Source organism: Rhinolophus sinicus, chromosome 15 (genome assembly GCF_057876585.1).
Source record: "Rhinolophus sinicus isolate RSI-liver-muscle chromosome 15, RSI-T2T, whole genome shotgun sequence".
Classification (NCBI taxonomy): Eukaryota; Metazoa; Chordata; class Mammalia; order Chiroptera; family Rhinolophidae; genus Rhinolophus; species Rhinolophus sinicus.
The window spans coordinates 63,019,106-63,127,298 of record NC_142515.1 but is presented as its reverse complement, the minus strand read 5'-3'; the positions used below and the strand labels follow the sequence as shown (position 1 = coordinate 63,127,298).

The 108,193-nt window shown below is 36.9% G+C and overlaps 1 protein-coding gene across 6 annotated transcripts; it reads right to left on the bottom strand.

The window, feature by feature from the left end:
* Positions 1 to 3,256: 3,256 nt before the first annotated feature.
* MAPK8 (mitogen-activated protein kinase 8) lies at positions 3,257 to 107,838 on the bottom strand. 6 transcript variants are annotated; one of them, XM_074337238.2, is made up of 13 exons: positions 107,655 to 107,788; positions 84,583 to 84,702; positions 41,855 to 42,025; positions 37,953 to 38,082; positions 32,788 to 32,846; positions 32,560 to 32,698; positions 17,652 to 17,817; positions 13,998 to 14,069; positions 12,478 to 12,660; positions 12,061 to 12,185; positions 11,439 to 11,502; positions 8,181 to 8,258; positions 3,257 to 4,253 (listed from the first exon to the last, which is right to left on the bottom strand). In XM_074337238.2, exons 3-13 carry the CDS (start codon positions 41,974 to 41,976, stop codon positions 4,237 to 4,239), a joined length of 1,155 nt encoding a protein of 384 aa, XP_074193339.1. In that variant the 5' UTR covers positions 41,977 to 42,025; positions 84,583 to 84,702; positions 107,655 to 107,788; the 3' UTR covers positions 3,257 to 4,236. The 6 variants fall into 6 exon arrangements, with proteins under 6 accessions (XP_074193339.1, XP_019585696.1, XP_074193337.1 ...); XM_019730137.2 differs by lacking the exon at positions 107,655 to 107,788 and adding an exon at positions 86,709 to 86,768 and having other exon boundaries at positions 3,257 to 4,248; XM_074337236.2 differs by lacking the exon at positions 84,583 to 84,702 and having other exon boundaries at positions 107,655 to 107,838.
* Between the last annotated feature and the right edge of the window lie 355 nt (positions 107,839 to 108,193).

Sequence of the window (108,193 nt, the reverse complement as noted above, 5' to 3'; positions counted from 1 at the left end):
TGTCAACTATCACTTAGGTTTCCAGGTTTTAACACCTGCTGAACAGGATAAACTGTAATGAGAAAACAGATGTCACAGTCCAGGCAGACAGCTACTTTAACTTCCATCATTCGGCTAAAAGATTAAGAGCTTCTCAAAAATATACCGAATATCGGACCTACAAAAGTAATTTATTTCTTCGTAAAATTTACTAAGATTTATTCCTTTTGTAAAATGTAAAGAATGGACTGATATCACGAGCAGGTTTCTACTTACAAAACAGACAGTAATAATGTCCAACAAGCACATCTAACACAATTTTCCAAGATACACAGTGAAAGATTTTATACGTGAGTCTCTCTTACTGATGCAAAGTATGTGTTTTACACACTTACTGGTATTGTGTCGACATTGGCTATAAAGTATTTCACACTCATTTATTATTCACACTCAGTAAAGATCTAAGAGCAAGGGCAACAGCTTACTTGGGAAAGCATAGAAAATTAGTGTGAGGTAGTTCAATAAAAACCTAGTTTAATTTGTAAGTTATTGTGAGAATAGAACATTGTGCAAAATTAATCCACAGGTAATATTTCTCAAAAGTTTCAGTAACGAAGAGAATCTAAACCAGAAATGGCCAGAAAGTGTTGCTCTTACTAGACTCTCCTTAAGAGCACTTAACTGAGAGCAGTTTGAAATTAATTAGGACTTCTGTTTTCCTTACGAGTTTTCTAATTGTACCCCAAACTACAACATTTCTGCTTCAATGCCCTTTACCTCTTTACCTTTCTTGCTATTAAGGAAAAATCAGTTTCCTCTAATTCAGGGAGAACCTAAGAGAGATCAGTAGAAACACAGTGTATACTACAATGTAAAGAATATGGAAGCGACATTTAAGAGGGCTGCTAGCGACAGAATGGTGGTGTTTGGTTTTTCTACGGTAAGAGAAGTGTCCTGGGTTCATGGGGCTTCATGCATTCACTCTACAGCTAATGTGTGACTAATGAACGACACTCACAAACAAACTACAACAGTTATTTCTGAAAACGGACTATGTTTCTACCTCAAAATGTGCAGGCTTGTGCCCAGGCAACACTGAGTAGTTAAGTCTTCATATGCGTAGCACGTACTGGCCGAGAACGTAAACCAAGTCTTATCTGTAACCCCGAAACAGCTTCACTTGCCTGCAACTGATTTTACTATCATCCGACACTGATGTCCTCCTCACCTTAATCTTTTCAGACCACACAGCAGGATTACATGGAACAGAAGAACAAAGGCTTAAGGGAAGTTTGCTGCTTCACATACAACCAGCCTCTCTGCATCGTTGAGGGGGTTGGTTGCGTGGTAGCCTCCTCACGAGGAAGTCTCGTGTGAGTGTCCGGCGCCCTTATCAGCGTGGAAGAGTGCACACCAGGACATGCAGCAGCCAAGGGTGTGTGACAAAATGAGAACTGTTCAGCAAACAGGGTGAAAAAGCTGAGATGCTCTCTATGTGTATGTTATAATTAAGCAATCCCAACAACAGTCATTTTACACATGGCCAGCATACATCAGAAGGTAACAGAAGTTACCAGGAAGAAAGATAACAAAAAAATTAGAATTAGTGTCTCTTTCCTAACCAATAAAGTTGAATAATAGATCTTGATCAAAATAATTTTCTGACAGTAAGACAATGCATATATTAAGTATATGAAGTTGAAAAACCAAAGTTATAAAATAAGCAAGGTGGCTTTACATGAGTACTGCCTGACAGATACCTTATTTGCAATTTCGTTTTTTAAGAAAACACGAATGTTTAAGATATTCTAAAGGTTTAAAAAGGTTATGAAATAAAATGCACAAGTATATCTTTAGCTTAACAGATTTAAGAGGGAAAGTTGTATTTAGATATTGCATTTTAGAAACCTAGGGCACACAACATTTAACAGACTTTGTTTTCAGGATATAATTTAAGTATTTTAGTCTACATTAACTAATAAGAGTTAATTTTCTCTAAATCAACTGAAACATGCTGGTTAGCAAGTGGGAGCTGGCATTTACAACACATCATACAGTAAGGACACCTGGTTTTCCTTGCTTAACCAAAATCTGTATCAAAAGAGATGGCTTATTAGTAATCAAACATAAAAGATGGGACTCTTCTGAGACCATGTCAGTTGTTAAAGTGCAATAGTGAAACGATCTATCCTAGAAAACAGAGCTGATTACCTGTCAAACTAATATAAACCAACAACACACTCTTGCTCATATTTCTCCATAAATCCAACGCTGTTCTACAATTCAAGGTGTTATCGTCTCAAAACTCTAATTTGCCTAATAAAATTAATGCACCATGTTGTATGAGTAGAAAAGGGATTAAAAGGCTGACAACTACAAGAGGGACGGGAAATCACTTTAAACCATCCAAAACAAACTTGCTATTTGAAAGCATATAAAAAGGCGACTGTATTTTCATCCTAAATATTGCACATTAACAATGACCTACAACACCTTCCTCAAAAGGAATTTTGTACTACATACGCAAATAACATGCCAAGCGAGCTTTCAGACACTGCATGCTGAGCTGCAACCAGACCTTGATCCTGCTGGTCACTAATTCCAGTGGGTCTTCTGCTGGAAACCTGTCCCTTATTTAAGTATGCATTTCCCAGTTCATTCCATGAACCCCCCCTTGTTCTGAATATAACAGAAGGTGCTTGGGGCATTACAGACAATGTATTTCAGAGATGAGACTTCAATGATGTTTTACTTAAGAAAAATTCGGTTATAGAGAAATAATTCTGCAGATATAAAATGTAAACAGTTAACATACACTTGTCAGGAGCAGCACCATTCTTACACTACTCAACATCCCACATTGCGTGTTTTATTGAAAATCAGGTATAAAAAAATGAAAGACTCAGACTAAATAATCACCACTTAAGCCTGCTCTGCTCAGTGTGAAGAAAACAGTCCTTAGAAAATGATACCCTATATATGGCTGTGTGCTACTATTTTCAGATGAACGGTATATTGCTCATTTGATACATCACCTACAGAAATCTAAGTAGGCTATGGAACCTCCTGACGGCTACTATAAATATGATTATGCTACAGGTAGAATCAAATGGCCAGAAACACCAGAACTGGTGCGCAACTGACTGACACTCTCACAGGAAAGCAGAAAGGTCCAAGGGCCCGAGGCTGCAGGAAAGGGAAGACCAGACTCTAGCCCATCACTGGGACCTGCAGCCTGAATAGATAGACTCAGTGTGTACAAAAACAGGCTCATAGCTAGGAGAAGTGAACCATCTGTTTATTTGCATTGAAATGTATTATTCATGACGTATCCTCTTGACTTGCTGTGATCATAAGCCTTAAGCATGCCACAGATTTGCAGAAAACACCATATTCTCTTTACCTACTTCTGTTGGGTGAGGTGGGGGTAGGAGGGTGGTGGTAGATGCCCAGCATCTTCAAAGACATGCTCGGAGTTATTCTGCCATTTAAATGATGGGGCTTTTGCCAAAATTCATGTAGGATCACCTACCAGTTGTGGTACCTAAGTTAGGATTGGCAAGTAGCAAATATTGGAGGTTTTTCTTTTAATGCGTTCATCACTTACAGTAGTTATTCCTGAATATAACTGGCTACAGGTCATTTTCCCTCACTCCTCTGGGTTATTTCATTGATAAGCACATAACCCTGAAGGACAGCATCATGAACAAAACATTTGAAATAAATTCTAATAAAAAAACTATAAAAATCTTAAATAATCCATGATATAGGCAAGTCACCACATAATAATTGCTTTGATAAACAAAATCTTACAAATTCAGTAAAAAAAAAAATCAGCAGCATAAGATAAAGCAAATATGCAAAAATTTTAAACCATGATAAAATAATTAGGTTTACATTATACAGTTAATTACAGCAAAAATACAATAATTTTGTTGCTGTTTTAAAACACAACTTAAGTTTTAAATTACATCACTTGAAATTTAAAAAAAAATAAACTACTTTACTGCAAAATGAATTCTACATTTTTGAAAAATCACTCAAAAATAAGACCACTGAATTGCTTCCAAAGTAGTTCTATCATCGACTAAACGACCCCCCTCCCCCCTCAAGGCCCAAGTAGTCATCTACAGCAGCCCAGAGGCCCGGCCGACGCTTCCAGACTGCTGTCTGTGTCCGAGGCCAAAGTCGGATCTGTTGACATTGAAGAGACATCATTGACAGACGACGATGACGATGGATGCTGAGAGCCGTTGATCACTGCTGCACCTGTGCTATGAGAAACAAACCAGCAAATCAGTTGCAGACAGAGCTGCAGACAGACCCAGCTACTCGTACTACACTGGCTAACTCCAGTGGTCAGCAATTTTTCTACTGGCTCACTAAAAATAATCATAAGCAATATTCAACACAATACTCATTTATAAACTCTTTTCATTGCGAGTTATGAGGCGAGAACTCTGCAAACCCGGAGTCCTGTCCTGCCCACAAACTTGCTTTTCAGTTCAAGATAAGAACTGTTAAATCCAAGCCACACTTAGAAATGGTCCTGCAGTGAGACTGGTTTCAGGCTGTGTGTGCACAATGCTGATAATACATGCAAAACTGTCTGCGCTGTCATTTATTGGAGCGAGGACCTATGACGTACGAGTTAAAAAGGTAACAACTACTGCCCTAATAAAAAATAATTTCTGACATCTTCTTATTGTCAAGTCCAAACAATACTTCTAGTATATCTTGTTTTAAAGCAAAAGCCAAGACAAAGGCTGAAATCATTTTAGTTGGAAAGGTCTTTAGTTCAACTGCCCCGGCTTACATGAGGTGACATGACTTGCCAGGGTCACTTGAGTGCCCTAGATAAACGCAGGTCTTGTAATTTCTATTATAACAAATGCTTGGTAAATGCAAATATGGATTTATTAAACAGTTGGGAAAGACCGCTTCCTTTACCAAAAGTATAGCCTAACAAGCATTTCCTGGATTTTAAAAAGCAATAGGAATACAGATGTTTCGTTTTATTTTGCTTCACCTCACTGCGCTTCGAGAGTGTTGCTTTTTTTTCTTTTTTACAAATTGAAGGCAAGACCCTCCACCAGCACAGAAATCATGACTTGTTTTACTGCGATACTTGCTTTGTCACGGTGGTCTGGAACCGAACCTGCAGTCTCTCTGAGGTATACCGTGCCTGTACTTATTAACCTATGGAGAAATCCTCTCAAGGTCAGGAAGTGGGAGGGAATGACCCTGGGGGGGGGGGGGGGAATGTTAAAGTACTTACACTAGGTAAGTACTTTTGAACTTTATGACCACTAAATAAGGGTCATTCTAAATTTGAGTCTATTAAATAATGCAAGTTATACAAGAGTTCTTAAGAATACATTTATGGAATAAAAGCAATGGTTTTCAAAATGAGCGATAAGAAGAATTTCTAGAGGTGAGTTTCAGGCAGCCAACAATGCTAAAACTAAGCAGGTTGAAAACCACTGCTCCAGAACCCAGCATTCTCAGTGTTTGAAATTAACCCTCCGTTCTGAGTCATAAGACACTTAAATGTGAGAGCTTGTCATCAAATGTAACAAGGTAATAGCCAGGAGAGTAGGAACAGGCACATCTCTAGGGCACTGGGGAGGGGACCAGGACAGAAAGGAATGGAGCCACAAGGGCCGAGCAGGTGGTCGGAGGTACAATGGGAAAGGAAAGCAGACTGAGTGCTTGAGGCCTTGACAGCAGAGGAAAGGAGAGATGATAACCGTTCAGACCTCATACATAAAGGTCCAGTAGGTTCCAGCCACAGTGAAATGAATGTACTATACTGGTTTAAAAGTTCAACCCCTGCAACACTATAGGACATGCCTGACTGAAGAGACTACAATCCCACAGCTAGCTTTGAAGATTTATACTGAAACATTCAATTCATGAAAGGGTATACTTTTATATATACTTTTCATGCTTCCATTTTTTTAATCCAAATTTCCTAATCTGATAAAGATTAACTTTTAAATGCATCATAATTGGTTATTTTTTAAATCTGAAAATTAAATACCTCAGAAAAGAAAAATACTTGTCTTTTTCTGAACTTTAAAGCAATATAGCAGTTCTCAAATATCTGAATGACAATAATATGGCAAGTCTTTAACTTCAGCTATCTGGGTCATTCCCCTCTCAGAGGAGTCTCTCCATTCAAAGGCATGCAAACTCACTTTAATTATTAGCCAAAGCAAAATAAAGATAAGAAGGTAAGAGAGTGGGAAAACTGCCTCTTTTTTAGAAATCAAGTAGAAATGGCATTGTGATTATCTGATATTTTAACGTCAAAGACTGTTCCTTCCATTTTTGTATATAATCAGGCAACCAAATATTTTTGTAACAGCTTTACTTTCTTCTTTGCAAGCCATGAGAATCCAGAAAATGTCTAGAAACCTGCAGTCCTGTCTTTTCTATTGCTTCTTTTGTAACCACAGTCAAGTGTGGTCTATGATCCAAAACTTATAAATTAAGAACAACAACAACAAAGAAGAACAAATACAGCTGCTCTATTTCATGAGATTCCGTTTACTCAAACATCCAACACTTTCTTAGGACGTGCCGCTTACTAGGGTAGTATGTGACAGCAGAACATTCTCCCAAATAATAGACTTTTCAAATCCCACTTGGGCCTTCATCATGAGCACTCAATTATAATACTACTGCTGTTTTTCAATATAAAGCTAATTAATGAACTCTGCTATTAAAGCACAGCTTTTGTTACAACTAAATTCTACATAAAAGCTGTTGAAACCAATTTATATTTTCAACAGGATCTGTATTATAATTTGGAAGATTGCATTCCTGATCAAGGATTTAAAAAAACAACAAAATTAAAAACTCTAAAATATAACCAAAAATATCACAGAAAGCTACAAAAATTATTTAAGCAAATACGTTTACAGTACAACAAAACGGGCATCTGAAAAACTCTAAAGTTCTTATCTATAAAGATACAATATCCAACTTTTTTCTTAGAATGTGGAAAAGTTTACAAGGGATAACTAAAAAGGCCTAGTTTTACTCAAATTCAAGGAATACCTGTTAAAACACTACTCAGCCTTCAAGGTTCAGCTCAAATTTCATCTCTTTTATAAAACTGTCGTAACCTATATAGCCAGCAGTCTCTGCTGCCAGCCAGAGGCCATACGGGATGCTGGGAAAACCAGGCTCTTTGAAATGACTGATAAACATGGCTTCAAGTATTACCTTTTCTACATAATAGATTTGTAATCTTTCTTTTTTAACTTTTATTTATTTAAGTGCATTTTTCCAGTACCCATCAGCTCCAAGTCAAGTAGCTGTTTCAATCTAGTTGTGGAGGGCACAGCTCACGCTGGCCTATATGGGGATCGAACTGGCAACCTTGTTGTTAAGAGCACCGCACTCTAACCAACTGAGCTAATTGGACGCCCAGATTTGTAATATTATGTCATTTAATTTTTCTGAATTTCAGTTCTCTTATCTGTAAAGGGTGCATAAGAATCCATCCTTCGGGGTCCTGAGGGCTGAATTAAAATAAAGTCACAAACCACCAGTGTCTGTCATGTAGTATTTACTTAATATGTACATGCTGCCTGTTATTTAACTTTTTCCCTCAATTCCTTATGATTTTACAAATACTAAAACTAAATATGATGAGCTTATGATAAAAGAAAATGTTTAATTCCTGCAAACCAGTTTTCTTCTTAGAGACAGAACACTTTCTTAGTGGTATTTTTAATGTTACTGACTTAGTTCAACAAATCAAAAGTATCAAAAACAGAAAGATGGTAACTTGTTATCATATGCACCAAATTTTACAATGAAGCTTTAGCTGATTTATGCAAAGTAAAGACTGTTAAAATCGTAGAAATCGTAGAATTTAAGTATAGTGAATTGTGAGAAACTTCTTTAAAAACAAGAAAACAATGTCAACAAAATAATCTGTTCTTTAATGGAATGTCAGTATCACAGAAAAAGTGCATTTGATGAAGTCAGTTACTAATACATTAGCATGATGTATTGGGCCAACAGCATACCAATGCTTTCCAATATAACCACCCAAATTGTACTCTTTATGCTTATTAAATTTTGAATAATAGTAGTATATGGAAAGAACTACAGGTTTCAGGCCACTGAAGATTATAGCACAATATGTAAACGATAATCTTAACCAAGCTTATATTGTAACCAACCTAAAGGAGAGGGCTGCCCCCGTATAACTCCATTCTTGGTTCTCTCCTCCAAGTCCATAACTTCCTTGTATATCAATTCTGAAAAACAGGTGAACATAAACAAACTTATTTCTCAAAGTCTGAGAGCCGTTCTCACAAGATATGAATGTTTCAAGTAAACATTTTTTTACACACATTAAGTATTTAGAATAGCGTCTTCCAATGGCAGAGGTCCGTAAGTGTCAGCCTAAGATTCAAAGGTGTTAAAAACAATTCTTTGATCCTCAACCACAAATTATGTTGAAAGGAACAAAATCTCTGCCTTAACTAATGTTCCTAAAGTTGGATTAAGGATAGAGCTGGGATTAGAAGCTTTATCTTGTTTACTCCACCAGCACTTTGTACTATAGTGTACGTTACCATACCGCTATCATTCTGTACTACATATGCTTGTTGAATTGTCTCAGTGAGGACTCCAATCACATCTGTCTTATTAACTTCTATTTCCTGAGTGCTGGTGTAGTACCTGGTACACTGTAGGTGCTTACCCAGAGACCTGTTAAAAGATTTAAATGAAAGAGTGTATGGAAGCCTTTTTAACACAATGGAATATAAATACATTGTTATTAAAGAAGCAGGTAGCTACACTTCAACTGCTTCTGAGCTGAAGCATGACAAGCTACCACTGCCAAGATCTCCCCCTGGAATCCTGTTCTCTTCCTAGGCTCTGGGCAGTGAGTGAACTGCTGTGAGGACCGCTCGCTCCCACCAGAGACTGATCCGCGGTGCTGTCCTGCGGGTGCACGTGTCTCTTGCCTGTATTCCCCTCCTGAGTGATTCTGACATCAAGTGTGAAGAGCCTGTGACTTTGAATGTCTACTTAAGAAGAACCTTAAGAGTCCTTTTGAGCACTGAGCCTTGAGCCTCTCTCTTGAGCCTTGCCTTTGCTCGGGGCCCGCTCCAAACCCTTTGGAGTATACTTTTTCTCTTAATAATAATGCCACCTTGAGCCCTGAGCCTTGAGCCACTTTTCTCAGTGCTAAGCCTGCTCCTAACTCTTTAGAAGATACTATCCTTTCTAACAAACTTCTCTCTAACTACTTAAAAAAAAAAAACAAATAAAAAGAACCTTAAGAAGAACCTGGTGGATGGCACAAAGCCATTATTCATCATCTTTTTTGGGTCACGGAACCCTCTGAGAATTGCATAAAAGCAATGAACTCTCTTCTGAAAAATGTACAAGCCAGAAATGTTGCACAGAATTTTAAGGAGTCTGTAACTCTTCAAACTTCTGATAAAGAATCTCTGGTTATGGAGTATGACAATGTTTATGTTGGTCATAAGGTAAAACAAGTCGGTATGTTGGAATGAACAAGAGCTAGAAACACCTGAGTTTGCTTGTACTTGGACTTGGAAAGAGAAAAACAGGAAGTCTCCATAGAGGAAAAGAATGGGAGATGCTTTTCTTTAAAGAAACAAAAAGGAATGACAGACATTTCAGATAGGAGGACTTAAAAAACAAACAAACCAACCAAAAACAAAACAGTACCACTTTGTGAAAAGGGATTAAGGTAGAAGAACCAAAGCTAATTAGGAGTACTAATTAGGCAAAGTAATCTGTAGTTAATGGCTTTGGCAATGGATTTTTCTTTGTGTTATGATGCTAAAACTCTTAAGCATATCTTGAGAAAGGCAGTTTGTAGGTAATTACTGAACTGCACTTGGGGCTAGGAGAAAAAGATACAGAATAAAGGTTAACATGTTTAATCAAAAATCCCACATATATATCTCTATACAAACAAAAATACTATATTTCACTGATTTTAAGATGCAGTTTTCCACAGTTTAGTATCTCTGAAAGTGGGTTGTATCTTATAACCAATGGCACAGTGCAACCATTGGTAGAGTTTTCTTTCTTAGTGGTACATTCTAGTGTGTTTTACAATTGGTAGCCTATTAAGATTCCATGAGATACCGTAAATGTCTACAGTAATGTAATGATACATAAAAATATCAGGTTAGATATTTTACTACATACTCTGGTCCACAGTTATATGCTTGTACATTACCTATTACACATACAGATGCACCAGGTCCTACCCAATTCTATCATTCTGCTGGGCTCTACAGAGTCTAACTATCTGTCTCCCAAAGTCAACTCAGAGAAAAGTAATCTCTGGTTATTCCTAAGAAGAATCAAATTCACTCCTCCCAAATAAATTTATAGATGGATTACCTGTTCTGGTTTACACCCCTCCAGTCCCTTTTGCTTTCCCAGTATTTAGGTACTTAGTGCTTAACAGTATGTCTTCTGTATCCATTTTAAGATCAGGTAAAACAGGGGTCAAGTGACTTGCCCAAAGTCATGTAGCTACAAAAGTGGTCCAAACACGAAATCACAACAGCACAAACGGACGTAAACAGGATCAAAAAGTTACCTGGCCTAACTGTCCCAGGGAATCTTTTAAAGAAAGAAATATTTTAACATTTCCATGACTATCAAAACATTATTAATGTTCAATCACATTTGTAAAATAAAACTACTATATTAGATTTGCAAAGATTAAAAATTAACTCACTCTTCTGGTGGTGGTGGTAGGGGCAAGGGGGTAAAATAGAAATTCCTAACAGTGCTGCTGGAAGTGTAAACTGCTATACTTTCTTTGAAGAGTAATCTGGAAAGAACTGAAAAAGCTTCTTTGGCCCAGGAAATCCTGCAAGGTTTTTCTTAGAGGCATGTGCTCACGTGTGTACAAGAACACCGCAGTTGTCTGTAACAAACTGGACACGACTTAAATACTCTTCAAGTAGGAGCTGGATATAGAAACTGTGACGCAGCTGTACAACAGAATACCACCTATTGAACCAAAGGAGCCAGGTATGTGGAGCAAGAGACAATAATCTCCAAAATATATGATTATATCAACAAAGCAAGTGAGTACAGTGTGTAACCATTTGGGATTAAAATAGGGTGGGAGAAGAAAAAGGGGAGGGAGACACCAAACACATATGCTTATAATATCTGTAGACTACGGAAGAACAAAAAATTCCAGGAAGCATTAATGATGTGTCTGTGTCTGGGGTGGGGGACATGAGAAAGTAGGATTAAATCAGGACGGAAAGGAGACCTACTTTCTACTTTTGCACAAAATAATTATATCACCAAATATGACTATGAATAATGGAAAATATCTTTAATTTCCCCAAGATGATGAATAAATCAACATAAAAAGCCAGAAGCTCTCTCAGCTTCATCTCTAAGAATCTGGTGAATATTACCTTTCCATTCTTCTATTGTGTGTTCCCTTTCATCTAACTGCTTGTCAGGTATCTTTGGTGGTGGCTGAAAAACACAAGGTGACAATAACCAAGTAAGTTTATTGGGAATATATAATTTCTTTATAATTATTTGAAATATTAGCCAGACAGAAAGGTTTGTAAAAATACATTAGACCAAGATTGATCAAATCATTAACCTTCGGATATAGAGAGACTAGTTTTGGAACACTCCTTCATGACAGGAAAAAGGATGTTTAACCACCTTTTTCTTTCCTTCCAGCTTTTAAAATGGTCACATTTTATCTATATCATAGAACTGCGCTATCCTTTGAACACAGTAATTTGTTTTATAACTAAGTTAGGATTTTCTCCCAAAGCACTCGATATTCTAGCTCATCAGATCAGGTATCAAGGCAAGAAGGCAACAATAGTGAGATATAACTTTATTTCGTGTAGGAGGTACTTGGATATGTTCATTAACAAGTTACTTTTAATGCAAAAACAGAAAAACATCATCATTTATCTATAATCTTATTTAAAATTAAAATGCCTCCTCCAAACCTAACTTTAATTCTAACTGTAAGAGGCAATATATTCTTCAAACACTAAAAAAAGAACTTACAGCTTCTGCTTCAGAAGGGTCATACCAGACATTGATGTACGGGTGCTGGAGAGCTTCATCGACAGAGATCCTTTTAGATGCATCAATTACCAGCATTTTGGATAACAAATCCCTTGCCTGACTGGCTGCAAAAATAATGATGTTAATGTACATGTATCTCACAAAAAGGTTTTTAAATTATCAGTACATTTCAGAAACTTGAAATTATCACTTATTAAAAAGTATGTGTTTTAAAAAGAATAGATTTTATTATAAAATCAGGTCATACATACGATAAAAAAATAGTTACAGAAAAAAAATAACTAAAACCTCACTTTGTTCCACTACCCAGAGATAGCCTTGGGCTATGTCCCATAATAACATGAATATACACATACAAAATGGGATTAAATATATATATATATTTATAAAAAGTACCTTTCAGTTTGTTGTGTTCTGAGTCAGCTGGGAAGAGTACATCAGGGAAGAGCTTCTCAAAGCTATATCCAGCATATTTAGGTCTGTTTTCAACATAAGTCCTTACTGTTGGTTGTAGTTTCTTCATGAATTCAGGACATGGTGTTCCCAGCTGTTCAATAACTTTATTCCATTGATCAATATCTAATATCAAGTAGCTAAGAAAAATACTCTGTATCTAATGTTCAACACATTAGTCATATCCATATTAAAATAGTAAGAAAACAACAATTTAAAAAATCCTAAGAATGTGGCAGTTATAAAGCTTATATCTTACAGCCACCTTGCAAAAGACAGTAATTGTAGGTGGACAAAAAAGATCAATAACAAGCTTTGTGTGTAATCCTTATGTAGAGAGCAAGTGTGTGTGTGTTTATGTGTCTCATACTGATTTTATCATAAAAATGGAAGCTTAAACTAACAAATTCCACATACAAATGACAAGTGATTCAAAGAATGATAATTACTACCCCTAGGGACTCTAAATATAAACTGTACACAATTCTAGAATACAAAATTTGCCTTTCTTTTCAGCTTATCAGAAAATGTCAGTACATATCCTAGAGCCTAAGAAATATTTCTTATAATCTGTCCTGTTTTTTTCCTTTTTGTGTGTGTTTTTCTTTAGTTTTCTACAATAACAGAAAATGACCAGTAGCAATAAAAACGATGGCTTTGACAAAAGTGGCATTTTCTTTTGCCATTCTTTGTTTAATGTATGTTAATAAAAATTTTTTAAAGCTCTGAAACTTATGAAAACGAATCAGTATTTTGGTAAGTTGTAAGACTACTTTTGCTTGAGTTTTTACATTCCCAGTCCCTCCTGCAGACTAAGACCTAAAACTTTCTTACTGCAACCCAGTGCATAAGGCTTTTCCCATTCCTCTTTCTAAAATAATTGTGTTACTAGCTGATAAATACGTAACAGATCACTCACTGGTAATATAAATGCATGAATCCTAATCTACTCATCACCATAAAACTATTATTATTGCTGAAATTCTCAGATGAAAAGATCAGTATTGTTATGTTGAGAAATGAGACAACAACCAAAAGACATGAAACGCATAGAACATTAACAAAAAAGTGGTGAGGGGAGGGGGACAAATCAAAAGGATGACCAGAGGCAACAGACAATTCCAAAATTCATATTAAAGTCCTAAGTACTTCTAGACTTACTCAAGTGTATAATTATTAGACATTTTTAATGCAAGCCATGATTTTTGATTTAGGTTAAATAAATCAACTCAAACACAGCAAGGTAACTGTGGATAATTAACTTGAGCCAGTGCTCAGAATTAACATATGAAACAATCAATAAATGAGGGAAAGGAAAGTCTATGTCAAATAGCAGGTGGTATTTTGAAAGAGCAGAGCAATTTAACAATATTATTAGGGACAGACAAAATACATTATACCCGACCAAGCTGTCATACATTTTGACCTTTAGAAACTACACTTTAGGCCAAAGATAAGGATACGATCTGTACCTGGGAACAAAACACCACCTTTGATCATTTCTCCCATGATGCACCCAACTGACCAAATGTCAACTGAAAACAAAATGCAATGACATTAACATAAAGATTTTGGTTAAAATAAAAAAAAAATAAACATTAAAAGAAAATCACACACACCATGTATACTTTAAAATTATAGAAAGCAGTATAAAATAAAAATGAGTGACAGTGAATGTGCTCTAACTACCAGCAGAGACTGTATGTCCTACTGCCAGATGCAGTCTACAAATATTTCAGCTTATCTCAACCATTTTTGAACTATAACAGCCACAAACTTTATGTCTGTTTAAAAAACCCCACATGTATGAAAGTACCATATTCATTTTCATTAGAGAACATAAGGAAGTTCATCACCTAACTGATTAAACTGCTGAAGCAGCACAAGGATACAGTCCCTTCCTGGAAAGAGGATTTTGTGGCAAACCATTTCTCCCATAATGCACCCCACAGACCATAAATCCACTATATGTTTGCAGCACAAAAGAAGGAAAAGCAAAGCAAAAGGTTGTTAAAATCAAAGAAGCATAATATGACTGCATTATATAAAAAACTACAAAATATCACAAAAAGAAAAAAGTGATTTTAATTTTAGCTAATGGAATAATTTAAAACAAAATGTTTTTCAAATGGCTTTGATTCACAAAAGCAATCGTGAAGTGTGGCCTTTTAACTACATATCTAATTTTAAAGTGAGAGTTACGCACAGAAATCACATGATTAAAAATTCTACACATTTTGTCACTGAAACTTTGTTTATAAAATATAAAATAGAACCAAACACAAACTTTGTTGTAAGATTGAAAAATATATGAGGTAGCAAAATTCAAAAAAATAAAACCTTGATACTATTTTGAGGTTCAACTGTGCATTATACTCTCTCTTTAAGTCAAATAAAAGAAAAAAGCATGAGCAGAAAAATCTAGTATATTCAAATATTTGACAGAAAAAATGCATTTCTATGAATAATTACAGTTTAAAAATTAATCTAAAGTTCTTTAGAAATCTTCAAACTGGATTTCATAAATTCATTTGAGTAGTGCTATGCTTATTCTGAATCAAAAGTCATGTTTTCTTGACAACATTATGGTGTATTTACTGTACTATCCCCAAAAGGAACAAGTGCATAGAGAATGAACAAATGATCAATTAAGAAAACTTAGCAAAAGAAGTTATTCCATGTTTTTCATCTAAAGTTTTTAAACCCAAAGAAGTGAACAGCTTTTGATTTCAGAAGTGAGTTTTGGCTGAAGAGAGTATGAAAGTTCCTACTTTAAATGGGAACTCCAATCAACACCAACCAGAATCTGCTAGACACAGAAATAAGCGATTTGTGGGTCTCCACCTGTTTCATTAAAACTAACAATACACCCTGACTTTTTGTATCTCTGGGTTTGAAAATCAGATAAAAAGAGAGTAGGTGCTTGCAGTTTAATAGGAGAACAGGGAAAGAATGAGTATTTAAACGGAAAGCCTTCGAAGCTTGCATTTGTTTTTGAAGTTTGAGGGTCCAAATTCTTTACAAGCAAAAGAGGAAAAGGGCAGAATTGGATGCAATGGACGTTAGAGAGATACACCCTTTACCATGTGGGAGGACTTAGGAAATTAAAGTGTACTTTCTAATGCATTCTTATAAGGAGACTGCTAGTTCATTACAGAATTGGAAATACATTTTGGAAATCCTGTGGGACTAAAGTTTCTCTAAAATTTCGTATTAAAATACATACAAATGTTTTTTTTTATATTTATGGTACATGGTTCAACTTCCAAGGATAAAATTTTAGAGGAAAGTTAATATACATAAATCAGTTCAGAGAAAAAATTTTTCCAGGGTTTTCATTTTTTGGCAAAAATCTATTACAATACATTTTCTCTATAGATTTTATAGAAAATGGCAAACTTTAGTTAAAAAACCAGGATACAACGTATGTAGGTAACTTAAGAAAAACATATTTTTAAACAGATTTTGAAAGCTATAAGTATGGAGAAGTTGTTGTCTGGGTCAGTGAAGACTTTCTCAGAACACGATAAGCCTGGTTCAGACACACAACTAGCTTTAAAGGGTCTAACTGCTTATCCTATTAGGCAGTTTAAATATATTCCATTATATCATACTTTCCCAAAAGCTTTGAGGTAGTTTGCAATACAAGACAAAATAAGAGTTGTTAAAACAAGTGGGGATGGGTGGGTGGGACGGGAACGTGCCACTAAAAGAATGAAGTTCTTATATTTAACCTTGTGTGCTAATGTAGTTATCATGATTAAGCATTCCATTTGACTCAGTTTCCTGAGCCCCCCCCCCAAAAAAAAAAAGGCAATAATGTGATCTACATAATTCTTATCTAAGAGAAAAAGCATGTCAATTCTTTACATGTTATTTTTTCTTGGTGCTAATTTCTGGTAGAGAGCTTTCTCCCAAGATCACATTTTTAGGACACTGAGTAACACACTACACAGTATTTGTGACAGGCGATGGTTTTACAGCAAAAGCAGAAGCAGCCATCATGCTGGTTACTTGAAGTATCAATACTCAAAAAAAAAAAAAAAAAAGAAAAGAAAAGAAAAGAAAAAAGTAAGTCTAATACTAAACGCAGTTCACTGAATTCTACAGGGTATAAGACAATTTTAGGTAGAGAGTAAGAAAACAAAACAGCATGTTTAAGAACAAAAGAATAGTAAATGTTTAAAGTATTTGTTTTTAATTAGCTCAGAAAAGGAAATTAAGCTAAAATCCTCAGTTCAATGTTACCTTATATAAAAAAGAATCCTGAAGACTGACTTAATACAGTTTCCTGACTCAAAGTGAACTGCTGTTCCAGAGTCCTTGCTAGAAAAAACATCTAGGTCCTATTCTAGGGAGTATTTCGGATGAAGTTACCACATTTAAAAACTTATAGCTTAAGTCAATAAAATCCTGTGCAGACTTATCTCCTAAATGTTTGGGAGTCAATAACATTTCTTCTTAAATTAAACAGAAATATATGTATACCTTTTTTAAACTCATGAATTTTCTTCAACCTTGATTCTAATGCTGGTGTGTGTGTGTGTATTACACACACAACTAGATATGCCATTGTTTTAAGGCTGGACACAGGGCTTTGATGAAACACTGTTCCTACAAAAGGTCACCTTAATTATCCATCAGCTTTGAAGAATGGCTTTACTGTAGCTCTTGAAGTTTACACTAAGTACTATTGCTATTAACTTTAGTCTCCAGGTTGGAAATACGAGCAAATGTCATTAACAGAAAACTAGGATTACTACTAATGATAAACTGTCAGCTCACTGCATATTCCTTTGAAACCATGTTAGAAATACTCATTTTCAAGTTATAGGAAAGCAAATGACATATATTCTGGTTTAGGGGCCATGGCAACAAATTCTTTATCCAACAGTAGTGTTGATGGTTATGCATTTGTATTTAAATAAACAGGGCCCCCCAAGTTTTTCCAAACATTTATGACAGAATTTATAGTTAGTTTCAAACTACTGATAAACATTTCAAACAGTGACATACATTTAACTCTACGCACTTCAGCTTAAATATTTACATAAGAAACCTGATAAACAAAAGCAGACAAATCAGAACAGTATTTCCAATAAAGAGTGTTTGCTGACCGTTTTCTTTGTAGCCCATCCCTAGGATGACTTCAGGCGCTCTGTAGTAGCGGGTCACTACATAAGGTGTCATCATAAAACTAGTTCCTGCAGTCCTGGCCAGTCCAAAGTCAAGAATCTTCAAAGTGCAGTCTGATTTTACTACTATATTACTGGGCTTTAAGTCCTTCAAAGAATAAAAATAAAAAATGACTGCTATGATATATACAAATATTTCGCTCTTCACAAGTTATCAGATCTCTTGTAAAACAATCATGCTAATTATTTCTCTCACCATACCTGGTATCACGGCACAGATTCATCACAATAGGCTAACTGGAGAAATTAGCCTGATAGCATTTTAACTTATGAGTTAAACTTTAAGTTATTTTAACTTTAAGTTATTAGAGAAGTTAGGAATGTTTTATTTGCTGGAAATTATGATTAGCTAGCAATTTTCGATCAAGGGGAGTAAAAGTGACTTGGAAAGGCATCTGAAAGCTCACGTAAGAACTATTATTATAAAAGAAAAAGAGAGTCTTTTTATTTTTTATTTTATTTTATTTTGGGGAAGGGAAACAGGACTTTATAGGGGAACAGTGTGTACTTCCAGGACTTTTTCCAAGTCAAGTTGTTGTCCTTTTAATCTTAGTTGTGGAGGGCACAGCTCAGCTCCAGGTCCAGTTGCCATTGTTAGTTGCAGGGGGTGCAGCCTACCATCCCTTGTGGGAGTTGAACCCGCAACCTTGTGCTTGAGAGCCCACGCTCCAACCAACTGAGCCATCTGTCACTGGCCCAAGTGGGAATCGAACCGGCAGCCTTCAGCGTTAGGAGCACGGAGCTCCAACCGCCTGAGCCACCGGGCTGGCCCCAGAGAATCTTTCTTTTAAAAAATTCAAAGTCACAGTAAGTTTTATTATAGATATTACAAATCAACAATGGGCCATTCTATGTCAATCCCAGCAAGCGTCACTTGACCTTACAAGTTGGCAGATGTTCAATTCTAAAGGACTGAACTAGTCGTCAGCAGATTCCCATCACTGATTTCCCACCCCAAACCACACAAATTTGTTTATAAAAGTTTTGTCTGCTCATAGAGGTAGGACAGTATTGTCTCGGTGTCAGTAATCTATAAAATTACTTGCTGCTCATGCTACTAAATAACATCTTTGTGAACAATTTCCCATCTGACCCCAACCTTAAAGAATTCTGTGCTATGATCATTAAAAGAAAGGAAGCAGCATGAACACTCATGGCTTCCAGTTCAACACATTTGCCTGAAAGCTCCGATGAGTCTTCTTTATAAACCAAGAGACCAAGCACATACTCACAACACAGACACATTTTGTCACTGGTACTGACACGCAGTACAGACACTGAACACCAGTGGTTCATGCAATCAGGGGAGAAGACAGCCTGGAAGACGCTCACTTTTGTAAAGTCTATATCCAGAAATAGATGGACGTTGTCTTTAGTGCATTTTGATAGGCAATCATGGATGTAACCTAAAAACAAACTGTCAAAAATGCCTTAGAGTATTACCTGAAATTCATCTTTGTATATCAATATGTACCTTTCTACGGATGTTAGAACCACTGCTAACTGTATGAGAAGAATAACTGAATGTGTATGACTGAGGCAGAGGCAGTGAAACTAACCGAATAATGTTCAGTCTTCTCTCCCACCCATTTCCAGCCTCCTCACAGTTAGGCGGGCAAGTCTAACTGTGACTAGTTCAGGTCAATGCGATGTGAGTGGGAGCAAAGAATAGAAGGGCATCCTGTTGTCACCCTACTTTGGTCATTAGTGACATTCCAGACAGCGGACCCTCTGTCAACCTGGGTTGCTGAGCACCACCCATTATGACCAGCACTGGACAAGCAATGTGGGATGTAAACTTGAGTTGCATTAAGCCACTGAGAATTCTGCATAGCCTAATTGTGATATTGTGGTTTATAATAAGAAATATATATTTGTTCTCTGTCCCGATTAAGAGCTCCTAAAACCCTTAGAATTTCCTAAGTGATAAGAGCAACAAGGTGAAAGGACTGCTTTTTGCTATTCATGAAAAGCCCCCTTCAAGCTACCTCTGAGTTTATGTTAATGAGTGACTTTCCAAAAGCCCAAAAGGATGGGGGCTGGTTGCCAGGGGAACCAATGTTATTAGATATTGGAACTTTCAGCCCCACGCTCAGACGTCCTGGGTGGGCAGAGGGGCTAGAGATTAAGTTCAATCACCAGTGACCAATGATTTAATAATAAACATGCCTATGTAATGAAGCCTCCATAAAATCCCAAAAGGACAGGATTCAGAGCACTTCCTGGTTGGTGAACACATGGACATCAGGGGACAGTGGCACACCCAGAGAGGGCATAGAAGCTCCACACCCTTTGCACATACCTTGCCCTATGCATCTCTCCATTTGGCTATTCCTGAGTTATGTACTTCATGACAAACTGGTAATCTACTAAGTAAAATGTTTTCCTGAGTTCTGTGAGCCACTCTACAAATTAATTGAACCTGAGGAAGGGGACATGGGAAATCTTCAAATTATAGCCAGTAGGTCAGAAGCACAGGAACAGCCGGGGCTTGTGACTGGCATCTGACATGGGGGCAGTCTTATGGGACTGAGCCCCTAATTTGTGGGATCTGGTGCTATCTCCAGGTAAATAGTGTCAGAATTGAGTTAAACTATAGGATACCAGGCTGGTGGCCAGAGAATCTGAGACTTGTTTGCTGTGGGCAAAACCTCCACACATCTGGTGTGAGAAGCAGAGCTGTAGTAAACACATAGGACAGTTTTCCCTTTACACTACTCTATTCTAACACTGAAATTGGTGCCAGGAGTGCAGTCACTATTATATGAACACAGGATCACAGCTTAGCAATGGAGCAGCAGGTAGCAAGGAAACGAACATCAAGGATTGGAAAAGTGATCCAGGTTATACAGTAGCAATACATTTCATGACACTGTCATCTGCAATAACCTGGAAGCACAGCACTTGAATAATGAACTTGGAGCTCCAGAATACGTGCTGGCAAATTAAGGCCTGCCTGTTTTTGTAAAGGAAGTTTTATATATATCGGAACACAGTCATACTCATTCAATTACCTATTGTCTATGGCTGTTGTGTTAGAATGGCAAAGCTGAGTAGCTATTACAGAGATTGTATCCTTTGCAAAACCTAAAATTATTATGTGGTCTTGCCTTTGCAGAAAAAGTTTCCTGACCCTGCTCTAGAAGAAGAGATTAGAAAGCAGAACTTTAGCAGTGTGTGTTTGTGGCTATTGGCTGCATTTGAAAGAACTAGACACTTTAAAAGTAGAAATGAAAGGGATCAGAAAGTGTAGAATTGCAGGGCCTTGCCATTGTGGAAAAGTTAAATGCTACTAGACACTTCAAAAACAAAAAAGGGCAGATGGTTCAAATATCTCCCCCTCCAGCCCAGCATACTCCTTCCCTGTACTGATGAGCCCAATCAGATGACTTGGTTTGACCAACGGAACGTGAGGAAACGCGATGTGCACGAAATCTGAAGAGAAGCTGTAAATGTGCTTGATTAGCTCGGCTCTTGCTCTTCTATCTTTCACCATGAGAAAAGGACGTGCCCTAGGAAGGCACTCCTTCAGCCTGGACACTGAAACCGGAACATGCAACAGACCCTGAACCTGACCCCATGATCTGAAGCAGTGCCACACAGACAACCTGCAAACCCAAGCAAGCAATAAATGCTGTTTTAGGCCACTGATAGCTTGGACTTGTTTCTGAAGCACCATTTTCACATAATTCTAAAGGCCCTTGAGAGAAAAAGACTTGTAAAATCTTTCAACTGATGAAACTGAAGCCTGAACGCTTAAAGTTACATATTAAGGTCCAGTGAGCTAACAAATGTGCTTTGAAAAGAACTGTAGTTAAAAATATAAAAAGTGTCTGAGAGAGCTATACTATCAAAAAACAAACAAACAAAAACAAACAAAAAAACCCTCCATAATTCTGTGGCTATTCTAGCTTTAAAACAGTGGCTCTCAATTCAGGGCAATTTTGCCCGCGAGGGATACTGTCCTTGGAGACACCTTTGGTTGTCACATTTAGGGAGTACTACTGATATCTAGTGGGCAGAGGCCAGGAATGCTGCTAAATATGCTACAATTCTCAAAACAAAGAATTATTCATCCAAAATGTCCACAGTACCCAGGTAGAGAAGGACTGCATTAAAATGACACTTGATCTCCAATCTTTTGCAGGTAGAGAGCTGAGAAAGCTGAGCAGCCCCCAAAGAGAGCACATTTTCTAATACCCACTTTCAGCCAGATTCAAGGATGGTGAAAAGGAAAGACTCAACAGGGTGGAGCCAGGTAGGTGCCACAGAGAACAGCAGACACGACACGATGGTCCTTGCGGAGATCAGATTCAGGGCCTAATTAAGGAATATTCCCCACCCTCAGGGCAAGGGATACTCAGAATGTCTGCCCAAGCAAATTCCAGATTACAAATACCCAATACTGCATTTTTCAATTTCCCGAATGTTTTGTTTATTGTGGTCACCCTGGCCCTGTCTGACCACATCTAGAGGACAGGGGCAGTGGGAGGGGATGGCCAGACAATTTGGTCATTCTTGGGCCAATGCTTTCGGACGAAAAGGAGCAATGTCTGGATTAGATGTAGAGATTACCATGTATCACTTGGAGCTAAATGCCTGCACAGAATAGGACTTGGTGATGTTGCCTAAGGAGAGGATAAATGTGGACTGAAGGGAGCAAGGGAGTTCTGATAAGCAGAAGGGCAGACTGTGGCAGAGACGGTGCTCACCACCATTGTGAAGTCAGCCTCCCCACAACTCCAGTTCCCTCACAACCAGGCAGGTCCTTATGACTAGTTCTGCCAATGGGCTTAGAGCAGAAGCGATGTGTCACATCCAGGCCAAAGCATAAAAGAGCCAGTACACACCACCTGGCTTTCTCTTTCCCCAAAACAGTGACCAGCAACTATGTAGACGGTGGAGCCTCATTCAGTTTCGGTCTCTGAGAGACTTTGTGGAAACCCACCCCCACACTGACTTACATTGAACGTCCAAGGGATGGAAGTTCAGGTTAGATTACCACGTAAGCAATCTCAGGCCAGCAGAGATATTAGCTTAGGGCGAGGGGAATCTGAATGAGAAGTAGAGCAGAGAGATGATAACCAATTGTGGCCTCAATCCAGCTGCAGAGGTGGGTGCAGTAGTTTACCCCATTAAACTTCTTCTAAGTTACTCAAGGAACAGACATCAATGAAAACCATGGAGGAACAGTTTCCAGGACTTACTGTAGGGACAAGGTGGGGACAAGTGGCACCAGGGGTGGCCTGTAGTGTGTTGTGACGCCTGTTCTGATCTAGGGTTCAGACTGAGGCACTCATTCTTCCAGCCGTTGGCAGTTTTGTTGGTTGCTGACAGTTTTCGGCAAATCTCTCCCCAGGATCTGCCCTCAGTCACAGAGTGCCACCTTTTCCAAGGTTACGCTGCTCCCCAGGGCAAAGGCCCAGTTGAATTACCAGCTGAGAGGGCTCTGCAGTGACTGTAATCAATTCGATTTCTCCCTCTGTGCACTCTTACTTCCTTTGCCCCCACCCGCCCACAGATGCTGATCCTGAGGGAACACACCAATAAACTTCTCACACGTGCATCTCTTTCCCAGAGTTTGTTTCCCAGATGGCCTGACCGAAGATACAGGCATAGTCTTCATCACAGGTAACAGACCCCAGTATGTCTTTCATTAGTTCAAATGTAGTAGGTAAATTTTCTATGGAAGTGCTGTATTTTTAACACTTTATCTGTCTACACTAAGGAAGTATGTGAGAATATGCCAATACTATTGTGTTTGTGCAGTTCTTCTATTTTCTACAATTTAAGCTTTGTGCATTGCAACTCCACGTATCAGGTCTCCTGATAGTTGCTTATGCAAGTAAGTGTATTATACCCTTCATCTTATAAAATGACTGTTTCCCCACCATATTCAACGTCACCTGATTGCACAGAGTTATCCTTGTTTGCATCTGCTTGTACATCTTTGCCAACCTCTTTGCTTTCAGCCACTGGAAGTTAGTGCAACTGTTTTCACTATAGAAACATGTATTGTTGTTCGTTGTGTGTGTGTGTATGTCAAAATTTGACCTTGTTTCATTATGGGTTAATCCCATTTATACATGATGTTATATATTGGTCTTCTGTAATTTAATGTTTCCTTTTCACACTTCTAGCTATTTCTTTTGTTTACTATCTTCTATCATTTGGTCTGTGAATTCTGTTCTACTCAACTGCTACCTCCATTAATCTGGAAATTTTCTATTTGGAAGATTTTATTTTACAAAAATCAAATTAACTTCCATGGTGGCAGATTACTGTCCTGATCCATAGGACAAAGGAAACAAAAACAAACCCAGAAGTTTAACGTTTTTGCTCTACCTCGCACGTTATATAAATATGGGACAAAGAATATACTCTCCCATTTAAAAAGATTTATCTTATGTTACTTAAAGATGGCAACAGACATAATAACAGTTGCATATGTAATATACAAAGCAATCAGAATGATAACTAAGGATAAGTCTGAATATCTCAGGTACATAACTGTCTTAAATAGCTAATTTGAGCACAAATATATATATTTATTTTATTATGAGTTATTTGATACAATGTAGCTCACAAGGAAGATATAATTCCACTGAATTAAATAAACTTTCAAGAAATTCCTCTCAAATTAGATGCAAAACTTTTCAAAGAATAAGCTAGAATTAAAACTAAAATACAAAAACATATGTCCACACGAAAATTTATACATAAATGTTCAGGTCAGCATTGTTCATAACAGCCCCAAACCTAGAACAGCCCAAATGTCCCTCAAGTGAAGAATGGATAAACAAAATGTGGTATATCCATATAGTGAAATATTATTATTTGGCAATAAAAAGAAATGAAGTACTCATACATGATACATCCATGGAAGAACCTTGAAAACATTACCACAGGTAAAAGAAGCCAGTCATGAAAGACCACATGCTATGTAATTCCATTTACAGTTGAACCATGAATAACATGGTTTGGAACTGCACCAGTCCACTTATACACAGATTTTTTTCAATAAATACTGTATATGTATTTTCTCTTCCTTATGATTTTCTTAATCTTTTCTTTTCTCTAGATTACTTTATTGTAAGAATACAGCATATAATACATATAACATACAAAATATATGTTAATCAACTGTTTATGTAATTGGTCAACAGTAGGCTATTAAGTAGTTAAGAATGGGAGAGTCAAAAGTTATACGCAAATTTTTGAGTGCACGGGGTGGGGTGGGGGTGTGGGGTGGGAAGGGGGAGTGGTCTGTGCACCTAAACTCCCATGTTGTTCAAAGGTCAACTGTATATAAAATGTCCAGAATAGGCAAATACATGGAAACAGAAAGTAGATTAGAGGTTGCTTAGGCCTGGGGGTAAAGGTAACAGGGAAGAATAAGAATTGAAGGTTAATGGATGCAGGGTTTCTTTAAGGAGGGCAAAAATGTTCTATTACTGGATTATGGTCATGTCTGCACAACCTTTGAATAAAAAATGCTGAATTGTACACTTAAGTGGGTATATTGTATGGTATTTGAATTATATGTCAATAAAGCAGTTAAAAACAGGATATAAAAATATAAAATATTTCTGAACACATATAAAAAATACAACTCTGGTGAATACTCAACTTTATATAATTGGTAAGGATAATAGAATATTTTACATACTGCTTCATTTTAGAGCAAAAATAACCCTATATTACTCCATAAAAATCAGCAAAATACAATGTTCCAAGAATATAAAGAAAGACTGTAATGTCAGCAAAGATGGCAGAGTAGATAGCTCCCCAGAAACACCAGAAAGCAGAGCAAAAATTATCAAAACAAACTTCTGAAATCTGGAAAATAGTCAAACATTTATAACAACCAAGTGAACGCAGAATCGAAAGAGGCAACTTAAACCAATAGAAAAGACTTATGGTGTTTTTATTAGCCTTTGACCTACTTATTTCCCTGGCTGAGTTAGCGGTCTTAAAGAAAGCATCCTGCATTCTCAGCGTGGGACCTTGGTCGTGGGCTTAGATAGAGGGTATTTCTTGAAAACACCGTAAGGAAAATGAATAACCCACACTGCTTGGCACAAAACATTAAAGTTGAGGAAAACAAGACATGGAATACCATTATACAACATACGCATAATGGGAGTCCCAAAAGGAAAGGACGAAGAAAAAGGGGCAGAAAAATATTTTAAAGAATAAGGACTGAAAATTTTCAAATTTAATGAAATACATGAACCTACACATCCAATCTGCTCAACAAACTACAAGAAAGATAAAAGCAAAAAATCTGTACTGAAACTCATTAAAATCAAACTGTTGAAAGCCAGACCAAAAAAAACACACAAAAAAACCCCACAATGGATTTTGAAAGCTTCAGGAGAGAAGCAAACTGTCACTTACAAAAGATCCCCAATGATATAAACAGCTATTAAAAAAAAAAAAAAAATCATGGAGACCAACAGGCAATGAAATGACACATTTAAAGTGCTGAAAGAAAACGAAGGTCAAACAAAAATTCTACAGCAAGCAAAACTATCCTTCAAAAGTGAAAGAGAAACTAACACATTCTGAGATAAATGAAAGTTAAGGGAGTTTGTCACTAGTACCCCTGTTCTTTAACAAATGCTAAAGGGAGTCCTTCAGGTAGAAATAAAAGACACTAGACAGTAACCTGAAGTCATATGAAGAAATAGAATACTGGTAAAGGTAATTACATAGGTAAACACAAAGGCCAGTATTATTGTATTCTGGGTTTCTATTTGTCTTCCAATATGATTTAAAAGACAAATGCAATAAACAGTAACCACAAATCTACCTTAATAAACACAGTATATAAATACGTAATTTGTTACAACAATGATATAAAGGAGAAAGGAAAGAGTGTACAGGAGCAGAATTTTTGCATACAACTGAAGTTAAAGTGGTAATAACCCAAAATAGATTTTCATAAATTGAAAAGGTTAACTGTAATCCCCAAAGTAATCTTTATGAAAATGACTGAAAAATATACAGAAAAGGAAATGAGAAAAGAATCAAATGACACAACAAAAAAGTAATTAAATACCCAAAAAAGGCAGTAATGAAGGAAGCTGAAGAACAAATGTATATGACATATTGAAAACAAATAGTACAATGGCCAAAGTATCTTATTCCTTATCAGTAATTATTTCACATGCAGATAAACTCTCCAACTGAAAGCCAGACAATGGCAGAAGGTATCAAAGAAACATGATCGTCCTACTGTAGGCTATCTACTAGAGACTCCCTTTAGATTCATAGACACAAACGGGTTAAAAGTGAAGAAATGGAGAAAGACATTTCAATCAAATAGAAATCAAAAGAGAGATGGGATAGCTATACTAATATCAGACAAAACAGATTATAAGTCCAAAAATGTTACATGGGGCAAAGGACAATACATATTGATAAAAAGGTTGATCCATCAAGAATATATGTATACACACCCAGCAACAAAGCCCTACAGTACATGAAGCAAACCTGACATAACTGAAGGGAGAAATAGACAATTATACAATAACAGTTGAATACTTTTATACCTTGCTTTCATCAATGGATGAAAACAGAGTAGACAGAAGATCAATAAGGAAATAATGTAAACTATACTACAGTTTGTAAAAATACTACAAACCAACCAGATATAACAGATATATATAAAAGACTCTCCAAAAATAGCAGACTGCATATTTTTCTCAAATGCACATGGAACATTATTCAGGACAGACCCTATGTTAGGCCACAGGACAAGTCTTAATACATTTTAAAAAAACTGAACTCATACAAAATATCTTTTCTGACCACAATGGAATGAAAATGGAAATCAAGAAAAAGTAGGAAATTTGTGGAAATTAAACAACATATACTCTTAAACAACGAATAGATCAAAGAACAATTCACAAGGGAAATTAGTAATACTTCGAGATGAATGAAAATGAAAACACAACATACCAAAATTTAGGGAATGCTGAAAAGCAGAGCTCAGGGACAATTTTACAGCTTTTAACAGCCACATTAAAAAAAAATAAAAATAAAAAACAAAGGCAAAACACCTCAAATCAATTACCTAACAGTCTACCTTGAATACTAATCCCAAAGCAAGAAGATGCCAGGAAATAATAAAGAATAAAGCGTTGATTAACAAAACAGAGACCAGAAAAACAACAGAGAAAATAAACAAAGCCAAAAGTTGGTTCTTTAAAAAGAACAACAACATTGACAAACCTTTACCTAGACTAAGCAAAAAAAACAGCAGATGCAAATAACTAAAATCATAAATGAAACTGGGGACATTACTACCGATTTTACAGAAACAAAAAGGATTATAAAAAAATACTATGAACAATTGTACACCAACAGATTATACAACTTAGATGAAATGGACAAGTTCCTAGAAACATACACTATTACCAAAACTGACTCAAGATATAGAAAATCTGATCATACCCATAACAATAGAATGAATCAATCAAAATTTCCCCCAAAAAAACCCAAAAACCAAAAACTAAAGACCAGATAGCTTTAGTGGCAAATTCTACCAATAATTTAATTAAGAATTAATGCCTGTCCTCAAACTCTTCCAAAAAACAGAAGAGGGAGGAATACTTCCTAACTCATTCTGAGGCCAGCACTACCTTGATACCAAATCCAAGCAAACATCACAAGAGAACAAAACACACATACCAATATCACCTACTTATGATCATACGAGGTCCAACAATTAAGTTCACGAACTCATCCCAGAAGAAGTGCTACATACCTCACTGCTGGATTTCACTACCGTAACCTTCGAAGTATTCTCCTTGGGAAGCTATGCACCGATGCCAGCACCTAGTCCACCCTTCAAAGTAAGTTTGGAACTCTTTTCCTGAAATGGCCATCAGAGCTGTCGTCGTATTACCCTTGATGTCTTGAATGTCATCAAAATGTCTTCCTTCCAATATTTCCCTTATCTTCAGGTAAAGAAAGATGTCACTGGGGGCCAGATCAGGTGAGTAGGGAGGGTGTTCCAATACACTTATTTGTTTCCTGGCTAAAAACTCCCTCACAAACAGTGCCGTGTGAGCTGGTGCATTGTTGTGATGAAAGAGCCATGAATTGTTGGCGAAAAGTTCAGGTCGTCTTAACTTTTTCACACAGCCTTTTCAGCACTTCCAAATAGTAAACTTGGTTAACTGTTTGTCCAGTTAGTACAAATTCATAATCAATAATCCCTCTGGTATCAAAAAAAGTTAGCAACATCGTTGCAACAAGTTCGCAAACTTAATTGTCAAACCTCATAGATGTAAAAATTCTCAGCAAAATACTAGCAAAATAATACCAGTAACATATTAAAAGGATTATACATTATAACCAAGTGGGATTTATCCCAGGAATGCAACGGTGGTTTAATATACAAAAAAATAAAAAAATAGATCAACCCAATTAATATACCACATTAACTGAATCAAGGAAAAACAAACATCATCATCTCAACTGATGAAGAAATGCATTTGACAAAACCCAACACCTTTTCATGATAATAACACTTAAATTAGGAATAGAAGGTATGTGATGAAAAAGTAATTTTATGTAGAGGTCTGGCTTTTGCCCTGAGCTCCAGGTGATCTCTAGGCCTCTAGAATGTCCTGACTGACAGCAGTGTTTTTGTTTGCCTGGGGTTTTGGCCACAGGACTAACAAGGTGATTTATGAGTGAGGCTTTGGGACGGGTATCAGTTCCAACCTCTGGAGTAAACCTTAGGAACGATTGGAAACTAAAGGTCAACCAGGCAGGTAGTATGTGATTCAGCAGCAAAAAAAAATCTGGATACCAAATGGGTGAGCTTTCCGGGTTGGCAATACTCTGTATTTTTTTATACTTTGGCTGGAAGGACTGAATGAAATCTCCATGTTTGGACCTCTCTGATTCTGCCCTATGCATCTCCTCCTTTGGTTGGTTCTATAAATAATTTGCTTTTTTGTTTGTTTGTTTTTTTGCTGTAATAAAACTGTAATCATAAATATAGTGCTTTTCAGAGTTCTGTGAGTCAGTCTAGGAAATTATTGAACCTGAGAGTGGTTGTGGGGACCCTAAATTTACAACCTGCTGATCTGAAGTGAAGGTAGTCTTGGGACTCTTGTGGTTGGTATCTGAAATGAGGGCAGTTTCATGGGGTCTGTACCCTGACTGTACAATGTGACTAACTTCAGTGCAAGTGGAACTTCCTCAAACAGATGAAGAACATTTATGAAAACCCCACAGCTAACATCAGACTTAATGGTGAAAGAGTGGAAGCTTTTTTCCTAATAACAAGGATAAGACAAAGATGCCCACTTTTGCCACTTCTATTCAACATTTTACTTGAAGTTTTAGCCAGAGCAACTAGGCAAAAAACAGAAACAAAACGCACCCAATTGGAGAGGAAGAAGTAAAACTATTATGCAAATGATATGATCTTATACAGAGAAAATTATTTTTAAAAATCCCCCAAAACCCTTATTAGAACAAATTGAACAAAGTTGTATAATATAACATCAACACACAAAAATCAGTTGTGTTTCCATGCACTAGTAATGAACAATCTGAAAGGGAAATTAAGAAAACAACTCCATTTAAAATAGCTTCAAAAATAATAAAATACCTAGAAAAAGGTTTTAATGGAGGTGAAAGACTTGTAGACTGAAAACTCTACAACACTGCTGAGAGGAATTAAAGCTCTATGTTATAGACTGCGTTGTGTGTCCCCAAAACCCTAATTCATATGTTGAGGCCCTAAACCCTAATGTGGCTGTATTTGGAGATAGGGCCACTGTGGAGGTAATTAAGGTTAAACAAGGTCATAAGGGTGGGGCCCTAATCCAAAAGAACTGGTCTCTTTGTAACAGGAAGAGATGCCATAGTGTGGGCTCTACCCCTCAACCTGCATATGCACACAGGAAAGGACACGTGAGGACACAGCAAGAAGGCGACTGTCTGCAAGCCAGGAAGAGCGGTCTCACCAAAAACTACATTTGCTGACACCACGGTCATGGACTGACAGCCTCCAAAACTGTGAGAAAATAAATTTCTGTTGTTTCCGCCACCCAGTCTATAGAATTTTGCTATGGCGGCTCAAGCAGACTAATACAACTGAAGTAAATGGAAAGACATCCTGTGTTTATGAACTGGAATATTAAATATAGTTAAGATGGCAAAACTACCCAAGCAATCTACAGATTCAATGAAATCCTTATTAAAATTCCAATGGCCTTTTCTGTAAAAATGGAAAAGCTGACATTCAAATTCATACAAAATCACAAGGGGCCCGAATAGAATGATGTTGAAAAGGAAGAATAAAGTTGAAGGAGTCATACGTACTTCCCCATTTCAAAACTTACTACAAAGTTACAGTGACCGAAATAATGTAGTGCTGCTACAAGTTCAGATACACAGATCAATGGAATGAGAACTTAAGAGTCCAGAAATAAAACAGCATATCTATAGCCAACTGATTTTCAACAAGGGAGCCAAGAACATTCAATTGGGAAACAATAGTCTCTTTAATAAATGGTGCTGGGACAACTGGATTTCCACAAGCAAAAGAATAAAGCTGGACCCTTACTTCACAACATATATAAAAATTAACTCAAAGTGGGTCAAAAACCTAAACATAAGAGCTAAAACTATAAAACTCTGAAAATAAAATGTAAGTGTAAATCTTAATGACCTTGGATTTGACAATGGATTCCTATATATGACACCAAAACCACAAGGAACCAAAGAAAAAAATAGATAAACTGAACTTCATGAAAATTGAAAACTTTTGTGCAAAGGATATCATGAAAGTTAAAAGACAACATACAAAATGGGAGAAAATATTTACAAATCACTTATAAGAGTCCATCCACTATCGGAAATATACGAGTATAAATAACTCCTACAATCTAACAACAAAAAGGCAAACAACCAAATTAAAAATGGGATAAGGGCCTGAATAGAAATTTCTCCCAAGAAAGCTACGCAAATGGCCAACAAGCCTATGAAAAGATGCTCAACGTCATTAGTTGTTAGGGAAATGCAAATCAAAACCATAATGAGATACCATTTCATATTCGCTAGAATGGCTAGAATAAAAAAGTCAATATGTACTGGCAAAGATTTGGAAAAATTGGATTCCCAGTCATAAATTGCTACTGGGAATGTAAAATGGTGTAGACTCAGTGGACAATAGTTTGGTGGTTCCTCAAAAAGTTAAATATAGAGTTATCATATGACTTAGCAATTCCACTCATAGGTAGATACCTCAAAGAACTGAAAACAGGAACTCGAACAAACACTTGTACGTGAATGTTCATAGCAGCACTATCTACAAAAGCTAAAAGGTGGAAATAACCCAGATGTCTATCAATGGCTGAATGGATAAACAAAATCTGGTAAATACATACATTAGAATATTATTCACTCATAAAAAAGAGTGAACTATTGATACATGTTAAAACATGGACAAATTTGAAAACATTATGCTACGTTAAAGAAGCCAGACACAAAAGGTGACATATTGTAAGATTACATTCATGAAACATCCAGAAGAGGTAAATCCACAGACATAGACAGCAGACTGGTACGATGCAAGGGGCTGGGGAGAGCAAGGAATGGGGGATGACTGATTAAGGGTATGAGGTTTCCTTTTGGGGCAATGGAATATTTTGAAATTTGACATTGGTGATGGTTGCACATGTTGTGAATGTACCAGATGTCATCGAATTGTACACTTTAAAATGGTTAATTTTATGTTATGTGAATTTCAACTCAATGATTTAAAGAAAGATTATGATGATAGTTTTTTTCTACTAACCCGGTGAATAATTCCAGCAGAGTGAAGGTGCTTGATTCCACACAGCATCTGATAGAGAAGGTAGGACATTCTTTCATGATCTAGTTCCATCTGAATCACTTGGCAAAGATTTGCATCCATGAGCTCCATGACTATGTAACTTCATGGGTGAAAAAAGATGACAGCTAAAGTGTACAGCAACAATCTAAGAATAATGTACTAACATAAAATTTTAATTATCACACTTACACATCTTGAAATTCTTCTAGGGATTTCTGTGGTGTGAAAACATTCAAAAGGCCAATTATCTGTGGCAAAAGAGGTTGAAAAATTAGAAACTGCTTCATATTACTTTCATTTGGGTACTGCAAATACATGGGTTAAAAAAAAATCTACCACCAGTTTAAAATCTTGTGTTCTAAACTCAAGTAATATCTTTTATTTTACATATTAAAAGTTTATGGCCAGGGGTTGGGGGTAGGGAGGGAACCAGAGAACAGAAGATAATTAGGGCGATGAAAATACTCTACGTGATACCATAATGGTAGGTATATGTCATCATACGTTTCTCCAAACCCACAGAATGTACAACACCAAGAATAAACCCTAAAGTAAACTGTGGACTTTGGGTGATAATTATGTGTCACTACAGGTTCATTCATTCTAACCAACGCATCACTCTGGTGGGGATGTTGGTAATGGGGGAGGCGGTGCGTCTGTGGGGCCAGGGGAATACGGGAAATCTCTGTACCTCCATCTCAATTTTGCTGTGAGACTAAATTTGCTCCAAAAAAAAGTCTTTAAAAAAAATTCTATCAACAAAAGAGTTCCACATAATCCATTCTATTAATGAAGATTCAATTATCAAGAATCTACCTTATACCATCCTCTACATAATTTGAAGGCAAATCTTAAATACCTTCTGCCCACTCTTCTCTAACTCAGTATATAATCTCAGCCCTTCCCCTGTGATTTCTCATAATACTGCACTTTGCCAGTTTCCCTCATTCCCAGTCTACTCCACTGGCCCATCCAACATGTACACCGTTTCCCACTATTCTGTCTTTAATCATCCTCTTTTCTCAATCTGTACCTTTCCGTGGGTGATATTATCCATGTCTTTTTCTCCAAACATCTCTATACAGACAGAGATGTTTGGAAAAATATGAATTAATTCCAAATATGAATTAAAAGTCCTTGCTTAGTTTATGAGTCTCAAATATATACTGTCACTTCACAAGGAAGTCTCAGGAATATAAATTGTACTCATTATCATTTGTACCCAAACTCCTTACTTTTCCAGAGTGCCTTCTCTTTTACAATAAAAGGCTCAAAGTGATTTTTTACTTCTTTTTCACTATTTGCACTGTAATAAATATTTTAGAGAATGTTATCCATTCTATTGTCAATCTGAATTTCAACCTCTTCTTTCCATTCCCTGGGCTACCATACAAGTCGGGATTCTAACATCTCATCTAGACTATTCATGCAACGAGAACTTCTAACACTAGGTTCCCTAACAATGGTTTTCTGCGAGTCTAGCTACCATTTTATTGCCTATAACATAGTAAAAGAAAGATATGATCATATTACTCACCTCCTCTAAAACTTAACACCAACAAATAAATTCCAAAACTCTTTCGCAGAACATTCAAAGCCCTCACTGACAGGACATCTACCCGTTTCACCTCCTGCAAAGCCCTCTATTAAACTTGATACTTTAGCCATACTAAATTTAAATTTTTAAAAACTCTCAAGGCCTTTAAACATATTGTTTCTTATGTTTGTCATAAACATACTGAACTTAGACCTTTTTTGTAGAGTCTGACAACCCCTAGTCCTTGACAGAGCTGAATAGTCTCTCTACTTTGTCCCCACAGTATCTTTCTTATATGTTACTACGGCACTTAACACACTGTAGTATCGTCTCATTTTCACAATACCCTTGTTCCAATCACACCAGGATCCTTGTTAGAAAGAACTGTGTCTTATTCCCTTTTATAGCCCTGGCACAGAGGAAGATAGGTGACACACATTTTAAAAAGATTTGCTGACAATTATACTTAGGGATGGGAATGTTCTTCTAGACATAAACGTCATTGGGGGAGAGTCTATGTTATTCATATAAGCATAAAGCTTTGTTTATAGAAGGTATTCAAATATTTGTTCAGTGAATCAATTCAGAAAAGTAATTTTCAGACCAGAAAGGGTAAAACATATACATGCATCTTTTTAAGATAGGGGAAATGATAATAAGAAAGCATCTAGTTGATCTAAATGAATCCAAGTCTCCTAACCACTGAACTGCACACCTGGAGACTTAGAGAAATAGTGAAACTGTTCTCATTAATATCTGAGAAATCCTAGAGTACAAGAGAGGTGTTAAGAAGAAAGGCATATAGAGACAGAAAGGAGACTAGCATTTGCTTAGAGTTGAGTGGGAAGGAGATGGGGGAATTAGAGCTAAAGGATACAGGGTATCCTACTGAGGTGAGAAAAATGTTCTAGAACTGACCATGCTGATGGTAACAAACATCAGTGACTACATTAAAAACCACTGACTTACACAAATTAAATGGATGAGCAGTATGCTATATAAATTATATCTCAACAACGTTGTTTTTTTTTGTTGTTGTTTTTTTATTAAATTTATTGGGGTGACAATTGTTAGTAAAATTACATAGATTTCAGGTGTACAATTCTGTATTAGTTGTTGTTTTAAAAAAAGGCGGAAACAGCTGTCTTATTTTTCAAAAAGGGAAATAAAGGAAATTATATCAATCACAGACTAGACAGCCAAATAAAAGTCCAGGGCTGATTAAGTGGGTGGCATTTGACTGAAAGAAGTAACAATTATTAGGAGCAGGTAAAAATTCATTAAACAATTTAATTTTATTCTGTGAATAAAAACAACAAAGAACAACAGTAAGTCAGAGAAATGCAACAAGATATAGTATATGAAGATTTCAGGCAGAATTTTTTTTCAAAGTATCTCTGATAATATTCATGTGAAAAATATGAAGAATTGAGGAGGGCTGGAAAAATTGGGGAGTCAGAACAAAGAAGGAAAAAGCAATCCCCAACCTTCCTGGTAGAGGAACCAAATTTCCCATGTGAAATTTAATAGGGAGAAATAGAAAGTACCATACTTATTCTCCAAAACCAAAAGAAAAGGATGGGAGAGATGTATTCTGTTAGCAGGTCTGTGATAAAGAATAACCTGCTTATGAGAGGTTTTGGGAACGTACAGAGGGATAGTGGATGGGGGGAGGGGGGTTCACACAGTGTGAGGGATATAAATGATAAATGTCTAAGTTTTGCTTTGTCTTGTGCACCTGAAACTAATTAATAAAAAAAAAAAAAAAAAAAAAAAAATAACCTGCTTAGACAATGTGAAGTCAAATGGTGACCTGATTTCCAAACAGAATTATAATGTCCACAGTTAAGCAGCGATGAAATGCCTCAGTTCCTCTCAGAGGATTCGATCAGACATGCAATACTGCGTGCTAGGTGACATCAAAGTGTGTTCAAAGATAAGTGACTAACTAAGTTGGAAAAGAACCTTAAAACCATCTATGAAAAGAGTGGGAAATGCATAATAATACGATTGTACTTAATCCCACTGAACTGTACACTTAAAAATAGTTAAGATAGTAGGTTTTATGAATGTTTTACCACAATAAAGAAAAAAAAAAGAAGAGAGTGGGAAAAGCCAGATATGTTTAGACCAATGAAGATCTGTGCAGAACATGAAAATGTTGAAAAGACATTACAAAAACTTTCATCTATCATGGAGTGAAAAAACCCCATTACCATTCCTGGTTTCCCTATATTTACTTTTACATTCATTCACTGAACAAATGTGTTTTGAGCATCTACTCTGTGCCATCACTCTTCTGCGTGGCCAGGGTATTGCCTGGATGGATCTGTGCCACCCCCACTAGAGGGCTAATCATGCGAAACAAGCGTTCCATGCTCTCCATTCAGTGGGGGTAGGAGTCACTGGCCATCTCCTCAGTGAGAAACTCAGGCAATGCCATCACCACCAGTTCCACGAAACAGGCTACAAGGGGTACGAGCAGCTCTGTCCGAGTGCGGGAAGCCACCAGCAAAATCTTGACAAGTAACATTCCTGGCTCCCATCTACAAGATTGGCTGACACTTATTCCCCATCCCTGACTGACGTTAATCTTTATCTCTGTGCCCTTTTTAAATGCGATTTTTCGTCTCTGGAAGGCCACCTTCCTTCCACAATCCAAATTTACCCCATCTTTAAGAATTAGTGTAGGTCCACTCTTCCCCAAAGTTTTCCATTTCATGAAGGCTCACGGCAATTCTCTCCCCCCTGAAATCTCAGCACTTCTTTTTCATCCACCATGATCTGATAATTAACTTTCTATTGCTTTATCATGGTTGGTACTTAACTCTGTATTTGTGTTGCCTTCAAAATAACACAGTAAGCTGCCCAAACACAGAACCTAATCCTTAACTTCCATAAAAATCTTCCCTTAGTGACTAATCCAGTAATTCCAATACTCAGAGGCTTGCACATAGTTAAACTGTGTTAATTGCAATCGGAAAGTAATGAGCTCATTATATTTTATAAACTCCTTTGGACAAACTCCACAAAACGTCTCCAGTCAGATACTTTTGGTTTAGTACTTCATAAAACTGTCGCTTGCACAGTTCATTTCCAATTCACTCCCAGTTTATTTCCTCTCAACTTGGAGACATCATTCCATTAAAATAATCACAAAGGTATCAGTATGCTTAAAGTAAGCTTTAAAAAGTGTAACTATTCTCAAAATGAATGAAAGTTATAGATTTAAGTCTTTATAATCTTTAGGAAATAGAATCAGAATGTTTCTCTAATTCCATTTAAACATTTTTTCCAAAGTTTGTGCTAAACTGGTTTATGCTCACTGGCTGTCCTGTCTTCAACATCAAGTGACCGGCGAGCACTGGCATCACTTAAAGAGAAGAGAGGGGGGTAGGGAGAAATGATTTGAATTTATATCCAATATTATTAAATAAAGTTCCAGTGTCAAAGTAAATGGAAACAATCCCTGTATTAAGGCTCCAGTTTTCTGAAATGTCAGCCTAACAGAAAACAAAAAACAGAAGATGAGATGAAGCCTAAAATACAGTTCTTCCAAAACACTGACCTCTTTAAAAGTCCTTCTGCAAATGTAATGGCAGGAAAATCACAAAATTTAAATTTCAGAAGCCATTTTTCTTTTGCTATAATTTAATGAAGCTGAGAAAAAATTCACTGTAGATATATCAACCTTTTAAACAATGTTTCAATCCAGAAGAACAATTTAAATCACCTAATATTCTAAAAGTTTTCATGTGTTCCTTAGCAAATCTTTACTTCATCTATACTTAAGAAATTTTCTAAAATGTTCACTTACATTTTTGTGATTAACACATTTCATAAGAACTAGCTCTCTGTATGCCCGCTTAGCATGAGTTTGATTCTGAAATGGCCGGCTTAGCTTCTTGATTGCAACATTTCTTTCAAGAATGGCATCATAAGCTGCACTGTAATAAGAAATTCAAAAACAGTCAAAAATCTGCAAAACTGAATTTATGAAACATTCATAGATTCCCCCCTTTCTCCAAAGATGAATGCAATTGGGTCTGTGCTGCTCAACAAGTTTCTTCTATGCCTTTACAGCACATTCCGAACAATGTATAGCACTAACTGTTTCTTGAAATGCTAATGGCTTCAAGCGACAATGGACTGAGACTGTGAAGACAGAGACCCTGCTTGCTCACTGGGTTCCCCAGGACCCACTGAGCATACAATGGGCATTCAATGCACACATTTTTTATTAGTATTCAGGTCCAAAAAGATAGCTTAGAGCCTAAAGGAACCATTCACCCTGCACCTACACCAAGGAAAGACAGGATAAAGAATACATATGGCCATAAATTCTACTCAACATATTTGCTGGAGAATTCTACTAAGTACATCACTTCCATCCTCTTTGGACACAAAATGTATACAGCAAAAAGAAGGGACATACAGAGGTATCTATATGAACAATTATTTTATAATATAAAATGTAAGCCCTTAAAATTTTGTTTTGATGGGATATAAAGAACAGCAGAGGGAATACAGTCAATGGTATTGTAACAGCTATATATGATGTCAGAGGGGTAGTAGACTTGGTGGAGTTATCACTCTGTGACGGGTGTAAATGTCTAATTATTGCATTGCTTTGTACACCTGAAAATAATTTAAAAAATTTTTGTATTGGAGGAAGAATTAAAAATCAAGGTGTTTATAAATACTAATGCTAGACTTCAGGACATGAGAAGGTGCTTCACAACTGTTAATGAAACATCTATAATTCTGGGAAACATAACATCATATATCATTACTTTTCATACCTTTTCTCCGATATGACACCCACCAAACAACACCTTATGCATATGACAAGTCAGAGAAACTAAAGCACAAATACGGTAAAGTGTCTTAAAATTAACAGAATGTTATGATTGAAAGAAACTTTAAAAGTCATTTGGAGTCACTATTGCCTGATATAGGGCTAGAGGTTAAGTAATTTGCCCAAGGTTAGCCAGAAAGTTAAACAGCAAAGATGAGACTGGAAGACTAAGACATGAGGTTATGCTCTTCATACTGGACTGCCTAACATACTATGAAAGACTATTTCTGTTTCTGTAATACTTGAAAAGTCAGCACACTACTGATTAAAATTATTCTCTCACCTAACTGGACATTTGACTTTGTTTTATGGCTATCTCACTATATCAAATATATTGTAGAAATATATGTATTAAGAAATTGGTAGTGCATAAATGTACACATCTGTACCTTCTGTAAATACAACAATTGTCTATATACATAATATATACACACCAAGATATACATTAGTACTATAATCTTTACCTAGAAAATGCCATATTTATAGACATGTCACTCCCAAATTAAAAAAAAAACACCCAAAAACATTTGGGGACATATTTCAGATAAAGTACATTTTATTTTTAACCATTAAATTCATTCTTATTAATTTATCTGCTAAATCAAAGTGATATTTCAAACTCTAAAGTTTAAAAGTTTCTGAATAGGTTGTATTATTTTATATCCAAGGAAATTAGGTTTCTAACTGTTGATTTGTAAATGTGCACAAATCAGAAACACCTGGGGATTCAGAGGACCTAATCCAGACCCAGTGAATCTTACCATCTATGATTGGGGCCCAAAAAAATGTCTTTAAAAAAAATTGAGGTCGTCAGTTGATTTTGATAGTAACACAACAGTGAGTTAAAATTTATTTTGCTTAATATTGGTCTATTTCATAGTAATCGTTTATGAAAGAATAAGCAAAAATTTGAAGATATTTATTCCTTAGGACAGGGACTGTTCCTTAAGGTTCCTTCCAAAGCAATTTTTTTTAAGGACACAAATTTCAAAATGCACTTACCTGAGGGTAAGTGAAAGAAGGGATAGAAACAATATATTTTTAAACAGTATTAAGTAATTTATAAATATATTCTTCTAAACAACCCTGTAAATTAGGTGAGAAGGCTTAGAAGTGTTAATTTGCCATGAGTCACAAAGTTAGTAAATCATGGAGCGAGATTCTGAACCAAGAGCTGCAGAATACTTCCCATGTTCACTTTATCATATTATTTTATCTTTAATCTGTAGTTTGTTAAATGTGGTTGGTTAAAATGAAAACCAGCCAGACAATAATGTTTTCTAAAATGGCCCAACTTCTTTAATTTTTGATATTATAAATTACTTCAAGAATACAGAAAAAAATAAATGCTAGTGTTCCCATTACACAATTGTGCTGGATTTCAGTATTTTACTATAATTGCTCTGATATTTAAAAAATTATTGTAGGTAAAGCCCCCTTCCTTCTTTGTATTCTCATAGGTAAACACTACTCTGAGTTTGGTGTTTATGAATGTTTTTACACTTTTCTACATATGTATGCATCCATAAATATGTTACTGGTTCAACTATTTTAAACTATATAAAAACTATACATAATGTATGTATATTCTGCATCTTGCTTTTAAAATCAATACTGAGGTTAATCTTATTAACACATATAGCTCCAGTTCATTTAAATGTTGTACAGTATTTCACTATATGAATATATCACATTTTTTTATTCTATTGATTGATTTGATGCTGTTACCAATTTTTGCTATTATAAATGGTGCTGCAAAGAAAATCCCTATGTATTTCTGAGTACATGTGCAAGAGTTTTTCTAGAACCTGGGAGAACTGCAGAATCATAAACACTTAAATTTTTTAATAGATTCTGAAACAAATCTGGTTCAAGAAGAAGTAATAAAGATATAATTATGTTTGAATGAAGCTTAACATTTCCCCAAAACACTAGCTTATTATGCTAAGTTACTGATCTAAAATCATTAGCAGAACTATCCCAACGAGTGTTTTCCCTTTCAGTTTATAAGGAATTAGGCTGATCTAGAAAGCCTAGGCGCTTTGTAGAAATTAGCTTGTAAATCAATTTTAAAGATATATATGAGTTTTGAAACAGTTAGATGATACAGCTGACTTCATTCCTCAGCGTAAACTAAGATTTCTGAAATTCCAGTTTCATTATACTGTTAAAGTGATGATTAAGTGAAGCTTCTTATTAACACGTTGCATACGGTGGGGTTTAAATCCCTCATACCCCTCTGTTCCGGCAGGTTTTTAAAAGAAACTACTTTAAAATGCACTCTTCTCTTTAAAGCATAAATGCTTCTATGTCATTTATTACTTTTCTATGGAATTTTTTAGGATTTACTCACCTATGATGTTAGATACGTTAGATATTAACGAAACACAAATAATTCAATAAAATATGCAAAGTGAAAAGAGTCAACAGTAAAAACGAGAATTCTCGTTATCCGTCCTGAACGCATGGCTCAGAAAAAAACGAAGATTCTCGTGATCCGTACGCAACGTGTTAAACAGTTAATTATGGGAACAGATGTATACATAGAATCAATAAGCATGCCACTTATTCTTTCCTGATACAGATATTTGCCTCTATATGGCATATGACCGAGTATTTAATCACAAGCTATATTTCAAGATGACAGTGCTGATTTATAATTCTGTTTTATGAATAATAAAAAAGACCATATTAATCCCTGAACCAAACAACTTACTGTTATAGCTTTAATTTAAATTTTATAGTTTTAGTTAGATTTCTTGAGATAAATTAAATATTTACACCAAGGTATCTATATTACGAGAGGATAAAATAATAGCAGTTAATGATTCTTTGCCTAACTTTTGGAAGTAAAAACTTACCATACTATTCCTTGAGCTCCTGAGCCTATAGGTTTTAAATTCTGGTATCGTTTCAGGACTGTGAATGTAGAGTCTCCAATCTCTACACTGTAAAAATTGCTGTCACGCTTACTTCTGCTCATGATGGCAAGCAATTAATTTAATGGCTTCATCCAAAAATTCACCGAGAAGCTGCAAAACAGAACAAAATGTGACGTTAACAAAATGAATTTCAAGTTCTCACTCTGTTCACTAATAGTAACAATGACTGCTAGATCATGCATGTTCAAAGAGCGGTTTCATTAAAAAACACAATTAGAAAGAAAAAACATCACAGAGCCTGGTTAGCATCTACTATACTTAAGGAAACAACTAATAATTTAAAAAATACAAAAAGAAAAACTTCTACTAGGACAAGCAACCTCTCCGATCTAGAAGTCACTGGTATTAATATGCATATATGTCTTAACTTACTGGAAAACCGTAAAAAAAAAAGAAAAGAAAGCAAATAATTATAATGAAACATATTTTCAAGGTTGCTTCCGCAGCTTAAAATTTAAAACCATATTTATCACAAAGTACTGAAACCTTGATTTTTGTGAGAAATTGATTGTAGTGCGGGGCGGCCTGCGGGGTCTCTGGTCCCGCTCCCCACATAAGAACGCAGGACATGGCGAGGCCAAAAAGGAACACCCACGGAGCCACAGGCAGGGGAGTCACACCACCATGGTCTCACTGGAGGCTGGGTTCACCGGACGTGCGACCTGCTGTCCATTTTTCTGCCAACCGACCGACGACTCTCCTCCACTCCCCTCGACTCTTCTCCTCTACTCTCCTCGGCTCTCCTTCTCCGTAGCCGCAGCAGTTATATTACCGGCTAATTGGCCAACTGGCTACAGCTGACGGCCAATCAGCCACAGCCGACGGCCATCCACTACCCGAGCCAGCACCTTTCCACGTGAGGCCGAGAGCCTGTAAACTACTTTCTGGGGCTCTGTCCCCACATTGATACACATTCATTCAAAAATAATTCACACTCTCATCCCGCGTGACATGGAGGAACACCAAATTCACAGGCTAGCATGCTGCTTACATGCATCCCCCCACCTCACGTGCAGAGCCCTGACCCCCAACAGCAATATCCAGGTGTAACATATATGTTGAAGTTGTAATGGTTGAAAGAATGAGAAGCAGGATAGAAAATATAAGGTAAAATAAGAAAATATAACATTATACTAAGAATGGGAAAATATAAGATAGAGAGACGCATTTAGTATATTAGGATATAAAACAAAAAATATTGTTCTGAACTGTTTGGGGCATCAAACGTTATTACCTGACCACAGTTCTTTATTCAGCACCTGTCTGATTAAAAGCCAAGACAGTCTTTTCCCATCCATTTTAGTACTGGTTATTGATTAACTCATCAGCCATCCTTAGACAGGCAAGTAGCCTATTACAAAGCGCATGCAGCAGGACAGCTCCAACCTACTTCCCACATCCCACATTAAACTAAGAAACTTGTTAGGTCTAAGAATTATTGAGTGAGTGAGTGTGTGTGTGTGCGTATGTGGTTGTAAGGTAATGCTAACAAAACAAAAACAAAATCCTGATAAGACTTACAAGACAAACGATTAATCTGACAAATGTAAAGTATCTACCGTGGCTAGGCTCATAAACTGGATTCTAACAGCTGAATTCTTGGAGTGGGGTGGAAGCCACAGGAAAGTGGGGGGCCCGAGAGTTGTCAAACTAGTGAGCGATAGGAATACTTCAGATGAAAGAGAACATTACACTTAGTGAGGATTCTTAGGTGTGATGGAATTCAAAATAAACAAAAACTAAACAAAAAAGTCCAAACAATATAAGCTTTAAAAAAGAAGAAAAACTGGAAGCAATTGAGGAGTTAGATCATTTGGATAAATTAAAGGAAGGCCCAGAGTAGCATTTCCAAAATCAATAACTAAACTAGTCATGTAATACTCCAGAGAAGACTGTCTGAAATGACAAGTCTCATAAATTCTGCCTAAGTGCCCAGACCACAGGCTAAAGAAGAGTCCGGTAATGATCTGAATACTCAGCTAAGCTCATAGGATGATCAAATACAGGGTCTTGGTCATCCAGACCGATTTCCTACCTTAACTTTAATTCCCTCTTGCTACCAGAGCAGGGAAATAGGGAGGAAGAGAAGTGGGAAGAGCAATGGAGGAGTGTGCTTATGTCAGAACCCTCATCAGCTATTCCACATATTTATCCAGGAAACTGGGTCTGCCCCAGGCCTGGAGACAATACTGGTCTTGGGTGCTCTGCTCATGTGCTCAGAGGCTGGGTGCAGAGCTGATGGTGTTTATACCTCAAGAAGTCTGCAGATAAGGTTTTCTAAGCTTGTTTGGAAGACTTGTACTCCTCTCCTTAAGGAGATAAAAGGATCAGGACAGAAAGAGATATTCTGGTGCTTCACAGGAGTTTACTTACTGTTACCAAAGCAGGTAACAAAAAGGCTGTTTCAATTTCCCAACTTGCAGGAAATCAAAGAAAAAGCTTAGCAGATCCAGAAACAGAGGACAGGTTTCCCTTTCTGCTAAAAGAATATTAATAGTAGAGCAAGGCTTCTATTCTCAGAAAGGGTGTCCTAGCAGCAGGAGCGGGTCCACGGTGCTCACACAGAAGTCGGGACAAAGCTGTGGCCACAGCGGAGCAGTCACACCACCACAGCTCCGCAGGAACAGTGCAGGGGCAGCAGACAAAGGAGCCAACTACCTAAGCAGCCCAGCGGGTGGTACCAGCCCCAGAAGGCACAGCTGCACTCCCATGAACAGGAGACAGAATTCCACTCACTTAGACTGGTTCCTACTTATTGGAGTACTTGAGTCAAGCTCTATGCTAGGTACTAGGAACACAACCTTCAGCAGCATCTGGCCCCTCACAGAGCTGCGGTTAAGACAGAAAAAAGACATTACATTATTGAGAATCTGCCTGATTGTAGTTATGGCTGTGATAAGAGCAATGAAAGAAAAGGGCAGGATGCTATGGAAGCAAGCCTATGCTAGTCTGGGCTCAGGAAAGGATTCCTTTTCCTAATGATGTGATGTTTGGGCAAGATCTGACACTGAATGTGAGTTAACCAGGCAGGGAGAGAAGGGAGCTTTCTAGGCAGAAGAAACAGCACATGTGAAAGCCCTAAAAAATTCACCAACTTTTACCATACAATTGATGAGTTTTCATAAACGTATACAACACTGTAAGCACTATCAAAACCATGATGTAGAATATTTCCATCACTGCAAAATGTTCCCTGTATGATCAATTCTTGCCCTCTATCCCTGGCCTGTCCCTGCAGCCAATGAACTGCTTAGCTGCACCTTTTCTAGATCTTCATATAAATGAAATCATGCAGCACGTAATTTTCCTGTTTGGCTTCTTTCACTTGCCCTAATGCTTTTAAGATTCCTCTACACTGCATTCCTTTTTATCACCGAGTGGTATTTCATTGTGTGGATATACCATTTGGACATATGGACTGTTTCCAGTTTGGGGGTTATAATAGATGACGCTAGTATAAACGTTTACACTTTTTTCTTTCATCTTGGGGAAAAATTTCGGAGTGGGATGCCTGAGTCCTATGTTTACCTTTGTAAGAAATAATCAAACTGTTTTCCAAAAGGGGCCACACCATTTTTCATTCCCACCAGTAACGTTTGAGAGTTCCAGTTGCTTCACATTCTTGTGATATTAATTGCCATTTAATTTTACCTATATTAGTAGGTATATAGTGGTATTTCACTGTGGCTTACATGTGCACTTGCATAATGATATTGAGCATCTTTTCTGTGGGCTTATAAGCTATTCACATATCTTTGACAATATGTGGAGCTAATTAATTCCTAAGGAGCTAATTAATTCCTTTGCCCATTTAAAAATGAGTTTTCTTGTTATTGAATTATCATATTTATTTATATATTCTGGATATACATCCTTTACCAGATGTTTCACAAGTATTATCTTCCAGTCTGTGGCCTGCCTTTCCATTTTCTTAACTGCATCTTTTTGTGTGTGAACTTTTTACTTTGAAATACTTTTTTAAACTCACATAGAGGTTGCAAAAATAGTACAGAGTCCCTGCGAATTCTTGACCTGACAGCAGTTGGTAAGTATAGTACAATTACCAAAATGAGAAAGTTGACTTGCTGTAATTCTAAACCAAACTTTATTCAGATTTTATGGCTTTTTACATGTGCTGATTTTATGTGTGTGTGGTTCTATGTAAATTTATCACATACATGTATTAATGTAACCTTCACCATAATCAGAATACAGAATTGTTTCATTACCCCAAAGAAAGTACTTCATGCTATCCCTATATATAATCACACACTCCAGCCAACCCTACCCCTGGCAAATATGTTTTCATTACTATAATTTTTCTCATTTAAAAGATGTTGTATAAGTGGTATCACATAATAGGTATTCTGATGAGATTGCTTTTTTTTCCACTCAGTATAATGCCCTGAAATCCTCCAGATTGCTGGTATAGCAATAGTTTGTTCTTTTTCTTACTGAATATTATTCTGTTGTATGAATGAATGTACAGCAGTTTGTTAACCATTCACCTGTTTTTTCGGCTATTACAAATAAGACCCCTTACTACAAATCTTTGTCTATAGATTTTTGTGTGAAAGTAAGTTTTTGTTTCTTTAAGGTAAATATCCAAGACAAAGACATAGCACATGCATGCTTAACTTTATAAGAAACTGTCAAATTGTTTCCTAGAGTGGCTGTTATCATTTTGCATTCCCACCAGCAATGTATGAAAGATCCAGCTCCTCCACATCCTATCAACACTTACTCAAGCTGGTATTTTTAATATTTAGCCATTCTAGTAGGTGTGCGGTATCTCATCAGGGCTTTACATTTGTCCTTCTTTAATGACTAATGATACTGAACATCTTTTCATGTGCTCATTTGCCATCTGTATATGTTCTTTGCTGAAGTTTCTGTTCAAGTGTTTTGCCCATTTTCTATCTGGATTGTTTGATTCCTATTGTTAAGTTTAGAGAGTTGTCTGTATGTTCTGCGTATGTGTCCTTGTTAGACACAATTTGCAAATACAATTGATCCTCGAACAACATGGATTTGAACTTTGCAGGTTCATACATATATGTGCCTTCCCTCCCCCCCCCTCCCCCAATAAGTACCTATTGTTTCGATCTGTGGCAGGGAATCTACCAATGATCCGGGATACTGATAATAAGTTTTGGGGGTATCAAAAGCTATATGCAATTTTTTGACTGCATGTGGGGTCAGTGCCCCTAACCCCCGTGTTGTTCAACTGTATTTTCTTCTAGGTTGTGGCTTCTCTTTACACAGAACGAAAGTTTTTAACTTGGATGAAGGCCAAGTTTTCAAATTTTTCCTTTATGGAATTTACTCTTGGCATGAGAAATTTTTACTTAGGGCCTAGATCAAAAACATTTTCTCCTATGTCTTCTTATATAGCTTTTATAGTTTTACGTTTTACATTTAGATCTATAACCCATTTTATGTTAATTTTTGTATAAGGTATGAGTTTTAGGCCAAGGTCTATTTTTTTGGCTATACAGCCGTAGGTGTCTAATTGTTCTAATATAATTTGTTGTCAAGACTATTCTTTCTCATTGAATTGCTTTTGCATCTTTGTCAAAATTCATTTGGCTATACTTGTGTGGGTCTATTTCTGGACTTGTTATTCTGTTTCTTTGTTCCATCACTTGATCAGCACCACACTGTCTTGAGTTTAGGAGTCTTAAAATCAGGTAGTATGATTCTTCCAAATTTACTATTCTTATACATAATTGTTTCCAGATATTTTATCTTTCCATACAAATTTTAGAATAAACCTGTCTATGTATACAAAAAATACTGCTAGGATTTTGATAGGAATTGTGTTAACAGTGACTTTTAAAGAGCAACTTTTGAAGAGCAAACACTTTAAATTCAGATGAAGTACAATTGATCTTTTTTTTTCTTTATAGTTTGGCTTTGCATGTCTCATCTAGGAAATCATGCCTTGCCTACTCTCAAGGTCACAAAGATTTTTCCCCCATGCTTTCTTCTAGGAATTTTATGGTTTTAGCTTTTACATTTAATTTAAATCTATAATCTATTTCAAGTTAATTTTTTAGAATTATGTAAGGTAAAGGTTAAGGTCTGTTGTTATTTTATATGTGTGTCCAACTATCCCAGAACCATTTGTCAAAAACACTATACTTTTCTCCATTGAATTACTTTTGCATTTTTGCCAAACATCGGTGAACATATATGTGTGTAGGTCTGTTTCTGGACTATATTCTACTCCATTAATCTATATGTCTATTCTTACGCCAATGCCACACTGTGTTGATTAATGTAGCTTTATAGTAAATATGGAAATCAGACAATGTAAGTCATTCAACTTTGTTCTTTTTCAAAATCGTTTTAGCTATTCTAGGGCTCTTTTCATTTTCATATAAATTTCAAAAATAGCTTGTCAGTTTCTACAAAAAACCCTGTGGAGATACTGACTGGAATTACATAGAACAGTATATATATCGATTTGGGGAAAAATGACATAACAATTTTGAGTTTTCTGATCCATGAACATGGTATTCGTTTCCATTTATTTGGTTCTCCTTAAGTTCTCTCAGGAATGTTTTATAGTTTCCAATATACAGGCCCGGCAGAATTTTGTTAGACTTCTCTAAGCATTAATATTCTACATGATATTATAATTTTTTTTGGTTATTTTATTTAAAATTTCAGTTGTTCATTGTTAGTACACAGAAATACAATTAATGTTTTGTACAATAATTTTGTACTGAGGTCACTTATTAATCTTGGTAGCCTTGTTTGTGGATTCTTTAAGATTTTTTACATATCAATTTGGGTGCCACTGAATTCCTTTTCTTGCCCCCCAATGCACTAGCTATAATTTCCATACAATCCTGAATAGAAGTGGTAAGAGCAAACATCATTCCCTTGTTCCTGATCTTCAGGGGAAAGCATTCAGGCTTTTACCATTAAGTGTGATGTAAATTACTGGATTTTATTAGATGCCCTTTAACAGGTTGAGAAAGTTCCCGTTAAGTCCTAGTTTACTCATAGTTCTTACCATGAATGAATACTGCATTTTGTCAAGTGATTTTTCTGTATCCATTCAGCTAATCATACATTTTTTCTTACTTAGTTGGTTCATATGAATTACACTGACTGATTTTCAACCTTGCATTCATTCCTGTAATGAATCCCACTTGGTCGAAAGTACTATCCTTTTTATATATTAGATTCAGTTGCTAAAATTTTGTTGAAGGTATTTCCATCTATTTTTACAGGGGATGCTGGTCTGTAGTTTTCTTTCCAGTTAGGATAATGTCGACCTCATAAAATGAGTTGGGAAATGCTGCCTCCTCTTTTATATTCTGAAAGACTTTGTGTAGAACTGAGAATATTTCATCTTACGTGTTTGATACAATGCTTCAGTGAAGGCTTCTAGGATAAGAGCTTTTCTGAGGGGAGGTTGTAATTGAAAAATTTTTTTAAATTTATATATAGGGCTGTTTAGGTCATCTATTTCTTCTTAAATGAGCTTTGGCAGTTTCTCTTTTTCAAGGTATTTGCTCATTTCATTGAAGTTGTCCAATTTAATGTCTACAATATCTGTAGTCATGTGTCCTCTTTCATTCCTGCTATTGTAACCTGTGTCTTTCTTTTTTTCTGGAATCAGTCTGGCTAGAATTTTATTACTATTATCGATTGTTTTTTAGAAAGCCAGATCATAATTTCTGATTTTCTCTATTGTTTTGCACTTTTCTATTTCATTGCTTTCGGCACTTGTCTTCATTTCCTTCTTTTTGCCTGTTTTGGGATTGCTCTTCTCCTCCAGTTTCTTAAAATGGAAGCTTAAGAGTACTGATTCGAGAACTGCTTTTTTTACAAGTACTTAAAACTATAATTTACCCTTTAAGCACCACTTTTGCTTCACCCCACAATTGTTATCATTATATCCATATTTAAAAAGCAAACATTTAAATAGAGCTTACTTTAACCAGGTCCTGTTTCAAGCACTTAATAAACACTCTTCTCCTCACAACAGTCCTGTAAGGCATTTCCAGTTGTTTATGGCCAAGGGTAAATTCAATCCCTGTTACTACATCTTGGCTGAACCGTAAGTCCCATATACTAATCTTCACTGAGGTTTTTTTGTTAGATAGAAACTATTGTTTTTCCATCTTACAGACGATGAAATTGAGTCAAAAAGCTCAACTGCCTATGGTGACAAGTTACTAAGGAGAAGAATGAGGAGTTGAGTCCTTAGCTATATACTAAATTGAGTCCAAACGAAAACAAATCTTGGTGGTGAAGACGACATGGAGGAAGAGGAGAAATTATAAACATGTTGTGTCTTAAGCATGTTGAGTCTGACACATCTCTCGAAACATCCAAATGGAAATATCAAGTTGGTAGCTTGATACAGAATTGGACCTCAGAGAATTCTGGGCAAAAGATATAAATTTAAGAGTAGTTTGGGGCCGGCCCGGTGGCTCAGGCGGTTAGAGCTCCGTGCTCCTAACCCCGAAGGCTGACGGTTCGATTCCCACATGGGCCAGTGGGCTCTCAACCACAAGGTTGCCAGTTCAATTCCTCGACTCCCGCAAGGGATGGTGGGCAGCACCCCCTGCAACTAAAAGAAAACACTTTAAAAAAAAAAAAAAAAAAAAAAAAGAGTAGTTGTTATTATTGAAGCAATGAGAGAGAATGATATAATTCAAAAGTAGTATAGTAATAAGAAAAGAGAGGCCTAAGAGTCAGCTTTGTGAAGACCCACATTTAATGAGCAAATAGAGAAAGAAAAGCCAACAAACAAGTCAGAGAAGATGTAGCCAGAGACACAGAAAATGAGAACACACTGGAAAAGCCAAAAGAGTGTTTTAAAGAGCAGAATGGTCAATAGTATTAAATGCTACAGAAATGTCAAGCCATTTGAGTAAAGTTGTGGGGGTAGAAGCTAGACTGAAACGAGCTGAGGTGTGAGTAGGATGTGATTTTAGGAATAGGTTAAGTGGGTGTAGCTAGTTCCTTAGAGAAGTTCAGCAAAGAAGAAAGGGAATTGGTGGAGAAAGGTACATGGGCAACGGAGGATGCTTAGATGATGTATGACATACTGTATAGCACAGCACATAGAACATATATAACATAGAGAACCTGAACGTGTGTACAACAGAAAGGATCCAATACAGAGGGGACAGGTGAGAATAGGACAGTGAAAAAGGAAACTGCAGTTTCAACTAACTTAGTATTTCTGAAAAGGTAGAAAGGAATGGGATCCAGAGCATGTGTGTGGCCCTATAGATGGAGATAACTGGTGCAGCATCACCATCAGAAAATACCATCAAGAGACTGAGACATAAGGAGCAATTTCCAAGATCAGAGCATTAAGGACACTAGTGAGATTCATGGAGGATGTATTTGGTATACTGTTCTCTCCATGACGAGCTGGAACAGCAAGAGTGTGAGGAGGAAATGTCTGATGACTCATTCCTCTACTCAGAAGTCCTCTTTTTGGATTCAAAACAAAGGAACTATAGTTACAGAATTCAGATGGCACTATTATGGGTCTCACAGGAATAAGAGAAAAGACAGGTTTAATCATCCCAATTAGTAGATGAGTAAACTGAGGCTCAAAGAGGTCAGTCAACATGCATCCGAATGTTACAGAAATATTGAGGTTCAGATGTAGCTTTCCAATTTCACCTCTCACTATTTATTCCTCTGGCAAGAGCACTACTCATGCCAACATGACTAAATGGTCATCCCCCAAAACTCTCATGTACCTAATTTGCTCATTTCCCTCTCCTTTTCGTGAAATATTGTCACCTTTTTTGTATCTATCTAAATCCTATCTACCAAAGAGTAGCTTAAATATGATCTTCATGAAGTCCTTTCCACTCAAACCAGCTTGAACCTAATTTCTCATCTAAACTACCTTGCTGCATATTTAAATATGCAGGTTTTACTACTAGACTATGGTCTTTCTGAGCGCAAGAACTGTCTCTGAAAATGGTTGGTCTGGCAGGTGTGAATGAGGAGACCAACAAGTTAAACTAAATAATTATATAAAAAGTACTAAAGAGAGAAAAGAGTAAGTTTAATGCAGCTATATAGTCAGGCCTCACAGACAATGGAAAAGAATTCAGGCAATGCAAGCAAGCTCACAATTCAAGACAGCTCTAACCATCAGGTCATCCTGGCAGTCCGTCACTAGGGTGATTTAGAGCCCATCTATCTTTATTCATCTCTGTGATTATTAATTTTACGTGCCAACTTGACTGGGCCACAGGGTACCCAGATAATTGATAAAACATTACTCTAGGTGTTCCTGTGAGCGTGTTTTGGGATAACTTTAACATTTAAATCAATAGATTGAGTAACGCAGACTGCCCTCCCTAAAATGGATGGGCGTCATCCAATCAGCTGAAGGCCTGAATAAAACAAATAAGCTGAGTCCCCCGTAAGTCGAAGGGAACTCCTGCCGACTGCCTTCTGGCTGGGACATCGGTTTTTTCTTCCCTTGAGACTCGGTTTGAAATATTGGCTCTCGCTGGCTCGCAAGCCTGCTGGCCTTCAGCCTAGAACTTACACCAGTCTCAGGCCTTCGGACTTGGACTGGAACTACATCGTCGGCGCTCCTGCGTCTCCAGCATGCCAGCTGCAGATCGCGGGACTTGTCAGCCTCCAGAATCATGTGAGTTCATTCCTTATAATAAACCTAGCTATCCACCCATCGTATTGGTTCTGTTTCTCTAGAGAACCCTAATATATCATCTCACCCTTTACTCTGAGTATTTCTTCCGTGTAACTCTCACCTTCCACCATATCAATGGTGGCTGCATGCGGCCTTTTCCCGCTTCATCTTCTCTTAGGACTCTGCTCAAACATCAGTTTCTCAGAAATGCCTTACATGACAAGCCTAACCAAAATGGTACCCTCTAGTCACCCTCTTCATTATCCTTCAAAGCACTGACCACTCTTATATTTTATTACATGCTAACTGTTTGTCCTAATCATAAATTGCATGAAAGCATGAACTTTGGTCTGTTCCTGAGTAAATCTCCAGAGCCTAGAACAGTATCTGGCAAACAGTGGGCATTCAAATAGGTGTTGATTGAAGAACAAATGAACAAACCAATTGTAAGTTGCCATTATGAATTGTCCATCACTCTCCTCCTCTCATGAAGTAATTTACAGGAGAGAAAGAGGTATGTGGTTGACTAGTTTAATCCCTATTATCGCTGTTCATGCAGTTTTCATACCAGGCCACTTCACAGAGTACGAGCCTTAGGTCAAAGTCCTGTCCTGGGCTAATCAATATGGCCACGGTTGCAGGACCATATGCTACAGGATCCACCCACGCTAAGGAACTGCTTAGGGCGATTTCCTCAGCAGGTACATAAGAAGCTTCAAAATGACAGTTCTGTGATTAGTGGTCACTGTGAGGTCTAACTAACGAAGCCTGACAACTTTCAGAATATGGTAAGTTTCTTGGCCTCACACCTACACCAAGTCATTGCTTCAAAATTCACATTAAATAAATTTAATATCACTCTTTATAAACCCTCAACTGGCATCTAGAACAGATCTCAGCTGCCACTATGTAAATGCATCTATTTCAGTTCCACGTATTTTTCAAAGCTTACTCTTCAATTATATTTGAAATAATTAATACAGAAATACCCCCATGTCATACACTAAGAAGGATTTGTACATGATTTAACTGATATAACTAGAAACAATATATGAAGTATAGGGCGCATTCTAGGGTAATATCCTCCTTTCTAAAAAATAAGTTATGCTGACTAGCTATTTATGTCTCTCTCAACACATGCTTTTCATTTCCCCAGGAAGAGAAGTCCCTACTGGGTGGTGTGCAAGCAGCACAACATTTAGGGCTTAGCGGTTCCTCTTCTCCAACAGGCAGTGGAACCCGATGAACAGTGCAGCAGCCCAAGCCTGAGCGCTCACTGGAGGCCCCGGGTGAGACAAGCTGATCGTGCTGCAGTCACTGCTCTCACTAGCAGCAAGCTAAGAAAATCAGAACTGTACTCCATTCCCACTCCGGGCACATTGTTAAAGGGAAATTCTTTGGCAACTTTGTGACTGAGGTCATAAATTGAACAGATAGGTGATGAGTAGGAGTTTTATTAGTTATCTTCTTAAAACTGAGGCGAGAAAGTGGGGAGGGAAGCATGCTAGACAAAAAAAGAGTGCGAAATGAAAATGTCTAATTTGGAAGTTCCCAGCTATGTCCCCATTTTTACACTCTTAATGGGATTTTCATACTGATTCCCATTGCAACCATAAACCAAAGGGGCCATACTACTTCCATTTCTTCCCATTCAAGTTCAGAGAAGGAGCTGTTACCAAATCTCTTCCTTTGTTCCCTTTAACAGAGATGAGAAGCAGAATTTCTCCCAAGAGATGTTATTAAATACCAAAGGAAAAGAAAAAGGAAATAATGAAAACTACAATATAACAAGGTTATATCACAAATCTATTTAATGGCTAAGCTTGGAATTTAACCAACGGACTTCAGAAGCTATCTCACAGAAAGTTAAAACTCAATGAACTTCTACAATCCTCATAACAAATTAACTAAGTATTAAGATTTAAGAAGCTTATTATTAAAACAAAATGAAGTAAAGCCAACAGGCAAGAAGAAACAAATTCTCTACCTATCCACCACCATTAGAGCTGGGTGGGTTGAACTTATGGCCACTTATATACTTTTCTTTTGCCCTATATTCTCGCTTAGTGATTCTCCAATTTAAATGTGCATTAGAATGAACGTTCATGAGTGTGTGTATGTTTGTGTACACAAATGATTTTATATTGTCTTTTATGAGTTAAGGAACTCTCAAGATTGACTCTGACTTTCACTTTACATACTGACTTTAGACTAACTCCAGTTAGAAGGAAGAGTCCATCCTTCCAAACAATTCACAAAAATTGTATAATCAAAATCACCCCTGGAAATCCCTTCAATATTTAGGGCCACACTAAATATGAGATGCTCACCCTATGGAAGACATGTAGGATCTAAAAGATAGAGAAGTAGATTCTTGACTCTAAGGGCCTAAATTCACAGGGATGGGCAGAATTGTCAGTACCATTTAAACTGTCATTTGTCTGCAAGATATTGAAAAACTTGTATATGACACAATAATGAAGCTTCAACGAGGAGGTTAGAATCTTATAAAAATTAGTTCATCTGACTCGGTCTTTATTAAAGTAAGAAACTAAATAAGGGCTGAAATGATGCCCCTCTAAATTTGAGACTCTTCCTTCTCCTCCTTCCTTTTCTGCACTGCTCTCTTATAAAGAAGAGGTTAGGATCTACCACCACAGTTCCTTAGGAAAAAAGTACAGGGTAAATCCATTAAGCATCAGTATAAGTAGCATGTTTCTTTAGTTAACCCCAAGGGCAGAAATAAATTATTCTAGCCAAGAGATAACCTTTTTTGATGCCTGGGCCATCTACAGTTCTCTCTACTCTGTATACGAATCATACCTAACATGCCTTCTCTTCTAGGAGACTCTACCCCCACAACAAAAGGGATGGGGAAAAGGCCTGGTTTGTACTTCTGCAATTGGGGTTTATAAGATCTCTCCATAAACAGATTTAATCCTTAATTGAGCTTATTTGAGTAAAATAAGCATCCTTACCTATTACATTCCAACCACAAAATAATGCTAAGACAGGTGTCCCTTTACAATTTCTGTATTTTGAGGAGGATGGCTTTAACTAAAATAGTGGCAGCCTATGCACTGCACTCAGCAGTTGTTTCTAAGACTTCAGATATTAACTGTACAGTAGTATCCTCAGCAGTACAGTTAACATGCTTCTGGATACTTTTTAAACAATTATGATAACAAACTTTAAGTACTGGAACCCAATATGGGTATGGTATCATCCAAGATTCTAAAATTACATTGCTGGCAAGATAAACTGGTAATTATATGTTGAATTACAAAATGGCAAAAATCTCAAAACATTAGAAATGGGCTCTGGGCTTCTCAACTGTATCTAGATTATTGATGTTAGTGGCTAAAATGCAATGCCAATTTTCTCAATGACACCCAATCCAATAAAAACATGTAACCTAATTTGTAAAAAGATACTATTTCTCAAGGTACTCAAAAGTTATTTTCACTTTAAAGCTAAGAAAAATTTATACTTGTAAATTCCTATAAGTTTTTAATGAGTTCTTATGCAAAAAGGAATACCTAGTTTTAAGGCTACCCTTTGTACAATGTAGTACCTTTGGTTAAATCTTATGCTAGCCAAAAAACTTGATCATATCCAATAACTCATTCCTTGAGAAAGATTCAAATGCCTAACGTTTTCTAATAATAGCTTTTGCGGAGTCTAGATTCTCAGGCGCATAAGAGAAGAAAATGTTGATCATATTCAACCACCACCAGACACATTTCCTAAAACCACAAATTAGGAATAGCAAATGAGGAATGTCCCAGATGCATCTTACAGGGGATTTTATTCATATTAGTTAATTCAACATATAATTACCAGTTTATCTTGCCAGCAATGTAATTATGATCAGAATTTTTTTAAAGTGCTATCTATGTATGTGTTAGGAGAAAATGATTCCATGACAAACAGCTTTCTGTAGTTAAATGTGCCTGCTCCCAGCAGGGGGGAAAAATCACTAAATTTCAGAGTAAATTATACCATGTTTCAGAATTTGAAAGCTCAGCAAGAAGGGGAGAAAAAGAGCATTTCCATTTGATTGAGATAACTAGATATGACAAATCTAAGTTGAAGACATGCAAGAGTAGTAAGAAGGTGTAATTGTTCAGCTACAAAACTATAATTACTCAGAAACAGCTTCAATTTTAAGCTCTATCTCATCTTCAAGTTGCCTTTCACTAGGAAAGACCTATGCTTGGGCCAAAAAAAATCTGTTTTTTTCACTACCGACACAGTAAGTAATAGCAACGAAGGCCAGAGACTAAAAAATACTTTTTCTCCCTGCATAACTCTATAGCAGGTATTAAGTGTTTCTTCTATAATCCTCTCTCCGTAACCGCCAAAGAGTATAACTTTCTGGAGTAGTTTAATAACCTACATGTGGAAAAAGCTCATGAGATCACTTAGAAAACATTTAAATATAACATCGGTATCGAACATGCCACTAGCAGAAGTAAATAAAATGCCCCATCCCCCAGTTTGGATATTTTAATTCATGAATGTCAACAGTGCTAAGTGTATTTCTTTGTTCCTAAAGGGGTTTCTAACAATTTTAAACTTAACACAGTGAAGTGTTTTGAAGGAAGAAGGTCCTTATATAATGTCAAATGACTTAACGCAACAAATGACCCAGAGAAAGAAGACATCGAAAAACAAGGCAAGCTGGAATCAGTACAAGAGCAAATGGTCTTGACTGCAATATTATAGCCCTGAGTAATAATCAGTAATTATGATACTCCTGAGGCACTAAGCAATTAAATGACCAGTATACTCCATTTTAGAAAGCCAGAACCTGGTTAATACATTTTTCTCAAGAACCTAATCAGTTGTTTTTTAAATGTTAGCATATTGGGGAGATAAAAAAAATCACATGCCACACACATCATTCATTGGGAATAAATTCTTACGATCTCCTTTCAGTCACCTATCTTTTGTACCCTCTGGAAAGCCACTCCTGAGTTCCCAAATCCTGTGGCCTGCTCAGTCAATTCCTCTTTATCCTCTCGAGTTTCTCCACACACTGTTCAAATCTTACAAGCACCTTGTTTCTACTTTTACTTCCCACTCCTTAACTGTACATAGTATCTAAGAAGACCTGACCATTATATGTTATTTCCCTTCCTTGGTAAATTCATGGCTTCAGTTATGATCTCCCAATTTGTTTCCAGCCCTGACCTTACTCCTGTATTTTCAAACGCCTCTCGATCATCTCAGTATGGATCTTCCATAGGTATTCAAACTCTAAAATAGTGAAAACCATTTTTTTCTTTCTTCCAAAACTCACTCTTCCTTCCACATCTATGTCCACTACCAGGAACACTATTCTTCCGGTAACACACATTTGAAACTTCCAAAGAAACCACTGGTTCATTTTCCTTTAATGTCATCTTCATCTTACCCAGCACCAGTCTTTCACACCGAGTTACTCTTGTATTCACTGCACATAAGAAACCCCAGACTTTTAATGAATCTACTTTCCCATTAGTCCTCTCATGCTTTTACTTCTTTCCTTCCTCAGCTTATATGCCATGGTCCATTAGTTAGACCACCACTAAGCCAGTTTCCCTGCTGTGCACTCTCCTGATGCACCAACCCGAAATAGCACAGTAATGACCAAACCAGCTGTTTCCTCCTTTTGGGCCTATTCCTAAGGCTGAACAAAAAACACAAAGGTGCATATTGGTACTGCTTTTAAATTCAAGGCCTTCAATTTAAATCAGGCAAAAAAATCCTAGTTTTCCCTCGATAGCTATCTTCTCTAATTTCTACAGTGTCTATTGCAAATAGTCCCCCTGCTCCTTAGATGATCTTTCACCTACCTTTCTTGTAGATAATACCAATCCCTTACTAGAGAAAATCGAAGTGAGGAAATACCTCGTTCCTTTTACTAAACCAGTGTCCACATAGTACTTATTTTTGCCTCATTCTTCACTATTACAATGTAACAGTGTTCTGAATAAGTCTCTTGATCTTGTTCAAATAAGTATCACTGTCTCCCATACTCAAATATGATTAAGATCCTGCTATTTAAAAGAAAAAATACATACACTCTATTTCACTGTCAATAATAACAATCACTAGCCATTGGCCCCTCTCTCCCCTTCCTCTCAGAGCCCAATTTCTCAAGCACTGTTTATATTTGCTATTTCGATCTCTTCATCTCCTAGAGTCCTCAGTCTACTTCAATTTTAACCGTTTCCATTAAACACATTCCCAACGTCATCAACCAGCCCGTTGCTCTGAAACCCAACAGAACCTTTTCTTATGCTGCCCAGCAAAATTTAGTACGTTTCCTCCTGTCTGAAACACTCTTTGAGTTCCCCAAAACACTGCATATCCTGATTTTTCTCACCTGTTCCTTTTCAGTCTTCCCTTGCAAGCTCACTTCCCCCTACCAGCTTTCAAACATAACTCTCTTCAGGGTTGTCTCAGCTCTCTTCTCTTGTTATACTTTCCATCTCCTTAAATCCCCACCAAATCTGTTTCTCCTATATTCTTCCAGCTCAGGGACTGCTCTCATCATCCACTCAGTTACACAAACCAGATACACAGACATCATCCTTGATTCATCCTCCCACATCCAAGTTCACAAGCAACTAGGGGGATTAAATCTTTATCTACCAGAAATTCGTTCTCTTCTTACTCACCACTCTAACTCAGGTCAGTATTACCTATGGCCTGGATTATTCTATTCTCCCAAAGGGGCCTCTAGTCCCTCTACCCACAATTCTTCACGCTGATACCAGAGTGATCTTCTGAAGTCGGTTCATTCTGAAATCTGCCCAGCCCACACCTCACCGCACCCCCTTAATTATGAGAGGGGTGGGCTTTGAAGCAGTTATGCTTATGTTAGTATGCTCTCCTGGTCATAGCTGATTAGACCATGGGGAGACAACATAAGAAGCCAATCAGATTCTCTCCAGGGGATTTGGAATTGGGAGACAAACTAAGAGGCTGTGGGTAGCTTAGTAGTTAAAGAAGAGAAGCCAGTATACACTGAAAGAATAATGAAACACAAGTTAGGGAGAAGACACCTTGTGGTGAGGGAAAGGAAGAGGGAGCCCAAGAAAGAGTGCCTGATACTGATAACCATTTCTGGTTCCAGACCTTTGTGAGATCCAGCAGTACTTCTTACCTTGTGTATGCTGAACTTTCCTGGATCATTTTCTTTGTCTTTTGCTTAAGTTTCTTATTTATAACTAAAACATTCTTAACTAAAACAGTCCTTCTAACATGCAAATTTGATCCTGAATTTCCATTGCGAAAAACCGTACCATGGTTCCCTTCTGCTCAAAGATAAAGCCCAAACCTTTCATTAGGGTTTTCGGGGCTCTGGATGATTTGCCGGGGCCTAGTCTCCAATCTCAGTTCTACAATGTACCACACTCTCTCTCACCTCCAAGCTGACACAGGGCTTCTTTTTCACTGCAGCATAATTCTCCCCAATCATTTTCCCTGAGGCTTTAAGTTTAGTGGTCCGTGTGCTCACTCCCAGGGTACACTGGCTGTCCTTTATGGCAGATTATGCATTACCTTGAATTGTAAATGTCGAAGTTTCCCACTAGACTAAAACTGTAAAAAGGGCAAAGATTATGTGTTTTGTTAACAGTTCTGTTGCCAGAAATGCACAGCGGATACAGAAATATTCATGAATTAATTAATCAGTTGCAAAATCATGTTCATTTTATGCTGATATCTTGATAACATTTCCTATTTTTTTTTAGATATTATCCTACTCAATCTCATTTCTTCTTCTCTAAACTATTTCAATGGATTATTAACTAATCTGTGCCTAATTTCACCCCAAATCCATCCTACTATCTCCTGTAGCAAGTAGGTTTTGCGAGAGATGTTAGGTTTCTCCTCTGCTTAAAAACTGCCTCTGCAACAAAGTGCATCCAAATGGACTACTTTTTATTTCTTGAACATATCAAACTTTTCTGACTTTTTGCCTATGTTCCCTTTTGTGAAATGCCCTTCACCACCACTTCCAAGTGTTCAAATATTAGTCATCATATAAGGCCAGGAAATGGTACTTTTCATCTGAATTTTACCTATACTTCTCATGACACTTAATATTTTTTATATTGTACTAAAAATTACTTTTACTTAACTGTACACTTTTATGTCAACCAAGAAATGTCAACTTCTTAATTGTAAACATAAAACATGTAAAACAACTTAATGTAAATGAAGTGACTGAGTTATTAATGTCCCCAAACATGATAATAATCAAGGTTACTTTTAATTAATAAAATTATATTTGTCAACAACATAGACTTCATATTTAGAATGTTTTCATTACCAAGGGTTGGTGCTTTGCCCTAGATAATGACATCCCCTTAAATGATTAATTTGAAACTTATTTTCTATTAACTGAAATGGTGTTAATGTAAGGGTACACACATAACCAAGGTATCTCAATCAATATTAAAGTTTCCTGTGTGTGCTCGGTACCTCAGATGGTTCTTGGCATAACACCTTCTAATCATTCAAATTTTTACTGGAAAACAAAAGTGAAATAACATTTGGTAATTATGCAGCAGAGAGGATTCAAGAAAGCAAGATTTTTTTTAAAAAACCCGATATATTAAACTGCAATAATAAAACTTTCCAAATATCCAAGCTGCTTCAGAATAGTTAGTCGATAATACTTAAGGTAAACAATTTTCTTTTCAATCCTATATGGCAGTGTTTTCCAAACTATGAATCCCAACCCAACTGATGAGTCATGAAATCAATTTAGTGGATTAGAATTTTTTTTACTGAAATAGAAAAGAATAGAGAATATCAGAGTGCAGCTCATGTGTTATTTGTGAAACTTTTGTTTATTCACACTCACACAAGTGTGCACTGCATCACAATAAAAGTCTTTTCTCTATCCACTGTCGTCAAAGTCAAAATAGCAAGTCAATGATATTTACCAGAAATCGGGAAATAAAACATATATAAAAAATACTCATTTTTAAAAAATGTGCTTCATTTCCAACTAACAAGTTATAGATTAAACATTTAAATATACTTAGGGTTCTCTTATTACATAAAGACATCCACTCACAGATACTTCAAGTTACAGGAAACAGATTAGATCAGTTGTATTCTAAAGGAATTTTCATTTGTTTTCCATTTCTTGTGGACTTTACTTGCCCAGGACATTCTGTAAGCTCTAAAGTAAAACATGCTATTAAATCCCTACACATTGTGACCTCTCATTGAAGCAGGAAGTGACTAACTAGTACAATATGCAATAAAGGTTTAGATGAGGTTATTTCAGCTAGATATAATTGTTATCTAATTGTCATACCACGGCTGTAACTCATTGAATATGCTCATTCCTTGACAACTGAAAGTTCTTTTCTTATACTCATATCTGAAATATTCAGATACATAGCAATCAACAAAATAGATAAGAATTCAACATATTAAAGTACCTTTGCCAAAGAATTTTTATAGACAGATGAATAATTTTACATTTCTCTGAAAAGATGGAATAAGAATCTCCTTAGGTTCTTATTATCTTGGCAAAGCTCTGGAATTTCCATACAAGGCAACATTTTGTAAACATGGCAATCATATTGAATAATGTCGGATAATAAGGAATAAAAATCTCAGTCTATCTAGGCAATATGTAGGATAATTTAAGATGACATGAGATGTATAAATTCACTCACGGTCATGGCAGGATGACATGGCAGGATAACTAAAATCTGATGACACAAAATGACATCACTGCGTTCAAGTCAGCAGTACTGATTATTTGTTTTAATAGTTGAGAAGGTACAATATCAACTTTGAAAGATAGGCACCTAATGACTGTTTATTTGTACAGTGAAAAAAAAAAGGCTACAGAGCCAAAAAAATGATACCACACCCACACAGAAATTAAGTACCCCTTTTAAATAAGTTTTTTATTGTTTGTTTCATTTTATTTCAGTTTTGTTTTCTTAGATAATGAAACTTAGATAATGACCATATTTCCTGTTTTACACAGCTTATCTACAGAACCCTTAAACAAGAAAATACAAGGCAGTTTTCCGAAAAGAAACAAACTGTTGTTATCCAGTTCCCATAATGTTAATTCCTTGTGTGTTTTCTATATCAATAACTTGCCATTTTTCACTAAATCATATACTATATTTTCAAACTGACAGAAGTAATTCATAGTTATCACTATGGGTACTGAACGCCTGAAGAATACTGTTAGGTGCAAACAGTTACTCTGGATAAATCAATTTTTACACAAAGTTTTACTATCATTCTAAGATTATCATTCTAAAGTCAAAGAGTTAGTATGACGGAATGCTCTAGTTTGCCAAGAACACTTCTTTATATCAAAGGTCCTTAAAAAATCAATTGGGAATCAAAGGCAATCATTGTTTAGAGCTTCTGCCTTTAGGATATGGAAGTATCCAAACAGTTAAAATAATAATTTAAAATGCGGTTTTGACACTTCAGGAAATAATGTTTTTTTCTGGGTCAAAAGAATAAAAGCAACCCTTGGTATCCCAAAGGGGCCCTGGTTCCCTTTTTGGAGGCACACACACCATCTTCCCAGGAGACTACATCAATGCCTGGAGAGAACAAGCAGCAGGTGTGATACGGACCCAAATTTTGCCTGTCGACTTCTCAGTTGTTGGCTCCTGCACAACTTACTCAACCCATTTGACTCTTCAGTTTCTTCATTGCTAAAATGGAGATATTTGTTTTTGTCTTCCAGGTTATTGGGAGAATCAAAATAACTAATGTATATTTAGTGAGAAACTGGCACATGATAAGCATTCAACCAATCTCAGTTCCCTTTCTTTTTTACTTTAAGAACAACAAACAACTCAAAATAACTAACAATGAGCATAAAATATTTCTAAAGAATAGTTTTTAAAAATTCTTATTTTCATATAGTATCAACAGGGACAATGTCAAAGAGAGAGAAAATTCTCCTCATGCTGTACACATGATTGATTACAACATAACCTCCATCAGCCATTTCACTGTATCCATTAATTAGTATTTGGCTTCAGAAACTCAAGGGAAAAAAATTCACGCAGTGGGCGCCTACTTATAAACATACCCTGTTTATTCATCTGGTATTCCCCTACTACCTAGTACAGTGCCAAACACATGAACACTCAATAAATATTACTACTAAACTGAAGCAAACATCTCCAATGTGCCTCAAAACTTCCTAAAGTACCACTATATTCTGCAAATGACTCAAAATGACTGAGTCAGGAAGTGCACCTGTTATTAACTGTACGCCCAGTTTGAAGGAATCTATATACAGATTACTGGCAATGGAACTCAAGTGCAAAACAGCTCTTGAAAACAAAAAATAAAATTTTCTAAGCTTTGTAATACACTGTCTTTACTTTTATACGAAGACCATTTCAGCTGATTTTCTGAGGTTTGTAAATAATCGGAAAATGTGGAGAAACTTATCACATATATGTACAGCACTGGAATAACTGGTCCAGGTAAGAGCTAGCTCATCCAGACAACTTAAAAGCAAGCCACATTCAGAAAGCAGAAAGCACAGGCAAAGGCGGCAAATGTCAGCATGGAGGCCAAAGCGTTGTGCTTGGGCCATCTAGTGAATGAGAGAAAAAGTAAGTTTAATTCTGTAAGGAAAGGGTCCTATTGTCTAAAGTCCCTATGAAAACAATAATAATAACTGTTTGGGGTAACAGTAAATTGCAATATATAAAAGATAATAGAGAACTAAGAAGTAGATATGGGGGAAAGATAAAGTGGTGACAAATCTGGATCGAATTCAGATTTTAGGAATAATTAAAGATAAATACTAAAGACAACCCCTTCTCCTTATATTTTTCTTAAAACCATAGATCCATCAGACTGTACCTAAGTTTGTAAATTACAGAAAATAAGATTTCCTACCAGCCACAGAGCTCTGAGGAAGGACTATAAGCAGTAAAAACAAGGAGGCGGCCTCTGATTAGAAAGAAAGAAAGGGAACTGGGAACAGAGTGAATTCTGTTGGACTAAATGAAGAAAATGATGATGCCACCTTTCTGCCTGGGGAGTCTCATCCAATTAGGGTTATGACATCCCCACATCACTTAGGATGTCCCCCCTCCCACAGCCAATCCCCCACTCCTAGCAGAGCCAGAGGCTCTGGGAGAATGCAGAAGAGAGGATTAAACTCTTCAAAATACTCAAATCAACAGCACTGCTTCTGAAAGAATGTAAAATTTAAAAATTTCACAAGCCACAAATTACTGGAGTGGTGTGATATTATGCAAGTCACTTAAATGTTGGAGACATATTTTTCTCATCCATAAAGTTATGGTCTTAGAATAGATCAGTGGCAAGATCACTTTTAACTCTAAAATGTAATTATTTTTCAGGTGCCAGTCCCCAATAAGGGGGTTAATAAAAAGAAAAAAAAAACTTTTTTTTTAAAGATTTTATTGGGGAAGGGGAACAGGACTTTATTGGGGAACAGTGTGTACTTCCAGGACTTTTTCCAAGTCAAGTTGTTGTCCTTTCAATCTCAGTTGTGGAGGTTGCCGTTCAGCTTCAAGTTGTCCTTTCAGTCTTAGTTGTGGAGGGCGCAGCTCAGCTCCAGGTCCAGTTGCCGTTGCTAGTTGCAGGGGGCACAGCCCACCATCCCTTGAGGGAGTCGAGGAATCGAACCGGCAACCTAGTGGTTGAGAGCCCACTAGCCCATGTGGGAATTGAACCAGCAGCCTTTGGTGTTAGGAGCACAGGCCTCCAAACGCCTGAGCCACTGGGCCAGCCCGAAAAAATTTTTTTTGATTTGTATGTTTTCCCATTAATTCACATAAACAATAGAGACTGTATTCCCAGCTCCAAAGAGGAAATAAAAATGACTCCTTGATCCTAAGCAGTAGAGACACTAGTTAACAGAAATAAGACACACTTATTCAAGTTCATTTTTTTTTTTTAATCTATGAGGCATTTTCTTTTTTTTAATTTATTTATTTAAGTCAAGTTGTTGTCCTTTCAATCTTAGTCGTGGAGGGTGCTGTTCAGCTTCAAGTTGTTGTCCTTTCATGCAAGGCAGGAACAAGGGTTATAAAGGATATAAATAAAATGCTACAGAAATCTTTCAGGCTAACAATTTAGCCTGAAAAAAGGACATCTTTTGCTTATATATCATTCTGAAATCTACTGTGTAGAGGGAGAGGACTTACAGGGGTTGGGAATGTGGGGTTTGAATAAAATGACTGATAGGAAGAGGCAAAAACAAAAATAAAAAGAGGCAAAACCAGCAACTGTCAAGAAATGGTAAAAATAAAAAATTGTAATAACTATGTATAGTGCCTGGTGGGTACTTGACTAATCAGGGATGCACTTTGTAAATTATATAAATGTCTAACCACTATGCTGCACACCTGAAACTAATATAAAATAACACTGAATGTCAACTGTAATGGAATTTTTAAAAAAAGTAAAATAAAAAATGGTCCATTTTGCTGATCATATAGGCCTCACAAAAGGATTCTATTGCTGGAAATAAGGCTAGAAAGGATGAATTTGTTTTTGCACTGCAGACCATGGGCAACCATCTTAGGACAAGCAAGGGAAATGAACCTGGCCAGGCCAATGGAAATGAGGGAAAAGGTGAGAAGTACTAGTAAGAGAATCAACCAGATATACTAACCAGTTGGATATACAGGCAATGAGGAAAAAGCTAGAATTGAAGAAATTCTAGTCTGTGTGCCAAGAAGAGCAGTGATTTTACTAACCCACGTAGAAAACAATACACCATGTGTTTTACATATGAATTGATAAAAGGTGCAAGCTAAAGAGAACACCTTAAGGAAGACCTACAAGCCTACATTTAAGTCTTTCTTTCTTTCTTTTTTTTTTTTTTTAAGAAAAAGTGAAGGAGAAAGAGAGGAAGGAAGAAATGACAACAGCAATCAAGGTAAGAAGAAAAACTCCGAAAAGCATAATATTATGAGAGAGAGCAGTGTTAGCAAGGGCAAAAACTGTATTGGCTTGAAAATGAAAGGGAGATTAAAGGGAAAGTGGTGATATCTGTAACATATTTCCTTTATAAGCATTATTTTATAAGCTATATGGAAGCATTTAAGAGTAAAAAACGTAGGCTGAAAGGATTCTAGTTTAGTGGCTTCTGTTTTGGCACTGAAAAACATGAGGTCCTAAGGAGAAAAAAGAGATTGGGTGGAGAGGGAGAGCTTGGGAACATGAGGAAAACAAAAATGTTATAAAATAAGTACAGCGGACATCAAAAGTCAATTAAAGGGAGTCAACCATGAATAAAGAGACTGGCAACTCTGGAAAAAGGAGAAAGATGAAAAGACTGGCTTTACACATGACAATTTTAAGATCTTAGTAATGTGACCTGATTGTAATGTCTAACAGAGTTAAGGGAATACAGAAGTGAACCCCTAAAAAGTGGGTCAGGTTCCCACTTCACATATAAAAGCAGCTAGCCTGATACCATTTCCATACATAATATTAATCAATTCAGGTCTTTCACTTCTTTTGATCACATTCTGGTTAGTTTTATTTCCCTTTAAAAAAATAAAATCAACCAGTTCATCAAGATTATAGATTTACTGGTACATAAATATACAAAGAACTCATCATGTAAAATTTATCGTATATGAAAAAGTGTACATACATATACACTTTAAAAAAGAATGAAGTGAATGTCAGTGTGACCAGCACCCACTGCCAGCATTCCCTTGAAAATCCTCCGCCACACCATCTCCCTCTCTCATCCACAAGGGGGAACCATTTATCCTAAAGTTTGTTAAAATCATTCCCTTACTTTCCTTTATAGTTGTACAATCTAGGTATTTACTCCAGTCATATTTTTCAGTTTTGCCTTACTGAACTTCATATAAAAGAAATCACAGTGCATATAATCTTCTGAGGTTTGCCTGTTTCGTTTGCTATACGTGTGTGTAGAGCTGTAGTTCATTAATTGTCCTGTGGCACGTTATTCCACTGTACGACTATACCAGTTTATTTACCCAATTTACTGTTGATGGATATTTAAGTTGTTTCCAATTTGGGGCTATGATGAGGTGCTGCTATGAACATTCTTGTAGATATCTCCTTTTCTAGGATTTACCTAGGAGTTGGACTGCTGGGTCATATGATAAGCACCTGTGCAACTTTACTAGGTGATACAAAATTATTTTCAAAAGTAGTAACACCAACTTTTGGAATTGACATAATTTTTAAATGTAAACTAACAGTATCTCACTTAGTTTTAGTTTGCACTTCTTTAAATATTAATGAGATTGGGCATCTTTTCATGTTTACTTAACCTTCAATTTTCCCCCTTTTGAAGTCTTTTTCTAATTGATTTGTTAAAGCCTGAGTAAAGGCTTTAAAAAATGACAAAACTAAAAATATCTGCATGTAACCATAAATTATAAACAGAACACTACTAAAAGTGACAGGAGGATTTGAATTAATGGGGGAAAAACCATTAAAACTTGGAGGATAAAGTTATGCAATATATTGACAGAAAGTTATACCCTTAAAATACATACTTTAAAAAAAGTAAAAATAAGTCAAATGCAAATCCAAAAAAGTGGGAAAAAAGAATAAACCCAAGGAATACCATAAAAGGAAGGAACTAACGAAGATGAGCAAAACATAACGAAATAAACAGGGATCAGCAAAACCAAAAGATGGATTTTTAGAAAGACAACCAAAAGTTGGAAGACTCACACCTTCTGATTTCAAAACTTACTACAAAATGATAGTAATCAAACAGTATGATACTGATATAAGAACAGATATATAGATCAGAGTCCAGAAATAAACCCATAGATCAATGGTCAACTGATTTTTGACAAGAGTGCCTACATAAGTCAGTGGGTAAAAACAGTCTCTTCAACAATGGTGCTGGACGCTAGACATCCACATGAAAAAGAATAAACTGAATGCTTACCTACACCATATTTAAAAATTAACTCAAAATGGATCAAGTATCCAAATATAAAAGCCAAAACTCTTAGAAGATAGGGGAGTAAATCTTCTTTGGCAATTTATTATTTTTTTAGCTATAATGCCAAAAACATAAGCAACAAATAAAAAAATGGATGAATTGGACTTCACGATATTAAAACTTTGTATATCAAAAGACATTATCAAGAAAGTAAAAAGACAACTCACTGAATAGGAGAAAACACTTGCAACTTATATAGCTGACAAAAGTCTAGGATTCAGGATATATAAAGAACTCTCACAATCCACAACAAAAAGACAAAAAAAACCTAATTAAAAATGGGCAAAAATATTTCTCCTATGTAGATATACAGTCAGTCAGTATATGAAAAGATACTCAATATCATTAGCCATTAGGCAAGTGCAAATGAAAACCATGACAGATCCACTAGATAGCTATATCAAAAAGACAGACAATAACAAGCACTGGTGAGGATATGGAAAAATCAGAATCCTTGGATACTGCTGGTAGGAATGTAAAATGGTGAAACTACTGTGGAAAATAGTTCGGTGGATACCTCAATAAATTAAACACAGAATTAACATCTGACCCATCAATTCCAGTCCTGGGCATATATCTAAAAGATTTGAAAACAGGTACCCCAAAACTTGTACATAAATGTCATAGCAGCATTATTCACAATAGCCAAAAGGTGGACACAACCCAAATGTCCACCAATTGATGAATGAATAAACAAAATGTGGTACATACTTACAATGGAATACTATCCTGACATTAAAAGGAATGAAGTACTGATACATGCTACAACATGAATGACCTGAATTGAAAACATGTCAGTAAGTGAAAGAAGCCAGACAGAAAAGGCCACATGTATGATTCCATTTATGCGAAATATTCAGAATAGGCAAATCCACAAAAAAAGTAGATTAGTGGTTGCTAGGAGATGGAGTGGGGGGAATAAGGAGTGACTATTTAACGAGTACAGGGTTTCCTTTTGGAGTGGTGAAAATGTTCTGGAACTATATAGTGGTGATAGTTGCACAATGTTGTAAACGTATTAAATGTGGCTAATGGTAAATTTTGTGTAGTGAGCATTTTAAAAATTAATAAATTCAAATAAAAAAGAGAATAGACTGATGAACCTCTAGTAAGACTAAGCAAAAGAAGGCACAAAACCCCCAATGAGTGATGAAAAAGGGATATGACTACAGATACTATAAATATAAAACAGATAAAAGGATACTATAAAACAACGTTTTGTGTACTTAGTTCTATCAGTTAATGAGAGAAAGCTGAAAACCTGAACTATGCTTATGGATTTGTCTTTTTTACTCCTTGTATTTTCTTTTTTGCCTTATATATTTTGGGGTTACAGTAGTAGGTATGTAAAATGTAGGATTGTTTCATTCACCTATTAAATTGCATTTCTTAGTGTGAAACAACACAATTATCTCTAGAAACGCTTTCAACCAAAAAATTTATATTCATATTTGTACAATATTGTCATTTTACATCATTTTGTTTTCAACATTTCAATACTTTTTGAATAAACCGCGTAAGTTTTTAAAATCCAGTCTGACATTCAAATGGCTTAGTCCATTTTATACTTAATGTATTACTGATATATTTGGATATATGTTCACCATTTTATGATTTCTACCATGTTTTCCCCGAAAATAAGACGTAGCTGGACCATCAGCTCTAATGCGTCTTTTGGAGCAAAAATTAATATAAGCTCCAGTCTGTTATATTATATTATATAAGACCCTTATATAATTCCATTCCTTACACTATTTTAGAAGTTAGTTCTTCTATTTCTTTTAGTTGCTATCCTTTATTATAGCATACATGCTGATTAATTTAGACTCTGAAAAGTTATATATCTTTACTCTCCTCACCAACAAGTATACGAGAATACTAAAGCTATCCATCCCCCTTTGACTGGTATGTTATTATTGGCATATATGCAAATTCTATTTTTGAAAGCCCATGAGACATGGTCACTGTTTTACACAAATCACTGTTTAGATGTACTAAGCTATTTGCTACTTTTTCGGCTTTTCAAAAATTTCTTCTTACATTTCAGGCCTTTCATCTGAGAATCACTTTCTTTCTGCTTAGAGTACATTCTTCAAAATGTCCTTTTGTGAAGCCTTCCTAATTGCAAATACCGATTTTTTGCCTGTTTGCTGTATCTGAATTTCCCCTTAAGTTTTTTCCTTGAAGTGTCTGGATTTCCCTTTACATTTTTCCCTGGTGTAGAATTCTACATTGTTTTGTTTATCCTTTTTTTTTTAAATTAAAGTTTATTGTGGGGTGACAATTGTTAGCAAAGTTACATAGGTTTCAGGTGTACAATTCTGTATTACATCATCTATGTGTCACATTGTGTGTTCACCACCCAGAGTCAGTTCTCCTTCCATCACCACATATTTGATCCCTTTTACCTTCACCTACCATCCCCCTCCCCCCTTACCCTCTGGTAACCACTAAACTACTGTGTCTATAACTTGTTTTCTTCATTTGTTTGTCAGTTTTTCTTTTTTCTTAAGTTCCAATGTCTGCTGGGTGTGACACCATAAAAGTCAATTCTCTCTTCCCTATCTAGACACTTTTTTTTGTTTTAACTTTTCTTTTATTTAAGTGTGTTTTTCCAGGACCCATCAACTCTGAGTCAAGTAGTTGTTTCAACTTAGTTGTGGAGGGGGCAGCTCACAGTGGCCCACGCTGGGATCGAACAGGCAACCTTGTTGTTAAGAGCACTGTGCTCTAACCAACTGAGCTAACCGGCTGCCCCAGATACTTTTAAGATCGTTTTTCTTTGTCTTTGGTGTTCTGCTGTTTCACTGTAACAAAGCTAAGTGAGGATTTCTTTTCATTTAACCAAGATGAGTTCCTCTGATTCTTTTTTTTTTTTTTGAAGCTCAATTCCCCATTTTTTTTTTATTAGTTTCAGTGAACAAAAGAGCATAATGATTAGACATCTCTGATTCTTAAATGCATAGGTTAGTGTTGTTCATCAGTTGTAGAAAAATTCTTAATCATCATCTTTCAACTGTTGTCTATCCACCAGCTTTTCTTATGAAAGGCTAGTCAAGTAAATGTTTAAATAGATAAGACTCAACTTCTCTTTCATAATTTTCATCTGTTTCTCTTGAATACATGCTGGATAATTTTTTCAGATATATTTTTCAGTTCATTATTCACCTCTTCAAGTTTACACAATCTTTAGTTAAATCCATTCATTCAGGATTTTTAAAAAAGTTTCAATTAGTGTAATTTTCAATTCTGGAAATTCTACCTGGTTTTTTAAAAAATCGTTTTGGATATTCTTTAAACTGTTTACCCTTGAACAATATATGGGTTAGGGGCACAGACCCCATGCACAGTTGACATCTGTATAACTTTTGACTCTCCCCAGACTTAGCTATCATTAGCCTACTGTTTACCGGAAAGCCTACTGTTACCAATAACAAATAATCGATCAACATATTTTGCATGTTATATGTATTATACACTATATTCTTATAATAAAGTAAGCTAGATAAAAGAAAATGTTATTAAGAAAATCATAAGGAAGAGAAAATACATTTATAGTGCTGTATTTATTAACACCCTAAGTTCACACTGTTTATAAGATAAAAAAAATCCACATTTAAGTGGACTTGTGCAGTTCAAACCCTTGTTGTTCAAGGGTCAACTGCAGTTTAACCTTGGAATATATTTTCAATATGCTTTTGTTTAAACTTATTACGCAGTTATTTTACATTCTATGTCTGATTATTACTATTTTCTAGCAGGACTGCTCCTGATTCCTGTTCACAGCTCTTAATTTTCTTGTGTTTTAATTTTTGACTGTCAGTCACTCTCCTTCCTTGGAATATTACTGGGAAAACTTTCAGCCCTGGGATAGAGATGAGTTTCTCCAATGAGAACTTGTATTTGCTTCTACCAAGAACCTGGAAACACTGCCAGAATATGATCACTACCATTATAAGGATAAATACAAACAAAATTATCCTAGGAAAATATTTTGGACCACCTAGGTGGTATTAAAATCACATTGCAAACCACATGAGCATCAGCTGGCTGCTCAAAATTCTCAGCAATGATCCTGCCCCCACATATCTAGATTAATGGTTCTCAAAAGTCTGGTCCCCAACCAGCAAAATGAGCATTAGTAGGAACTTGTTAGAAATGTAAATTCTCAGGCCTTATACCATAACTACTGAATCATAAACTCTGGGGATGTCACCTGCAATCTGTGTTTGAAAGAGCCCTCCTGGTTATTCTGATGTGTATTAAAAACCGAGAAGTACAGAGAAAATCAATTTCCCTTTCAGTCTTGAAGGATGGTGGGGTTTGTGCAGGTTTCCCATTCAGGCCTCTGAGGCTCATACCTTTCAGGGGAAGAGGATGACTTATTAGACTCATCACCTCAAAAAAAACTTATTATTTCCTCAAGTTCCTCAATGCTTCTTGAGGCTGACGAAAGGAAACTCAAGTTTACAAGGTCTCGCAAATGTCCTCTGAATGAAAGCCAGTTTATGTGTCACACACTTAACTTCTCAGAAATTCTGTGCCTTCACTTAGTTTGTTTCCTCTGAGAATTTTTTTACTTGATACTTTAGCTAGGGTTTCCTTTTAATATTTTATTGTGAAATAATAATAGATTTATGGGTAGTACAAAGGTAGTACAAAGAGGTCCCATGTCCCCTGCACCCAGTTTCCCCAAAGGTTACATCTTACTGTACTACAATATAAAATCAAACCTAGAAAACTGACCCTGGTACAAAGTGTGTGGATAGTTCTGGATGACTTTACCACGTGCAGATCTGTGAGCGTCCTACGTCACAATCAGGATACAGAATAGCCCATCAGCACAAGGACTGCCCTTTACAGTCACATCCACCTCCCTCGCCACGGCCCCACCTTCATCTCTGCCAACAATTAACCTGTTATCTCCATTTTTATAATTTTGCCATTTCCAGAATATTATACAAATGGAATCATACAGTTACTTTTTGAGAGTGCCTTTCTCCACTCAGCATAAATGCCTTTAAAATCTATCCAACTGGTTGCACATATCACACTCCTTTTTTATTGCTGAGTAGTATTTCACAGTATGGATACACCACAGATGAATTTAATCACCCATCCACTGTAGGACATTTTAGTTAGTAGTTTTTGGCTGTTACAAATAAAGCTGTGATGAAAAATCATGTACACGTTTCTGTGTGGACAGTTTTCCTTTCTCTGGGATAAATGCCCAGGAGTGTGATTGCTGGGTCATATGGTAAGAGTGTGTTTAGCTTTTTAAAAACCTGCCTGACTGTTTTCCAGAGTGGCTGTACTATTTTACATTCCTACCAGCAGTGTATGAGACCAGTTTCTCTGCATCTTTCTAGCATTTGGTATTGTCACATGTTTATTTTAATGGTTCTAATTGGTGTGTGGAAATCTCTCACCATAATCTTAACTGGCATTTCCTTTACGGCTAGTGGTGTTGAATATGTTTTCATGTGCATATTTGCCATCCATACATCTTCAGTAAAATGTTTCTTCATGTCTTTTGCCCATTTTCTAACTGCACTGCTTTTTAATGTTGAGTTTTAACAGTTCTTTATATATTTTAATTATGAATCCTTTGTCAGACATGTGGTTTGCTAGTATCTTCTGCCAAAACATAGCTTGTCTTATCACCCTTTTAACAGGGTCTTTCACAGAGCAAATGTTTTTAATTTTTGTGAAGGACAGTTTATTAATATTTTTTTCTTATATGAATTGTGCTTTTGGGGTCATGTCCAAGAACTCTTCACCAACCCGTAGGTCCCAGAGATTTTCCCGTTTTCTTTTAAAAGTTTTGTGGCCTAGGTTTTTACATTTAAATTTATGATCAATTTTGAGTTAATTTTTATATAAGGTGTGAAGTTCAGGTTCAAGTTCATCTGGTTTCCTATAGCTATCCAAATGTGCCAACACCATTTGTGGTAAAGACTATCCTTCCTCCAATCTCTTTTGCATCTGTCAAAAATCAATTGGCCTTTATTTCTGGGTTTCTAGTGTGTTCCGTTGACATAGGTCTATCTGTATGTCAATATAGGTCTATCTGTATGCTAATACCACATTATCTTCATTATTCTAGCTATATAATAAAGTCCCGAAATCAAGTGATTCTTCCCACTTTCTTCTTTTTTCCCCCAAAATTGTTTTAGCTACTCCAATTCCTTTGTCTTTCCATGTAAGTTTTAGGATAATTTTCTCTATACCTACACAAATATTTTGCTGAGATTTTGTTTAACTTGTATATCCAATTAGGGAAAACAGACTTCTATACTATGTTGAGTCTTCCAACCTATGAACAAAGTATGTGTCTTCATTTATTTAGGTCTTAAATTTATTTCATCAGCATTTTACAATTTTTGTATGCAAGTCCTACACATGCTTTCATTTTTTTGAGTCACTGCAAATGGTACTGTATTTTCAGTTTCCATTTCCACATGTTCAGTGCTAGAGTATATAAATTAATTTTTGCATGTTGGTCTTGCTGAACTCACTTATTAGCTCTACAGGCTTTATTTTATTTTTTTTTTTAACATATTATTTGGCATTTTCTACACATAAGATCACGTCATAGGAATCAGGAACGGTCTCATTTTTCCCTTTCCAATCAGTATGCCTTCCCGCTCCCCACCCCTATATCTTATTGTGCTGGCTGGAACTCTCAGTATTATAAGAGCAATGAGAATGAATATCCTTGCCGCCTTGTTCCCAACCTAGAGGCAGGAAAGCATTCATTCAAGTATGACATTAACTGCATGTTTTCTGTACTTCTTTTTTATCAAATTGAGGTAGTGCCCCTCTATTCCTAGTTTTCTGAGATTTTAGTCATGAATGATATTAAATTTGGTCAAACGCTTTTTCTGTAACAATTGATATAATTGTGTGATTTTTCTTCGATATCTTATTAATACGGGTCATTATACTGACTTATTTTCAAATATGAAGCCAACCTTGCATTCTTGGAATGAAGTCCACTTGGTCATAGTGTATTATTTTGTACATATTGCTGAATTATATTTACCTATATTTTGTTAAGAAATTTTCTCTTCTATGCTTATGAAGGATATTGGTCTGTATTCTTTTTTGCTATTGTCTTTGCCTGGTCTTGGTAGCAAGGTTAGTACTAGTTTCATAAAACGAATAAGGAAGGGTTCCTTCATCTTGTATTTCCTGGAAGAGATTGTGTAGAAATAGTGTGAATTCTTAAAGCATTTGGCACAGGTCCAGTGAGACCACTCAATTCTGGTTTTCATTTTAAAATTACAAATTTAATGTTTTTAACAGTTATAAGGCTATTCAAATTATCTGTAACATTTTGTATGAGTTGTGGCAGCTTGTGCTTTCTAAACAACTTTTTTCATTTCATCAAAGTTGCTGAGACTCTGTTGAGAATTTCTATTTTTTCATTGGTTTTAAGTGTGTTTGTTGAAACATTTTTTGACGGCTATTTTAAAATCTTTGTCAGTTTATTCTGACCTCTGTGTTATCTTGGTGGTGGCATGTATTAATTGTCTTTTTCAATTTGAGCTGGCATATTTCTGGTTCTTGACAGAAGATATTTTCAGTTGAAACGTGGAGACTTGAGGTATTATGTTATGAGACTCTGGATCTTATTTAAATATTTTACTCTAGCAAGCTTCCTCTGACATTGCTCTGGTGAGGAAGGACACAGCGCATTACTGTCTGGCGGGGTGAAAATGCAGGCTCCTCACTAGGTTTCTGCTGACCACAGGTGAGGGGGAGGGAAGAACGGACTCTTTCTTGGGACTTGGTGAAGGTTAGAGTTCAGGATCCTCACTAACACGCCCTTGCTAGGAGGAGTGCGTGGTTCCTCTCCCCATGCCTCCTCCACTGACACCCTGGGGGGAGGCGTTCCCTTGCTATACCTAAGGAGGATGAAGTCTAGAATCCCACTTGACTTTTGCTAATCAGGGTGATTTTCTTCTGTGTATTTGGCTGGGGTTGCGTGGTTACTGTTTAAAAGCTTTCTGTCACATGAAGTTATCCCTTCCCCAGTCCTCGGCTAGAGAAGACAGACTTTTCCTGGGGCTTTTATTTGTCTGCGCCCAACATTTCTGGGTTGCCAGCCTCTACACACCCATTCTAAAATATAGGAGGCAATAAGAAAATTCAGGAATTTTGCCGTCGTATTATTTGGGTCCTGAGGTCCTAAGCCGATCTACCCTCTTCTCTCCACTTTTCAAACTCTTGTATTTGTTTTATACATGGAAAAGGCTTTTTTGCTGTATTTACATGGGAGAACAGGGAAAAGTACATCTATTCCATTTTTCTGGAAGCAATAGTCTAATATTGCCGTCACTTTTAAATTTACCTTTATATTTTCTTCAGGGTTAGGCTTGGTATAGGGTGTGTGTGTGTGTGTGTGTGTGTGTGTGTGTGTCTGTGTGTGTTAAAAAAAAATCTGATCTTAAACTCAAAGAAATGTTCCTAATTCATTTCACTCATGTGGCTTCCCCTTAACTCAAGAAATACTGGGTCATCTTACTTATTTCACAAAATATTTAGGATTGGCTTTCTAGCAGAAAATAATAAAGAACCCAAAGGCTTGCATACTGGCTGACTCATAAGCCAAACTGAGGAAGCATCCAATAGTTAAGAGACTCGATCATAAGGAAATAAATTGGGGAATTCACAGAAATACTGGATCATGCCATGAAACTGGGAGTTCTTCATAAATTTATCTAAAACTCTAATATTTCCTACTGTTTATTCTCTGCATATTTTACTCTCAGAGATAAGTGTTAAAGTCTCCTACTACAATCCATCAATTAAAAAAAAGATGCTTTCTGTTTTGTTTACTATTTTATGCCTTGAATTCTACCACACCTGATATTATATTATTATTATTATTGATTTCCTTTACAATTTCATAACTTTTTTTTAAGCGTTCATGAAATTGTTTTTAACTTTTAACCTTTCTCCATCATTTTATTTTAGATGATTTTCTTTTATCAAAAGTTACCCAGATCTTATTTTTTGACCCTATCTGGATTTTAGTGGTCAGAGTAGAAAACAGAATGAGAGACATGAAGAATCATATCACAATCTTGCCTAAAATTCCTGAACTCGTACAGCATTTTAACTTGTGTCAGCAATTATAACTACATGATTTTGGCATATTTACATACATGCTCTCTCTCCATGGGACTATAGGCATTTGGAAGGCAGAAAAGTTTTTACTTTTTAAAAAAGTTTCTCGAAGTATTTAGCACACTGCACCTTGGGTACAGAAGACAGTTAATAAATACATTTTGAATTTGAATTAATCACGAAGATTAATCTCGCAGCACTGTGAGGCTAGAGAACACATCAACAATAAGATCCTAGTTACCGAATAGTCTGCCAGTTAGAAGTGTATGCTAACAATGGCTACCAACAAGATATTCCAGGAATGAATAGAAGAACTGCTTTGGTTAAATACATGATGAAAAACTAATTAACTAGTGGGAAACCAAAAGCAGATGGCCAATTTGGCAGCAATTTAAAATGGGGAGTAGCTCTTTAGGAATAAAGACAACAGGGAGTTATAAATAGTACCAGAACATGTAAACTCAAAACTCAAAACTAGCTCACAAAATCTGTGCAGTTTTACAAATGTATATAGTGAAGCAAATCTGTTACCCTAAACTTTCTAAGCTTAAGCTGGACCATATTTTACCTATAATAATCATCATGTGACCTTTTGTTTATTCTGATATTGTTCTATTTTACCAACTCTTTTAATTTGTATTCCTTAAATTTATCCTGGGTAACTGGAGAGATTGGGGGTACACCAGAAATGTGCTATGTTCAGTGGGCAATCCACCTAGAATTCAAATATTACAAACCCACATATCCAATAATCCAGGTTTGTAACTGATAAATTTATAGCACATTTTCCAATAGACTTTTATGTATGGCATCACCATTGTTACTCTGCCTCTTTCACTTCCATCTCCCTACTGCCTTCTGTTGCAAACAGTGGTAAGGAAAAGCTATAAAAGCTGCAGTACTTGCCTTGTGAGGCAAATTAAGACTGCAATCAACTGAAGCTTTTACTTCAGGTCAAGTTAGTTATTTTGGGAACTGGGCCTAGCAGCCACCATCTCAAAGAAAAGAATGAGGCAAAATAATACATCATGACTCTCATTCCTCATTTCATTAAAAAAAAAAAAAAAAAAATTTACTGCCCAACCAAATGCCATGACTGTCATCCCGGTGGACTTCTACACCTCTGAATGGGACCAAGGCCTCCCCTCCTCATCCTCCGAAACCTTTCTGTAGAGCCACCAGAAATGCAGCTCCAAATTCCTCTACATTTTCAATCCTTTTTTTTAAGCATTTGCTTAGCTTCTTTATTCTGAAATTAAACCTTGTCTTCTCTCAAAACACCCCTTCACACGTTGCTCTCTCCAATGGTGGTGCAGGTATCTTGCCCACTGCCCAGCGCTATCATCCTTCCCAAATGCCTGTAAGACATACACACACAACTTGCTCCTTTAAAGCCCATGTTACTCAGCTATAACACCCAGTTTCCCTCCTTGCTGCTATGATCCACTAACGTCCCAATCACCCTCCTCATTTTCTGAGAATAGTCACACCTACCTGAAGTCCTCCCCTTCACCTAAGCCCTGCTAGCATCTGGGTGAGAACAACATCCTTGAGACCAAACTCTCCAAAACAATGGTTTTTCAGTTCCTTGACATCCTCATCGACAACAATCAATTTCTCCACCGAACCCCTAGCCACTAATTCTTGTGGTTACGACCTGGGGATCTAGTCATCATTCGAAACTGACCCACCGCAGAAAATGTGTTTCAGGTATACCCCTCTTACTACAATCTCTGGTAGCTTACTTAGAAACCACCTGCACATTCTTCAACCTCAGATGGTCTTCTAGCACCATAACTTTCTACCTTCTCCCCATCTGTCTTCCTTTTACTATATTCACTTATTTTCTTAGGCAACCTAAATTCCATGCTCCATTCTGTTGAAAATACTTTTATGAATACCCTAACCTCCTTAGATTCCTGTCTTGCAAAATCCCAAGCCTAGCTCAACCCAGCTATTTGCTTTCTCCATACTTACGCCCAAGTGCAAACAGAAAAAGTAACCCAATAGGACAGATAAATACAACTATCATTTCATGATCAACCTCAGTGAAAGCACAATAACGCTCTTTACTTTCCACTCCCTACCTTTATTTCTTCATTCTCTTCAAACCTCTAATCCCTATAATTTCTTTCGCCTCACACGAGAGGCTATCAAACAAGAAGTCTTGTAACTTCTAGCAACCCAAACACCTTATATACACTCTTAATTAACACCCCCTAACCTGGCCTCTGCTGCCATCAAACAGGTCTCTGTCTAAGACTGCCAAAGAGATATTTTGCAGTCCACATTTAACTTAACTTTTATTTTTCAATTACAGTTGACATTCAATATTATATTAGTTTCAGGTGTACAGCATAGTGGTTAGATATTTATATAACTCATGAAGTGATCCCCCTGACTAGTACCCACCTGGCAGCATACCTATGTATGACATTATTACTGACTCTATTCTCTATGCTGTACAATTCACATTTCACTTGATCTTGCAGAAGTACTGGACATAGTTGATCAATTAAATCCTTGAAACACTCTCTTCTCTCGTGTGGTAGGTTGAAATATGCTCTCCCAAAGATATGAGCCCCTAATCCTTGGGGCTGATGTGATATGTTGAATGTGACACAGAAGTATATATTTGGTTTAATCCCTGGTTCCCAAATATAGTTCCTAAAATGCTTGGAATCTCTGGAGTGGTACAAGAGTGTCTTTTGTATGCTAATGAGATGACTGGTGGCTGGGGCTCATCGGTGGCTTCAAGATGGATGCTAGTTGCTAGCAGAACCAAGGCAAAATTGGAGGGTTGGAGCTTCCAACCCTACTGGAGACCTCCAGTGAGGGGAGAGTGGCTGGAGATTGAGTTAATCATCAATGTCCAGTGATTGAATAAAAAATACCTACATAATGGCACCTCCATAAAAACCCTGAAACGATGGGGTTCGGAGAGCATCCAGGTTGGTGACCACAGCAAGGGGCTGGGAGGGGAGGGTGCTCATAGAGGCCCCGGAAGCTGCACACACTCCTCCTCCCCACGCCTGTCCTGTGCGTCTCTTCCATCTGACTGGTCTGATTTTTTTTACAATAAACCAGTAATTACTTTACAATAAACCAGTAATACTACGTAAGGTGCTTTTCTGAGTTCTGTCAGCAGTTTCTAGCAAATTATGAAACCTGAGGGAACAGGTTACGGGGAACCACCCCCACTTCGACTTTGCAGTCATTTGGTAAGAAATACCAGATGCCAGACTTGCAACTGGCATCTGAAGTGGGACTGAACCTTTAACCTGTGGTGTGTATACTAACTCTGGTAGTTAGTATCACAATTAAACTGTAGGACACCCAATGGGTGTCTGGAGAGTTGGAGAATTGGTTAGTCTGAGGGAAACACCCATAAATTCAGTGTTAGAAGTGTTGCGTAGGTAAAAACAGAGCAAAGCCTTAGCAGATATGATTAAATTAATGCTCTTGAGATGAGATTATCAAGGATTATCCAGGTGTACCCTAAATGCCATCACAAATGGCCTTATAAGGCAGAGGGAGATGAAACACAGAAAAGGAGGAGGCAATGTGACCAGAGGCAGTGACTGGAGAGGTGTGGCCCCAAGTCAAGGAATGCTGGCAACCACCCAAAGCTGGAGGCAGCTCTGCAGGGAACACAGCACTGCCAACACCTACTGATTTCACACTTCTCATCTCTGCAACTATGAGAGAATATATACGTTTCTGTTGTTCCAGCAGCCACAGGAAACTATTACTCTGTAGCTTCTTTAATAATTCTTTAATAATTCGCTGTCCTGGTTTGCTGAAATCAGTTCTTCTTTGGCTTCTTTAATGAGTCACCATCCTCTCTACCTGGACATTAAAAGGGGGAACTTCTCTTTCTATATTCCTTTGGTTATATTCCTTTCCTCTGGTTAATTTCACCCCCACACACAGCAATCACCACCTCAATAAAATAGATGCAAATGTACTTTCAATTCCAATCTCATCCTGATTTCAAACCCGTGTGCCTATGTGATATTCCTATTTGGATGTTCCAAAGGCACTTCCAACTCAGCATCTCCCGAAACATAACCTGGTCCTCTTCCGGTGTTCCTTGCCTCAACAAACGGTACTCTGCTCCCAACCACATTAGCCTTCCATCAGGCCTTTGGCATGTGCAAGACCCCTCCTGATAGCTTCTGCATAAGCCTTCCCTCGACCTAGACTGCTCTGCGCATGTTTTATTCAACCTACTTCCTCTCCTGACTACTATAAGCTCCTGCTCATCCTTCAAATCTCAAGTTTCAGCTCAGTTCCCAACACTGCAATCTAAACTGGGTGCCCTTATACATTTCCATGACACCATGTTCTTCTCCACTGTACTTTATCAGAGTTCTCACTGTTCACTTACTTTTGTGTTTGATTCTCTTCACTAGACTATCCACTCCAAGAAGGCAGGGAATTCTTGTTTTATTCATTCTGTATATTGAATGCTTAAGCACAATGCCTGGCACATAGGAAGCACCCAATAATACTTGCAAACTGAACAAATGAAACATGAAATCTATTACTTCCAGTATGAGTGTCCTAGAAGTCACCTGACCTATCTTGCCTTCCTTTTTATATTTAGTTACTGAGGCTACTAATATTTTAACCCTGATCCACAGCAATTTAGATTTTCCTAAAGAAAAACATTACATTGTCCAGTATTACCCACTTAAACTGTGTTCAGTTCTTTTAAAACATTAGTTCTTGAAGCAACTCTAAAAATAATAATTAATAAAGTTGACTTCTGCTTCTGGCATGGTGGAGTATTGGGATCAGATTTATCCTCTTTCAGTAACTAGAAAGTAGAGAAAATATGATACTGTTATCAAATACTGGACAAGAGATTAGGTCTTCAACCCCTAAAAGAGGGAAGCAAATTAGTTAACCCTATGACTGCCCTGCCATTCTGACTGGGGGCCATTTCCAGACCACTGTGCTGAAAGGGCCACACCAAACAGAGCATAGCAGCTTCACTGGGATGAGGAGCCAGATCAGGAAGATGAAGGTAACTGGAGTCTGGAGGGGAGAGTAGAGAGAGGAGAGCTAGTCAGAGGGGACCGAGCTCCAGGAATCAGTGCAGGGGTCCTCTCAGGTCTTTGGCTGAATACTAATTTACATAGCATAAGGCAAAACTCCTCAAGTCTGAGCAAAAGATGAACAATTCCCAGAACTCATTCAGAAACAAGAATAAAAATTACCACAGACTTCTCTTCTGAAACTATGCATGTCAGAGACAAGGAAACTACAGCTGTAAGGTGCTCAAAGACAAAATGTCAATACAAAAATACCTGTTATTTGCCTTTTTCACTCTCATCCTCTCACAAATGCATAGTTTTCCAGATGCTAAGAGACCTGTGATTCATAGATTACATTATTTTTTTTTCAGAAAAGTTACTTTCATTAAAAAGTTATTTATGTTAACTTCCTATTGTTTTGCAAATAAGCTGATATATTTTAAAGTTCATAATTTTAATTTCTAGTAAGGTAAATTTTGATAGGCATAGCCCACAAAAGAAAAACCTATTTGAGATCCTCAACAAATTTTAAGAATGTAAAGCTATTCCAAGACTAAAAAGTTTAAGAATCATTGCTTTAGGATTAGTGGTCCCATCGAATGAGTGTTCTCTTGTGAACCACAGTGCATGCAGGAAAGTGTCCCGTTATAAATTCAATTTCTAATAAATACACACCTTTCTCATTTTATCAGTCTCGATAATGCGTATCTTTAAAAAGAATTTGTCCATTTCATCTAAGTTGTTTAATCATTAGCGTATACTTCTTTATAATCCCTTAGTCGGCAAGATATGTTGTGATGTCCCTCTTTCATTGCAGATATAATTTGTGGCTTGTCTCTTTTTTTAATGATCAGTCTGGCTTCAGTCAACAATTTTTTTCCTCAAAATTGTTAATTGTATACATTTTGACACCTGAATACCTGAGACAGATGGGGTTTTGGTGATTGCCCTGTAAGCCCTCATAGCACACTATGGCAATGAAATATAACAACATTTAGGAGATCTGTAGAGCAGTGTTTTTCAAATGAATGATGCATGGGCAAAAGATCATTTAAATGCAAAATAGACCAATGGATTTAAATATTAATATCATAGAGTATGAAAACATGTATTCATATAATTTCGGATTTCACAATGCAGTGAAATTGTTGTATTTTGATGTACTATTAAAGAGGAATATCCAAATTATCTGTATGATGACATGGCAAGTACACATAAGTACTTCTGCTGTATCCTGAAAAATAACGGTTGCTTGAAGGAAAAGCACCTGTGTCACTATATGAGTTGTGAGCCACTTTTTCATGGAATACCATTTTTACTTAAAAGAATGACTGACAAACTATTATTTGGACTAAGGTAACTGGAAGACATTTTCTTGAAAATGAACAAAATGAACCTATTACTTCAGGGAAAACAAATGATAGTATTTACTTCCAACAATAAAATTCAAACTATCGAGTGAAAATTAAAAATTTGGAAAATTTGTACCTGCTGCTGTAAGCCTTGAAGCTTCCCAAGATTTTTCTGATAAGATAGGTAGTAAAATCAACAAATGATTTTTTTGATATTATATAATGTAGCAGCTCTTAAACTTCTTGGTCTCAGGACCCCTTGTGCTCTTCAAAGTTATTGGAGATCCCAAAGGACTTTTGTTTATGTGGATTATATCATTATTTACTATATTAGACATTAAAACGAAGCATTTAAAAATGTTTAAACTTAATTAAAAAACAATAACAAACCTATTACACGTTAATATTACTAGCATTTTGATGGAAAATAACTATTTTTTTTTTTTTTATTCCAGTGAGAAGAGTACCTCTGTTTCACAAATCCCTTTCCTGTCTGGCTTAATTTCAGACAGCTGGATTCTCTTATGTGTTTCTGCATTCACTCTGCTGCCACATCACAGGTCAGGTCACGTGGTCTCTGGAAAACTCTTGAGAACAAGCATGAAAAAGGCAAATAACAAATTACTATGAAAACGGTTTTGACTTCATGGAACCCTTAAAACCCCTTCCTGTATTTTCCACTGTTAGAAGAAAGTTAAGAGATGGTAACAAACCTTAGTAGACTAAGGTACAAAGACGTGTTGCAAATCTTATCTTATAAAAACTCTTGCTCTGTTAAGCGACAGATTTTTTTTAAACAAAATCTATTTTTTTTGGGTTTTATCCCCAATCAAATTAAAGCAGTTATCACTAAAGTGGTCCCCAATTCATGTATACTAATACTACTTTGGGATCCCTTATAAACATCTAAATGTATATGTGAGCATGTGTATATAACAATACATAATCTCTCTCACACATGCATAAAATATGTGGAAAGTAATACAGCAAAATATTATTAGCAAGATTATGGGTAGTTTTGGTCTTTTTATCTTTATTTTATTTTTCCCCAACATTCCATGTATATGTATTTGCATTTAATTTTAAAAACATAAATGAAAAAGTGCTTCCTGCTACTTTCTTCCTTTCATTAGCACTGGATAATATTCTTTCAAAAGGAATGTGCCCTGACCTTAGGAAACCAGCAGGTCTTAGTAACTACAAGGAGGCAGAGAACAAGGAGAAAATTACACCAGGAAATAGGAGGCAGTGGACCCCATGTTAACATATCAAAGAACTGGAATATAGAGTTGCGATCCAAGAATCTAGGACTTCCAGTAATATACGTTCTCATAAAATAATGATCCCAGCAGGAACTATGTACACAAATATACTTGTTATAAATATTTAGTTCTCTCTACCTTATGAAGTGTTTTCACTTTCCTTTCATGTTATCACAGAATATACTATTTTAAAATTCATACTCTAAATGGATTTAATAAACTTCTTTTAAAGGAGACCTCAATCTTTTTGGAGCTAATCACTATTCATGAAAATGTATGTCTCTTGGCCAAAAAGAATTGCAACAAAGGGCCAGTAACTCAAAGGAATGAAGTACAAGCTCTGAATTCTTCCAATTAGGAATCTCAAAATTCTATTATTAAATAACTGGTGTCTGCAAGGCCATATCAAGGCATTACGGTACTAGAAGTGGTGCCCATCACACCATAATTAACATACAAAGAAGGGGAGAACAGGATTCAGAATTCCACACAAATCTTCCACTTAACCAGCAGAGGAAAGGCAGCACAAAACAGTGGTTAAAACTCAGACTCGGAAGCAGACTATCTGGATTCAGATTCTGGCCCCACCACCCTGGAAAATTTACTTAACTTTATCTGCCTCAGTTTCCATCTACAAAATGGAAGAGAGGGTAGGAGAATAAATAATATCTACGTACAAGGTTGTTAAAAGGATTAAATGTGTTAATATTTGTAAAATGTTGCTGGTGCATAGTAAATATTTGTTAAAGAAAAAGAACATAAAAACCCTGAAGTTAAAGTTCAAACAGGTTGAAAATAAACAATAAAATAATTGTAGAGATGCAGAAAAGCCAAATCAGATAATTCAGAATACTGTATATACTCAATTTTCTAGTTTCTTAAAAAAGGTGCAGTAGCGTGGTGGTCAATTATCTCCTAACATAGCAGGAGTCCAAACTGCTAAAGTACAAATCACTTTCAGGGACTTCATAAAAGTTTGGATATGTATAATTTAAAGTGTCTTTATGCCTATGTAAGCTGAACAGGAAAATGTTCTGTTTTTGAAATAAGGAGGTATCCATTCAATACTAGCATGAACAGGAAGCCTCGGTTGCTCTGTAGACTACCAAAGAAAAGCAAAAAGGCTGATCCTGTGTTGCAAATCTGTTCAAAGTTTGAATGAAAGAAATGAACAATTATGTAAAATTAAGACTGAAACCAATTTCCTAAATTAATGGAGTGTTCCAGGTTGAGGAAGGGTAAGTTGAAATGCAGACATTTTATTCTGCCAGAAAGCAAGGAAACACACTCAATGACCAACCAGATCAGACAAAAAACGATAGAGCAGTCACCTCAGGAAGTTCCCACTGGCCAAACCTGGGACATCTGAGCATCAAAAAGAAAAGAATAATGACACCTAGAACAAGCAGAACAGTAATAAGAATTAGAGCAGAAATCAATAAAATTGAAAAAAGGAAAATAGAGAAAAATAATGAAAACAAGAACTGGTCTTTTGAAAATATAAACTGATAAAACTTTAGTTAGACTAAGCAAGAAAAAGAGAGAAGACAAATTATCAATATAAAAAAAAAATGAAAGAGGGGACATCATACTGAATAGTAAACGAATTAAAAGAATAGTAAAGGCATATTATGAAAAAAATCGATGCCCACAAATTTGACAACAGAGATGAAACACACCAATTCTGGAAAAGACACAATCTACCAAAATTCACACAAAGAGAAACAGATAATCTGAGGTCTATATCTATTTTTAAAAATTGAATCAATAGTTATTAACCTTTCCAAACTGAAAGCAACAAGTCCAAATGGTTTCATTGGTGAATTCTAGCAAACATTTAAAGGGGAAAAAAAAAAAAATATATCTCTATGATCTCTTCCAGAAAACAGAAGCAGAAGAAACACTCCCTAACTCATTCCATGAGGACAGCATTATCCTAATGCCAAAATCAGATAAAGACAATACAAGAAAACTACACAATAATACCGCTTACGAATACTGATGTAAAAATCTTCAAAAAATATTAGTAATCAAATCCAATATTGTATAAAAAGAATTCTACACCACAACCAAGGAGGATCTACTTCAGGTATGCCAGGGCTGGTTCTAAAGTCTATTAATGTAACCTACCACATCAACAGACTGAAAAAGAAAAATCTTATGATTATAACAATGGAAGAAGAAAAATCATTTGACAAAAATCTAACACCTACGCATTTGTAAAAACTTTCATAAATCTAGGAATAGAGGGGAATTTCCTTAATTTGATAAAGACCATCTACAAAACAAAACAAAAACAAAAAAACTCCCTGCAGTTAACATTATAATGACGAGAAACATCGTAACTTTCAGGAACAAGGCATGTATTTGAACAAGAATAATCCTCTCACCACTCCTATTCAGTATCATACTGGAAGTGCTACTTACTGCAGTAACATAACAAGGGAAAATAAAAGGTATACAGATTGTGAAAGAAAATGTAAAACTTCTTGTTTGCAGATGTCATGATTATGTATGTAGGAATTTCTAAAGACTCAACAACAACAACAAAACTCCTAGTTGATATAGTTGCTTCCATTTGGGTATGGGTTAATAATTCTGACGCTGTTATACGTGTATACACACTGGAACTGAAAAATTAAGTAAATGGATGGCATATGGTATGGGAGGTAGGGTTCTCACTGATAGAGGAAATTGACTGATCAGTAAAGGGAGGATGCCAGAATGATCCACGTAATGATTAGGGTTGAAGACAGTTAAGAATTCACATTTAACTTATTACAGACACAGATGGTTATACACAGGAATATTTATAGACATGTGTATAGACACATATTTATATGTGTGTGCTAATATACACATACTCATTTCTTCACTCTGTCCGCTGACTGTGACTAAAAGAAACTACATCCCAGTAGCAACAAGCACAACTAGCACCCAGATCTTGGTTTCTAACAGCCCTCTGCAAAAAAAATGGAAACAGGGCTCTTTGGAGAAATGGCTGACTCCAGAACTGGGGCAGTAAATCTTATAGTGTCAGAAAGTAAGGAGGTCCTCAAAAACTTACACAAAAAACACCCACTTTGATGGAGGTATGTCAACGGGGCAAAGGAGCCAACTGAAAGAACTCTCAAAAGGCCAAAGCTGGAAGGAACAATTTGAGCAACAAAATAAAGTCATATTGGATTATAACCCAAAGTATAAAATAAATATCCATGAATCTATACTGACATTAATTGAATAAATGGGAAGAGAGACAAATCCCTCGTGCACAAGGATTCCAAACAATTTATGTTCTCCAAATAATTCCAAATAATTTATACTCTTGAGAAGGGAGAGCATAACTCCTCACTCTTCACTTGATCTTAGCCAAAAGGCCGAGAAGCGATGACTCCTCACTCTTTTAAGTGTAGGCTGCAAATAGTGACTTCTTCCAAAGCATATAATAGGGAAGGGGTGTGTGTTTGTGGGGGTAACTTCATAGGGGTGAAATCTGACAAACACTACCTCAGCCAGGCGAGCAAGGTCAACATCAACAGTCACAAATTATGTAAATAATAACTTCTCTTGCTATGATGTGATGAAATGGCATTTTACCTCATTGTCTTCCTCCCCCAAACCTTTAACCACAGTGTAAAAATGAAAAAAAAATCAGACAAATTTTAATAAAGTGGATCTGAAAAATACCTGATCAGTCCTCCTCAAAGTCACCAAAAACATTCAAAGAATGTCTGGGAAACACAAAGCCAAGATGATCATAAGGAGACATGACAACTAAATGTAAGGAGGGACCCTGGATGGAATAGCTGGAACAGAAAAGGGACATTAGGTAAAAACTAAAGAAAGCTGAATAAATTACAAACTTCAGTTAATAATAATACATCAATATTAGCTCACTAATTGGAATAAATGTATCACACCAATGTAGGATGTTGATAATAGGAGAAACTGGGTGCAGGGTATATGGAACTGTAATGTGTTTTCATTTTTGTTGTACATCTAAAATTTCTAAAAAAATTAAGTCTACTGAAGAAAGGAATAGTGACTGAAATGATATAAAAACACTGAAAAGACAAAAATCCCTGATACTGAAAGAGAGAAATGACGTTATTTGCCAACACTGGGGATAACAAGTAACAAATTTTCAGAGTTGAAATCACGTTCAGATTTCAGAGTTGAGTTTTCAAAGTTAAGCAGTTGATATAGCAAAAGAAAAGAAGCATGTACACCTCATCTTTTTAAGAACTGTAGGTTAATTCCAGTTGACATGGGAAAGGTGTTTGAAACAGAGGACAGTTGGCTAATAGATCCAGAGGGATGACAGGGTTAGAAAAGCATTTCTTTGCAAGCCCAAACAAAGTAACTGATTTAGACAAGACTCATTAATAGATGCTAAAACATCAGGACAAAAGGCTGCTGGGACAGATTATTTGTAGGGAACCAAAATATCACTTCACTGATGAACAGCTGCTAATCGCAAAGGAGGAAAAAAAATCCATCTTAAAAATGGATATGTATGGTGAGTACCAACCACTGCAACCAAATGACCACACTTCAGGCAAACACCCTGATGTTATATGCCTTGGTATGAATCAATGTAATGCAAACGGGCATTTATGACAGAAAAAGTAAATATAATCTAGCCTTCAGACCCAACCTTTTTAGGTAACACAGTGGCTAGGGATACAAGATAAACACCACAAGGAAACAATCAGAATGTGGGAACATTCTACAAATGAGTGGCCTGATCTCTTCAAGAAGCCAATGTCATGGGGGGGGGGGGAGTGGAGGGGGGGCAAATAGAGTATGTTAAAAGTGACTAAAGCAACAACAATCAAATATAATGCAAGAACTTTGACTCAACTCTGGTTGGAGAAAATCAGGTACTACTGGACAACTGGAGAAACTTGAATACAGACTAAACAATGTTGTGTGTTGTTTTTTGTCCAAGTATGGCATTTGTAGAAGGATGTGTTTAATTTTAGGAGATGCTTGCTGTAGCATTCAGTGGTCAAATGCAGCAAAAAAAAAAAAAAAAAAAAAAAAAAAAGTATCAAGAAATATATAACACACAAATGTAATAAAATGTTAACAATTGTATCCAAGTGGTAGTATTCAGGTGTTCATGGTACTATTATTTCCATTTGTATGTACATTTGAACATTCTTCATAAAAACTGGAGGGGGTGTAAAAGAAGTCATTAAAAACCAAAAAGTGGCCAAATGGTCAGTTGTAAATCACAGAAAACAGTAACAGCACATTGTATGGAGAGGTATAACAAAGAAATATGGATTTAAAAACAGTCTCCTGTGACACATACTTTGCATGAACATTAGGAAGGTAGCGGCATAAAAGAGGGAATCAGTTTAAAAAACAATTCCCTATGTTCCAAAAGTTTAAAATACCAACCCAAACTCTGCTGATAAAAATCCTTTGAGACAGACACCTCTAATATCTCTCATTTTTTAGGAAGAAGGGACTTACAAAAGAGATAGCATTTTCACTTTTCAATTATAATGGTTACAGAGTGATAGAAGATTTTTGAATTTTGAAATTTCAGAAATACAGAAATGAGTTGGAGGATCGAGTTCACATACATGAACTCATGAAGACCATTAATTAATTTACGTACATAAATACATATGCAGAGAGCACACTAAATCAAAATCAGTTACATTTCATGTATCTTCTATTAATAGTGGGTTTCACAGAATTAAGGTCTCTCTGCAGTCCCTTACTATACTAGCGGCTATGCTAGTGGCGCTGCTGCTTGTAAGGCACATCCATAAGTTCAGTCCCAAAGTCAACCTCTCCATTTAAATGACTTAGAAGGCTCCCCTGGGGTTTCTCTGTGGAACAAATTTTAAAATTTAACTCAGCATAACTGAATGGATACTTCTTTTTTTTTAAATTAAGTTTATTGGGATGACAATTCTTAGTAAATTGTTAGTAAATTACATAGATTTCAGGTGTACAATTCTGTATTACATCATCTATAAATCCCATTGTGTGTTCACCACCCAGTCAGTTCTCCTTCCATCACCATATATTTGATCCCCCTTACCCTCATCTCCCACGCCCCAACCCTCTTACCCTCTGGTAACCACTAAACTATTGTCTGTGTACATGAGTTTTTGTTTCTCATTTGTTTGTCTTGTTCTTTGTTGTTTTTGGTTTATATACCACGTATCAGTGAAATCACATGGTTCTCTGCTTTTTCTGTCTGACTTATTTCACTTAGCATTATACTCTCAAGATCCATCTATGTTGTCACAAATGTTCCTATATCATCTTTTCTTACCACTGAATAGTATTCCATCGTGTATATATACCACAACTTCTATATCCATTCATCTATCGAAGGACATTTTGGTTGTTTCCATGTCTTGGCCACCATAAATAAAGCTGTGATGAACATTGGAGCACACGTGTCTTTATGGATAAATGTTTTCACATTTTTTTGAGTAGATACCCAGGAGAGGGATTGCTGGGTCATATGGTAATTCTATTCGTAATTTTTTGAGGAACCTCCACACTGCCTTCCATAGTGGCTATACCAATCTGCATTCCCACCAACAATGTAAGAGGGTTCCTTTTTCTCCACAGCCTCTCCAACATTTGTTACTATTTGTCTTGTTGATGATAGCCATTCTGACTGGGGTGAGGTGATATCTCACTGTGGTTTTGATTTGCATTTCTCTGATGATTAGTGATGTTGAGCATTTTTTCATATGTCTATTTGCCATTTGTATGTCCTCTTTGGAGAAATGTCTCTTCAGGTCCTCTGCCCATTTTTCAATTGGGTTCTTTGTTTTTTTGTTGTTGAGTTTCATGAGTTCCTTGTTTGTTTTAGATATTAGCCCCTGATCGGAGGCACTGTTTGCAAAACTCTTCTCCCATTCAGTCTGTTGCCTCTTTATTTTGTCGATGGTTTCTTTTGCTGTGCAGAAGCTTTTAAGTTTCATATAGTCCCATTCATTTATTTTAGCTTTTACTTCCCTTGCCTTTGGAGTCAAATTCAAAAAATGCTCTTTGAACCCAAGGTCCGTAAGTTTAGTACCTATGTTTTCTTCTATGCAGTTTATTGTGTCAGGTCTTATGCTTAAGTCTTTGATCCATTTTGAATTAATGTTGGTACATGGTGACAGATAGTAGTCCAGTTTCATTCTTTTGCACGTGGCTTTCCAATTCTGCCAGTACCATTTACTGAAGAGGCTGTCTTTTCTCCATTGTATGTTTTTCGCTTCTTTGTCAAAAATTATCTGTCCATATTTATGGGGGTTTATTTATATATCACCTGCTTTTATGTGTGACTGCCCTTTCTCACTCCTAATGAACATAAAAATGTTACCTTATCTTTATCTCTCCCAAACTTTGCAAAAATATCATTTAGTCTGCCATTTGTTTCCTCCCTTCCTTCTCCTAATCCTGTTAGGGAAACTTCTTTAATAATTGCTGTAAGGTACATAGAATGAATATATAATGCTATATTAAGATACTGGTACCCCGAATATTACCCTGAAAAAAAGACTAAACCACATACACGAGAATTTCAAACAGGGAATCACAGATAATTTCTTCATTAAGCTAACAAATTACTTTCCCTTATAATGGTGAACTAGGTATTTATAATTAGAACCAACTCTCCTACAAAGAGCAGTAAGAAAAACTGGACACCCCTTCCCCCCAGGCAAAATCAGAAAAACAAACAAACAAACAAAAAGGCCTCTTTGAAGGCATCAAAGTGTTAACAAAGCAGTAAAAAAGAGTGCAGGCTAACACCTTGGAGAATAAGGACATCCTCAGATGTGAGGCAGGCATCTGGGCCCCTTTTTCCCAGGGGGCAGCTGCCAACTCCATATAGGTGGCTGAGAAGCTGAGGGGAACTTTTCACAGATATACAAGGCTGCGGGATGTGGGGTACAAGTAGGTTTTAACTATTGGAGGTAAAGGTCCAACAAAGTATTGAGGGAGGGAAACAGGGAGGCTCATAACACCCCTGGTTTTATGCTGGGACTCCAAAGAGTCATATCCTTAGGAGTAAAGAAAACATAAAATCCATGAGCCTTTGCAAACTCTGGAGCCCAGCTTTAAAACATCTTCGGCTCTGACTGGATTCAGGTGACCCAAAACTGCTAGTGCCACTCCTAGCCTCCTTCCAAAGGTAAACAAAAATCCTTGCTGGAAGCAGATAACATCATTCCTAAACCTTAAATAATCTTTATAAGTGTTCATATAAAATGTCTTAATAAAAAATATCTAGGTGTATGCGACCAACACAACATAATAAAAAACTAAGTGACACAAAAGCCTATAGAAAAACACAGAGGATCAAGATAATCAAGTTATCCAATATAGACATGCTTAGTATATTAAAAAAAATTTTTTTTTAATTGGGAGTCATTAAAGACTAGCCCAGTACAAAACTCTTCTAATTTCAAATTTTCAAATCATACTTAATTTCCCAATCCTTAAATTCACCTATTGATTCTTTAGGAATTCCCACAACTGTTCTAAACCCTCTTTACTCCCTTAGGTACACAAACACACACACACCCAAAAAGAATATTTTCACCTACTAAACTAATAAAAATCAGTCATCTGATCAAATCTGCCTTCTGGTACATTCCGCAAGAGGGAACACATGCCATTAAGTCACCACAAGAGAGAGAACTATTGCAGGGAGCCACTGTAGCTCAAATCTGAGGGTTTTCACGCATTTCACATCACAACCCAATACATACACATCTCTGTGCAAATCTACATATATAACTATACTCAATTTAATTGGAATACAAATTTCAAAAAAAACACAATTCTTAGCTACAGTAATCAAGACCAGGTGACTGGCACAAGGATAGACATACAGATTAATGGACTAGAACTGCGAGTTCAGAAACCTCTGCCCCCCACCCCCTCTTTTAAACAAGAATGCCCAGGCAGTCTGATAAGAAAGCACTGTATTTTCAACAAATAGCGCTAGGACAACTGCACGTCCATACGCAAAATAATGACGTCAGTTCCCTTCCTCACACCACACACAAAAAAATTAACTCAAAAATGGACCATAGACCTAAATTTAAGAGCTAAAACTATAAAACTTGTAAGAAAACTCACAAGTCACCTTCCTATCCTTAAGCTAGACAATTTCTTAGATAAAACGCCAAAAGCATAAACAACAACAACAAAAAATAGTAAGTTGGATTTCACTAAAATTAAAATCTTTTCTGTTGCAAATGATACCACTAAGAAACTGACAAGACAACCCCAATGTAGGAGAAAACATTTGCAAATCACATGTCTAAAGAGGGGCTTGTATCTATCTAGACCAAATAAAGGACACTTACAACTTAATAAAAAAATAAATACCCAATTTTAAAAATAAGCATAGGATCTGAATAGCATTTCTCCCAAGAAACACAAAGCACATGAAAAAGATGATCGACATCATTAACCACCAGAGAAATGAGAATCAAAACCACAATGAGATACCACTTCATACCCTATAAGATGGCTATATCAAAAGACAGACAATAACAAGCTTTCATAGGAGGTGGAGAAATTGAAATCTTTGTACCTTGCTAGTGGGAATGTAAAATGGTGCAGCCATTCTGAAAAAGTCTGGCAGTTCTTCAAAATATTAAACATTGAATTACCCACATGATCAGCAATTCCAATCCTGGTTATATACTCAAGACGACTGAAAACCTGTATCACAAAAATCTGTGTATGAATGATTGCAACAGTATTACTTATTATAACAAAATGCCCATCAAGTGAAAAGTGGGTTAAAAAAATGTGATGTATCTGTACAGTGGAAAATTAGACCATAAAAAGGAATGATGGAATAGTATTAGACTACAAAAGGAATTAAGTACTGATATATGCTACAAGATGAATGCAACTTGAAAACATGATGCTAACTGAATCTAGCTAGTCACAAAACACTGTAAACTGTATGATTCCGTTTATATGAAATGACCCAAATAAGCAAATCTATAGAGACAGCAAGTAAATTAGTGGTGGGCTGGAATGAGTCGGGGTGTATGTGTGCAGGAATGGGCCTTGACTACTAATGAGTATAGGGTTTCTTTCTGGAGTGACAAAATGTTCTAAAATTAGTATGTGGTATAGGCTGCATTAAGTCATAAATAAACCAAAAAAACTATTATGAGTTGTATACTTCAAATGAGTGAATTGAAATGGTATATAAATTTTAATAAAGCTGTTAAAAAATTTTAGCCCCTTGTTACTTGTAATAAACTCTGATATTCTCTATTTTGTTTCATTTAAAAATACACTAGTTCTGAGCTCCTAAGTTCATTCTACAACCCACTAATGGGTCATGACTGGCCATTTGAAAAACACCGCCACAGAAACCTCTAGTAGAACTGATGCCCATCTTCTCCTGTTATCAAGACTAAGCCCATTCAACCTCACATCCCATAAAAAGTTCAGCTCTTCCTGGTCATCAGCTATCATTTTCCAAGTTCTCACTGCCACACTGCTGTGTATATGCTCCATTTTACCCAAATCCTCATTCCTCGTAAGTCCTTTACTGGGCCTTCTGAAATTCCTAATTTGTGACAAAGCAAATTTAGCCAATTTAACACTACCTTTCCTGTTCCTTATTATCATCGCCGCCCCTCCAATTCTTCCTCATTGATTCAGAATGTTTAACAACTGATTCACCGTCTGTATCATTACTCTCCAGTCACCATCTGCTGGCTTCACCATTCAGGGACACTGACTGATCCTTTAACATGTCAGCCTCTTTAATTCATTGGCCTCCTCCTTTCGATAGATTTCCCCCTCAATGCCACCTCAGCAGCCCACTCCCAAGGCCGTCCTGGGTATTATCATTGCCAGAAACTATTGTACCTGTCAAATCTCCATTTTAAGCATTCCACTCTGACCACCACATTCATTCAACCCTTACTTCACTTCATTCCACCACGCCCACTCCCACAATTCTAACTGAAATTTCCAGTACACGGATGCTACCACTTCCTTACTATCCATCTTTACTTCACCTCCTTTCCTGTTCATGTTAGATTTCATGATTCATCACCACTTCTCTAAGCATTCTCTTTAAAAAGCCCACATTTCCCTTACCCCTTTTCCTACATTTATACTGTCCTAGTTTTATGTGTTTACTTGGCTGGACTAGTCCTGTTATTCAATCAAACACTAATCTAAACGCTGCTGTGAACGTATTTTGCAGATGTGATTAACATCCACAATCAGCTGACTTTAAGGAAAGGAGACAACCCTCAATGATGGGCCTCATCTAGTCAGTTGAAAGGGAGCAAAACTGGTTTCCCCGAGGAAGAGGAAATTCTGCTTCAAGACTACAGCATCAGCTCTTACCCAAGAGGGATTTTCCTGCAAGACTGCCCTACAGATTTACAATTTGTCGGCCCCTATAATTATGTAAGCAAATTCCTTGAAATTTCTCTATGTATGCACACATACATATATCTCCTACTGACCCTGTTTCTCTAGAGAACTCTGACTGATACACCTGGCAAAACTCACCCCAGAGGAATCCAACCATCTGCATTATCTGTGCTTATATCTAACCAGTTAAGTAATGCTGGGGAGGGGGGGAAATCACAAAACCAGGCTGACTGATACCATTTTAAATGAAAAATTTCAAACCGTAAATTAACAATAACTCTTGGCAAACTGCTTCAAACTTCCCACACCCCGGTCCCCCTGTGCCCATATCAGTATCATACTTCACTGAGAAAACAGAAACAGGAGAGAAGATGAAAGCCACGATATGCCTTCATCTTCCACCCACCACACCTCCTTGCACACCCTTTCTGCATCCCTCCTGTTTCATGGAAGCCATCTCTCTAACAAAGGCCAATCTCGCTACTGGCGCTCTCCATTCCCTTTCCCACATATTCTCCTCTTCACGGGCTAGACCCCACATTTTCCTTTATCTATCAACCAATTTCTCTGTTCCATTCACAGCTAATCTTTAAAAAGTTGTCTATATACACTGTGTCTGGACTTACTCATTTCTCATTCACTTAAAAAAAAAATTCATCCAATGTTTGTTAATTGATTTCAGTTTGATTTCCTTCTCTGAGTTTTAATAAAACCCGTCATGGTCACTAATAATTTCCCCCATAATCTCTCTGTGCCTGCTTCCTCGTCTATCAAACTAGTAATAACAGTATAACAGTGTCTATCTCATAGTGTTGTGTGATATTTAAACAATTTAACATATGTAAAGCACTAGAACAGTACCTGGTATGTGAAAAGCACTGAGTTCAGAATTAGCTATTATATTATTAGGATATTCTGGATTCTTGTTTTCCCTTGGTTCTGATTTTTTTATTTCTAGCTTATTCGACAACATGTGAGTCCTTGAATAGTAAACTACCTTAGATTTCTGGGCGGCAGAGATAAGTGGAAAGAGACAGAAAAATAAACTATGAAATCTCCGTTAAACAATGACATCCCTACTGTCATGCGGGAGACCCTGCTCGCTGCGCCATTTGTCGTGTAGGACGGCCTGCGGGGTCTCTGGTCCCGCTCCCCATACAAGAACGCAGGACATGGTGAGGCCAAAAAGGAACACCCACGGAGCCATAGGTAGGGGAGTCATACCACTATATTCTCTCTGGCGGCACTATACTCTCACTGGAGGCTGGATCCACACTGTCTTCAAACCGCCATCCATGCTTGCCAGCCCAGCCGCCATCTTCTTGCTAGCCCCATTCTTTCTCCTTCTCTCTCTTTCTCCTAGCATAGCCACAGCAGTTATATTAGTGGCCAATGGCTCACTGGTTACAGCTGATGGCCAACTAGCCACAGCTGATGGCCATCCAATCACAGTTAATGGCCATTTACTACCTGAGCCAGCACCTGTCTATGTGAGGCCGAGAGCCTGGAAACTACTCTCTGGGGCTCCGCCCCCACACCTACTAAATTTCAGCCAAGTACCACATAATTTCATAATGAACTCCTTCAAACCCAACACCCAAACCAAACTCTTTCTCTCTACCCCTCACTCACCCCCATGTTTTCTTGACTTGCAGATTTTTGCCAGTATCATTTTTCTAAGCATAAGTCCTTCCAGTCCAAATTCATTCACTTTTCATTTCTATATAGTATGATCCTCTACCTTGATTATATGCTTCCAGGCAGCAGACTAAGTTCTTTTTCTGAGAATCGCCTCTGTGTGCCATGCAGATAGAAAACAACCTGTATGTATTACCAAGTAAGAGACAAGGAAGTTAATTACTAATTCTGCATTTACTATCAAATGATCACTAACTGGTCTATTTGACATTCTGAAAACTACAATTCAAGTTTATTCACATTAATGTTAAAGTGAAAACCTCACACTACTCTACTCCCATAACCCCTCCCCAATTTAACTTATTGTTCAAAATATTTAAATACTCGGCAGGTACACAGATATTTTGGTTCTTGTTTTACCTGTTGTGGTGGAAAACTATGATGTTTTAAAAATCACTACCAGTGCAATAAGAGAAAACACTAGGGGTGTAAAAGTTGGGAGATGGGAGGTACAAATTGGAGTAAGTAAAAAAGGATGGCATGATTTATATCTGGAAAAAAAAAAAATCAACTACAGAACTATTACAAATAATAACAGAATTTAAAAGGGAGTTTATTTAAATACAAACATTAATTAATACGCAAAATAAACAGATTTCTTATATACAATCAGGTAGAAGAAAAATGGAAGATTCCATTTCTAACAGCAAGAAAAATAAATTTAGAAAACTTAAATATATAAAGTTAATAGCAAACAACTTTAAAATGCAATTAGGAATCCCAACAGAAGCTTGAACAAATGAAAAGGTAGTTTTCCACATTTTTGGATAGAAAGACACAACACTAAAAAGCTTTCAATTCTTCTATAAATAGAAAATCTTAATGGCAAATTGAATCCATGTGATGTAAGTTAATCACGGTAGAGGTGGAGGAGAAGGACATACAAACTTCAAGAGGGCATGAGAAAGCTTTCCGGGTGATGGTCACGTAAGCCTTGATCTCGGGTTTAAATACATACATAATACATATACATGCAAACTTCCAATGGGTCATAAAGTCAAAGTTTGTGCATCTCACTGTATGTAAATTTCACCTCAAAATAAAAAACTAAGTGATCTCAACAGAAGTGGCAACTAGACGGATCAATTCTAAAAGTTCATATAGAATAAACAGGATAGAAGCCAGAAAAGATTCTGTAAAAGAAGAGAAATGAAAGAGAATTAGCCCTAACAGAAACAAGTAGATAATACAATAATTAAAACAGGATGGCTCCCAAATGGGCAGATGAGTCACTGGATCAGAAATGGTCCCAAATATATATGGAAATTCAGTACATTATAAAGGTAGCATTTCAAATCTGTAAGTCAAAAAAAAAGGATTATTCAGTATATAATGTTGGGACAACTGGATGGTCCTCTGGTGAAAAAAATAAGATTGAACTCATACATCATACCTTACCCCAGAATAAATTCTAAATAAGTAAAAGAATTAAAAATACAAAAAGAACAAAGAAACCATAACAGTATTAGAAAAATAACATCTGAGAATTTTTACATAATCTTGAATTAGGGAAAGACTTTCTAACCATGACATATAACTTAGAAGTCAGTAAAGATTGGTAAACTTAACTACTGAAAAAGGAAAAAATTAGCATGACAAAGCCATCATAAACAAATTTAAAAGCCAAACCATAAACTGGGAAAAATACTTCCAAAAAATAGCATAGAGCTATTTTTCCTAATTTAAAAATAAATCCTACAAATCTAAGAAAGAATAACACATATAAAAAAAAAAAAAAAACAGGCAAAGATATGGACAATACACACACACACACACACACACACACACACACACACAAATATCATGGCTAATCTCACTTCTAACGGCAATGAAGCAGGAATCCTTACACAGTGCTGGTGAACGTAAGTTGGAACCTTGACATATGACACTTTGGAATATCTATCAAAATTATAAACGTACATACACTACCATCACCTAGCAATCCCATTTCTGGGAATGCATCCTATATGTTTCTACACAAGTGCAAAATGATGTATGTACAAAGTAATCCATTGCACCATGGCTTTTAATAGCAAAAGATTGAAAACAACCTAAATGAACATAAAAGGGGATAGTTAAATAATTGTTAAACCTGTATAATGTTATTAAGGACTGAAGCTCTAATCCCTGGTATTTGGAGGTAGGACTTTGGGAGGTAATTAGATTTACAGGAGGCCATAAGGATGGGACCCATGATGTAATTAGTGTCATAAAAAGAAAGAGAGCAGAGCACTCTCTCTCTCCACGTGAGAATACACTAAAAAGGTGACATCTGCAAGCCAGGAAGATCTGGAACCAAATCTCTAGGCATATTGATCTTGGACTTCTCCCAGCCTCTAGAACTGTGAGAAACAAATGTATGTTGTTTAAGCCATATATATATTTTGTTATATAGCCCAGGCTGAGACAAATGGTATACCACGAAGGTGTTAAAAAAAAAAAAAAAAGCATGTTATTTGTGTACTGATATGACTAATATGATATCATCTCTAAGCTATATAGTTAACTTAAAAACGAAAGGGTAAAGGGTAATGTGCATGGTATGCAATAATTTAAATAAAAAAGGGGCGGGGATTTAATACAGAAATATTAATATGTTTGATTATAGGATGCTATCCCATTTAGAGATTTTGGATAATATAGATGTATTTATATTACCTTTTCCTTCCCTACTCCCGCAAAAAACCTAAACCTCAATTCTGAAATATTATATCCAGACCAAGGGCTTTGGACAAGGAATTATACACGTATATCTGTATTGACCTGTGCATACATAAATTATCTTTGGAAGGATTCACAGGAAACTTAACACGTTTCCATGTAGAGGAATTGGATGGCTGCACAGAGTAGAAAAGAAACTTTTTACTGTGTATCTTTTTAAATACTTGGAATTTTGAATCAAAGTGAATACACTACTAAATCAAAAGCTAAATAAACTGTAAATAAAATCACTAAAACCTTTTCATTCTCAATAGTAACAAAGCCAGATGTTTTAGTGTTTATTTGTTTTGACGATAAAGTGACCCTTTCTTAAGTCACAGGGAAATCTATACAATGGTGGCTTTCCCCTATCTCATTGTTGCTTGACCCAAATGGCATTTAAGAGAGTCTCCCTCTCAGGAACAAGTCAGGGAATGGTGAGTTTCCTCCACCATGAACAGCTTTTAGGAAACAGCAATATAGGTAGAAGTTTTTGATGCCTCTTGCCAAGCAAAGCAGGTATGCTTGGCTGTTTTTCTTTTTCAGTGTCCCCAGAAATATGTTGGGGCTTGGGCCACTCAGTAACAGGAAGCAGTGAAGGCCCACCTCTAAATATTAGAAAAAGGCATAAGCAAATGCTCCTAGCATAGGTCTAGTCTTAAGTGTTCAGAGTTTCAATACAGAAAAGTTTGAGGACTTCAGTAAGTATTGGAGTAGCATCTTTCCTAGTATTCTGCTTTCATATTTTGCATATACTTATTTTGATACCTTGTGTTCCAAAATGGATTTGAGGTGACCATAAGGTTTGCCTTTTCTTATGATTTAGATTTTGACTAATCTGTACCACGCTCTCAAATTTAACCAAAAATTAGGATAGAAGACATCTTGTTTTTTTGTTGTTTATCTAGTTAGTATATTTTAAAAGGAGGGGCTGTTTTTCTTTTCTGGTGTCCCCACAAATGTTAGGGCTTGGGCCTCTAAGCAATCAGAGATTCATGGCCCCAAATGCCCCAACGTCCAGCTATCAGGCCTGACGACTACAGAAATTCCTCATGAAGTGCCTGGCAATATTTGGTTCCTTGTGTCAGGACATAAATGCACTTGTGTTTGTCCTTATCTCCCACGAAGTTATACTCACTAAAAGTAGAGACTGACTTCTATTTCCTACGCCCTCACATCACTTAGTATCTGGATCGGATTAGAATGCTTTCTCAATAAGTATTTCCTGTGCAAAGCCAGCATCATTTCACAGTTGCTGTCTTCCAAGGAGCAAATTTGATGTATCGATATAACCATAGAAACACTACACAAAAACTTAGAAAAACAGAAAAGATAGTATTTCTAGATGGTACTAATAAATAACTTCCCTCTTTTTTCTAGAACTCTAAAAAATGCTCAGTGAACTGTTGTGGTTACCCGGTGTGGTTACCCGGTCTCTGACAAATTTGCAATCTTCACATAGAGTCAAAGATCACAATAAGATTAAATTTAAAAGATGAGAGCATTCCACTTTCTTCAAATGTGGGTACACGATAAAGCTATTCCCAGCTCCTGGACTCCCATTCCTTTAGATATTTGTTAAAATAAACCAAGGAAAGCTGAGGCAATTCTCTGCAGTAGGGAAATGTAAAGTGGAAGAACAACTTTGTATCAGAGAATGTAGCATTCTCTGCTTTTGGAACATTTCCAATTTTTAAGGCAGAAAGGATTACTGATCCAAATGTTAAATCATTTCAGTCAATTCAGATAAGATGAGACAATCAAATTTTAAGTAAACCCCCCAGAGATGCAGAGGGTAGTATTCTGGAGAATTCGAATGTATACTGTACATCAAATTGATTTTAAATTTATTTGGCATCTTGCATTTGTTCCAAGTTAAAAATAAGAAGAGATAACAATAGCCAAAATTTCCTGAATAGTTACAGCTAGCGTTCCAGGCACTGTACATTCGGTACCTTATTTAAACCTCACAGCCCTATGAGATTATGTGCTATTATTATTCTCATTTGACAGATAATAAAACAGGCCAAAAGATGTTACATAATCTGAACTAGCCCATGCCATACAGTTAGATTTAGAGCTTGGATTGGAACTCAGGGCTGACCCTAAAGCCCATGCTAGCAACCACTATTAAATTTGGGCTTTTTGTAAAGAATTGGTAGATTTTAACCAAACCTGATGTACTACCAAAAGGTAAGAGAAGATACAGACATACATTTGTGCTATATTTGTGATACAACCCACCACCTTGAAAAAGAATAGTAGCTAGTAAGTTTTCTAAAAGGCATTATCAAACTCACATATAATTTTAAAAACTGAATTTCAATGAAATGTGACATGCCCAGAGATTTGGGATATTTGTTTGGGGGAAGACATCTCATAAATCTTTTAAAAGAACATAAAGTCACTGTTTAGATATGCCTTAAGTCCCATCCCTGATCATAAGCTTCTTGAGACTAATAATAAATTCTTCATTTTCACATCTCTGAGAACAGCCTCTGAAAGCAGTCTGGTTAGTAAGCATGGTGCTGTGGAATGCATAAAATCTACCCTTGAAAGAACTCCTAGCTTACAGTGAAGCTTTTGTTTCTTAAGTATGAATATTACAGAAAACAGTTGTCTCTTAACAATTTAATCTGCCTCTTAAAATGACAAAATGTCTAACTTTAATTGCTGTTTTTGATATGGGATTCTGATTATCACGCAAGAAGGCTCTTTTTGTCTCAGTGTTTTCTAACGAACTACCTATCTGCGGAACAGCCTTTCTACTAAAGCGAGTTCCAACAGCCTCAGAGTTCTAAATCCAAAAAGGTTAAACAACTTGTCTAAGGCTCTAGAGCTGGTCGAGAAAGTCCAGATGATAGGACTGAGAAGTGAACCCAGGTCTGATTCCTGGACAGATCTAGTTCCACCTTCTGCCCTGAATGACATATAATTCTTATTTCAATATTAGCATCACCTTTTAGGTAGTAAAGTCTGTTGACTCAGAACTCATTTCTGAAATCAAAGTTCAAGTTAATCTGCATTAGAATAAGACAAAGTTTCTAAATATTCATGTAAAGAACTCGTGACTAAGATAATAAAGCATCACAGCTCACTGAAAGAGACAAATGATTCATATCTAAAGCTACATGGCTATAAAGAATTCCTTGCACTACATGAATCAGAAAGGCTACTATCCATACCATTGACTTGACCAGAGACCTCTAGAGAGCTGACATCTTAATGTCAGACATCACTGTGCACTTCTACAGGTGCCACAAAGTATCTCAACTATCTAGATGACTACAATACATCAAAACTCAATTCAATGACAAAGTAGACTTTACAAGAATCGGGCTTCTTTCAACAACCTCTTAATTACCACTAGGATAGTTTGACTGGTAAGTTAACAAATTACTTTGTTTCACTAAGCATTAAGTGTCTTCACAAGGTCATTTCCATAATACTAGGCATTGAGCAAATAGTTAACAATTCTAATGTTATTAATTTTGGTAAAACGTATTCTTAATTTCCTTTCCAAGTGGCCTTTCTCCCAGAATCTATAGAAGTATGAAACATAGTTTCCTACTCTGCCAGGACATTTAAAGTGAACCATTTTCAATCTCATTAATGGAACGTACTTACTAACAGAATTAATGCTATCTCTTCCTTTTAACATACTTTAGAATGGAATGGAAGGCAATGTCTAGTGAGTACGGGGATTTCTTCTTGGAGTGATGAAAACGTTCCGGAATTAGTGGTTATCAATGCATAACTTTATGAATATATTAAAAACCATTGATGCACACTCTAAAAGGGTAAATTTTGTGGTATGTAAATTATATCTCAATAATGCTGGTACTCTTAAAATCAAAATTTAGAAAACAAAACAAAAAAGCTCTGGTTTGACAAAGAGCCCGACAGTGAGCTTCTGCCAAAGGATTTGTATCAATAACACTCACTGGAATCTGACATACCTTAATTAGGAAAAGCAATAAAAGTTTGGTATCTCAAGATTTTCATTGCTTATTCTATAAAATATAATTTTCTTATTTCTTGATTTGTTCCATACATCAGATAATAAGTTGACTTCAAGTTCTTTCAAATCCAAAACAAGTTCTAAAATTTATTACATAGTGAATGTAAAAGAGATATAACTTGGACAAACTGATATTATTTTGAGTTTTAGGCCCATATACTCCACCAATAGTATTTAAAATAAAGGAAGATTTAAAATAAAACATTTCCAACAAACATTTCTAAAATGTTATTAGAAATTAAACATTTCTAACAAAACTTTGATGCAGCCTGTTTCCTTTGTTCTACCTTTTCCACTTAAAGGAGTCGTCAGAAACTTTTCAAATAATAGTCTCAAAAGAATAAATGCAATCATTTTAGACCCCTATTGAAATATCACTGTGTGTGTGTGTGCATGTGTGTGTGTGTGTACACACACACGTGAGCGATATATACACAGGGTTTCCAGGTGGGAATTCCCACCCGTTCTCAGGAATTTTTTTTTGCTTTCTCGTTCCTGAATCCTGAGAAAAGTTGGTCGGGAAATCGGGAAAATTGGCTCCTTGAACCCAGGCGGTGGTAGCATCGGCGTCACTTTGTGGAAACGATTCATCATGGAGAACAGAAAACAGTTTATGTCTCAGGATTCCATAACAAGGAAGCAAAAAAAAAAAAAATTTCCTGAGAACGGGAGGGAATTCTTGCCTGGAAACCCTACATATACAGATACACACAGACACATACACACATTTTAAACAAGGTTTTATTTTAGGATAGTGAATGCTTTAGCAGTGATAAAAACAAAACTGATACTGAAGTTATTCAAAAGCCACTACTGTCATGACCTACCTATACATGAACTAATCATTTAGCGATTTGGAAGTGATAGTTTGCATGAGGCTCCCAAAACTTTACAGAGAAAATTAAAAATTTTTAAGGCTTGATTTTAAATATTATCAGTTGTAAAGAGCTTTTCATCAATCTGACTTTTACTGAACACTTACTATATTCCAGGCTAGGTGCTGGAGACACAGATACAAGATAGGTCTGTCCTTAAGTTCCATTTTGACTGCTTGCTTTTGTCAGGCACAGCACTAAACAAGTTCACTTACAGCAGCTGACCTCCTAGGCTTAACCCACAGCGGGGCAATCTGAGGTAAACATTACAAATGACTGTAAGGCTATACAGTCATTATAAGATTAAAAAATTAAATTTGGAAATAAATAAAAACTGTTGTACATTTAGATCAAACCTAGTTCTACTTCCTAATATAACATGCTACTAGAAGTTCCAAGTCTACTACTAAAAAGTATTAAAATCACCCAGAGGATCAGTACTTTCTTTAACACACATCACTTATATAATCGCTTTAGTTAAAGGTACATCTACTATATTTCAGTCAAAGCATTTTCTACCTTTAAAGGATATCTCTCTTTACCTTCAAACTCTTCATCAGGGTACACGACTGAACAGTTGCTAAATGAATGAGTAAATGACAGAATGAATGAATGAAATAAACAGATGTTCTAATTGACAAGGAGGTACTTGTTAAAACACAATGGACTGACAGAACAGAATTCTACTTGAAAGATTACTGAATTTCAGAGGTAGAAAGAGTTACCACTGGACGTTGTCTGATACCATGCAGTCAACATGTTATTAAGTTCACAGTAAACATCTGATGGGGAACTTTCAGAAATGAAAAATGAAAAGTGTGCATTGCAATACTTTAAAATGGACTTGGGTCCGCCATCTAAGGATTGGAAACATAAGTGCAAGACAAAGAGATGAGAGGGTGGGATGAAAAAGTCAAAAGGTCACCAGCGAGTGACCCTCGAGAAATGCGCGCTGACCACCGAAGCTCGCGCGGAGCTGGATGGACACCTCCCGCTCAAACCACGGGCCGCGCGGCTGTCCCTCGCAGCCCAGAACTGAAGGCCACCCCAGCCTTTCCTCGGCGGCGCTGCCTGTGTTCGCCCCGAACGTTAGCACAAAGAAGCCACCGAGAAACAAAACACGGTCTCCGTGGAGGACAGGCAGGCGCTGGGACCCGGTGACCTGAACGCTCTCCGCGACTGCCCACCGCCAGCGAGGGCAGCCAGGGCGCGGCGGGCCGCCAACGCGCCTCGCTCCCGACCTTCGCCTAAGTGTTTCAGAACTTGCCACCCACCCCCGCTCCATTTTCCCCTCCAGACGTGGACACGAGACCTGCGCGAGGACAGACGGGCGGAGCTGGGGCGGCGGAGCTGGGGGCGAACCGCCAGGGCGCGCAAGGGTCCCGCAGCCCCACGCCCCCTGGCCCGCCCCGCCTCCCCGGCCGCTATTGTTCCCGCGCCGCCCCCGCTCGCCGCGCGTCCCCCGCGCGCTCCCGCTCCCACTCCCGGGAGGGGGTCACGGCTGAGGGGAAGGCGGCGGCACAATAACATAAACACGGCGGGGCCGCCGGCCGACCTGGTTCCCCGGCGCCCGCCGCACTCACCCGGCAGCGCACCGAACGGCGACAGGAAAGCCCGCCGGCGGGGACCGGTGCCGTCCGGGCGGTCGCAGCGGCCGTTACCCAGCGTTGCTCGCGGCTCTGCGATCCCGGCCCCGTCGTCCGGCCTCGGCCGCTCCGCTGAGTAACAGGGACGCGGGCCGTCACCGCGCACGCCCGCCACGTCATCGCGCAGGGCACCGCCCCTGCGCCATGCGAGCGACCGCGGGGCGGGGCAGCCCCGGGGCCCGGATTGCGGGGGCGGGGCCCGCAGTCTAGGGGCGGGGCTACCCTAGGGGGCCGGGAGGATTAGCGGAGGTCGCCTGAAGTAGGAGCTGCGAGAGAGCCTCTGACAGCGTCGAGTGAGGGGCGTGGCGGGGAGCCGGAGGGGGCGGAGCTCTGATCCTGGCACGTGGCGGCGCGTGGCCAGGCCGCTCAGCAACTGGCCTGGGGCGGTATGCTAGTCTGAGCCCAAGCCTTAAGGGCTCGTCTCCCCAGGATTTGGAGGTCTGATGTGCTTAGACCAAACCAGCTGGTGGAGCAGG

Excerpts from the sequence above, each read along its gene's own strand:
- MAPK8 (XM_074337233.2), bottom strand. The coding sequence starts at position 41,976 with ATGAGCAGAAGTAAGCGTGACAGCAATTTTTACAGTGTAGAGATTGGA. Across the intron at positions 32,699-32,787 it reads CTAGAAGAATTTCAAGATGT|TTACATAGTCATGGAGCTCA; the intron begins GTAAGTGTGATA and ends TCACCCATGAAG. Across the intron at positions 14,070-17,651 it reads GATGGGCTACAAAGAAAACG|TTGACATTTGGTCAGTTGGG; the intron begins GTCAGCAAACAC and ends TTTTGTTTTCAG.